The sequence below is a fragment of the Gracilinanus agilis genome, chromosome 3 (assembly GCF_016433145.1).
Source record: "Gracilinanus agilis isolate LMUSP501 chromosome 3, AgileGrace, whole genome shotgun sequence".
Lineage (NCBI taxonomy): Eukaryota > Metazoa > Chordata > Mammalia > Didelphimorphia > Didelphidae > Gracilinanus > Gracilinanus agilis.
Genome location: NC_058132.1, coordinates 13,279,929 through 13,396,487, shown reverse-complemented (window position 1 = coordinate 13,396,487; position 116,559 = coordinate 13,279,929). Strand labels below are relative to the sequence as shown.

General features: G+C 38.8%; 1 protein-coding gene, 1 long non-coding RNA gene and 1 pseudogene across 2 annotated transcripts; 2 read left to right on the top strand and 1 right to left on the bottom strand.

Moving 5' to 3' along the window:
• Positions 1-22,292: 22,292 nt before the first annotated feature.
• LOC123239032 lies at positions 22,293-72,482 on the top strand (annotated as a pseudogene).
• Positions 72,483-78,563: 6,081 nt separating this feature from the next.
• Positions 78,564-90,990, top strand: LOC123239883. The gene is made up of 2 exons (XM_044667208.1): positions 78,564-79,106; positions 89,939-90,990. Exon 2 carries the CDS (start codon positions 90,111-90,113, stop codon positions 90,891-90,893), a length of 783 nt encoding a protein of 260 aa, XP_044523143.1. The 5' UTR covers positions 78,564-79,106; positions 89,939-90,110; the 3' UTR covers positions 90,894-90,990.
• Positions 90,991-101,693: 10,703 nt separating this feature from the next.
• On the bottom strand, positions 101,694-105,520 carry LOC123239885. The gene is made up of 2 exons (XR_006505750.1): positions 105,267-105,520; positions 101,694-102,288 (listed from the first exon to the last, which is right to left on the bottom strand). It is a non-coding gene; the product is annotated as an uncharacterized LOC123239885 (long non-coding RNA).
• Positions 105,521-116,559: the final 11,039 nt, after the last annotated feature.

Sequence of the window (116,559 nt, the reverse complement as noted above, 5' to 3'; positions counted from 1 at the left end):
TCACCCCCTCCCTTTTCTCTACCCTGCCCCCAACCTCATCCCCTATCCTTTCACTCTGATCAACCCCTCCCTCTCTGCACACCCACTCCTCCCCCTTCCCCTACCCACTCCAGAACAACACAAGCAACCCACACAACAATTCAAGCTGCAGTTATCACAGATGATTTGAATAAAGGCCTATTGCCTATCAGAGATGTTCCTTCTTATAATAGATGTGAAGACTTAGTGAATATTACACATCATATACCTTTCTCTCCACAAGATATTGAGAGATTCAAAGAAAAAACTCCTTACTTCGAAAATGAGCCTGTGGTAGTCATAAATAAGATTGAAAGCACTTTCTGCCCATATAACCCCACATGGATTGATGTGAAAGATATGCTCCACACCTTGCTAACAGAAAGGGAAAGAAATAAGATTCTTTCTCTTGTTAATCAGGCCCAGGGAGAGGAATCAACTCATTGGCCAACTGAAGATCCCAAATGGGACCCAAATTCAGAGCAAGATTACTTACAACTATGCCAGGCTAGAAAAGCATTACTAAAAGCAATGAGAATTTGTTCCGATAGGCCTTGGTACATGGACTAAATTTGAACATCTAAAGTAGGAAGATACTGAAAACCCCTCTCAGTTTATGGATAGGCTTATTGAGCTGGGAGGCAGATGTATAGATTTGTATCTTTCTAGAGAAAAAGATATTAGACAAAGCAGGATACAATTTGTGAAAAACAGTTGCAAGGTAGTTAAGAATTATTTTATGACTATCTGTCCAAACTGGCCTAATATGGACCTTGAAGAATTAAAAAGATTGGCAGTTTATGCTTTTGAGTGACATAAGGAAATGGAGAAAGAGAACACTGATTTGATGGAAACATTAAGGAAGGAAATAAAAGAATTAACTGTTAACCAGGGAGAGAAGGATAAAGAGAACACAAATTTAGTAGAGACATTAAGGAAGGAAATAAAGGCATTAACCAAAACAGTTGGAAAGGCAAAGTAGGGAGAAGTCATAGCTCCCATACAAGAATCCACAAAACAACTACCAACATGTTATTTTTGTGGAAAGGTGGGTCATGTAGTTATGAATTATAAGAAGAGAAATCAGGAAAATAGAAATAGAAGCTTCAGGAATAATGATAATAATAGGAGGAATAGTAATTGGAATGAGGCAAATCAAACTCACACCCAAACATCTGTACTCAGTGTGGGAACTCCCCTCAGTATGGGGGACACCAGTGGTATGGATAAAGGAATCTAGATGAATGATGGTACTCAGGAGGGGAAGGGACCTCAAAGAGTCTGGGGGTGAATTTTAAACCTTTTCAGACCCCATTGCCTTATTGATATTAACTGTTTCAGATTGTTCCCCTCCCCAGAATGAAGAAGTCTCTGTAACACAATTTTAAATAAAAGATGTATGTAATTTACTGTTAGCCACTTCATAAGCTATCAAAATTGGAGAAAAGAACTTTTGGATTCATTGCTCACATGGGTACCTTCTATTGACATTGAATCATTGTGTCCTGTCACAATAATTGTATTTGTTGTTTGCTTTAAGATTCAATTTTGTTTTAAGTTCACATATTAATCCAGTCTATCATATTCCATTATACTATGTCACTTTCAGTTAATGTGTTTTGGCTATTAGTTATATATGTTCTGTTACATTGTCTTTATTTGTACCTCCCCTATGACCAGATTGGTGAAGAACATATCATTGTAAAAGCCCATAAACAACTTGCACAAACCCTTTCAGTGGCAAAACCATAGGTTCTTAGGATTACTGAGTTTGTCACCAGATCCATCAAGGTCACATGTTGCCTTTTGTTCTTTTTTGCATTTGTTAATTGTAAGATATTGATGGATGGACTCCATCAAACTGGTTTCAATCTGTATATAAGTTTTGGAGAATTTAATGAGCTAAATATTTAAATTGATTTTAAGGGTTTTGATAAGTGATTTTTAGATATCTAATAGTTTTCCTGCCTCTGAGTTGTTTGTAACAAGAGGCAAGGGTCCATTTGTAGTTGAAGTTAAAGTACAATAGCACTGTTGTATTTCCCCATCTCCACATTTATTGAAAATGTAGTGGATGAGACATCTGAAGTGAAAGGCTCCACGTGAAATAGGTGGAACATACTGGAGACAGTTTTGTTATACTGTTACAATCTCATACTAGAGGGAGGGAGGTGCCCAAGTGGCTTAGTTACCCTGTCATGGGTTATAATCTCATCCGGTAGGTGAGACTGATTTTTCCTGTGAAGATTCTACTCTTCCGCCAGAATGATCTAAATTCTTGGTGACATTTTAGATCCAAAAGGTTTTTATCAGCAGTATAGAGATTTGTGTTTTTGTTTTTCTGGACTCACTTGCCATATTTTGGAGTAATGGTAGTAATAGACTTTGTTAAAATTATTTCAACCAAGGTTGAAAGATTGGCTAGATTTGTAGAACTTGTGACAATTATCCATGAGCTTAAAAGGCTTTTAAATGACGCTCAGCACATAGCTATAGAGACTCAGGTGAATCCTCTATGATAGTGGGTTTGTTTGCTATTGTAATTTAAATGGACTCCTATAATTTCAGGGATTTTGATATTTCTTAGAATCTGTATTAGTTGTTGTACTACTGTTTTTTAAAAGGCTTTTACCTGGTGAAAAAAATCATGCAACTCACACTGTGGATCATGGCCAAGTTAAAAGAGAAATAGATGTCATTTTTGATTGAGAAACCTTTGTGTTCTGCCTCTGTTTGGCTAACACATTGTCACATGGAATGTGGACTATGAAATTCTGATTAAAAATTTTTTTTCTTTATATTTGCAATAGTATATTTAATTTTTTCACTTTTTCCCTATCCTTTGTAGTACTTGAAGTACATGGAATCAGTATTAATGTTTTTGATCTTGAAGGATAAGTTTACAGTATCTCTTAGCCCTAATAACTATGGCTATCCAAAAGCTTTACTCTATGGTAACCTGCCATGAATTGATCAATGCTATGGGACTGTGATTAATGATTGTGTCTTATTCCAGGAGAAGGGAACAAAAAGAGCCACTATATAATGCCAAGAAAGCATTAACCTGCTCAGTGCCTTGGAGCACAAAGATCCAAAGTACCAAACCAATCCATGTAGGATTATTGAATGTCTACACCAATTCTAAAGGACTTGAACCAGTGTGAGACTCGAGGTTGCAGCGCTTGACATATGTTAAGATGCAGCCTTGTACTCCACTGATTCTGAAATACTCTCAGTCAAGAACTGAAGTATGGCTATCATTCTGGCTTCCCTATCCATGACAGTGAAGATAAAATCAGACCAGGGAATGATTTTTCCCATTTGCTGTTAAAATTTAGTTCCTTCTCTCTTATAGTCTGGCAATTTTCTGTAGTCTTGGCTGCCAGTGGGTAAAATGCTATATTGCTGCAATTGTCCTTCAGGCTTGTGGGACATAAATCACTTTATTTTTTTAAACATTTATTAATATTCATTTTTAACATGGTTACATGATTCATGCTCCTACTTTCCCCTTCACCCCCCCGCTATTCCCCTACCCATGGCCGTTGCACATTTCCACTGGTTTTAACATGTGTCATCAATCAAGACCTATTTCCAAATTGTTGATAGTTGCATTGGTGTGGTAGTTTCAAGTCCACATCCCCAATCATGTCCGCCTCAACCCATGCATTCAAGCAGTTGTTTTTCTTCTATGTTTCCTCTCCTGCAGTCCTTCCTCTGAATGTGGGTAGCGTTCTTTACCATAAATCCCTCAGAGCTATCCTGTGTCATTGCATTGCTGCTGGTACAGAAGTCCATTACATTCGATTTTACCACAGTATATCAGTCTCTGTGTACAGTGTTCTTCTGGCTCTGCTCCTTTCACTCTGCATCAATTCCTGGAGGTCTTTCCAGGTCACATGGAATTCCTCCAGTTCGTTATTCCTTTTAGCACAATAGTATTCCATCACCCGCATATACCACAGTTTGTTCAGCCATTCCCCAACTGAAGGGCATACCCTCCTTTTCCAGTTCTTTGCCACCACAAAAAGCACAGCTATAAATATTTTCGTGCAAGTCTGTTTATCTATGATCTCTTTGGGGGTACAAACCCAACAATGGTATGGCTGGATCAAAGGGCAGGCATTCTTTTATAGCCCTTTGAGCGTAGTTCCAAATTGCCATCCAGAATGGTTGGATCAGTTCACAACTCCACCAGCAATGCATTAATGTCCCAATTTTGCCACATCCCCTCCAGCATTCATTACTCTCCCCTTCTTTCATTTTAGCCAATCTGCTAGGTGTGAGGTGATACCTCAGCATTGTTTTGATTTGCATTTCTCTAATTAGTAGAGTTTTAGAACACTTTCTCATGTGCTTATTGATACTTTTGATTTCTTTACCTGAAAATTGTCTATTCATGTCTCTTGCCCATTTATCAATTGGGGAATGGCTTGCTTTTTTATACAATTGGTTTAACTCCTTGTATATTTGAGTAATTAGACCCCTGTCAGAGATTTTTGTTATAAAGATTTTTTTCCCAATTTGTTGTTTCCCTTCTGATTTTGACTGCATTGTTTTTGTTTGTACAAAAGCTTTTTAGTTTAATATAATCAAAACCATTTAATTTACATTTTGTAGTTTTCTCTAACTCTTGCTTGGTTTTAAAATATTTCCTTTCCCAGAGATCTGACAAGTATACTCTTCTGTGTTCACTTAACTTATTTATAGTTTCCCTCTTTATATTCAAGTCATTCACCCATTCTGAATTTATCTTGGTGTAGGGTGTGAGATGTTGATCTAAACCTAATCGACATAAATCACTTTAATTGGACCTTGCCAGTGATTCAAGGACCTGTTTACAAGTTTATTCTTTTTTATACTCAGAATTTTATATATGTAAGATTTTTATTCTCTTTTATTTAAATTTTTTAATTATGTTTTTCTTTATTATTTTTCTTATCTTTTTAATTTTTATCCAGAATTTAATTTTTTTCTGTTGTTTGGGATTTTTTGGGGGGCTATTGGTTTTCTTTTGACATTTCTTCATATACCTCATAACTCAGCCATGTATCCCAGGGTGATTCTGGTGTTGATCAACACCCTCCTCAGGGGGAATTGTGTAATTATCCTAAAATCCAAGATTTAAAATCTTTTGGAGAAATTTCAGGAAAAGAAACTCGCTAACAACCTGAATTAAGAAAGTGGATCTTTTTGGAGAGGGTGCCATAAAGATGCCTGCAGAAGCCACATACTGCATCAAAAGATCCAGAATGAACTATGGGATATAATGAACTGAACTGAAGGGGGTTGAACATACTTATTCTGAATATAAACTCATTCTGTAAGTGAGAATGTACTGCCCTCTAATTGGCATTTTGTCAATGCATCTATCAATCATTTTTTGTTTTCTTCTTTTATTTTCCTTTTGTCTCTAAATATTGTAACTCCCTCTTATAAAGTGCAGTATTGTATGTACTTTTAGCTAGAAGATATTTAGAGGTAAAAGATAGTTATGTTTAAATGATCCATTGGGGAGACTAGTCTCCCAAAGGACCATAGTGGGGATTGTATGGAGAGAATTTTAACCCCTCCCCCTCCTGGATTGCTGACCAGTTTGTCCCATTTTTTACATGACAGCACTGTGTCCAGAAATGTAGATAAAAAGGGCATGGGAGGAGAGCAGGGGGTCTTTCGGGCTCAGGACTGGCTGGAGCAGGCAGGAGGACTGAGGGAGAAGCTTGCAAGGCTGAGCTACACCTGGTCAGACAGACTTAGAGTAAGAAACTTTAAATAAATGCTCATCTACCTTTTCTATTTCAAATGATTATTAATAAACTTTATAGAAAATAAGAATGTGGTAGATATTAATTTTAAACCTAACAACTCCGAAATATTTTATAGTTTCTATAATTATTTGGAGGCATTAGAAGAATCATCTGTAAATATTTATGATAATGAAAAAGAATCAATGAAGGAAGAAGACACAACATTTGATTTGCAATCAATACCAGATCTAAAAACTGATGACGATGAATGAATGAAAGCACAAAGACTTAATCACGAACTTTTATTTTTTGATTACCTATAATAATCATCTTTATTAAAATCATAAAAGAAAAGAAGAAGAGAAAATAATCATATATGATAGACATTTAAAAATTTGTTCCTGACACAAGTCAGAAGATGACAAGCGCTGGTGCATCAAAGCAACACAAGTCAGAAGTTGACAAGCACGGGTGCATCGAGCATCTCACTGGTTGCTGACTACGCAGATCATCACAAGGACAGCAAACCTGAGAACTACAAAGACATCCGTGACCAAATACATCTATCGTAAAGAGGACATCCACACTGTGAAGAGGAACATCGAATCAGCGTGGGACACATGTATTTGGAAAAGAGATAACTTACACCCAACAGAATTCTCACTGCATACAACACTAGATTCCATCCAAGCAGTACATGCAATTTGCAAAAGAATTCCGGTGGAGTAAGTATGTAACACGTCATTACACGGATAAGTCAATAGACAACACATAAAACATTTTCCTGACTTCACATTTACATGTGAAACATAAACTTTCATTTAAGAGAGAAGGGTATATCTGCCTTAGTAAAAGAAAGTCTTTTACTATGGTACAGACACCGTTCTTCTCAAATCACCTGACATGTCATGTACATATGTAATTTTAATTACTAACCATTAGCAATAAGTTTACTAACACACAGGGACAGTTTAGTTAGTTTAGTAAGTTAGTACAGGGACAGATCTTTCTAAAATTTTCTTTGTAAATATTGTACATAGCAAAGGTCTATGGTTTAACCAATAGACTTACAAAAGATATAGGCTTACTTATTATTACTAACATTTCTAACATAGGCATAAGTGTACTAACCTATTCATACACTAACTTTAGCAAGAGAACTACAATTTAGAAATTTATTTGCAAGGAAAAATTTGCAAAATTTGCTTAGTTAATATTATCTGAGTAATTCATAAAATTAGATAATGCATAGATAGGATTCATTACTTTGTTCTAGTTAGCAAAAATTAGCCTTAAAAATGTGTGTATGTTTAAAATGTAATTTGTTTTCCTTTCTGTTCAAAATTTTTTTTTTGAAAAAATGAAATCCCCATTCCTCTCCTATACTTTTACCTTATCCCATCTTAGTTTTAGCTTATTTAGTTGTAGCATAGTTTAGGAGATAGCAACCTTTTATTATTTTGCAAACTTAGTTAGGGATAAGAGCTTAGTAAGAATTTAGTTTAGTATAAGAGTAGTAATCCCTTAGACTTTAGTAACTATTAAAATGGTGCTAGTTGCACATTTTGAAAAGAAAAGGGGCATTTGTAGTATACAGAATTGGGGGATATAGGTTTTTTCTAGCTTTGGCTGAGTTCCAAAAAGCAGTTGGGCTTTTAGAATCTTGAGGAGGGGCAGTTGACTGGATCTTCCGTGGAGGGAGGAAGTCAATGATCGAGCTCTTAGATTATCTAGCTTCAATATTGAAATTTAGCCTAGCATTGATAGATTTACTTAAGAAATTATTATTTTAGAGAGACCCTTTATATCTTCCTTTCCTAATACCACCCTGCCTTCCCTCCCTTACCTTAGTGGCTGTGGAGTTTATAAGGAGAATAATTAGAGAGGAGTTAAATCTGTGAAGAGTTATCTAATTGACAGCATTATTTATAATTTAGTCAAATCATCATTTATTTTCTTTTAGATAGCATTTTGTAAAACTGAGTGAGGCAGGTCCCTACTCAGATTCCATCTTTACTTCCCTTCCCCCACCTGAGGTTCCTGAGATAACTGATAGGGCTTTCCTTTAACCCACCTTCCTAACCAACATCCTTCAAACGATTAAACCCTTTGTGTTTCAATAGTTCTATTTAGTGTAATTTGTCTGGTAGTTATCAAGAGGGGAGAAGAGGGAAAGAGACAACATACTCTGGGCTTAGAGGGTAGCTGGGCATCCATCTTGAGGGAAGATGTTACTTCAAAATAGTCCCTTCCTGTGAAATTAACTAAAGCCTGTTTGTTAATTTCAGTCTAGTCTATTTCCCTTAGTTTGTGTTTGAGTCTAAGTCCCAGTCTGTAAAGCCTGCTGTGTTAGCCTGTTTAGTTTAACTTCTCTTCTCCCAAAAGATCTCTGTTTCCCTTTTGTGTTATACTCCTGACTTCAGTCCTATTATACCTTGAATCTCATTTAATCCCAGCCTACCTGAAGCCTAATTTATCCACTTACCAAGTCTCCAACATCCTCCTTTCAATTCCCTTATCCCAAACACCTTTCCTCAAATTACCATCATAACACTAGGTGTCACAGTGGTTAGAGTTCCAGGCTTGGAGTCAGAAAGACCTGAGTTCAAATATGACCTCATACACTTACTATATGTGTGACACTGGGCAAGCCACTACACCCCATTTACTCAGTTTCCTCATATGTCAAACAAGCTGGAAAAAGAAATGACAAGCCACTTCAGTATCTTTGCCAAGAAAACTCCAAATGGCAAGACCTACATGGTTCAGTGGATCGAGACGCGAGCCTGGAGATGGAAAGTCCCTGTTTGAAATCTGGACTCCCTTTCTAGTTATGTGGCCCTGGGCAAGTCATTTAACCTCAATTGTCTAGTCCTTACTGCTTGTCTGCCTCAGAACCAATAATTGTATAATTTCTAAGACAGAACGTAAAAAAAAAAGAAAGAAAAGAAAACTCCAAATGGAGTCATGAGTTAAACACGGCTAAAATGACCGAGCAATATCAAAGTTATTTTGAATGAAAATTCCCTTTCTTTTTTTTAATTTGAAAATTTTTTATTTAATTAATTAATTTAGATTTTTTTTTTCCATAGTTGCATGATTCATGTTCTTTCTCTCCCCTCTTCCCACCCCCTTCCTGTAGCCAACGAACAGTTCCACTGGGTTTACATGTGCCATTAATCAAGACCTATTTCCATATAATTAATATTTGCATTAGGGTGAATGCTTAGAGTCTACAACCCCAATCATATCCCCATTGACCCATGTGATCAAACAGTTGTTTTTCTTCTATGTTTCTACTCTCACAGTTCTTCCTCTGAATGTGGGTGCTTTCTTTCTCATAAGTCCCTCAGAATTGTCCTGGATCATTGTATTGCTGCTGGTAGAGAAGTTCATTAAGTTTAATTGTACCACAGTGTATCAGTTTCCATGTACAATGTTCTTCTGGCTCTGCTCCTTTCATTCTGCATCAGTTCCTGGAGGTCTTTCCAGTTCACATGGAATTCCTTCAGTTCATTATTCCTTTCAGCACAATAGTATTCCATCACCAACAGATACCACAATTTGTTCAGCCATTCCCCAATTGAAGAGCATCCCCTCATTTTCCAATTTTTTGCCACCACAAAGAGCACGGCTATGAATATTTTTGTGCAAGTCTTTTTCTTTATCATCTCTTCGAAGTATAAGCCCAGCAATAGTATGACTGGATCAAAGGGCAGACAGTATTTTAACGCCCTTTAGGCAAAGTTCCAAATTGCCATCCAGGATTGTTGGATCAATTCGCAATTCCACCAGTAATGCATTAATGTCCCAGTTTTGCCACATTCCCTCCAACATTTTTACTTTCCTTTGCTGTCATTTTAGCTAATCTTCTAGGTATGAGGTGATACCTCAGAGTTGTTTTGATTTGCATTTCTCTGATTATTAGAGATTTAGAGTTTTTCATGTGCTTATTGATAGTTTTGATTTCTTTATCTGAAAATTACCTATTAATGTCTCTTGCCCATTTATCAATTGGGGTATGGCATGCTATTTCGTATAATTGATTTAGTTCCTCATATGCTTGAGAAATTAGACCTTTGTCAGAGAATTTTGTTAGAAAGATATTTTCCCCAATTTTGTTACTTCCCTTCTCATTTTGATTGTATTAGTTTTGTTTGTATAAACCCTTTTTAATTTAATGTAATCAAAATTATTTATTTTATATTTTGTAATATTTTCTAACTTTTGCTTGGTCTTAAAAATCTTCCCTTTCCCATAGATCTGAGAAGTATACTATTCTATGTTCACCTAATTTATGTATAGTTTCCTTTGTGGAAAGGAAAACCGAATCAAGCTTTTGGCTTTTTGACCCACAGAGAAGAGGCAGACAGCAGTTGGAATGTGATGGGAGGGGCTGTGACAGTTGGAATGAGAGAAGAGGATTGGGGGAAAAACTATTAACTGAAAGGGCTTTGCCCTCTGAACTCTGTGGAGTGAGGAGCAAAGTCCTGGAGCTCTAGATTCCCACCTGTGGAAAAGCCTGGCCTCCATTGTCCCTTGCCCAGAAGAGAAAGAAGGTTCCTGTTGTTTGAGAGCCTCCATTAGAGGAAGAACAAACAACTTCAGCTGCCAAAAAAGGGCTGATCCCTTCCTTCAGGGGGTCACCCTGAAAATCCTTCCCATCCCTTGACCTTGCCAAGAAGGACACTTGCCACTGGGAAGATAGGAGAGAGACTTTAATTAGATAAGAAGAGGATAGTTAAGTTGGAGCCTCAGCTGAAGAAAACAAGAAACCCCCAATAGGGTCTCCTCTTCTCTCAAACCTATCCCCCCTTGATTCCTCGATCCTCTCCTTTCTCCAACTACCTTGTTCATCTACCAAATAAACCAATTCGCAGTCGGATCAAGGAGAAGTCATTACATGAGGCAAAGAGGGGAAAAGGGGTTTGAGCAGCTGCTTTGCTCAGACTCCATTTGGAGCAAGACCCCCTGAGAAGGGATCAGCTCCTTCTCAGCAGCTGTAGTTGTTTGTTCTTCCTCTAATGGAGGCTCTCCAACAACAGGAACCTTCTTTCTCTTCTGGTCAAGGGACAATGGAGCCCAGGCTTTCCCACAGGTTGGAATCTAGAGCTCCAGGACTTTGCTCCTCACTCCACAGAGTTCAGAGGGCAAAGCCCTTTCAGTTAACAGTTTTTCCCATAACTCTCTTCTCTCACTCCAACTGTCACAACTCCTCCCTCCCTGCCCCTCACATTCCAACTGCTGTCTGCTTCTTCTCAGTGGTGGAAAAGCCAAAAGCTTGATTCAGTTTTTCTTTTCACACTTTCTTTATATTCAGGTCATTCACCCATTCTGAATTTATCTTGGTGTAAGGTGTGAGATATTGATCTAAATCTAATCTCTCCCATACTGTTTTCCAATTTTCCCAGCAGTTTATGCCAAATACTGTATTTTTGTCCCCAAAGCTGAGGTCTTTGGGTTAATCATACACTGTCTTCCTGAGGTTGTGGAGTTTAAAATCTGGTATAAGGATTTTGAACTATTTATTTACGCTTTTTCCATTTGGTTTTGTAGGGAAGATAAAGTTGTAAAGACTTTAATGTACATATGTTAAATAGTGTCTTATACCTTTTAGATGAATTTTTTTAACAGCTGATAGTAATTCTTCAAATTTGGTTGATATTGATGCTCGTTGTGTTATAAAAGTGACACAAGAAATTTCCCTTTCTATACCTTCATGCTAGGTTTTGTTGGTAATATACAGGAAGGCTAATGATTTATATGGATTTATCTTATATCTTATAATTTTGTTGAAGTTATTAATTTTGATTAGTGTTTAGTTGACTTTCTAGGATTCTCTGTGATATATATATATATTATATTATTGTATCCGTGATATATCTCTGTGGTCTATTATTATATAATTTGCAAAAAAGTGATAATTTTGTTTCCTCTTTGTCTACTCTATATTTCTTTGTCTTGTCTTATCGCTAAAACTAGCATTTCTAGCACTTTGTTAAAAATTAGCGAGAATTGTGATAATCATTATTTTACCTTTGATCTTACTGGCAAGGCCTCCTCTAACTTTTCTCCATTATGTATGAAGTTTGCTCTAATTTTAGATGAATGGTATTTATCAAATTGAGGGAAAGTCCATTGATTCCTATAATTTCTGAAGTTTTAATAGAAACAAATGTTGGATTTTATTGGAAGTCTTTTTAGAATCTGTTGACATAATTATATGGTTTTAATATTTATAACATGGCTTATCACACTCATAATCTTCCTTATGTTGAACCAATTCTCAGAATCTTCTCAGCTTGTATCGGTCTGATCAACCACATTTGGTCACACTGTACATTGATAAATGGGCAAAAAATATGAACAGTTTTTGAATGAAGAAATTAAAGCCTTATATTGCTATACAAAAAAATTCTTTAAATCACAATTGATTAGAAAAATGAAAATCAAAATAATTCTGAGATGTCATTTCATGTCTATCAGATTGGCTACAAGGATAAAAGGCAAAATGATGAATATTGGAGGGGGTGTGGAAAAATGGAGACACATATACTATTGGTGGAACTGTAAATTTATCCAACCATTATGGAGACCAATTTGGAATTATACTCAGAGAATTATAAAGCTGTATACGCGTGAGCACAAACACACACACACATTCTCTATTTTAGGTTTAACTTTGTCAGAGATCATGATTGTTATTCCTACTTTCTTGTATTAGCTGAGGTATAGTATATTCACTTCCAGTCTTTTACATTTACTTTGTGTGTCTCTCACTTTAAAGTGTATTTTTTGGTAAACAATATAAAGTTGGTTTTTGTTTTTTTTTGATCTGCTCTGTTATTTCCATTTTATGGATGAATCCATCCCATTTATATTCAAGTTATAATTACTAAATGTAATGCTAATTGTAATAAATACTCATTGTAGATACCCTTCATTCTCCTTTTCCTTTTCTTCCTCTCCTTTTACCCTATCTCTCCTCAGAAGTCCAAGTTCTTCTGATCACTATCTCTACAATCCACATTCTTTTAAAAGAATCACTCACTTATCCTCTCCCATAGACCTCCCAGTTCTTATTCTATCCACCTTTCCAAAGTACCCCCTTCAGTCCCTCACTCTGCCCTTCTATTTTTTGATAGAAATTCCCTTATGAAAATTTCTCCCTTATCTTATTCTGAGTCCATCTCTTAATCACTTCACCTTGCCCTCTTATTTTTTAATATGCACCTCCTTCCTTGCCTTCTTTTCTCTTAATCTACACTCCCTTCTCTTAGTTTCTTGGTCCCTTGAGGAGACTGTTAGTCCCTCCCTTATCCTATCTTCTCACTATCCTGTTTCTCTATAAGTTAAGAAGACTTTTATCCTTATGACTGGTCTTTCATGTTTACCTTCTTGTGAATCTCATTAGTCAGATTTTCTCCTCAGTGCTGGTCTTTCCCCCAAGAATAGTTGAAATTCTTTTAGTTCATTAAATATCCATTTTTTTCCTTATGTAATTATGTTCAGCTTTGATAGGTGAGTTATTCTTGATTGTAAATTCAGCTTCTTTGCTCTTTGAAATATTGTGTTCCATGCCCTTTATTCTTTTTTTTGTTTGTTTGTCTTTTTTAAATCCTTAACTTCTGTGTATTGGCTCCTTGGTGGAAGAGTGGTAAGGGTAGGCAATGGGGGTCAAGTGACTTGCCCAGGGTCACACAGCTGAGAAGTGTCTGAGGCCAGATTTGAACCTAGGACCTCCCGTCTCTAGGCCTGGCTCTCAATTCACTGAGTTACCCAGCTGCTCCCCCCCTTTATTCTTTTAATGTTAAAGCTGCTAAGTCTTGTATTATTCTGACTGTAGCTCCACAGTATTCAAATTGTTTTTTCTTTGAAATATTTTCTCCTTATATGGGAACTATGGGACTTAGCAATAATGTTCCTTTGCATTTTCTTCTTGGAGTCTCTTTCTAGTGGTCATCTGTGAATTCTTTCGATTTTGATTTTACACCCAGTTATAAAACTTTCAGGCAGTTTTCTTTGATGATTTCTTGGAATATAATGTCTAAACACTTTTTTTAACCATAACTTTCTGGCCATCTGACAGTTTTTATAGTCTTCTCTCAATCTATTTTCCATGTTAGTTGGTTTTGTAACAAGATGTTTCCTATTCTCTTCTCTATTTTTCATCCTTTTGATTTTGCTTTGTTATTTCTTGTTGCCTTAGGACATCATTAGCTTTCCATTGTCTAATTCTGATTTTTGATGAGTTGTTTTCTTCCATGAGTTTTTGGATAATCTTAGCTAATAGAGAAATTTCAAGAGATAGAACCAACAGGGTCCTTGAGACTGTGCAATAAAGAAACAGAGAAGGAGGTAAGGAGAAAACATTAATCAAGCCACCAAAAAACTCTGATTTCTGACAAAATATAGGAATTCCTAAAGAAGGTAGGCTTACTTAGCCACCATATCCAGGACCAAGAAGAACCTGCCCATGGCAATACTAGTAGATCAGAGTAGTAGTACTAGAGATATCAGAGCCATGCACAAAGTCCTAATCCAGAAACTGAAGTTAGAGTGATTAGTGAACAGAAAATGCTGATCACAATGAAGAAATATTATTAACAAAGAGAGGACCAACCAAAAGATAATACAGAAAAAAAATGTAATTTTATCACATATTCAGATAGATCCTTGGAGAAGAGTGGCATAACCCCAAAGACTGTAAGAGTGCCCAGAATAAGTGAAACAAGTAATATAAAATCCAATGTTTAATAAAATGAGAATTATGGAGAGAAAAAAAATGGAAAGGAGAAGTGATAGCTTTGAATAGGAGGCATTAACCTCTATCCAAGAATTGAATTCTATGAAAATCAGAATGGGCCAAACAGAAAGAAATGAATCTGTGTGACAACAAAAAAAATATTCAAACAAAACAAAAAGTTGAAAAAGCAGAAGAAAATTTAAGTTATGAGTTTTGAGATAGTACTTTATTATGAGGAAGTCCTTCCTGGGAGGACATAGTGTTCCCTTATCGGCCCTTCCTTTCTACAGCTGGGTTCATAGTGTCATACTCACCTAGTGTAGATTCATTGTCAATAGGTTAAATCCTTGCCCTGGTATCTAGATTATATCTAAGGAAAGGCCAGTGGGCCAACCAGAGATACTGGGGGAAACAACCCTTTTATGAGTTTGGATGCTGAGAATAATATGTAAAATAATGAGTCAGTCTTTGCCTTTTGTCTTAGAATCAATATCCATTCCAAGGCAGAAGGCAAGGGCTAGGTAATTGGGGTTAAATGACTTGCCTAGGCTCATTCACTGAGCCATCTAGCTGTCCTGTGTCCTATAATCTCCAAAACCTACTAAGATGGCTTTAACAGTTTTACACACCAGAAAAAAAAATTTGCTTTAATTATCTGACTTTATCTTTGCAATTCCAACATGGTGTTATGTTCAAACCCTGGGAAATGTTGGTCTCACCTTGATTGACAGGGGAGACAGTTGGAGACATCAGAATGTTCCTATTGCTGTGAGCCAGGGGCAAAAGTTGGTTGGCCTGAGAGTATAAATACCCCAGCAGCCATCTGGGAGGGGTCTTTTGACCATTGATCTTTGGGTCTTTGACCATTGATCATTTAGGTCTCTCTCTGAATCTCCCTAGATCCTTTAGGTCTCTGAATCTACCTAGCTCTTTAGGTCTCTGGGTCCCTGGGTGGTGAAAGGGAGGAAGGGTGGTCTGAGAAGATGAAGGTAGTTAAGATTTGAATACTTCCTGAAGGCTGTGAAGGCAAGTACATTACCAAACTGATAAGAAAGTTGAGAGGAAATCATCATCACAGCTGCAGCAAGAGCAGACTACTCTCTCTGGTTTGGCAGTGGCCAAGCTGAACTAGAGGGGTTGTGAAGAACAATAGCTCCAGCCTTACAAAATTATTAGCTTACAGTCCTGAGTGATTATAGATTATAGATATTAGATTGACCGGGTCTCCAAACCCCAATCCGTATCCTGATTATTCTTTCCCTAATTAAGATCATAGGTAAAGTATTTAATAAGTACCTTCCTGAGTGGTCATTATATCATGACCCTTGGGGAGGGAGCAAACACAGTCAGATGAACAATGTGGTCCAAGGCTAATCAGAGTCCAATAGTAATAATTGATCTAACCCCAGGTGGGACCTGAAAGGGTTACCCATCTACCTGACCATTTGGGGTCCTTCCTGGGCAACTGTTACTTAGAAGGGCAATTATAACATCCAGCAAGGGTGACTGGAGTTGGTGTACCCCATCACCAGCACCTAGGGAGAATACAAAGATACAGCTCCATCCTCATCAATATCCATAATTCCCCTAGTACCTACCCTTTCTTTATAACAATGGCAAGGTTGGAAATGTCAGAGAAAAAAGTAGCTTGCAGAATTTTTTCCCCTTATAACCTAATCTCCACTGAAACCCTAAAATTGGAGCTTTTACTTTGTTACTTACTGGGACAGAGTTTAGCATTTCAAGTATGAAACTAGGAAAGTTTATACTAAACTTTTTAGCTATAGCTTTTTAGCAGTTTTTTGGGAAGATGGTATTATGAACTTAGAAATCTTTCAAGATAGCAGAATCTATAAACAATAGTAAACATGACACAGGACAAAGATATTCCTATCTTTTACAAATGAACAAAAGCACAAATAAAATAATAAGATAATCACATACTTGCTAACTTTTTTTTTTAAACTCTTACCTTCCATCTTAGAGTCAATACTGTGTATTGGCTCCAAGGCAGAAGAGTGTTAAGGGTAGGCAATGGGGGTCAAGTGACTTGCCCAGGGTCACATAGCTGGGAAGTGTCTGAGTCCAGATTTGAACCCAGGACCTCCCATCTCTAGGCCTGGCTCTCAATCCACTGAGCTACCCAGCTGTACCCCACTTGCTAACTTTAATATTATTGGGGGGGGTTATCTGAAAGATAAATAATCCAGAGCACCATCATAATGGTTTCAAAACCATCTGGCCTAGTCTAATAACAATGGTTTCCATTCATAGATTCTAGAATCTACAAACTTCCTTAAGTGTACACCTGCAGAGTTATCTCAAGACCACCAAATCCAAACATTATAGCAAATTAAAAAAAAAACAACAAACTTCACTTGGAAAAAAAGCCAAGAAAAAAAACTCAGAATCATCATACTACCAAAGTCATAACCAAATCATAACCAAAACAATCATAACCCCAAATTGTTTAAGTCCTGGATACCTTATTTTAAGAAGTGACCATTAATCCATTCAGATACATTAAAAGCAGAGGGTGGAATACAAATAGAAATAGTCCATTGGCCATCTGATGGGTAAAAAACGAAAACTTCTAGGAAGCCCATAGTCAAATTCCTAAACCTCCAGGTCAAAGAGAATATTGCAAATAGCCAGAAAGTGATCACTGAAGTATAAAGGAATCATAGTCAATGTACCGTAAGACATGGCAGCTGTCAGAGAGGAGATAGTGGAATATAAAATCCCAAAGTCAAGGGATAAAAGCTTACAACCAATAAATTATTCTCTAAAACAACATCATTTTCTCATGGAGGAGAAATGAGCCTTTAATAAAATAGTAGACTTTTAAGCATTACTGATGAATAAAAAAAAGGGCCATGTAAAATGATTAAAATGCAAACAAGGAGGAAAGAGAAAATAAATAAATCTGAACATTGGAAGGGTTTATATGATCATGAAGAGCTTACATCCTAGCAGAGAGAGAACAAATGTTCTTTCAGGATACCAGTATGTTTAAAGTTTATAGAAGAAGTGAAATGAGAAGAAGGTCTGGGTGATTTTGTTTAGTTTTGATGATCTTAGAAGATAAAAAAGGGGGGAGAATGTATTAGGGAAGAAAGAAGAGGTAACTTACTATCTCACCTAATAGGCTGCATGAAATGAAAAAAATATATACAAAGGGGAGAGCAGGTGAGGGATAAAATCTTCCCATGAACCTCACTCTCATCTGAATCAGAAAGGAGGATTAAACACACACACACACACACACACACACCCCTTGCTTGCTTGAATTTGTAGCTCCATTGTTTAGCATAGTGTCTGGCATTTAGTAAACACTTAGTGCCCTTAATAAATGATTTCATTTCTTATCTCTGTGTAAGAAAGAGGCAAGTTTTTAGAAGCACTTTTCCTAAGTCTAATAATCTTCTCTTTTTAGTTAACAATCAACTCATATTTTGAGGCGGGGGAAAGGCAGTTAAAAATTAAGCTACAAAGTAAAATAAACTTTAATCCAAAGTATCTATGGTGAAACTGAAGTTGCCACATGATAAGAGGTGTTTGTCTTCTCACTCCTGTATGACAGTGAGAACATCTTGGTGAAGAAAGAAGGATCATTTGGTTCTTCTTCAGGTTTGTCTTTAATATTTTCTGATTAAAATGTCTCTTTTGGACTTAATGGGATTTCCCTTTCCTCTTTCTCTAAGCAGTATCTCATTTACTGAGACAATCTGGAATAGGTCTTTATCCTAAAGTGAGAGGGGACTATTTTGCAGCTCTGACACTGATTCCATATATTTGCACACTTGAAAAATAGGTAAAGGGATAAAATAGGAGAGTGAGTGAATGGTTTTTGAAACCACAAAGACTTCTGGTTTAGAGGCATCTCCAGAACACATTGTAAAGCTTCATCATTACTTTTGGTTAATAAGCCCTACTTTCTAAAAGCCATTGTCTCCTGGGATGAATTACTTTAAGCATTTAGACATACATCTATTGAGCACCTGATGAAATTCTTTTTATGATCACCAGGTTAGATTTGGGAGGAACAACTTGGTGGAAATGTGAGATTTTAGATAGTCACAGCAGCATGAGGACAATGAATATACTTCCAGTTGAATAGTTCAAAAAATTAATAATAATAATAATAATAACTAGCATTTATGTGGCATTTTAGGATTTCAGAGAGCTTTTAATTATAGTCTTATTTGAACTCAAGGATCTAGTTTCAAATCGTGCCTTAGATAATTATTAATTGTGTAACTATAGGAAATATAGGGAAGAAATGAAGGAGGGAGGGAAGGGGGGAGAGGAGTAAGCATTTATATTTGCTGGGCACTGTGCTAAATGCTTTTTACAAATATTATCTCATTTGATCCTTATAATATCCCCTTAAAGGTAGGTGCTATTATTATCCTCATTTTGTTGTTTAGTAATTTTCAATCATGTCTGCCTCTTCTTGATTCTATTTGGGATTTTCTCATCAAAGATACAGGAGTGGTTTGCCATTTCCTTCTTTGGCTCATTCATGGGTGAGGAAACTGAGACGGACAGACTGAAATAACTTTCCCAGGTCACACAGCTATTGTGTCTGAATTTGAACTCTGATCTTCCTGACTCCAGGCCTGATGCTCTATTCAAGGTGCCACCTAGCTGCCCCTATCTCCATTTTCTATTTGAGGAAATGGAGGAAAAGAGAAGTTAAGTGACTTGTCCAGTTACACAGGTAGTAAGTGTCTGAGGATAAATTTGAACTCAGGTCTTCCTAACTCCAGGCTCAGCATTCTATCCACTGTGCCTTAAGCTGCCTCTAATTAATCTAAAATTTAGGTTCCTAGATCCCTCAAAAGCTGGAAGAACCAATCCCCCAAAGAGATTCTATTCTAAATGACTTCCAGTGGCCACATAAGGAACTCAAAATGAACTGAGGCTGGTGAGGGGAGCTGGACGTCAACGTTGGGGTTAGTACCTCTGTAAGGAAGAAAAGGAGACCTAAAGATTCTGTCTGCATGATGGTATAAGAAATGACAAGCGAGAAGGCAGAGCTGCTCAAAGCCCATCTTATGTCTATTTTCTTTGTTGAAAGGTGAATGACTTTTGCCATTCTGTAAATGATGGCACAGAAACTAGTAATACCTAACTAAGGAATTTCTCCCATAGCAACCTTAGAAGGTTTTAGTGCCTATCATTGCCTAGAAAACTTATTGTCCTCTGTTTTTTTTAATTCAAATTTATTTACTTATTTAATTTAGAATACTTCCCCATGGTTACATGATTCATGTTCTTTTCCTCCCCTTCCCTCCCCATCCTGTAGCCAATGAGCAAATCCATTGGATTTTACAAGTATCATTGCTCAAGATCTATTTCCATATTATTACTATTTGCAATAGAATGATCATTTAGAGTTTACATCTCCAATCATATCCCCATTGAACCATGTGATCAAGCAATTGTTTTTCTTCTGTGTTCCTACTCCCACAGTTCTTTCTCTGGATGTGGATAGCATTCTTTCTCCTAAGTCTCTCAGAGTTGTCCTGGATTATTGCATTGCTGCTAGTAGAGAAGCCCATTATATTCGATTGTGCCACAGAGTATCAGTCTCTGGGTATAAACTTCCTGGTTTTGATCTTTCACTCTGCATCAATTCCTGGAGGTCATTCCAGTTCACATGGAATTCCTCCAGTTATTTATTCCTTTGAGCACAATAGTATTCCATCACCTACAGATACCACAATTTGTTCAGCCATTCCCCAATTGAAGAACATCCCCTCATTTTCCAATTTTTTGACACCACAAAGAGCATGGCTATGAATATTTTTGTACACATATTTTTCCTTATTACCAGCCCTCTGTTTTAAAAGTCATTATGCTCTTGTTTTTTAAACCCTTAACTTCCATCTTAGAATCAATACTGACTACTGGTTCCAAGGTAGAAGAGTAGTAAGAACTATGCAAATGGGGGTAAAGTGATCTGCCCTGGGTCACACAGCTAGGAAATCTCTATGTCCTGTTTTGATCTCCCATCTCCAGTCCTAGTTCTTTATCCACTGAGTCACCTGTATGTCTGAGGTAGACTTTTTTTTTAAACTTTTAACCTTTACCTTCTAATCAGTACCAATTCTAAGACAGAAGAGCTGCAAGGACTAAAAGCAATTGGGATTAAGTGACTTGCCCAGGAGCCAGCAAGTGTCTGAGGCCAGATTTGAACCCATCTCCTACCAATTCCAGGCCTGGCCCTCTATCCACTGTGCTATCTACCTGCCTCTATTATACTGTTTAAAAATAAATATTAGCATCTTTGTCTATTCATCGAAAGCTGCTCCATTCATCAGTATAACCTAAGTGGTGATCTGGGGACCTTGTAGAGCTACCACAAGAGACATCAATGAAGTGTTTAATATGGGAATCTTATTTTTGGTCTGTGATTTTAAAATTCCACTACACTAGCTGAAAAGAGAACATGGAAGCAGAAAACAGAGAACAGAGGAGGAACAATAGTCTTGGATAGACTCCAGAACCAACACTTCAGGACACAAAATAACAAACACACTCATGATTCCAGGAAAGGAATACAGCAGAGATATACTATGTGACCAGGCATAAACCCAAATCCCAAAACAAGACTCTCTAGTTCATTACCTGGTGCTGCTCAAGGTTCCAAGACTGAAGTCAGGAAGGCTTATCTTCCTGAGTTAAAATCTGGCCTCAGATACTTTCCAGCTATGTGGCCCCAGGCAAGTTACTTAATGCTGTTTGCCTTAGTTAGTCACTTGTAGAATGAGCTGGAGAAAGAAATGGCAAGTCATTCTAGTTTTTTTTTTTGCCAAGAAGACCATCAGTGGGTTCATGAAGAATCAGATATGACTGAAATGACTGAATAACAAAAACCTCATTCCCTAATAGCCTAATCAAGGCAGACCATGAGGAAGAGAAAGCCAAAGTTGAAAGGATCCTACCAATAAGTACTCTGGATCTAAAACTGTCCAAACTTCTTTGAGCTGCAGGCAGTCTCCCAGGTTCAACATTATTGAATTCTGCTTGTCCATTCTTTGTCTTGTGTCAGAGCTTTTAGTTCCTGAAATGTCAGATGATAATCTAGTTCAACTCCACTTTTTATAAACCCTTACCTTCCATCTTAGAATCAATACTGTATATTGGTTCCAAGGCTGAAGAGTGGTAAAGGGTTAGGCAATGAGAGCTAAGTGACTTGCCCAGGGTCACACATCTGGGAAGTGTCTGAAGCCACATTTGAACCCAGGACCTCCCATCTCTAGGCTTGGGTCTCAATCCATTGAGACATCTAGATCTCCCTCAACCCCTTTATTTTACCAGGAAGGAAGATGAAAAAAACAAAAGTGAGATGACTTCTCTAAGGTCCCACAAGCCAAGGTCCTTTCAGTCTAGCTCCAATGTACTATTCCATTCTACTGCCCTGCTCTTCTATATACATTTAGATTTTCATAAATGCATTGAGATTTGAACTGGTCACAGCTGAATGGCCCTGAGGAAGGCACCTACTTTTACTTTGTGTTTCTTTCATTCACCCTCCAGATCTGGCATGGTATGTAGAATTTGTGCTGATAATAATTAATGTTTATGCACAGCTATTAATAGCTGGTTTATATATGTCAAGAGCATAATTGTTAGCCTCTTTATTAGTTAATTATCTTAGAAGTTAGCTAGTTAATTATCTTAGACCAGTGATGGGAAAACTATGGTCTGGATCTGGCCCGCAGGGAACAGTTTGCCCATCACTGTCCTAGACCACAGGGTAATCATCAAAATGTCAGCAGTGTTATGGACCTCCTTGCTATTGCTGGAATACAGCCCTCTGTCTTCCAACTCCAGGTATTTACTCTGTCTGTCTCCCAAGACTGCAGAGCTCTCTCTCCTTATCTCAGCCTATCGGATTCTCTGACTTCCTTCAAGTGCTTTTCCTCTGTTGACATCTCCAATTGCTCCTGTTAATATCCGGTATATACACGGTTTTCTCAGCCCTTAAATTGTCAATTCCTTGAGAGTAGGGACTATTTTGGGTTTGTGTGTTCATTTTGGGGATGGGTGACCTTTATGTACTTAGTATATAGTCTGGCATTTGGTAGGTACTTAATTAATGATTACTGATTTATTAACCATTTGTACATATCGAATTAACAACTTATGATACTTGAAAGAAGTGTGTCCAACAAAGAAAAAATAGCCCCTGGAATAACATTCATAGATATTTAAATGGTTCTAGGAGGCCAGAAATCTCAAGGTTGATTTTAATTTATATGAGAATCAAAATGCATCTTAAATGTAGGAAATATGAACTTTAAAAGTCCAGAGTGCTTTGTGATCGTGGACACTGATGTTGATTTAGAGTAAAGCACCTGGATACCTGGCAGAGTTATGAAAAAGTTGCATTTCAAAATTTCAGACTGCTTTCTGTGGGGCTGCTAGGTGGCTCAGTGGATAGAGAGCCAGGTGTGGAGCCTGGAGGACCTGAGTTCAAATCTGGCCTCAGACACTTCCTAGCGGTATAACCTTGGATAAGTCACTTTACCTTGTTTGCCTGGCCCTTGCCCTTTCTGCCTTAGAGTTGTCACTAGGACAGAAAGTAAAGTTTTAAAAGAATATATTGTTATGTGTAATGAACAAAAGATGAAATGAGTGAGGAAACAAAGGTTCAAGTTTCTCAGTGTATGGATTTATTAATCAATGCATGTCAATGCCTAAGAAACTAGGACCAGGTCCCTTCCTTGGTTTAGGGCTGGACTCCATACACAGGAGGAGACAGACTGTTATACATTAAAAACAATCAAAGAAGGCCATTTAATTAAAAGGAAGCAATACAACATTGGGAATATGATTTCTAATTGGAGGAAAGATTAGAGACTTTCCAAGATGGGAGGAGGAGAGTGAAGAGGGACAATTCTGTGAATGCAGGAAAGGAGGAGTCCCACTCCCCCCAAATATCTGAAAACAATTAAAGGCAAATGGAAACAATAATTGATTGATTGGTGTGGGTCTGGTTTACAGATGAGACAAATGGTTTCCTTGAGGTGTACAGTTATGAGAAATCTCCTTGCATCAATCTTTGCATTTGTATATGTTTCTGGTCACCATAATCTAGGTCCTTGGTTAAGGGTCTCTAAACAGCAGATGGTTCAGTTTCCCCAGCCACAGAGGGTTAATTCAAACAATGCAATATGGTTTCCTCCCAGTTCCCATAGTTGAATAAAATTTTCTCATAGGACAGAATTGGGACTAGGTCCATTATTGAATAAAAAGAGAACTGAGCTAGCTCCAGACTTGTGACACAAGATGGGAGTTAGTGGGTTCACTCAATTTCTACAATTAACCACTTTCTGGTTTAATCCCCTCAATTCCCTCATATGGATATTCTTTCAGGAGGTGAAGTCACTCCATGGGAAAGACCAGCCTTATGGATTCTTCAAACACTGCCAACATCTCAGAGAAGGAGGAGACATATCAACAGGAAGAGGAAGGAAATAAGCAGCAGTTCCGGAAAGAGAGAAGTAAGGTCAAACAGTACCATGAAGTTCCATCCTCCCTCCGCAAGCATGATTGCCTGAAGATCTCTTGGTTCAGTTCAATTCAACAAATGTATTAATTATTTACTGAATGCAAGGAACTGTGCCAGGTATTAGGGAGGATGCAGAGATGAGGAAGGATTCCTTGCCCTCAAGGAATTTACAACTGAATGAATGCATGGATAACCGAATGAAGGAAAGCATCTTTATGTGCTTGTGCTTGCTATGTAAGAGGCACTGAGATGATAAAGTGTTAGGGATACAAACACCATATCAGTCAGTCTTTGCCCTTGGGAACCTTGCAGATTATTAGACAAAGAGAACACACCAAAAGGAATGCTGGTCAGGAAGGGGCATTTTGGTTTGGAAATGATCATCTTAATAGCAAGTATTTGTATAATGTTATATAGGTCCTCTCATTAGTTCTTTATAACAACCTTGCAAGTTTATTATTTCAAAGATCAGCAGCTGAAAGGGGTTAAAAGACTTACTCAGTGGTCATGCAATTAATATCATAGGCAGAATTTGAACTCAGGTCTTCAAAGTCCAACATTCTATCTACTATGCCATTTAGCTGTCAGATTTAAAGGGGGTAGTGAGAAAAATCATAGATAATATAGATTGATACACACTTCACAGTAATAGTGAAAGTACTGATTTGATTATAATTTACTGAACTAGAAAGTCAGTGGGTTAGAAGAATAGCAGAGAGAACACTGGAGGGTAAGTTCTCTAGGTCATGGTCATCTCAGTTTTTGTTGACAAAGTAACTGAAAGGCAGACATCAGGAGTAAAGTAGAAAGAGGAGCTAAAATACATAACAAATAACAGTTATAGATAAAACAAAGTACAGGACACCACACCACTTTCCAGCCATCTCTACCCTTTCCAAGATCTACTTCAGTCCAGAAGTGAAGGTCCCACCCCTGTGATTCTGGATCCTGGTTAGCAAGCTGCTGATCGTACTCCATCTCAGGTTCATGACCATCTCCATGCCTCCTGATAGGAAACATAGTCTTCTCACCCTAACCTCCTTCTCACCAGCTTTCTCAGTCTAGCTCTCAAAACAGCAATCATATCACTGCTGCTATCATTTCTGGGAAGGGTATTCCAGTCAAATGGCCCCTGACTGCAATCACCATTATCTTTGGACTCCACTCTCGAAAACACTCCTTTCTGGCTACTTCAATGGCTTTTCTTCCCCTCTTAGAATTTAAGTTCCTTCAAAGCAGGGGCTATCTTGTTTCCTTGTATTTGTATCCCTAGCACTTAGCATAGATTTTAGCACATAGTTGCTTGATAACTTTTTTCATTCATTCACTTATAAATACATGATTTATGGCTTACACATGTCTGAAGAGAGATATAAAGAAAGTACTTTAACTATTCCTTGGGTCAGCCATGAATATTCTATTTCTGTTTTCAGGAATTTAAAAAATCTATTATTTGATTACAATTGTTAGACATTCTATCTCTCCTGATGCCTTATGGCCTATAACCCCATATTTCCTCACCATGACCCTCCCACCCCTGCTCCTGGTCTCCTACATTAGCTAAACTCTTGTCCCTTCTCTATGTCATCTTCTTAGTGGGTCAATTTACCTCTACATTACTATTTACACTCAAATCCCTTGCTCCATTTTCTTATCAAGAATCACACTGGCCAAATACTAGTCTTGGTTGTCAAGGTCTTATAATAATAACAATAAAAATAAATGAAATTATAGCTAACAATTACAAAGTGCCTGATATGAGCCAAGCACTGTGCTAAACATTTACAAATATTGTCTTATTTGATCCTCACAATAACCCTCACATCAAGCCAAGGTACTACAATTAATTCCATCTTACACATGAGGAAGTGAAAGAAAAGAGAAGTCAAGTGATTTTTCCAGGTTCACACAGCTATTAAGAGTCTGGAGTTGAATTTGAATTCAGTTCTTATTGAATCCAGATCCAACTCTCTATCCACTGGGGTACCATCTGCCTCCTTCATTCATAGTTACAATTGAACAATGGTCAGGAAAATCTTGCCACTGTGCTGCCTAGGTTAATTATAAATTTTTGTTACAAAATCTCAATTGAGCCTTCAGTGCAACAAAGGTGACCCCTAACTTATTCATTCTACCACTTGCTATGGCAATTTTTCCAAATCTTTTCATTACTCTCCAACCTTAGATGGCACCCTTCCTCCACTCTTTAGGGTTAAAACTTTGACTCATATTTAAATGAAAAAAAAACTGAGACCATTTGTGAGGCCATCTTCACCCCTTCTCCTCATCTCCCATCATTCATATGCCTTCTTTGAGAGAGAATTGGAATCTGAACTTTCTAGCCACCTTTCCATTTTCCATTAGTAGTCCTACTTGATTCCAACTCCAAAGAACATCAAGCTCCCATGCTAAGTAGCCTCTAGTGTCCTCTCCCACCAATATTTCACTTTCCTTTTTTATGTTATTTTCCACCATTAGGCTGTAAGCACCTTGAGAGTGTTAAACTCTTGGAAATAAAATGAGGGAGAGTTCACAAAAGACTATAAGCAAAAGGCTTTTTTATTCCCTTGGAGAAGGGAAAGCTAGACACAGCAAGTTGGGCTTGGTCTAGAACCAAGCTGAAGGCAATGAGGTGGAGTTTTGATACATATGGTTGTGATCAGACAAACAATAAGAAGGTGAGGTGTAGATGTAACAATGGCAAAGTCTGCTCAGTGAAAGGATAGAGTTTTCCCAATATCATAGAGTCTTATCCTCATCAGGGCTTCATGACCTGAATGTGGTTCCTGCAGGTGCAAGGTTGAGTTTCATCAGTCTTAAGACCATTCTGGTTGGTTGGGTTGAGCTGGTTCAGTGGTTTTGTCACTGATTGCCTTAGAGGTTACCCTGAATGTACCAGTGCAAAGGACTGTTGTTATACCAAGCTCACAGCACTCCTGACTGCCCCACATGAACAATCTTGCTGAGACATCATTTCAACCTTTACATTGTTTCCTCCTATGTTTCCTACCTGTTTCTTTCTCTCCATCCACAAATCTGTCACAGTGGTGCATCTGGACAATTGCAGTCACCTTCTGGTTATTCTCTCTGTCTCTCCCCACTCCAACCTATCATTTTCATATTAGTTCAAGGAAAAATAGTGGTGGGGAGAAATTTTTGAGACAAAGAATGTTCAATGAAATGGTCTTTTTGCATCTGACACTTCATGGCAGTAAGTAGAGCAATAGAATGAGACAGAGACATGAAGACTCCAGTAGAGGTAGCTTGATGGAAGAGTGGATAGAACACAGGCAGGAGGATATGCTTAATTTCAGTCTTAGACAATTACTACTGTTGACTGGGAAAAAACACAGAACTATTAAATGCTGTTAGGTTTAAAATTAATATCTACCATATTATTATTTTCTTTAAAGTTTATTAATAATCACTTTAAATAGAAAAGAAAGATAAGCATAGATTTAAATTCCCTTACTCTAAGTCTGTATGACCACGTGTAACTCAGACTGGCTGGATTCTCTGTCCATCAGTTCTCCTGCCTGTTCTGGGAAGTTCTGAATCAAAAAGATGCAGTTTTGCTCTACCCAAACCCTTTTATCATGTAAATAATGGGATGGAATGGGTCAGCATTGCAGGATGGGGGAGGGGATGAAATTCCCTCTGCAAATCCCCCCATGTGATCCTTTAGGAGACTAGGCTCCCCAGTGGATCATTTAAACATAACTATCTTATACCTCTAAAGATCTTCTAGCTAAAAGTACATACAATATTGCACTTTCTAAGAGGGAGGTACAATATTTAGAGAGAAGAGGAAAATAATAGAAGAAGAAAACAAAAATAACTAATAGATGTGTTGAAAAAATGCCAATTAGGGGGTAGTCCCCTTTGGCATAAGAGTTTACATTCAGAATATGTTCAACCGCCTTCATTAAGTTAATTATATCCCATAGTTCATTCTGGATCTTTTGATGAAGTGTGTGGTTTCTGCAGATATCTTTATGGCACCTTCTTCAAAAAGATCCACTTTCTTGATCTGGGTTACTGGAGAGTTTCTTTTCCTGAAATTTCGCCAAAAGATTTTATTTTATTTTATTTTATTTCTTTTTTTAAAATAATTTTTATTTTTTAGAAAAGTTGTCATGGTTACATGATTCATGTTCTTACTTTCCCCTTCATCCCCTGACCCCTATCCCCCATAGCCGATGCACATTTCCAGTGGTTTTAACATGTGTCATCAATCAAGACCTATTTCCAAATTGTTGATAGTTGCATTGGTGTGGTAGTTTCGAGTCTACATCCCCAATCATGTCTGCCTCAATTCATGTGTTCAAGCAGCTGCTTTTCTTCTATGTTTCCACTCCTGTAGTTCTTCCTCTGAATGTGGGTAGCATTCTTTTCCATAAATCCCTCAGAATTGTCCTGGATCATTGCATTGGTGCTAGTACAGAAGTCCATTACATTCTATTTTACCACAGTGTATTGGTCTCTGTGTACAATGTTCTTCTGGCTCTGCTCCTTTCACTCTGCATCAATTCCTGGAGGTCTTTCCAGTTCACATGGAATTCCTCCAGTTTATTATTCCTTTGAACACAATAATATTCCATCACCAGGATATACCACAATTTGTTCAGCCATTCCCCAGTTGAAGGGCATACCCTCCTTTTCCAGTTTTTTGCCACCACAAAAAGCGCAGCTATAAATATTTTCATACAAGTCTGTTTATCTATGATCTCTTTGGAGTACAAATCCAATGATGGTATGGTTGGATCAAAGGGCAGGCATTCTTTTATAGCCCTTTGAGCATAGTTCCAAATTGCCATTCAGAATGGTTGGATCAGTTCACAATTCCACCAGCAATACATTAATGTCCCAATTTTGCCACATCCCCTCCAGCATTCATTACTCTCTCCTGCTATTGTTTTAGTTAATCTGCTAGGTGTGAGGTGATACCTCAGAGTTGTTTTGATTTGCATTTCTTTAATTATTAGAGATTTAGAACACTTTCTCATGTTCTTATTGATACTTTTGATTTCTTTACCTGAAAATTGCCTATTCATGTCCCTTGCCCATTTATCAATTGGGGAATGGCTTGATTTTTTATACAATTGATTTAGCTCCTTGTAAATTTGAGTAATTAGACCCCTGTCAGAGCTTTTTGTTATAAAGATTTTTTTCCCAATTTGTTGTTTCCCTTCTGATTTTGGTTGCATTGTTTTTGTTTGTACAAAAGCTTTTTAATTTAATATAATCAAAATTATTTCTTTTACATTTTGTAATTTTCTCTAACTCTTACTTGGTTTTAAAATCTTTCCTTTCCCAGAGATCTGACAGGTATACTATTCTGTGTTCACTTTATTTATAGTTTCCCTCTTTATATTCAAGTCATTCACCCATTCTGAATTTATCCTGATGTAGGGTGTGAGATGTTGATCTAAACCTAATCTCTCCCATATTGTTTTCCAATTTTCCCAGCAGTTTTTGTCAAATAGTGGATTCATGTCCCAAAAGTTAGGCTCTTTGGGTTTATCATACACTGTCTTGTTGACATCACTTACCCCAAGTCTATTCCACTGATCCTCCTGTCTCTTAACCAGTACCATATTGTTTTGATGACTGCTGCTTTATAGTATAGTTTAATATCTGGTACCTCTAGGCCACCTTCCTTCATGTTTTTTTTTTCCATTCTTTCCCTTGATATTCTTGATCTTTTGTTCTTCCAAATGAACTTTGTTATAGTTTTTTCTAAATCAGCAAAGAAGTTTTTTGGTAGTTTGATAGGTATGGCACTAAATAAGTATATTAATTTGGGTAGAATGGTCATTTTTATTATGTTAGCTCATCCTATCCATGAGCAATCAATGTTTTTCCAATTGTTTAGATCTAGTTTTAATTGTTTGGAAAGTGTTTTGTAGTTGTGTTCGTATAATCCCTGTGTTTGTTTTGGTAGATAGATTCCTAAGTATTTTATATTGTCTAGGGTGATTTTAAATGGTATTTCTCTTTCTACCTCTTGCTGCTGTGATGTGTTGGAAATATATAGAAATGCTGATGATTTATGTGCATTTATTTTATGTACTGCAACTTTGCTAAAGTTGTTGATTATTTCTACTAACTTTTCAGTTGATTCTCAGGGATTTTTTAAGTAGCCCATCATAACATCTGCAAAGAGTTATAGCTTAGTCTCCTCGTTGCCTATTTTGATACCTTCAATTTATTTTTCTTCTCTAATTGCTACTGCTCATGTTTCTAGGACAATGTTAAATAATAGAGGTGATAATGGGCATCCTTGTTTCATGCCTAGTCTTATTGGGAAGGCTTCTAATTTATCCCCATTGCTTATGATGCTTGCTGATGCTTTTAGATATATACTGTTTATTATTTTTAGGAAAGGTCCTTCTATTCCTATACTTTTCAGTGTTTTTAATAGGAATGGATGCTGTATGTTGTCAAAGGCTTTTTCAGCATCTATTGAGATAATCATGTGATTTTTGTTTGTTAGGTTGTTGATATGGTCAATTATGTGGATGGTTTTCCTAATGTTGAACCATCCTTGCATTCCTGGTATAAATCTCACCTCATCATGGTGGAGAATCCTCTTGATCACTTACTGGAGTCTTTTTGCTAGTATTCTATTTAAGATTTTTGCATCTATGTTCATTAGGGAGATTGGTCTATAGTTTTCTTTCTCTGTTTTTGATCTACCTGGCTTTGGAATCAGTACCATATTTGTGTCATAAAAAGAATTTGGTAGGACTTCTTCTTTGCTTATTATATCAAGTAATTTGTATAGTATTGGGATTAGTTGTTCTTTGAATGCTTGATAGAATTCACTTGTGAATCCATTAGGCCCTGGCGATTTTTCCCAGGGTAATTGTGAGGATCCAAGTAGATCATATTTTTAAAGAGCTTAGCAGAGTTCTGGACATATAGTAGGTGTTTAATAATGCATATTTCTTTCCTAATACTTTCTCCAGAGCTTTGCTTCTCTCTTTGTCAAGGGAAGCAAAGTATCTTACAAGTTTTCCTATCTTTTTCAACCTGTCCTTAGCACTCTGTATAAGCAGGGGATCTGACAGATTAGTGAACAAAGAACTTTTTATTATATCCATCCTGATGCTCCATCTGAGATTAAGCACATTTTCTAGCCTCAGACAACAGAAATTGATCTGATAATGAGGTGAAGCAGTTCTTAATTTCAGAGATGTGCTTTGTTGCTGTGGTTGCTGGTTTTCATTCATCTCCGCTTTATTAGGACAGTGAAATCATCACACAGGACTTGTGTCTACTTGGGACTAGTCCTACAATTTCCAAAAAGAACAGGAGAAGAAAGGACACTGAAATTCAACTCTTGGCTGAAATAATATTTGTGAGAAAGAAGATATCCAATTCAATGGGACCAAAAAAAAATCATAGGTCCAGGCAAAAAGTTGATTTGAGAAGTGCACCCTCCCCAAGATTTAGTATAGACCCTGGAAATTTAGGACTTTGTGGAGAGAAACAATAGCAAGTCAGGAACAAAGTATGAAATTTGTTGTTGATGGGTGTGCTTACCTATTCTAGCAGCAGATTCTTCCAATGAAAGTATAAAGGCTTTATCTTTTAACATTGAAAACCTTGACCAGCTATCTCCTTACTATAACTGCCATATTAGTAGGAAAAATGTGACTCATTTCTCCGAATTCTTCAGATTTATTAATTTATAGTTGTAATATATGTATTTATATTATTTAATCATATTCCCAATCTTCTAATAGTAAGTGCTCAGGCACAGTTTGATATAGGAATAATCACATTATTATCCCACTAACCACAATGAATTTTTGAAACTTTTTCATCCTTCCTCAATCCTTTATGACTTTCCTTTACCATACCCTCTCACTTGAGAAGCTTGCCTCATATTTGAATGAAAAGACCAAGGACATTTGCTAAGAACTCCCTCTTCTCTTGTCTTCCTCTCACATCATTTAGATGCCTTCCCATACTCTTTCCTCTTTCATTCCTAGCTGTCTTGAAAAGATTGACCTTCTCCTTGTCAAATCAAGCACAGTTAAATGCACACAGGATCTCATTCTATCCTATCTTCTCCAGCATATTGGGCCCACCCAATTTTCTCCCTTATCTATAATACTTCCAAATAACTAGGTGTTTTCTACTGCCCGTAAATCACTTCTCTCCTGTTAGTCTACCTCCAATTCTGAAAAAATAAATCTCATTTGATTCATCTATTTTCACTAAATTATCATCTTATCTTTCTTTCCTTTTATAACTAAACTCCTTTCTTCTCACTCTCGCCTATCTACAGTATGTTTTCAAACCTCACTATTGTGCTAGGTTGATTCTTTCCAAAGTTGCCAATGATGTCTTATAAAAAGAATAAGAATTCTGGGCTAAAATTATGACCTGAACATCCAACTTTATTTAATTGTGAGGGAAAAGAAGCTGGAGGTCTCATCACACCCATTCTGTGATAAAGAACTCATGTAGATAGATATACAACTTAGCCACACTCTTCCTCAAGTCTCTCCCTATTCTAGTCCATCCTCCATTTAGCAATCAAATCGATCTTTCTAAAACACAGGTCCACCCCCTACATTCAATCAATTCTAACATCTTCCTATTGCCTCCAGATCAAGCATAATATCTTTTGTTGGTCTTTTAAAGCCTTTTATAACCTGATCCTTTGTACCTTTCCATTCTTCTGCTTTTGGGGGAGAAACTCTTACCTTCTGTCATAGAATTAATACTAAGTGTGGGATCTAAGACAGAAAAAGCAGTAAAGACTAGGCAAGTGGGGCTATGTGATTTGCTGAGTCACACAGCTTGTTGTCTCTTTCCATTAGGCTGCCAGTATCCCGAGATTAGAACAGTGCCTGGCACATGGTAGGTGCTTGGTAAATATTTTGTGACTTGACCTAATTTCACTGGTTTCTTGTATATCCACTAAAATGCTAACTACATTAATTAAGCCAGGAGAAGTGGATAGAAGAACTGTGAATACAAACCACAGCCTATTCATTAATCTACTTAGTCCTGGGACACTGTTATATTGGAGTTGAGCACAGCTGCTTCATCTTGATTCACCTGAGGGGTCCTGAGTGTTCACCTTCACAACTCAAGGGTGACACTTAAGGATTTCCTTAGCTCCTCAGCTTCAACTCCCAATATCATCAGGGAGTGAGGGATACATATTCCTGCTGTATCCCCAGCAGCAGCATCCACACATTTATCAGTCACTACAGTGTTATAACACAAGTTAGTCCTAAAACTTGGGGTTCATCAGATCTTACTAGGCTATAAGTTTGGGGTTTCTAGATTACATGTTGACAAGTGTAAGGTATTAAATCTTACCCCTGTCTCTCCCCTAAATTTCAGCCCCACATCTCACCTGCCTACTGGCCATTTCAAAGTGGAGATCTCAGGGATATCTTAACCAATAATGTGCCCCAAACCAAATTCATTCACTATTTTTCCTCAAAAAGTCTCTCTTTCTGCAAACTTCCCTCTTTCTATTGAAGAAGCCACTCTCCTTCAAGACTGTCAGGTTTGTAACCCCAGCATTTCTCTTGAACTCCTCACTCCACATATCCAACCAGATGCCAAGTTTTCTCTTTTCCACCATCATATTTCTCACATCTGGCTCCTTTCCCCCCCTCACATGGCTAATAACAGTTCAGGTCCTCATCACTATCACCTAGTTTAGACAACAGGCTCCTAATTGTTCTCCTGGCTTCAACTTTCTCATTACTTGAGTCCTTCTGACACAGTGCTGCCAGAATATATGTTTCTTAAATACTTCTGATCAGGAGGCTTCCATATTACAAGACTTTTATTGTAACTAGGATAAAATATAAACTTCCATGTTTAGATTCAAAAGCCCTTCATGACCTGGTTCCAACCTATCTCTTGAGCCCAATTGGATGGTACTCGCATGTTCTGTGGTCCAAGATTCAACTAACTTGGATTTCTCTGAGTTCTTCACACATGGCACTCCTTCTCTCATCCTTGCATATTTGCAGTGGCTGCCTCACAGTCCTAGAATTCAATCCATTCTTACTACCACCTTATAGAGCCCCTCTCTTCCTTTAACATACAGCCCAAGCACCATCTTCTTTATGAAGCTTTTTCTGTTCCCTACAAGACTAACATCCTGGTATTCTTGTTTAAATAAACCTTAGATATATTTAGTTTATATACTTTATTTTTTGCAGTGTATATTTTATATATACTTTTTGTTTCCCTGATTAAAATATGAATTCTTTCCAAGTAGAGATCATTTCATTCTTTGGAATTGTGTCCCCAGCATAGTGCCTACTGAAGAAATGATGTTGATAAATTGGAGTTGTAAGGAGGAGGATGTGATAAGATACTTTGTTATCCACAAAAGTAGCTTTAAATTCTCCTCCCTGAAGGAAAGCCAGGGATGGCTTCCCTTCCCTGAGTCCATATGGAAGGTTCTTGGAGACACTATATCTATCTATCTATCTATCTATGCTATTTATGTTTGATAACATGGAAATAAGGATTAATAACAAGGAAAGCGTTAAACTAACAGGGAACTAACTTTCAAACCACTTTCTCACAACAGAGCCTTTGTTTCTTCCTGCTACACTAAAACTGCCTAGCACTTACTAAAAAACCCCCCAAACACTATCTGACTATGAATCTACCTAAATCCTTATTTAATTAACTTAATTTGATAAAGAGAGTCCCCAAGGCCATATAAATTAGGTCAGCCAAAATGGCAGCTGCTAACTGACAATCCATTCCTCCTGGTATTGTCCAGAGACCAGACAAACAACTTCAATCTTTCTCCTTCTCCAAAACTGTTATCCAGCAAAGCAGATCTATCAGCTTCTTCTTAAAGATGACTTTTCTCAATCAGGAAAGTAGAAACCCTCTTCAGTTGGGATTCAGAGATCTCTCTTCCCCTTCCACCAGATTAGGGTAAAGTCATAGATATCTGTCTCCAACAGCAGCCAGAGAAAGCAAGCTCACCCACCAAAGTCCAGTGAGTGAGTGAGAGAGAGGACCTCACCAACTGACCAGACTCTGTTCCTTTGTTCTTCCTTCCAAATTCTGGTCTCATGCCCTGCTCTCTACCTTGCTTGTACCCTAAAGATCTCTTTGTCAAATATCTTATTTTAATCATTATCTTAATCATTATCCTAATTTCCTCACTACCCTACCACATAGTGGACACTTAATAAATATTTGTTTGAATGATTGATTTTTAAAATATAACATAAAAATTGTTATAGCCTTTGTGAGGGCCATGTCTAATTTATTTAAATTAAAGTACAATTAATTAATTAATTAAGAATATTTTCCCATGGTTACATGATTCATGTTCTTTCCCTCCCTTTCCTCCCATCCTCCTCCTGTAGCCAACAAGCAATTCCACTGGGTTTTTACATGTGTCATTGATCAAGACGTATTTTCATATTATTAATATTTGCAATACAGTGAACATTTAGAGTGTGCATCTCCAGTCATCTCCCCATTGAACCGTGTGATCAAGCAGTTGTTTTTCTTCTGTGTTTCTACTCCCACAGTTCTTCCTCTGAATGTGGATGGTGTTCTTTCTCATATGTCCCTTAGAATTGTCCTGGGTCATTGCATTGCTGCTGATAGAGAAGTCCATTAAGTTTAATTGTGCCACAGTGTATACATCTCTGTGTACAATATTCTCCTGGTTCTGCTCCTTTTGCTCTGCATAAATTCCTGGAGGTCATTCCAGTTCAGATGGGATTTCTCCAATTAATTATTCCTTTTAGAACAATAGTATTCCATCACTAACATATAACACAACTTGTTTAGCCATTCCCCAATTGAAGGACATCCCCTCGTTTTCAAATTTTTTGCTTCCACAAAGAGCACGGCTATAAATATTTTTGTACACATATTTTCCCCTATTATCTTTTTGGGGTACACACCTAGCATTGGTATGGCTGGATCAAAGCACAGGCAGTCTTTTAGAGCCTTTTGGGCATAATTCCAAATTGCCTTCCAGAATGGTTGGATCAATTCACAACCCCACCAGCAATGCATTAGTGTCCGAGTTTTGCCACATCCCCTTCAACATTTACTTTCCTTTGCTGTCCTATTAACTAATCTGGTAGGTGTGAGGTGGTACCTCAGAGTTGTTTTGATTTGCATTTCTCTAATTATAAGTGATTTAGAAAACTTTTTCATGTGCTTATTGATAGTTTTGATTTCTTTATCTGAAAATTGCCTATTCATGTCCCTTGCCCATTTATCAATTAATTGGGGAATGGCTTGATTTTTTTGTACAATTGATTTAGCTCCTTGTAAATTTGAGTAATTAGACCTATGTCAGAGGTTTTTGTTATAAATATTTTTCCTCAATTTGTTGCTTCCCTTCTAATTTTGGTTGCATTGGTTTTGTTTGTACAAAATCTTTTAAATTACATTTCCAATTTTTAAATAAGAGGTTAGTGAAGAAATGGTTTTTATTTTTCTCCAAGCACATGTGTTCACTAAAGTGTTCCTATAGAGAATAAAGTTGTTATGTCTTGGTCAGAATGTTGCTGGATTTTATCCATTCCTATATGTATATCAGAGAAAGCAGAGGATATGTTACCCATTATTGGTCACAGGTGTGTGCAATCATTTTGGTCTATTTCTTCTGGTCTAAAGATTTCCCTCCCTGGTATCTCTGCCCTTTTTTCTGCTATGAGTTATCATCCACCTATCAAGGCTGAGCTGTAATCATACTCCTTAAAAATCTTTTTTCTTTTCTCCTATTTATCTGTATAAGTCTGTGGTGGTGAACTCTGGCATGTGTGCTAGAGAGTGTACTCAGAGCCTTCTCTATGGGCACATACATCGCCCCAGCACAGAGCTCGCCAGAGTTCATTACTAGAAAGCCAGAGGGATGAAGGGCTGGGTTGCTCCTCTCCACGTTTCCACACTTGTCTGAGGACATTTCTCACATCCCTCACCTCTCTAAAAGGCTTTCTATCACTGGCCCAAGTTATTAAAAATTAAAGGGTTAAAGTCAGAGTTAGCTGATGAGTTTTCTTTGCAGCCATGTCTGTATCTAGATCAGAAGTTCTTAATTTTGGGTTCATGAAATTTTTTTTAAATATTTGATAAGTATATTTCAATATGATTAGTTTCCTTTATAATCCTATCAATTTTATTTTATTCATTTAAAAGCATTCTGAGAAGGAATCCATTCATGCCACCAGAGTGCCAAAGGTGTCCACGATATGAAAAAATGTGATGAATCCCCAATCTGGACAATTCTCCTTTGTCTCCACATTCAAAAACACTTTGGATTTTCAGAATTTTATTCTTGATAATTTTGCATCCCCACTAGGTTAACTTCCCTTTAAAATCTTTGTTGAGGGCAGCTGGGTAGTTCAGGTTTGAGAGTTAGGCCTAGAGATGGGAGGTCCTGGGTTCAAATTTTATCTCAGACACTTTCTAGCTGCATGACCTTAGGAAAATCACTTAAGCCCATTGCCTAGCCCTTCTGCTTTGTAACCAATGCAGAGTATAGATTCTAATACAGAAGGAAAGGGTTTAAAAATAAAATAAAATAAAATCTTTGTCCATGGGCTCATACATATGCTTTCTTATCAATTTTTAAAAAAATTTATCTCCTCAAATCTCAGATGCTTACTAGACTTTGAATAACTTTCATCTCTTTCTCTCTCACAAATCCAAAACTTCCCACCACTCCTATTCCAAGATTCCCATCATTACCACTACAGCAACCAGTTCTTCCTTCTTAGGGAAAATAAAGTTCAGGATGGAATTTCTCCTTCTTTGTTCCTCCACATTTTGAAAGATGAAATTATGATTAATATTAGTAGAAAAAACAAACTACTCTACTCAAGCAAAAAATTCCAACAGGTGTCCAGAGAAGCAAAGTCTCCAATAGCTACTTATATCCTGCCTCTTTACCAAGCTTATGATCTATCCCCCAAATTCCCTCTTTCTACTGAGATAGTTTGTAATGTATACTCAGATGGCAATATCAGTTCTGGTTCACCCAAATGCCACGGATGCTGCTTCCTGACCCTGGCTACTAGATTTCTCCCCATACTTCTTTTTTTGTAGCATCCTCCTCTTCTTCCTAACCCCTTAAGTTGAAATTTCTCCAGTCTTTTCCTTTACCCTCTTCTATTGCTTTTTTACACTTTCTCCTTTTGCCAAACTTATTTACTTCTTCTCAATGACCCTTAAGCAAATGCTCCCCAATTCTGTATTTTCACCATTAACCTTTATCCTTGGCAACAGACATGCATCTCTGACTCTATAGGACAGCTCCAGCTATACAAATCTTCTGCCTGTTGGAATGCCTTGGTAACAGCTCAATTCAACATGTCCAAAGCCAAGCTAAAACTTGTTTTATTTTAACTTCCATGTTTCAAAACTTCTACCACCCAAAACTCATTTCTCTTTTTGGTAATACTCTTCTACTTAAATGGCAAGCAGAAATGACATGAATCTAAACAGAAAGGGAATAGTCCTTTTTACAGAAGAGACACTTTATGATCTATTTTTTGGTAAAAAGAAAACTAGTCTGTTTGCAATAACTATTACATGATTGTTGTCTTGGTCTCTCCTTTGAAGGGTTCTGTTCAGTAAGATATGGCTTGGCTGTTATGATACATGGCGGCAATCTAATATGTGCCTCACAAAATTTCAGTCTAAGCATTGCCATCATTGCCATGGTGAACAACACGGGCTGGTCAAACCAGTCCAATCTTTATGCCACTACAAATGCACAGGTAAGTTAATGGCAAATTCAACTTTTTGAATTCATTCAAACAATAGACATTTATCATATCTACTCTATGTGATACACATATTGAATATATTATGATTCATGTAACATAGATGATGCATTCATTGGTTTAGACACTAGACTAATAATACATAAGATCCTTGCTGTTAAAGAGCTCCCAATCTAATTGATTGATTGTGTGTGTGTGTGTCTTTCTGTATGTGTGTTAGACTAGATTGACACTGAGATAGCTTTCAAATCTAAAGTTCTCTGAATGTGGGAGATTCCACATACTTAACAAATAAAATACAAATCAGAATGTCAATATGTAAGAATTCAAAATTTTGTAACTTCTGAGAAAGGACAAGATCATCACTGGTTAAAGGGGGTAAGAGAAAGCTTCATGGATAATGTGTTTTTGAGTTGAACCATCAGTGTCAATGGACTGCTATTGGGATGAGTAGGTTCTGATAAAGAGAACATTGTCAATAAAGCATGAAACACAAGATATTTTCAGGAGATGGCAGGTAATCCAATTTAACTAGAGTTTACATAGAGAAATAGTGGAGGGCAGCTAGATGGCGCTGTGGGTAGAGAGTCAGATATAGAATAAGAAAGACCTGAGTTAATATCTAGCTTCAGACAATAGCTGTGTGACCTTGGGCAAGTCACTTAACCGCTTTCTGCCTCAGTTTCCTCTTCTATAAAATGGGGATAATCATAGTATCCATTTCTCATTGCTGTTCTGAGGATCAAATGAGATATTTGTAAAATGCTTTGCAAACTTTAAGCTAATGATATAAATATCACATTCCACCATTATATAAAGGAGAAACAAGAATTCTGGAAGGTTTGAAAGCTAGGCTAAGGAAAATTAACTATATTCAAAAGGGAATGGAAAAGGAGCAGCTAGGTAGCATAGTAGGTAGAGTGCCAGTCCTGAAGTCAGAATGACCTGGGTTTGAATCTAGCCTCAGGGACTTCCTAGGTATGTGGCCCTGGGCAAATTCACTTAACCCTAGCTGCCTAGCCCTTATCACTCTTCTACCTTAGAAATGATTCTAAGTATTGATTTTAGACAGAAGGTAAAGATTTTTTAAAAAAGAAGAGAATGGGGAGCCATTAAATTTTATTGAGTAGTGGAATTATATGATCAAGACTATATATTAGAAGAATGACCTGGGTAGGGTTCCCTGGATGAAATGTAAGGAGGGAGGAGAAGAACTAGAGTCAGAGAGAAGATTTAAGAAATTATTATAAGTCCCTAAGCAAAAAGTGATACTCCAATGTAGAACACTGTCAGTACAAATAGAAAAGAGAAGGTGGCTGTAAGCTATAATGAGAGGAGAAAATTAGAAGAATATGGATCCCAGTGGGAACTATATCAGATGGAAGATTGAAAAGTCACAAATGACCACAAAGCTGAGAATTACTTTTTATAAATGGAAACATGATGGTGTTATTGTTAAAGACAGAGGAGAAAGACAGAGACAGGGGAGTTTAAATAGTGAGTTCCATCTTAGAAATTTCTATCTTGAACTGAAGTCTAGATAGAAATGTTGAGATGGAGCTGATCTAGGAGGTCATGGAAAGAGAAACAAACCACTGTATCCAGGACTCATTGATGATAGGTTTAAAAATGCAAGAGACCTGAAAGTCACCAAGTCCAGCCTTTGTAACATGACATATATGAAATTTCATTTTTTAAAAGTATTTTGATAATTTTATTTCACTATAATTTATTTCCTTTGCAACCACATGCATTCTATTATATAAATTTAAAAACACAATTTTGAGAAGGGGCTCCAAGGTATCACCAAATTGCCAAAGGGGACCAGGAGGCAAAAAAAAAAAAAAAAAAAAAAAAAAAAAAAAAAGAAGAAGAAGAAGAAGAAGAAAGGAAAAAAAAGAAAAAAGAAAAAAAAGATCAGGAACTCCTTATCTAGTCTAATCCCTTCATTTTGTAGGCAAAGTAACTGAAGCTCAGACCAGGTAAATGGTCTAACATCATATAGCTAGTGAGGGGGTAAGCCAGGATTCAAACCCAGGTCTCTTAACTCTAAAACTGGTATTCTTTTTTTTACCACAGTGTGATGTTACTCATTTGGAAGCCAGCTGCATAAAAGTAAAAATTGAAGTAATAAGAATGGATGCACTCACCAGGGACAAAAGGCAAGGGAGAGAACAGAAGAAAGCAAAATAAAGGCTTTTTAGGAATGCCCACATGAGGAGATCAGAAGGAAAAGAGAGGATACATAGAAAGAGAAGATGGTGAGGTCAAAGAAAAAGGAGAATAATACTTTACACTAGGAGAATGTATACATTGGGAAGGGAAGCCTTCAAAATCAGCAGTAAGGTTCAAATATAAAAGATCCAAGAGAATGTTATTACATCCAGCACCATAGTTAAAAGTGTTCTCCTTACTCCACCATTGGTACCACATCTGGAGTATTGTGGTTGCATCAAGAGGTTTCAATTTAGAAAAGATACAAGATTGAGAATGTCCACATGAGGACCACCAGAATACTCAAGTGGTTCATGCTATTTAGGATGGATTGAAGAAACTGGGGATTTCTAGCAAGGAGAAAAGAAGACAAGTGAATCATGATAGCTGTCTTAAGGTATATGAATGAAATACTTTCATTTTTTAAAGAGAGATCAGACTTAAAACAATGGGTAGAAGTTACCCAAAAAATGAAAATTAGGGGTCAAACTAAGGAAAAGTTATGTATTTTCCTAGGAATATTTCCTGAAAAAAATTCCCCCTGAAAACTCCAAAGAATAATGAGGTGCCAGAAGAGTGCATTGAATTTGAATGAGCATGATTATAAATAGTATTATGCATTACTACTAATATCACTGCAGAAGGTTTTTGTATTACTTGTCCCAAGGATTTCAACCAGTGTCTAAATGTAGTTCAGTCATGTTTCTTATGCACAATAACAAAAAAAAATCACCTTAGATCTATTTTGTGTATGGCTATGTAGAATATGTATGTATTTGTTACCCCTGGTCCTCCCAATCAGCTTAACTTAGAACTTTATTGTCAACCTTGATTTCTCACTCAGATTTATTCCACAGATCCAATCTGCTCCCAAATCTTGTCATTTATACTTTCACACCATCTATCCTATGTATTCTAATCTCTCCACTTTTATTCATCCTCTTATTCTCTTACCATTCTGGATTTCCCTGCTTGAAGTCTCCTTCCTACCTTTCCAGTCTTATAATTTATTCCCCTTGCACTAATTAGAGTACAAGATAGAATTAGAGTGTAGATAGAATTAGATATCTACATTTGTATTCTTGATGGACCTTGAACTAGTTCTTCTTGGTACCATAAATGTTTTCTCCTCCTAATCTCTGCCTCCCGGATTTCCTGGCTTCCTTGAAGACTCATCTCAAACCCCAACTTTTTAAGAAAGCCTTTCTTGGCCTCTCCTCACTTCCTTCCATCTGTAGGTCAGTCAATAGTCCAAAACAATAAATACTTATTAATTGCTTACTATGTGCCAAATACTCTGCTAAAAACTGGTGATGCAAAGAAAAGTAAAAGACAACCTCTGAGTTTAAGGAGCTCAGAGTATAATGGGTGAGTGTAAGAATTTAAAATTTAAGTTTTTATGCTAAATATGAAAGTTCCCAATTTTAAAATATTATAGCTTAAATCAAAATTACTTTTAGTAAGTTTATTTACAAAGAGGTGGAAAGAGTGAAAATGGAAAATGTAGCTAAAGCGACAGATTTTAACAAGCTTACCAGCCCTTCTCTGGTGAAGTGAGGCTCAGCACAGCAAGGGCTTCCCCATGTCCCTTGTCCCCACATGGATTTCCTGATAATCCTCAGCCAGAAGTCTGGTGGTGTCTTCAGCTAGAGTTCCACCAACACAGCCTCCTCCAAAGCCAAGGCAGGAATCTCTGGAAACAATTTCTCCAGAAGCCAGGAAAGGAAGGCCAGCTACTCACCCAGCAAACTGACACAGGAACCAGGGAAAGAGTCTCTCCCTTCAGTCCAGCTCACCAACACAGTGTCTCCAAAGATGAACTCCAAAGGAGAAGTTCAAAGGAGAAGTCCCTTGGACAGGAAGTTCAAGACTTTTTATAATCCTTTTTCCACATCACTTCCTGTCCATCCCCCATTTTACAGAAACCAGTGGAAGTCTTTCAATTTGCCTAGCACTGCCCAGGGGTGGGGCAGTGGCCTGTGGAATTTTCACCCACTTTAGCAAATGACTTGGAATTCAGTGCCAAGTAGGGGTACTTTAAGTTCTTGATTTGATTAGCTAAAAATAGGCAAGTGGAGAGTTAATCCTATCTTTACATTTGCAAACAAGTATAATAAAAATATGATAAAGTGTAATAAAAAAGTGTAAAAAAAAACCAATATATATGTGATTAGTTGGAGATAATTAACAGTGGGAAAGGACTAAAATTAAGAGGAACTAAGATAGGTGAGATTTTTCCTGGAAATTCAAGGAAATAGAAAAGCCAGGAGGTAAAAGTGAGAAAGGGGCGGAAAAATCAGGCATGGTGAAAAGCCAGTGAAAATTCCCAGAATCAAGAGATAGAGTGTATTGTTCAAGGTACATCAAGGAAATCAATTATTGGATCACAAAGTACATGGGAAAGTGTAAGGTATAAGAAGTCTAGATAATTGGGGAGTGGGACAAGTTATTAAATGGACCAAAAAGTCAGTTCCAGGCCCGTACTACAGGGAAATAACCAGGAATTCCCAGACCCAAGAGGAGGCTACAGTTCTATATTTCTGAGTCAGCAGAGCTTTGCAATCAGTTGATAGTGAGTGAGTATAGTAGCAATCTCTTGGAACTCCAACAATAAAACCCAGAGGTGATGATGAAAGACTAATTATAAGCAACCTAAAAGGTCAAAATGTGTGACTCTTGCATGGGAAAATGTTATTTAGGGACCCTGGGAATGGCAAGATTGCCTGGGTATTTTGAAGGGGTATGTATAGATGGAAAACTTGAGGTCAAAGTGATTGCAAAGAAATGAGCCAAAATGGTAGTGGAGTAGATCAGGAGAAGGTAGGTTAGAATGGCTACCTCATATGGCAGAACAATGAGTGGAAAGGGGTATGAGAAGGTAGAGGGCAGGTAAGTACTAGAACCCTACTCTCATCAGATCTGGGATAAAGAGTGAACAATGTAAATAATAAGGAGGTTAACATATAACATAAAACATATAAGGTTTTAACGTATAGAGAAATAGGAGGGAAAGAGGAGGGTATAAGAGAGGGCCTTGGATAAGATGTGGGAGGGACCAGGCAAAGGGAAGTCTATTAAGGGACTAAGAGAAGAAAGAGTAAGTTAAGAGAAAAAGAGAGCAAGGGGATAAAATGAGGTGAAACAGGAGGGAATTAGGACAAGATAATTCTAAAGAGGGATACCACAAAAAGAAAGAAATAGAAGGATAATCAGTGAGGAAAAACAGAATGAGGGGAAATAACTAATAATTATGACAGTAAACATGAATGGAATGAATGCACACATTAACAAAAATTGATAGCAGAATGAATCAAAAATCAAAACCGAACAATATGTTGTTTATGAGAAATACACTTAAAAATGAGAGACACATATAGAATAAAAATAAAGGGCTGAAGTAGAATATACTATGCCTCGACTGATATCTCAAAGAAAGGAGAGGTAGCAATCTCTGACAAATTTAAAGCTAAAATAGATATACTCAAAAGAGATAAATGAGTAAACTACATGATGTTGTAAGGAAGCATTATCAGTTTCAAATCTATATACACTAAATGTCATGGCATCCAGAAAAAATTCTAAAACCTTTACCTTAGGTCTTAGAATCAACACTGTGTATTAGTTCCAAGGCAGAAGAGTGGTAGGTACCAGGCAATGGGGGTTAAGTGACTTGCCCAGGGTCACATAGCTAGGAAGTGCCTGAGGCCAGATTTGAACCTAGGACCTCCCATCTCTAGGCCTGATTCTCAGTCCACTGAGCCACCCAGCTACCCCCAGTATCCAAACATTTTAAGGAAAAAATAAATGAGTTAAAAATGGAAATATATAACAATACAACAATGGGGGGGGTATTCTAATCTCCCCATCTCAGAACTAGACAAATCTAACAAAAAGTTAAGAAAGAAGTCAAGGAGATGAATACAATTTGAAATAAATTAAATGTGATAGATATCTGAAGAGAATTAAGTGGGGAAAAGAGTACATCTTTTTCTCAGTGATAGAGGGCGCTTTCACAAAAATTGATCATACATTAGGTAGGGCACAAAAACATTACGATTAAATGTAGAAAAGCAGAAATATTCAATGCAACCTTCTGAGACTATAACACAATAAAAATTGTATATATTAAGGGACCATGGAAAGAAAAAGTAAAAACTAATTGGAGACCAAATAGCCTCATTTTTTTAAAGAGTTGTTTTTTTTTTATTTTAAACCCTTAACTTCTGTGTATTGTCTTATAGGTGGAAGAGTGGTAAGGGTAGGCAATGGGGGTCAAGTGACTTGCCCAGGGTCACACAGCTGGGAAGTGTCCGAGGCCGGATTTGAACCTAGGACCTTCCGTCTCTAGGCCTGGCTCTCAATCCACTGAGCTACCCAACTGCCCCCTAGCCTCATTTTTAAAGAACGAGAGGGTTAAAGAACAAATTATTGAAACAATAAATAATTTCATTAACAAGAAAGGTAATAATGAGACAATATACCAAAACCTGTGGGATTTAGCAAAAGCAATAATTAAAGGAAAATTTGTATCTCTAAATAATTATACTAAAAAAGTAGAGATAAAAGATCAATGAATTGGGAATAAATTTTTAAAAACTAGAAAAAGAACAAATTAAAAGTCACCAACTAAACACTAAGTTAGAGATCCTAAAAATTAAAAGTAAGATAAATAAAATTGAATGTAAGAAAATCATTGAATTAATAAATAAATCCAGGAGTTGGTTTCATGAAAAAATCAACAAAATTGATAAACCATTGCTAAATCTAATTAAAAAAACAAGAAAGAAGAAAAGAAATCACTAGGATTAAGGATGAAAAGGGTGAATATACTACCCATGAAGATGAAAGTAAGGCAATTTTTAGCAATTATTTTGCTCAATTATATAAAAATAAAGTTTACAATGAAAGAAAAGTAGAAGAATATTTACCAAAAAACAAACTGCCAGGACTATCAGAGCAAGAAAACAGACTATCTAAATAAAACTATTTTAGAAAAATAAATCTAATTAATGATAAATGAACTTCTTAAGAAAAAAACATTAGGAGGAAATAGATATACAAGTGAATTCTAGAAAATATTTAATGGTCAACTAATTCCAATATTAAATTATTTGAAATAACAAGTAAAGAAGGAGTTTTACCAAACTCCTTTAATGAAAGAAATATGGTAATGATATCTAAATCAGGAAGAGCAAAAATGGAGAAGGAAAAGTATACAGCAATCTCATTAATGAATATGGATGCAAAATTATAAACAAAATACTAATTAGGTGACTACAACAATATAATAATAAAATAAGATAATACTTTGTGACCAAATCAAATTTATACCAGGGATGCAGGGATGATTTAATATGAGGAAAAGTTTCAACATAATTGATATCAATAATAAAAGAAATGCAAACTATATGATTATGTCAATGGATGCAAAAAAATCTTTGATAAAATACAACACTCATTCCCATTAAAATCACTGGAAAGCATAGGTATGAATGCAATTTTTCTTAAAATGATGTGAAGCATTTACCTAAAACTATCAACAAGCATTATCTACAATGGTGAAGCTAGACCCCTTCTCAGTATGATCAGGAGAGAAACAAGGATGTTCACTATCATCAATATTATTTAACATAATATTAGAAATGCTAGAAATAGCAATAAGGGAAGAAAAAGAAACTAAAGGAATCAGAAATGTCAAAGAGGTAATAAAGTGATCACTATTTGCTGCTGCCATGATGGTATATGTAGAAAATCCCAGAATTCAATTAAAAAGTTAGTTGAAACCATAGATAATTTTAGCAAAGGAGTAGGATATAAAATAAATCCAAATAAATAACTAGTATTTTTATATATTACTGACAAATTCCTGAAAGAAGAGATAAAAAGAGATACTCCATTAAAAATAGCCACAGATAAAATAAAATAACTAGGGGTATACCTGCCAAAACCAAACCAGAAACTATGTGAACATAATTTTAAAATGCTTTTATACAAATAAAGTAAGATAGAAATAAATGGAGAAATATTGATTGTTCATAAATGAGCAGAGCCAATATACAATCCTACCTAAACTAAACTACTCATTCAATACCATCCCCATTAAATAATCAAAAAAATTTACTTTATTGAGTTATGAAAAATAATAGCAAAACTCATTTGGAAGAATAAAAGATGAAAAATTTTAAAGGAATTAATGGAAAAAAATATAATGGAAGGAAATATAGCAATATCTGATTTTAAACTTTATTATAAACTAGTAATTATCAAAAACTATCTGATACTATCTAAGAAATTGAAAGGTAGACCAGTGGAACATAACAGACATACAATAAACAACAGCAAAAGATTTTAGTAATCTGGTATTTGACAAAACAATAGATGCAAGATTTTGAGATAAATTACTGTTTGGCAAAAGTTGCATAGGTAACTGGAAACCAGTATGGCAGAAACTAGGTATAGACCAATATCTTACACCATTCACTAGGTTAAAATCAAAATAGATACATGATCTAGACATGAAAGAGATACCATAAGTAAATTAGAAGCACAGGGAAGATACTGCTTATCAGATTCATGGAGAGGAGAGAAATTTATGAGTTAACAAGAGATCAAGAGCATTGTGAAATATAAAATAAATAATTTTGAATACATTAAATTGAAAAGGTTTTGTACACATATAATAAATGCTGTCAAAATTAGAAGTAAAGCAGAAAATTAGGAGAAAAGTTTTAGATAGCTCCCCTGATAGAGGTCTCATATTTAAAATATATAGAGAAATTTATCAAATTGATAAGAATGAGAGCCATCCCCCAATTAATAAATGGACAAAAGATGTGAACAGACCCTTTTCAGATAAAGAAATCAAAGCCATATATGTGCATGTGAAAAAAATGCTCCAAATCACCATTGATTAGAGAAATGCAAAACAAAACAACTCTGAGATATCAAATCATACCTGCCATGCTGACTAAACTGACAAAAGGGCTAGGTGACAAATGTTGGAGGGGATGTGGTAAAATTGTAACAATGCATTGGAAGTGAAGGTGGAGCTGGGAAGTGACCCCAACCATTTTGGACATCAATTTGGAATTATATGCAAAGAGTTATAAAGCACCGCATACCCTTAGATCTAGCAATACCATTGCTGGATCTTTTTCCCAAGAAGATCAGGGAAAGATGAAAAAAAAAACCCATATGTTCCAACGTATTTATATCAGTTGTCTTTGTGGTGGCAAAAAAATTGGAAACTGAGGGGATGCCCATCATTTGGGGAATGGCAGAACGAATTGTGGTATATGATTGTGAAGGAATACTGTTGTGCTATGGGAAACGATGAACAGATTTTTTAACAACCCAGAAAGAACTATATAATGAACAGTGAAATGAATAGAACTAGAACTTTAGACATAGCCACAGAACTAATACTGGAAGAATAACCTGAAAATTCTACTGCCAGAAAGTGGACAGAAAAATAAAACATGAAAGACTTAATGTATATGGACACATTGGCCTCCCTGATGATATTCTACATGAGGCAGGGAGGGTACAGAGGGGTCATTACACTAGTATTATATAGAAGTGAAGAAAAGTAAGCAAAACATATGGGAGATTTGTGATTTCATTTGTGTAACACCTTTGTTTTCTTTACATATGAAAATGTTTTGTTTTTTAAACATATGGAATAATAATAATTATTTAAAAAACAAAAATAAATAAAATGAGCTGGAGAAAGAAATGGCAAATCACTCTAGGATTTCTGCCAAGAAAACCCCAACTGGGGTCATGAAGAGTTGGACACGATGGAAAAAACAACAGATAATTACTGAGGTTGCTAATATCTCTGAAAATCTGTAATACAGATTTTAAAAATTAAGACTCAGATAGATGAGATAACAATTCAAATCATAAGGGTAGTAAGCAGAAGGATGGAGATTCAAACACCATTTTGCTGATGCCAAATACTGATGTCTCATACACGCCACAACTACAGAACTAGATGGCAGGTGGTGAAGGGGAAAGGGGGTTACAGGGAACTGAGCATTTATTTCTCACTTTATGGTACTAAGTGCTGTGCAAAATACTAGGGATGCAAAGATAGGCAAAATAGTCAGTTTCTATGCTCAAAGAGTTGGTATTCTACTGCGAGGTTAGCAAGACAACACATTAAGGGAAGCTGAAAAACAAGAAAAGGAGTATTAGAGGGCATGGTGAAATGACTGCAAAAAGTAGTGTGGAGGCCTGGTTTCTGGTTAAATGAGGCAAAAGGTTCCCCTATCAGTGCCATGAGTATGTCAGGTGGGTCAGGCGTTGTGCTTGGTGTAGGATCCAAGCTATGTGACCGTGGGCAAATCATTTAACCCTTCTCAGCTTCAGTTTCTTCATCTTAAAATGTAGGGCAGATTGATGACCTTTGAGGTTCCTTTGAAATCTAAACCTGTGATCCTGGGATCTCCCTCCCTTCCTCCTTCTCTCTCCCTTTCCATCCCTGTTCCTGCTCCTGTCTGTCTCTTATGCTCTTATGTTCATCTGTATTCTCTCTCTCTCTCTCTCTCTCTCTCTCTCTCTCTCTCTCTCTCTCTCTCTCTCTCTCTCCTCCACAATTGCAGAACTAAACTTTCAGACTCTAACTGAACTCTTATCTCTTCCTCTCCAAGATGACCATTTAAGAAGTCAGTTTCCTATCTTGCAGGTTCCCATATATGAGTGGAGCCCAGAGGCCCAAGGCTTCGTGCTGAGCTCTCTCTTCTATGGCATAATGATCTCTATAATCCCAGGTGGGTATGTGGCTGGAGTTCTTGGAGGAAAGAAAATAGCTGGGTTTTCATTGCTTATCTCTTCAGTTCTCAGCCTCTTGACACCACTAGCAGCAGACCATGGACTACCTTACCTGATACTCACAAGGATAGTACAAGGCATAGCTCAGGTACCAGCACACCTTCCAAGTTGGTGAATAGGATAGACCAGTGATGGTGAACCTTTTAGAGATGGAGTGTCAGACTCTACCCCTACCTTACCCCCACAGACCAAGTGCCTTACCCTCCCCTGCCACCTCCACCCCTCACATACCTCTCTCCTAATCCCAGATGGGGAGGGAGGAAGAGCTCCCACTGGGCTGCTGGGAAGGGGGGGCAGGTGATGAGAAGAGCATGTGGAGAGAGGGAGGAGATTGGCTTGAGCCCTCTGCTCCTCTCTATCTCAGCTCCCCTCCAGTTATGTGCCAGGTTGTGAGGTATGCCCACCTCAAACCTATCTTCTCTCCAAACACATCGTGGGGATCACCATTTTCACTGACTGTGCTGTAGCCTCACATAGCATATTAGCCCCACCATTCCCTTGCACCTTACTCCCAGACAGAAGAGGGAGGAAGAGCTCCCATTGGGTTGCTAGGCAGAGAAGTGGGGGAAGTGAGGAATGTCCTCAGGTGTATGGAGAGGGGGACGGGAACAGCTCTGCCCCCAGTCTCACTGGCTTTCTAGTAAAAAAAAAATGACTGTAAACATGCCCACAGAGAGGGACCTGCATGTCCCCTTTGGCATGTGTGCCATAGGTTCACCATCATGGGGATAGACTATTCTTCCTCAATTTGATCAACACTTCAAAATTTCTTTCTACCTTGATTTCCAGGCGATAAATGTATGTGCTCTACAGGCATTCTGGCTAAAATGGGCTCCTCCCCTGGAACGGACTCAGATGAGTAACATTGGTTTTTCTGGTAAGGACTCTGTTATTATAGTTGTATTACATTCCTATCCCTCTTTACCTCTACAACTTCCATGTTAGTGTCCTCACAATAAGGATTCTTCAAGATAGGAACAGAAATGAAATACAATCACACAACTAAAAAGTTAGAGAAGACCTCAATGGCCAACCAGTGCACACAGTGAGAATGCTATAGACACAGTGGCATCCCCTTTTGTTTAACCTTAAATGTTGTGCAGACTAAAAACATGAAGTTTACACACTTTCCCTAGTGCCAATAGTCTACAAAAAACCACAAAGATTTCTTTTTTTTTTTTTAACCCTTTACCTTTTGTTTTAGGATCAATACTACGTATTGATTCTAAGGCAGAAGAGTGGTAAGAGTGGCAAATGAAATTAAGTAACTTGCCCAGGATCACATAGCCAGGAAATGTCAGAGACCAGATTTGAACCCAAGTTCTCCCAAATCTAGGGTTGGTCCTGTATTTACCATGTTGTCCACACACAGACTTTTAATGCTCTAACTCAGATCTTACTTTGTCTCTTCAATTCAGGTATGATATCAGGAAATTTTATTATCTTATTAGTGGGTGGATTCCTCTGTCAGTCCCTGGGTTGGCCAAGTATCTTTTATATATGTGGTAAGTGACTTCATCTCAAATCCATTCATTTCCACTTTTCAGGGTATAAACTCCTGAACATCTGTGCTCCTTATGATACCCAGGTAGATCCCCCATAAACACAAATAATTAGGTTTAGAAAACACAAGAAAGAATGTTCTTCAAACCTCTAATCCAATTAGGAAAACTATACACAGAAAGTTGAAATAGTCATTTATAGGTCACATAGCAAGTTAGTGGCAAAATCAAAATAACCCAGATACCTTTATTCTTTGTCCCATGTTCTGGCTTCTACTATCTAATTGGTTCTCAAAATATTATTACAAAGAGTTCAAAATAATTCTTAAATGAATCCACTTTGCAAATATACATCTGTTCAGGCAGGCAAAAAAAATTTATTAAGTGCCCACTATATGCCAGGCACTGTGCTAATGTTTGAGATACAAAGAAAGAAAAAGATAGCTCTTTTTTTTTTTAAACCCTTAACTTCTGTGTATTGGCTCTTAGGTGGAAGAGTGGTAAGGGTGAGCAATGGGGGTCAAGTGACTTGCCCAGGATCACACAGGTGGGAAGTATCTGAGGCCAGATTTGAACCCAGGACCTCCCATCTCTAGGTCTGACTCTCGATCCACTGAGCTACCCAGCTGCCCCCGTTAGCTCTTGATCTCAAGGCAGTCATAGTCCGATGGGAAAGATGACATGTAAGCAACCATGTAAAAGCTGGAGACCAGATAAAGTAGAGATAATCTCAGGAGGAAGGTACTAGAACGAAGAGAGGTTCAAAACTCTCCTATAGAAAATGGGATTTTAGCTAGAGCTCACAGGCAGAGATGAGTGAGAGGGAACATTCAAAGCATGTGGGACAGTCATACACACACACACACACACACACACACACACACACACACACACACATATATATATATATATATATAAATTCTCATGTCAGGAGATGGAGTGCCTTTTATGAGGAGTAGCATGGATCACAGAGGATGGGGGAGATGGAGATAGAGTGAGTGATACAAGATGTAAGAAAACTAGAAAAGTAGTTGGGGACCAGGTTATAAAGGGTCTTAAAAACTAGAAGAATTTATACTGAAGCATGGAAATGATATGGATCTACTGGTGTGTGGTGAGAAGGTAGATGGTGTGGTCAGATTTATATTTCAGGGAGATCAGTTTGATAGCTGACTGGTAGCTGGACTAAAGTGGGGAAAGATTTGTGGTAGGATGACCAACCAGTAGGCTGTTGCAAGTCTAGGTGCGAAGGGTTAAGGGCTTGCACCAAACTTGTCATTGTGTTAGAAGAGAAGGGGGTATAGGGAAATATTTTATTCTATTATTCAGAGAACTTTAGTCATTATATTCTTTAAACCTAGTTTTATGTGGCCAAAAATTGCCTAACCCAAAAGCTTACTGTTGAGGTCAGGCTGAATTCAGACACTCTAGGGAAGCTAGATGGTATTAGGGAATGCTTAGAGCCCATTCAGGTCTTGTTTTGGTTCCACCCAATGCTTGTGTTTTGGGTTCTTCAAATCTGAATGTTTATAGTTATTGATATATATCTCCATGGATCTTGCCATGTTACTGCTCTCTGTAAAATTGGTTAACTGAGTACTTGAGGTTCCTACACTCTTGTCTACATGCTACAGAATGTACATCTTGCAGAGAATCCTAAGGAATCCACATCTTCTGGCGGTACCAGCAAATGACCTATGAAAATTCTTTCCAAAACTATTCCAAGATTGGGAATTTTTTCTTATTGCTACCAGGAACATACAGGAGAGAGGTTTTCTAAAAAGGTAAAATTGACAGGACAGATGGAATGAAGAGTTGAAGGTGGTGACACCGAGGTTTTGAACCTGGTTGACTTGGATGATGGTGTTACCCTCCACAGTAATAGGGGATTTTAGAAAGAAAGAAGGGTTTGGAAGGAAATAAATTCAGTTTTGGATCTGTTGAATTCAAGACGTCTATAGGGCATCTAGTTACAGAAATCCAATAGGCAGTTAGAGACACAAGAGAAGAAGACAGCAGAAAGGTTAAGACTGGATAAAGAGATTTAAGAATTGATCAGTATAGAGATGGAAGCCAATGAGATCACCAAGTTACATGGTACAGAGGAGAAGGAAAGAGTGTCAAGGGTTAAAAGGAATAAGCTGGGTGAAGATTCAGCAAACCAGACTAGACACATAGAAAAACAGTGTCATGGAAGGCTACAAAGAAAAGAGTATCAAAAGAAGAGGGTGGGGGGCAGCTGGGTAGCTCAGTGGATTGAGAGCCAGGCCTAGAGACGGGAGGTCCTAGGTTCAAATCTGGTCTCAGACACTTCCCAGCTGTGTGACCTTGGGCAAGTCACTTGACCCCCATTGCTTACCCTTACCACTCTTCTGCCTCGGAGCCAATATATAGTATTGACTCCAAGACGGAAGGTAAGGGTTTATTTAAAAAAAAAAAAAGAAGAAGAGGGTGATCACATTGTGAAAGGTCTCATAAAATCAAAGAAGGATGATGATTGTGAACAGGTCATTAGATTTATCCATTAAAAGATTATTAGCAAGTTTAGAGAGAGCAGTTTCATTTGAATGATGAAGTCAGAAGCCAGACTATAGAGAGTTAAGAAGTGAGAAGATAAGAAGTTGAGGGACCTAACTTAGAGAGCATTCTTGAGTGTGGATGGAGATGACATGGGCACCTTTGCGATGTGTAAGGAAGCAGCCTGTAGACTTGGAAGGACTGAAAAGAATGAGAGAGTTGGGATTAGAGGGAGATGCTATGCTGGAGAAGACAGGATGGAATGGAATTACTCATGCAGTGCCAATTTGCAAAGGCCCCTCATAAAGTAGAGGGGGAAAGAGACATCATTCCAGGTAAAAGAATTTGGGACACTGCACAGCATGAGGTGCTGGAGTGCCCAGAAAGGGGAGTTAAAACAAGTGTTATAATCCCTCAGGAGGGGCTATTGGGGGTATAAGTGGAAGAGTGGGTCATGAGCTTTTTCCTACTTTAGCCAAACTGTGACTGAAGCAGATTCAAGGCTTGTGGCATGTAGTCATCAGAGGGAAAAAGCAGTGTGGTGCAGGACTGGGTGATGTCACTGCTACCCCACACAGGCAGGCCACTGAGTAGAGCCCAAGCCAGGGGCACCAGGAGGGTAATAAAAAGAGAACAGTGACAGAATGATGGAAGAGTGGTTTGCTTCAGCTTCAGCATATAGAGAAAATAATGGCAATAAGCTCTTCGGTGATATGAGATAAGGTAAGTAGAAGAGAGAAGACTCAATGAATGGCCTCAATCTTAAAAAATAATATTAATTAATTAATTTAGAATATTTTTCCATGATTACATGATTCATGGTTTTTCTCACCCATATTCCCTACCCCCTTCCCAGAGATGACAAGCAATTCCACTGGGTTTTATTTGTATCATTGTTCAAAACCTATTTCCATGTTATTAATATTTGCAGCAGAGTGATCTTTTAACTCCAAAACCTCAATCATATCCCCATAGAACCATGCGTCCAAGCATTTGTTTTTCTTCTGCATTTCTGCTTCCACAGTTCTTTCTCTGGATGTGGAGAGTGTTCTTTCTCATAAGTCCCTTGGGATTGTCCTGTGTAATTGCATTGCTACTAGTAGAGAAGTCTATTATATTCAATTGTGCCATAATGTATCAGTCTCTGTGTACAATGTTCTCCTTTCTCTTTGTATTACTTCCTGGAGGTCTTTCCAGTTCACATGGAATTCCTCCAGCTCATTATTCCTTTCAGCATAATAGTATTCCATCACCAACAGATTCCACAATTTATTCAGTCATTCCCCAATTGATGGATACCCATTTCCTAATTTTTTTTGCGCGACAAAGAGCGTGGCTATAAATATTTTTGTATAAGTATTTTTCCTTATTATCTCTTTGGGCTACAAACCCAGCAGTGGCACAGCTGAATCCAAGAGGAGGCAGTCTTTTAAAGACCTTTGGGATAATTTCAATTTGCTCTCCATCCTTTACTTACTGCTTTTTAGCTTGGCTAAGCATCAACTGCATGGGAGCTAATGGGAGCTACCTTAAGGGTCCAACATGTGGGTGAAAAGGAACCTCAGTCCTCTACAGCTGAAAGCCCAAGGTGTATCCCATTCAGTTAACTCCAATAAACAAGAGCGACTGTGAGCAGTTTAAGAAGCAACAACTTAGAATGATTGTTTCCTAAAAGTCATTTTGTACATGTTTCTAAACCTGGAAATAGACCTCATTATTATTTGTGCTGAGCTTCCCAGGCAATTGTGTGAAGAATACACAAAGGAAAGAAGATATCATTCCAATATCTAGGGCCACCTGGGATATGTAACAAGTTACTTGACAATAAAAAGAAGCCAATTTATGGGGATCCTAATCACAAAATCAGAGAATTAGAGAAACCAAAAATAATGATGTGAGCTGAAAAGTCAAGTGATTTAGGACAGAAGAGAGAAAAGAACAATATCGGCTCATTAAAAAACAATAGAATTCTATGCTTGGTGGATTTTTACAAGAGGGAGGAAATCATGCCAACTTGGTGCAGAGTCCTATCAAATAAGATATCAATATAAAAGCATTAACTGGGTCCTCTTTTCTCTAGGAGGGATTGGCTGTGTCTACACTATTATCTGGTTTTTTCTGGTTTATGATGATCCCATGAATCACCCATTTATAAGTGACAGTGAAAAGGAATACATCATTTCTTCATTGGCTGGACAGGTGAGTTAAGAATGATAGCTGGTGGGAAAGGTGGGTAGCTCAGTGGATAAAGAGCCAGGCCTGGAGTGGCAGAGCTGTGAATCAGTACAGCCATTTTGTCAAGCAATTTAGAATCATACAAATAAAATGACTAAAACTTTAACACCATTTGATTCAGAGTCCACGATTCCAAGGAGGTCAGTGGCTAAAAATAAAAGATCCGTGTACACAAAAGCATTTATAGAATCTCTTTTTGTTTCAAAGGCCTAGAAACAAAGGAAATGTCCATGGATTGAGGAAAAGTGAATCAAAATGTGGCACATGAATATAATGAAGAATACAGAGAAACATAGATAGATTTACATGAATTGATAGAGAAGGCAGGTCACCAAAGTCAAGAAAACAATATACACAATGAATATGACAATGAAAATGGAAAGAAGCACCCCCACAAAATAACTGAAAGGAAATGAGCAGCTACATACAAAGAATTAGAAAGATAATCAACAGCTTAGAAAGAGAAAAAACACTTAGAAGATCAACAACTCTCTCACAAATTAAAATGGACCAAATGGAAGATAATGACTACATGAGACAATGAAAAATATTAAAATGAACCCAAAGGGGAAGCTAGGTGCCTCCTGAGATTGAGAGCCAGACCTGGATTCAAGTTTGGTCTTAGAAAATTCCCAGTTTTGTGATCCCAGGCAAGTCACTTAACTCCCACTGCCTAGCCCTTATACTACTTCTTCTGCCTTGGAACCAATACATAGTAATAGTTTTAAAACAGAAGATAAAGTTAAAAACAAAACAGAACCCAAAGGACTAAAAAAAACTAGAAGAAACGTGAGATGACCTAGAAAACAAATCAAAAAGTCATAATTTAAGAACAACTGGACTACCTGAACACCATTACCAAAAAACAAACTGAGGCATCCTCTTTAAAGAAGTCATCAGAGAAAACTGCCCAGACTCTTAGAACCAAAGGGAAAAGCAGAAACATAAAGGCTTAACTGGTCACATCCTTAAGTAAAATCCAAAATGAACATCTGAATAAAATCCAGAGCTTCAAAAAAAAAAAGATATTGCAAAAAGTGAGGAAGAAAGAATTCAAGTTCTAAGGAGCTACAGCCCAAATCACATAATATTCAACACTATAAAGAATCAGAGAGTTTTGCAAACTACATGAGAGAAGATTAAAAATATAGGCTCAAACCCAAGAAAATGTACCCAGCAAAACTGAGTATAATCCCATAAGGACAAATAAATTGTTTTTTAATTAATTAGAAGACTGCTGATTCTTGATGAAAAGAGTAGAATCGCACAGAAACTTTTAAATATCTGCATTAAGGGAAACATAAAAGAGTAAACACGAGTTAAAGTCTATGCCACAGACTTTAAATTGTAACATATCACTGTCTAGCTATCATTGCTAACCCCCAAGACTAATCGGGGTAAAACATGAGGCTCTGACAATAAACTAGAAATGAAAACCTAGAAATCTGAAAAAGCTCTGAACTTCTACCGATTGACCTCCAAAATCCTGAGAAATCTGGCTTGTCAAATATGGAATTGATTTTAAGGGATAGGACATTGGATTTCAAAATTTCAGCATATAAAAAGTTTCTGTGTAAATGTTTTCTTTTTGATTCTTTTTACTCCCTATCATTTCCCTACCACTTTCAATGAATGAACATGAACAGTGGAGGTACAGCTAGTATAACCCCATATAAGAAAAGAAATATACCAACCCATACTGCAAACAACAGTGGGAAAGAGAAACGTATGTACCTAGAGAAGATTGCTGGCAAAAACAAGAAATTAAGAATACATTTATGGGCCTTTCTTCTCCTCTGACATATGACTTAATCTCAAGGGAGCTCAAAATTAATATTAAAGCCATGGATTATATGACTTTCTACTGAAAATATCTCTTTGATTTTTTCTAACCTTATTTTCTTTTTCTTTCTCATTAATAATGATTAGAGCATTTTTTCATGTGCTTATCTATTGCTTTGATTTCTCTAACTAAAAACTGTCTGTTCCTATCTTTTGACCAATTATCAGTTGGAGAATGGCTCATATTCTTATATATTTGACAAAGTTCTTTATATATTTTAGATATGAGACTGTTATCTGAGAAACTGTCTATAATTTTTTTCCTAATTTACTGCTTTCCTTCTAATCCACATTAATTTTATGTGTAAAAAATCTTTTTAACTTAATGTATTCAAAGTTATCCATTTTACATCTCACAGTGCTTTCTATCTCTTGTTTATTATCCCCATTTTATAGATGAAAGATTACTGCAGTCAAATAAGGTGAAATGACTTCCTTTAAGTCACACAGCTATAAAGGACTCACCTGCCTTGAACCCATCTCCTGTAGTCACATTCAAGGCTCTCCAGGACATCTTGCAATAAGAATTAAATGACTTTGCTCATTCTTCCTTGAGTTTCCACTAAGAGATCAGAAAAAGCTATAAGAAAAATGTTCCAAATCACCAATAACAAGAAAAATATAAATAACACAATTTTAAGATGTTACCTCACACCTGTAAAATTCACTAAGAAGGGATAAAAATAATACATGTTGAAAAGACTGCTGAAAGACAGACACACAAACATATCATGTATTGGTTGAGCTCTGAATTGGCCCAAATGGTCTTGAAAATTATTTGGAATTGTATAAGAAAAGTGTTGACTGTTTTACTAACATTACTGCAGCAGAGCATCTTATCCAAAAATGTCAAATATAGATGGAAACCTTCAGATAGCAAAATATTTGTGGCACCACTTTTTATGGTGAAAAAGACTAGAAAAAAGGTTGCCTATTGACTGACGAATGGCTACGCAATTATAAAAATGAATGGAATGGACTATTATGTTCTCATAAGTATTTGAAACTATACAGAATTCAAAAAATCTTGGAAAGATTTATTGCTTAAAATAGAGCAAACAAAACAGAGCAGTCCAATGGGCACACTAACCATGATAATGTAAGCAGAATTGTAATTAATGCAAAGACAGATATTGATTCCAGATCTTTAAAGCTAAAGCTGGATAAAGAAGCAGTGAACAATAGATACTGAAGGTGTCAGGGTGCTTTGTTTTTCTTTTCCCTACTACAAGGGAGGATTCTACGAAGCCAGGAAGGCTGTGTTAGGAAGGGACAATGATGTTTGGGGACAGGTAGCAGGAGAAGAAAGGTATCAAAATGTTTTTTAAAAATAGAGATGTATGTTTGTGATAACCTGATCATTCAGAGTACTGACAGTTTGATTTTCCTTATAGGATAGTCCTCCTCGTTGGTCTTTGCCATTCAAAGCTATGATCACGTCACTGCCACTTTGGGCTATTATATTTGCCTCCATTTGTCGATTCTGGTTAGCTACCAACTTAACAACATCACTACCAACTCTCTTAGACAATATCTTTGATTATGGCATTGAAAAGGTGAGTACAAAATTCTTACCTATTGTTCATTCCTCTAATGGCAATGAAATGAGTATTTAATATGCTTTAGGCACTGTGTTAGGAACTGGGGATTCAAAGACTGTAATGTGTAGAAATAGTCAGCCATTTTATGTAAGTGCAAAAAGCAGTTTGCTGCTTTAGAACTCAGAACCTGGAAAAGCAAACCTGGGCATGTGCCAATCTGACAGTTAGGAAAGGAATATAAATTGGGGTGCACAGACCCCTCAACCCCACTTCTTCTTATTCTTCTTGGATTGGGAGGCAGGAGGGTGTCTACTGTCTGGATCCCTAGAGGAGGGAGATTAGTGTACGCAGGCAGGCAGGTAGTGTTTGAACCTATATTGCTAGCTATATCAATCACCTTTGTATTGATAAAGCCACTGAGTTTTTATTATCATACTAGATCATCTTATCAAACCATCAAGAATCAACAACAGCCTCTGACCCAGAGAGGCTTCATAGTCCCTGGGCTCAGCATCAACAGAATCCATACCAGTTTCAGAGTCAAGGGAGACTCTCAAAGTCCCTTGATCTCTGCACTGAGGATAACCTTATTTTAAGTATTAGCATAACATATTATATTAATTATTAGGCAAGATTAATTAGGTTTCACCTACTTCCCTCTCTCCATTTCCCAGTTTTACCTTTCGGTCAAGTTACCCAAATAAACCCAGCTAATTTTCAAGCCTCAAATAGTCTTATTCAACAATTGATAACTTACTTATTGAAACAACATCCTTTAGATAATCACAGTCAGATTGTGGTAACTAATCTAGCCGATCAAATTACATCTAAATCAAGCTGTTGCTAGATCAATAAATATTGTTAAGGTTCCAGGAAGTCAAGACCTACTTCCTAGTTACCTCTAAGCCAATGGACATCCAGGAGCTGTTACTAAGGCTTGAGGTCTGTCTTGAGAATTCTAATACTTTCAGGGAAGCTTTGCCAGGCTCCTGTGGGAAGCAAACCTCTGCTCCCATATCTTAGCTAACAACAGTGCTTCTCTGAATTTCTAAATAATAGGACCTCAGCTCCTCTTGTGTCCTTTGTGTCCCCATAACAGTTTGACCAGATCAAGTGGATAAGAACCTACATATTGATCTGGTTGAATTAATAATACAGCAATGGCTCTAGCTAGGATGACCTTTGTTGTTAACAGCTTTTGCTTATTAATTTACATGATTTCTCAAGGAGCCTATCAGCTCTGGTTTACCATGTTGCCAGCATATTTATTAAGAATTGTATTGCTCTATGATTCATACAAATGGTTTGCTGTGACCCTAACTGAGTTCACTTCATATATCCCTACTATGGCTGCATTATTGGTCTCTGCCTTCCAAGGTCTGTGGGCATTTAAAAAAGTCTGTGAACACCTATGGGGTACTGTTAAGTCTCCTGATAATGATTCCTTGGTCCAAGTGTTAGAAGAACAAATAAAACTCCTAATTTATGTCAACAGACAGATCTGTGAGGGAAACAGTTAGACGACCACACCATACTCCAATTGGAGATTATTAAAAATGGGCAAATGGGTACATGTATAAAGTCAGCTTCTGGGAAAACTGAGGATAAGGCTACCAAGACTGAAACAACAGTTTTGCTGTTAACCATCCTGGATTGGACTAATGTTCAACCAGAAGTGGGGATTTTGCATGTTAAATCTTACAAGGCATTTACGCCAAATGATTTGGAAGTACTTAGATGTTGTTTTCCCAAGTTCTACATTAGTCCTCACAAAAGTAGAAAGGAATTAAAAAGAGCCTTTACCTTGTTCAACCCAAGCTTTCAGGACATAGAATTTCTTCTTGGTGAATTCTTTTCCCCTTCTGAGAAAGATAAATTTTTGTAGGAGACTAGGACAAACCCCAATCTAACAGCTTGGCCCACAATGCACCAAGACTTGGATCTAATGTTCCATGCTAACATGCGCTACTTATTGCAATGTCGGACAGATTTGCTTGAAGCAATGTGCCTCCAAGCTAAGAGGCCAAATTCATGGTCAAAATTTGAAAAGTTGAGGCAAGCGGAGGACGAACACCCTAGCATCTTTCTGGATAAACTTATAGAATCTGCTGAGACTATATTCAGGTATAGGGACATTCAATCTTCCGAAACCGTAGATCATATTAGGAGACAGTTTGTAAAGGGTGCTGCACTGCCGATCCAGCAATATTTCCAGCAGAGCTGTCTGCAATGGGAATCCTTGACTCTTGAGGATATATCACAACATGCCACTTATATCCATGATTCTAAGGCTAAGGAACAACAAGCAGTCAGGCAATCTGAATCTGACAAAGATGCACTCATTTCTGAGTTGAAAAGACAACTTAAATGAGCAAAAAAAAAAAAAAAAAAAAAAGACAAGGAAAAGGAAGAGATAAAAAAATCTTGCACTCCAGGCCATTAGGGGGCAGAGTTAGTCAAGGCAATCAGGCAATTTTAGGAACAGAAATACTTCTAAGTGCTGTTATCTGTGTGAAGGTTTTGGCCACCTTGTAAAATCATGCCACTACAAGAAAGAGATAAACTTTAATAAGAGCATTAACACCAGCTAGGGAATCTAAAAAATGAAACAATCCTTGCCCTCAAGAAACTTGCATTGTACTGGAGGAGAGAACTTATAAATGAATAAGAATATATTTAAGAAATTCAAAATAACTGTCATTGGGAGGAAGGGCTTTAGTAGATGGAGGATCAGTGAAGGCTTCCTATAGAAAATCTCACATAAGCAGAGGTTTGAAGGAAACAAAAAGGCAGAGATGAGGTGAGGAAGAGTATGTTTGAAAAAAGAGGGAGACCAGCTAGTAAAAAGGTAGAGAGATGATAGATTGAATGATTTTTAGGAACATCAAAAGAACCATTAAGGATCTAAGATTCCAGAGGCAGAAATGTCCATTTCTCTAGTTCTTGGTTTCCATTGTAGTAGTCTAGGAGAGAAATGATTAGAACTTGAACTAGAATAGTGGCTGTGTGAGTATGGATGCAGGATACACAGTAGGTGTAGAAATAACAAGATTGGACAATTGATTATATATGTAAGGTTGCTAATCTGGGTCATTAGGATGATGGTGGTACCCTAGAGAGAAACAGGGAAGTTCAGGAGCCTGATAGGTTTAGGGGAAAAGAAGTTGAACACTTTTTTGGAAGATCTGAATTTTAGATGACTAAGTTAAATAAGTCCAACAAGCAGTTTAAGACGTATGGCCAGAGCTTCAAAAAGGGATCTGAAGAGAGAAGAGAGCGTAAGATGAAGCCTTGGGTTACATCTACAGTCATAAGATGTGATATAGAAGCTACAACAGCAAATGAGACCAAGAAGGAGCAGTTCTACAAGTAGAGGTAAGAGAGTAGTAGTGCGAAAGAAAGCCAAGGAGGAGAGAGTATCCAGGAGCAGGTAATTAACTGTCAAATATTGAAGAGGTAAAAGATAATTTCAATTCTCACTAAACTGCCACACAGGTGACACACATACCTGTTCTCTCAGGAACTACAGATCATAGAATGGTAGTGCTAGAAGGTATCTTAGAGACCATCCAAATAAATTGGCTAATAAACTTTTCTGTGTCATGGACCCTATGGTGAATCCAATGGGCCCTTTCTTAAAATAATGTTTTAAAACACAAAAAATACAAATCCAACACCTGGCACAGGCCTGGCAAATACTAGGCTCTCAATAAATGTTGAATGATTGATTGACATAAGATTACAAAGAAAGTCAATTTTAATAACATAATTATCAAAATATTTTAAAAAAATAAGTACACAGATATTAAGTCTATCACATCTGACCTTGTTCAATGTCCTTATTTAAAAATAAAAAGCTTATGAGCCCTGGAGAGGTAAAGTTATTTAACCATGTGTCCATAAGGATATAATGGCAGATCCAGGAACTAAATGAACCCAGTGTTTTTGGTTCCCAGTTCAATGTTATCTTTACTCATTCAAGTCATCTGTATGATATTTCCATCTTTCTTCCTGTTAGAAGGAATTTTTTTTATCTCATTAGGAGCAGAAGTTTTAAGTCAGAAGAAGGTTTATAATTTGTATGCTGTCTCTGTAAGAGACAACAACAGACAGCTCTGACTCCATCACTTTAAAAAGATGGAACAGACAGATCTTGTCTCTGTGTCTTTAAGAGAAAACCATAAAACTAGTGAAGGGAGTCAGTTAGAAACTCCATTTTGGTCTGACTTTGGTTGGAGAGGAATTCTAAGGTGCTGGCTCTCTATCAGGAGAAACTGGTAGTAAAGATTTTAGACTTTGATCTTTAATACAGAGTTGAAAAGAAGACAGTCCAAGCTGCTGGACTGTCGGTTCTCTGTGAGCAGCAGTTTCTCTGACTTCCTTGGGAGCGGGGTTGCAGGATTTATTCTCTCAGACAAAGAAGATCTGTTAGTTAATTTGAGACATTTACTTTTGAGAGTTTGTGATACACCTATGAATTTGAGTTAAAGTCTGATTCTAGAGAGCTTTTCTCCTGGAGGGAGAAGGAGCAGGCAGAGAGGCTCTGTCCACTCTCTTTGACTTTGGAGCAGGACCTCTGTCAGTGTCTCTCTGCCAAGAGATTCTGACAGTTATATCTGGCAGCTTGTGGTTTTCATATATTACTATAAGGAGGTTAAAGAAGATTTTATTAATTAGAACAGTTTAGTTAGATAGACAATATTATTCTAAGAACGTGAGAGTAAGGTTAAGGAGGCCTGTCTGACAGGAAAGAAGAAACTGAAAAGAAAGAAGTTAGATCTCAGGGAGGTTTACATAGATATTTTAAGTATAGCTTTAGAATTTTAGACAAGATTAATAGGTATAATTCCTATTTCCTACCTCCTGTTTACTATCCCACCTCTCCCAATAATAAATAAGGGTCATACCAAACTGTTTCAGGGTGTTTAGCCTACACAATAGTTTAACTCCTAACAACCATCTACAAAATAGGTTTAATATAACAGTTTTAGCTGATCAACAACAGGTTTAGTTTCAATATAACATCCCATAATTCTCTTGTAATACAGTGATTGAACTACAACCAAGGAGAATGTATATAGATTTCATAAAGTTTGAATTGAGGATCTCAGAGTATAGTCACCATCATAGCTAAAGGTATGAAACTATCTTCTCCATGTACTGTTGGAGTGCCTCAAATTCCATGATTTGGGGATCACTGTTTCAGATTAAGTTTTTAAAATATAAGCATCTGGAATTTCTTGAAGTGCTGATTTCCTGAGAAGGGTGAAATATTAACTTGGTATCAGTTATTAGAACTTTAGTGTGACTGTACTACAAATTATCAATGATTTATCCATATAGTTTGCCATTTTCCATCATTCAGGTATGTCCGTCAACTTTCCAGTGTGTCCCCATTTTACAGATGAGGGACTAGTAGGGGTTAATTTGGGCAATTAGGCAAGTTAGGTTAATGAGGTTAATAGAGGTTAAGTACCTTGCCCAAGGTCACATAGTTAGTAACTGTCTGAGACTGGATTTAGTTAAAGTTTTACAAACTGCTTTCCTCAAAACAAGCACATGAGGTAGGAATTACAGTCACACTTTATAGATGAGTACACTGAAAATTAGCAAGGTTAAGCAGTTTGCTCCAGGTTAGCAGTCAATCAGTTTAAACAGCAAGGCATAATGGTCTAACTCCAAAGTAAATGCTCTATCCACCACCCTATGCTGCTTTCAATAACTACCTGAGAAGTGAAAGTAGAGGAAATTGGAATTCTGACGGGAGAATCTAAAATGAATAATTGTGGGGAGTGTAGTCCTGATGACATTCTCCTTATGTGACCTTGGCCTAATCCCTTAACCTTTATGGGTCTCAGTTTCCACATCTATAAAAAGGGAATTGAATCAGATGAATGCTAATATCCCTTGCAGACCTAAAATTATGAACCTATGGCAAAGGTTCTTTGCCTGGACTCTCAGTGCCTGAGGGAAATGGTACCAATAGGCAAAGATGGATACATAAGAGGGAGAGTGAATCAGTCAAAGACAAATCTTTTTTTTAAACCCTTAACTTCTGACCTAAAGTCAATATTGAGAAGCAGTTCCAAGGCAGAAGAGTGGTAAGGGCAAAGCAATTAGAGTTAAGTGACTTACCAAGGGTCACATAGCTAGGAAGTATCTGAAGCCAGATTTGAAACAGGTCCTCCTGACTCTAGGCCTGGCACTCTAGCCATTTTGCTATCTAGCTGTCCCAAAGACAAATCTCATCTACTCATCCTTTTGGCCAGTCTCCATGACCAATTTAGAAAAGTTCAGGTTGCTGCAATGAATACACAAATGAATGAAACACATGTCCATCTTCCTCAATTCTGCACAATTTCCTCTCCATAGAATGGGTTTCTGAGTGCACTGCCTCTTCTTACTTCATGGATCACTATGATTATAGGAAGTCAAATAGCTGGTCTCCTTCTGTCCAAGAAGATTCTCAGACTCATCACAGTTCGAAAGCTCTTCACATTCCTGGGTAAGAACAGCATCGTATATTCCATAATTTCCAGAAATCTCTTGCCATTTATTGAAAGAAGGTGTCAAGCAAACAATAATTTATTAAATACTCACTTAGGCACAAGGCACCAAAATAAGCAAAAAGACTTTCTGTCTATGATTTTTTTCTGTGCCTTTGCTCTCCAGGAATGTTCATCCCATCTTTAATAATGTTGGCTATCCCATATGTTGAATCCTTGACTGCTATAATCTTTTTGGTATTGACTTCATCAATAAGCAATCTGTGTTTCTCTGGATTCATCATTAATTCCCTAGATATCGCTCCCAGGTAAGATGTTGAGCCTTCTCTCTTCTTCAGCAGGTAGGGTTGCATAGTGGAAACTGGATACAAATCCCAACTCCAGCATCTATTGTGTGATTCTACCATTTATAACAAAACCCACAATTATCCAAATTATGTTAGTTTTCATGATTGCCTGACGCTAACAGCACATATATATATAGCTTATACTTTGTGAAACCTTTTACAAATATTCTATCATTTTATCCTAATGCCAACCCTAGGAAGGGCACATCTACATTTATAGATGAGGATATTAAGGCAGACAAAGGTTTAGTGATTTTCTCAAGATCAAACAGCTTGTAAATGTATGGGGTGAGTTCAATTTAGATCTTTCTCACTCTAAATCTAACACCCTATCCACTGTCCTACGAGGCTGAATCTTCAACCTTCTCTCTCCTCTGCTGGTATACTGGATTAGACCCATTGAGCTATGTTCTGGGGCCAAATCTTCCCCATAGGTAGCACTGAGACTAAGGTGCCCAGACAGATGGCACCCATTCCTCCCTGCTGAGCACTGTCAGAGCTTGAGACTTCAAGTGGTGTGTCTGAGGCACAACTTCATGATTGTAGCACAGTCCCAGGATCCCAAAGTCATCCTACATCTAATCACAGGACTCAGCATGGTAGGTGTGGTGAGGGGAGGTGGGAGGTGTGTGGTTCAGCCAGTCCAGCCTTATTTCTACTCTCCCCTTTATGCTGTGGAAATTTACTCTCTCTGCCTACCTTTCAAGTTTTGTTCAGCAAAATGACCCCGTGACTCCAGCTTGTTATTGGGTTTGGATTCCTGTTTTTTGAAATGCTTTTTAAAGATTTGTATGGAAGGATTTTCAAAGAGGTTTCAGCTTTTGCTGCTTCTAACCACCATGTTCTCTTACTTTCCTGCTCATCATTTCTTATAGCACAATAATATTCCATTATAATCATATACCACAACTTATTCAGCCATTCTCCAATTGAGGTACATCCTATCACTTTCCAACCTTTGCCACCATAAAAAGAGCTGCTATCAATATTTTTGTACATATACATCTTTTTCCTTTTTTTTTTTTTTACCTCTTTGGGAAATAGACCTAGTAATGGCAATGCTGGGTCAAATGTGGATGGTTTGTATGGTTTTAAAGTCCTTTGGACCCAGTTCCAAATTGCTGTCCAGATGAGTTGAATCAGTTCACAGCTCCCCTAACAGTGCTTTAGTGTCTCAAATTTTCCATATCGCCTCCAACTTTGGTCATTTTCCTTTTATGTCATGTTGTGAGGAAGATTAGATTAGTTAGTAATTAAGAATTAAGGTGTACCTAGCAGGAAGGAGCTGGACTGGGAATTCCAAGATGGAATGAAGGAGCAGGAAGAAGTGACTTGTGCTCTGAGAGGGACTCCATTAGGGGTTAGCACAAACTGTGGTTAGCCCTGGGAGATCTCAGAGTAAAGGACACCCTGCATCCTGATTTCCCTGAGATCCTGTATGGTGGTGGCATCTAGCAAAGAAGACAAGATCTACAGTGCAGTACCAAGGGAAGAGGAGAAGTTTGGGATCTGGTGGACAGTGTCTCAAGCACATCCTCTCAACTTGGTACCTGAGACCACCTTGGCTCTTGGAATCCAGAGATCATCAGTGGATTACAGTGAGAACCCCAAAGCCACATCAGCCCTTATCTGTGCTGCTCAAGCCTGGCAGGTCCACGTCTGAGGCTGTCACCCAGAGACTCCATTACTGCCCTGCCTGCATGGATCTTTAGATTAGAGTAGGAAAATCCTCCCCTTTCCCTGTGGGTTTTGTCATTAGGTTTTAAGGTTTTAGAGTAGAAATCCCTATCCCACCTTTTAGTCCTACATAATTAAACCCAGTTAATCCCTTTTACCTTGCCTGCTTGTTTCTAGACTCTGGCCTAGGGGAAGCTAGGTGACAGTTAAGACCAACTGCCATTCCTGTTAATCCAGTAAACTCTGGTCTTTCCATCCTGGTCTAGTCTCTCCTAAACCCCAGTGTGTGTACCCACAATCACTTAGTTTTATTATAACATCCCTGGTGTCTTATTTATTTATCTATTTTTTACAGTCATAATAGCCAAAGTGATAGGTGTGAGACAGTATCTTAAAGATGTTTTAATTTGCACTCATCTAGTTATACTTATTTAGTGCAAACTTTTCACAGAACTATAGATAGCTTTGATTAATTCCTTTGAAAACTTCCTGTTCATATCCATTGATGATTTATCACTTGGAGAATAACTTGCATTACTATATATTTGACTAATTTCTCTTTGTATTTTTTGTAATTTTTTCACTATTATGAATACTGCAGTACCTATATTTTCAGCTTAATCCCATAGGACAGTGATGGTGAACCTTTTAGAGACAGAGTGCAGGGCTCTGCCCCAATCCCACTCCCCAGAATGAGTGCTGTGCCTTCCCCCTAACCAGAGACCAAGTTCCATGCCCCTCCCCCACAATGATTGCTGGATGTGCCCTGTCCCCCTTTACCTGACATAGGGGAGGGAGAAAATACTCCCACTGGACTGTTGTTGGTCAGAGGAGGGGGGTGAAGTGAGGAATGTCTTCAGAGTATAAAGAGGAAGAGGGGAGTGGTCCAAGCCCTTTGCTCCCCTCCAGCTCTGCCACCTATGAACTTCCCACTTTACCCTCTATACTTTCCTAATGGGCTGCTGGACAGAGGGGTGGGGGATGTGAAAAAATGTTGTCAGGCATGGTGGAGACGGGGAAGGGAGCAGCTCCATTAGAGTCCCTCTGCCTTTCTAGTAATGAACTCTGGTGATGGGGCCTGGAGAGGGAGGGTGGCCAAGTGTCCAAAGAGAGTGCTCTGTGGCCCATGTTTGGCTACCATGCCATAGGTTTGCTATCACTGTCATAGGACATGTTTCCCTTATGCTCAAGTAAAACTAGATTATGGTTTGCCCTAAACCTTCCAGCCTTCCTACCTTTGTTCACATTTGTCCATGTGCCTAAACTATTCTTTCTATCTCTTTTTACTTGTTGAAGTCTCACCCATCCTTTAACACCCAACTCAAATGTCACTTCCTCAATGAAGCCTTCTGGGAACTCCAATTTGTAATATCATTTTTTTCCTTCTTCCCAATTCTTTGTTCTTACATGTTTCATGTATATATTCTCTATTGTTGTGCATTCATTCTGCTAGGGAGACATTGAGTATATCCTCAGTATCTCTCTGGTGATGATCACAAAGCAAGACATTCACAATCATAAGGACTAGTACAGTTTGGCCACAGAATGCAATAGAGGTGAGAAATGGGGAGAAGAGATGAAGATAAGTTGTCAAGAAGCTGATTTGGCTCAATCAACTAAAAAACTTCTAAGATATTAGAGCTATTCCAAAGTGGAAAGGGCTGACTCAGGAGCTCATTCTACTTCATAGGTGGGCTTCCAAAGAAGCCTGGATAAGGACTTGTCAGAGTTATCAATAGAGCGATAAGAGACTTTCAGAGTCCATTTCATCCAACTTCTAATCTTACAAATAATGAAATTCAGTCCCAGGTAAGTAAAGTGACTTACCCAAAGTCACACAAGTAAGACTAGGGGATTCTTGTTCAAGCATCACTTTTGAAACACTTTCCAGGCATGATATGCTGTTCCCTAGTATTAAGAAGCACAGGAATGAGATAAGGAAGGAGACAGGAAAGAAAGAAGAAAAATACATGTTCTTCTTTTTGATCTAGAAAATCTTTCTTCCCACAGATATGTGAGTTTTATCATGGGACTGACAACTCTTGCATCATCAATTTCAGGGATTTTTTCTACCACTGTTACTGGATACTTCATCAACCAGGTAAAGCATCTGTACTCAAAAGGGATTTGAACATTGTATAGAATAAGCCCTCTCTGGAGATAAACATGAACAGGAAGACAAAATGCCCTCAAAGGACCACAGAATGCAGAACAGGAAGGGACCTTAGAGATTATTTATTCTAACTCTCATTAATATAAGAATAAACTGAGGTTCTGTGTGATTTGTGACCTGTACAAGTAGTAGGCAATAGAATCCAAACTCAAGGCTCTTTCTATCCACTGTGTTATGATCTGGAATTGAGGACAGAAGGCACAGTTTAGGGAAAAATCATCAGGGAAGTCATAGAAACAGAAAAGGGATCATTCATTAGACAAAGGATGTAGGTTAGATTTCAATGATAAAGAAGAAGAGGGGCCATACTTTACTGGATCCTCAAGAAGTGACCTCTGCTGTCAGAGCTTATGTCTACTTCCTACAACCTACACAGACAGTTCTCATTAGGTGGCAACAGGCACAGTTCTATGGCTTCTTTCTCCTTTGGCTCTAACCTCACATCAAAGACATAAGGATCAGAAACCCCAGAGCCTGGCACTGCCCTAATGGGCAATTGGAAAGAAGGAAATCCAAATAATAAAAGACCAAATGAAGTAGCGGCTTCAGGGAAGTAGAAGAAAAGTAGAATAAAAACAGGGATGAAATCTGGAGAACCACAAGTCATCACACTCTCCAACCACCCCTATACCACACACACACGCACACACATATACAAACTCACACAGATATAATTATATGAAGAACTGCAATCAACTTCCAGTAATCCCAAAATTTCATATTAAAATTCTTTAATAAGAAAAAAATCACCTTTGTAAGGTGATATGTATGTGTGTGTCTTAGACCCTCTAATGTCACTGATTTAGAGAACTCTCTTTGAGTACAATCAATGCATATTGGGAAGTGTTCTGCAACTTAGAGTTGCAGAGTCACCTAAGTCACTGAGAACTTATGTGATTTCATCAGGGTCATAGACTAGTATGAGAAAGAGGAGTAACTTGAACCCAAGATTTCTTGACTCTGAGGTCAGTGTTCTATTCATGGTTCTTCCTATAGAGAATTAAAATTTATGTTTTCCTCACAACCAGCCCATGAAATTTGTTGTGCAAGGTTATTACAGATAAGGAAATGGATACTCTGGCTGATAGGTCATCCATGGCCACAAGCTAAGAGTCAGGGGTGGCATTTAATGCTATATATCTCCTAACCCCAAGTCTAAAACTCTGCCCACTGCACCTCAGTGTTTCTCAAACTCTTTGCCCCATTATGTTTTGAAGATTCATTTAACTGCCACCTACCCAATGGATGGCTCTTTAATCAAGACCAAAAATGACAGTCCCATAGAATACTTTCCATGGACAGAAGAATTTTATGTTTTCTAAATTAAGGGAAGATTGAGGAGGATAGAACACTTTTTGATCAATACTAAATCACAGACTGACAATTTTGCACCCACAGGACCCTGAAACTGCCTGGAAGAATGTTTTCTTTGTATCATCTGGTATTAATCTTTTAGGAATGATTTTCTTCCTCATCTTTGGCAAGGCAGAAATCCAGGATTGGACCAAAGAGAATACAATCACCCGCTTCTGAGTGTCCATTGATAATGAGAAGAAAATTAGTTTTTTAAAGGACATCCTTAAGGATTTTCAGTGTTATCCTCTACTTCTTAAATTTCATCTGCCAACATATGCTAAGGCTAGCCTTGTCTTTCTAATATGCACAACATCTCACCTAGCATCACTCTAGTTCAGGCCTTCATCACCTTTTTGGTCTCTTCCTCTCATTTCTTTCCCATTTGGATCTATCCATCAAATGATTGACAAGATGATTTTCCTAAAGCTTAGGGCTGATCATATCACTCCCTTCCAAAAAAATTTTGACTGCCTCCTTACTGCATCTAGGAACAAATATCAACTTCTCTATTTGAAATTGGTAGCTCTTCACCTCCTGGATCCTTCCTGCCTTCATAGTCATCTTCTATATAATTCTGCCCCTCATACTATGCATTCTAGACCAGCTAGCCTGCTTGCACATTATTTTGTATCTAAGCCATTCTCCATCTCCCCTCCATATGAGATTACACTCACTGCTCTTCATGCCTAGAATGCTTTTTCCTTTACCTCTGTACCTCAGGATCTCAGATTTCTTCAAGATTCCATTCAAGTCCCATCTTCTTTATCAATATTTTCCTGGTCTCTTCCCCAGTTGCTAGTGGATGCCCTCCCAAAACATATCAATGATGTGTTCATTTTGTACTGAAAAAATTAAAATTATTCTGTATCCATGATTGATTCCATTCTGTACTGGATCTTGTCCTGTATTAAAAGGGAATTTTGTTATTACTCATACCATTAGACCCCGAGACATCTGTTTGTTGTCTGTGAGTCCCAAACAGCCTAATCTGGTTCAATCGCCCAAAAGAAATGTCTCCATCCTTCTTTGTCCATGTGCAGGTAGAAAATATTTGATCTTCTCTAAGGGGACAATGAGGGTGGCGGAAATGATCCCCTAGCAAAGATTGCAAGAGGCATATATGGATCTCATAAAACAATTCACAATGCTTAATTGACAGAGAAGGGTATGATTAGCCCCATCTGAGTGCTAATCATCTTTTCTTAGTATAGCCAATTGTAATGATCCCCAGCTACCTGGACCCATGTCAACAAAGAAGGTTCTCCCCACTTCTCATTGAGGTAGCTGGTCTGACAAACTTCATTAATAATTATATACATCACTGTTAATTAACTAAATTTCCTTGGAGTATGTACTTCAGTTTACCTTCACTGAATTTACTCACAACAGTTTGGAGGGCCCACCAGGATCAGAGGAAGGAACCATTTTCCCAAACGCTCTGGGCACAACTCATCTCTTCTCTTCTGGGTGCCCTGGTGAAATTTTTCACTTGAAGGGAAGGTTTTTTTTCCTAGAAAGCTGTGGGTGAGACCAGACTCTACTCTCAAGCCCCCAAAATCTCTTTCTAGTTCCAAAATAGGCACCCCATTAGAGAAAAGTGACATTTTTGTCCTCATCTGTCTTGTGTTCAGTGAGATAATCTGGAAATAACTGGCAATATAAACCCCAGGTAAATCCCCTGGGGATGATCACTTGAAGGAATTATTTCCCTTCAAGGAAGACCCCTAATTGAGGTTCCTCAGTGCTTAGCACAATGTTTGTCATCAAGAGCATAATGAATGCTTTTTTACTCATTTATTCATTTTATTCATTCATTTGAGGAAAATAATAGTTTAAAAAATATTGGTGAGAAACACAAGTAGGCAAAGTCATCATCAGGGCATTTAAGTATGAAATTGGAAAGAATACAACAATCAGAAAGTCAAAATTACCTAGAAGTAGTGCTATACCCCCTCTTTTAATAATCAAGTAGAATCACCATATTTGGATTTTAACATCACAGTCCCAAATGTGCTTAGAGAGGAAGTGGAAATTGATCATAAAAGATGAAATTGTACTGAAGAAAAAACAAGATGACTAGACAAAGGATACACAAACTGGTGTCTTCTGGGAATTACAGAATGTTGAAGGTGTTGAAGTACAGGCTTTGAAGAGATATGAAGTAGGAAAAGACACTAAAAGTATTGTAAATTTTTTTAAATTTTATTTTTGTTGTGTAATATTTAAAATTAGGTTTGACTCAATATAAGAGTTATAAAAATGAGATTGTTGTGGTTGCTGTTTATAAAAATAAAATAACTTCTTAGGTCAAAAAAATCTGTTAGTAGCTCTTAATAATTTAATATAATATAAATACAGCAAAAGAGAGAAATGTAAGAGGAAAGTAGAAAACATTTCCTAGCTAAATACCCTATAATTGCTGATCCAAAGAAATTCAGCTCAGCTCTGACAAAAGCTCCCCCAGTTCCCAATCTCCACATGGAAGTCCAATACTTCTTCACTATGAGTCTCTCCAGTGTAAGCCTCTTCCATTAGTTCCAGTCATCTACCCAGAAAGCCTCCAGCACAGAATCATGCAGAATCCTCCTTACCCAGCAGAGTCTCCTTGTGGAAGAGCTAAGGAATGAATGAATGTTCTTTTTGGTCTTTCCTTTTGTAATTTTTTTCCACATCACTTCCTGTCTCTCTCCCTCATCAAGGGAATCAATCACAGCTTCCCAATTTGCCTAGCACTCCCCAGGGGCAGTGTCTGTGGGATCCACCTCTTGTCCTCTGAAGGTGTAAACTCTTACCAAAAGGATTCACAAGTTCCTAACTGATTGAGTTAAAAGGGTGGGGCATGCCAAAGTACTTGATTAATTTAAGATAAAGAAATTCCCTTTCATAGTTGTTATGTAAAACACACTTTCATATTGGTCATCATGTTGTAAGAGCACACTCATACATAACCAAAACCCCAAAATAAAATCATAAATATACTGTTGTGAAAGATGACTCCAATAGTTATTACTCTGGAGTTGAATAGTTTTCTCTATTATAAGCCTTCCTAGATTGTCCCAGATCATTGCATTGCTAAGAGTAGCCAAGTTTCATAAATAATCCTCATCCAGTACTGCTGTTATTGCACAAAATGTTCTCCCATTTCTACTTATTTTGCTCTCCATCAGCTCCTGCAGATCTTTCCAGCTTACCTGTAGGTCTTTCCAGCAGATCTTTCCAGATTTTTAAAATTTTTAAAAGGTTTTGACAAAACTCCAACAACTACAATGGGGAAACAGCATGGTATGGCACAAATGGCATTAGATTTGGAGTCAAAGGATTTGAGTTTGAATTACACCTCTGATACTTTTTATCTAGGCCTCCTGGGCAGGTCACTTCATTTCTATGGGTCCCAGATTCCCCATTTTTAAAATGATGGGGTTTGCAAGGACTCCAAAATTCCTTTCAATTGCAAAATCTTTGACTTTTTGAATTACCAATCTATATGCTTCCTTTCCAGAGAGTACTTTAGGCAAAGGATAGATGCCTACTGGTTTAATGTATTTTAGAGGGAATTGTTGTCTGGGCAGTAGTTAGCCCTGATAGTCACTAAGGTCCTGACAACTCTCAACTTGGGATTCTTTGACCTCTCAATGGCTAATTCAATCTGGTTTCTATGCTCCTGCCCCTGGATCTCTCCTGGTTTTGATGTTATTGGTCCCTTTCTCCTCCCTTTTCTTCTTTTCTCCAGCTCTCTTTTGGATCTCCTCTTTGTCTCTAGAATTATCTTTCTGTCTTCTTTGCTAGATTAGCTTTCAGCTCACTTTTTTGAGATTCTATTCTGTGATATTGAGATTCTCATCTCTAATTTCAATACAACAAGAAAACTAAAATCTACATTTGCTTCTTGGTGGACACAAAAGACAGTCCCCTTCTAATCTCCTTAATAATCCTTCCTATATTTTAAAATCACTGCCAATATGAACACCTCTCTTCTAGTCTTTGTCATCTTTTCTCTAAGGTATAATTTTCCGATTTCTCATTGTTTTGTAGCTTTTCTTTGAATCCTCCCTACATTTTATATTGTTCCTCTTAATTTGTTGAAACTCAGAACAGACAACATGATCTAGGATGAATACAACAAATTGATCTTACATTATTCAAAGATCTAAAATATTTAATTTGGCTACATTGGGTCCCTTTGAACTCACAGGACTTCCTAAAAGTGCAAGTGACCTATCACTGACAAGCAGACTGATAGTAATAAAGATTCCATTATCCATAAGTACAAGATGCATCCTAAAAAAATCTCCCTGAAGACAGAAGGAAGAATATTAAAATGCTGGGTCAGTAAGATCAGTAAGAGCATAGCTGGGAGAGAAATAAAGAGTGAAGGAATGAAATAGGTAGGTGTTCAGAATATAAAATTAACAAAAACAAATGGGAGTAAGGCTAGAAAATATCTATGCTTTAGGGTGAAAGATCTGAGTGTAGTAAAATTATGTAGAGGTAAACAAATAAGACAAACTTTAGACCACCTAGGTTCTGAAAGAGATGGTATCTTTTTAAAAGTTTCAGAGGAAGGGATGTCCTGGTGTCTCTGCCTCAATTTAGAAAGGCCATAACTGTGAGATTCTCCATATAGTGTGCTTGAGACTGCTGCCACCACCATTCCTGCTCCTTTCTGGCTTAAAGTTTTAAACTTGACATTTCAAAGTTCAACATGAATATAGCTTCCCTCTTTGAAAATGGCTTCAGTATGTACAAAGTTGAAAGCTGGTTTTGGTGGAGATATTGCCCCTAAGGCTTTCTACTCCACTGTCCTTGGGTGCCCCAGGCAGCAGGGTGTGAGGATGGGTATGAGCCAAAATAAGATCCAGAGCAAAATAAGTATTCCAACCCTGAGGTATTCTACTGAAGATGATCTTTTCACCAACTAGGACAACTTGGAGATGATTCAGCACTATACTTTTCTACAATGAGCATCATATGATCCTTCAAAAGGGCCCTATGCTATTCACAGAAATCTCTTTGAGCTGCCCAAAAAGAGAAATTATGACAAATTTTTAAGACCTTCTATATCCCAGTCATTTATGTTGTCATCCAGGTGTGATAATAAGATTAAATTTACCCTGCCCATCTTTAGATTTAATCACCAAAGGTGAAAACATCTCCACTTAACTCACAGGTTGGGAGGTCTGTAACTCATGTGCACTAGAGTGAGTGACAAATCAGAATTTACTGACTGCCTCCTGGGCAGTCCTAAGAAAAGTGTCTGTTGTGATTGGACATGTAAACTAAAAGGAAGACACAGGAAGTGACACAAAAGAAGCTCCTTTAAATGAGAGCTGAGTGAGCTCAGCTTCTCTTCTGGTTCGTGTCCAGGACTTGAAGGAGCTCTGGAGCTGGTGAGACTGTTCTAAAATCTTTCATTTGGAATTTCACATGGTGAGTGTAAAGACTGAATCTTCCCGAACTTCTCTTAAGGAACTTCCCTTTTAATAGAGACTCTGTGGCTGAAGCTTTTGCTTCATTCGCCTCGAGGTCCTTCAGGCCTCTGACTTTCCAGCCTTGGGATCAAGGCCAGATTTCCTTTGGCTGAGGGTTAATTAGATCTACCTGGAATGAACTAGGAGATCAGAGCAAATTACCTAGTATGTTAGATTACTTATCCTTTTTTATCCTCTCTATCATTTCCTTATTTCTTCTTCCTCTCCTCATTTGTAAATAAACTTCCACATTAGTCATTTTGACTTGAGGTTATTCTTTAATTGGGGATTGATAATTATTCAATTTCCTGGTGACCAACCTTTTAATATTAACCCAATCAAATCCCCTTTTTACCCCTTACACAGGCCATGGTGTCCCTATATATCTCTAGTCATAATACTGGCATTTTGATGCCCATTCTCCTTTTGCAGCTCTGCCTGGTTTTAACGCCACTGAATAAGATGCCCCCATGCCAGTGGTACCCCGTGAGATCCTCCCTCACTAGTTTCTAGATTCATTTTCTTCATAGTCTTATCCTATTAGATTGTAAGCTCCTTGGGGTTAGGGACTATCTTTTTCTAATTTCTATTCCTGATGATTAGTAAATTACCTGTTGTATAGAGTGGGCACTTATTAATTATTTATTGAATCACATACTTCAATGATAGTGTGACCGTCAGTGAGACTATTTATGAAAGTTATGCCCTTCCCCACATCATTCTTCATCTGGATCTTGCTGGCCATGACCCAATGGATTACTTCATGATGACCTTGAGCAATACAATAGTTTCATTACCAATATCTGAGAAGGAAATGGTGCATGATCTCAAGAACAGTTGTTCATATGGCCATAGACTTTTAGGATGGCCACTGCTGCAGCTAACTCTTCCTAGGTAATGTGATAATTAGATTAAATCTACATTGCCCATCTTTAGATTTAATCACCAAAGATGAAAACATCTCCATTTTTGGGTGGTCTGTAACCCATGTACGCTAGAGTAACAAATCAGAATTTACTGACTGCCTCATGGGCAGTCCTAAGAAAAGTGTCTGTTGTGATTGGACACGTAAACTAAGAGGAGGCCACAGAAAGTGACACAAAAGAGGCCCCTTTAAAAAGAGACCTCAGTCAGCTGAGTGGACTCTTCTGGTTTGTGAATGGGACCTGAAGGAGCTCTGTTGGTTCGTGACTGGGGTATTCCATGTGGTGAGTATAAGACTGAATCTTCCTGAACTTCTTTTAAAGGATTTCCCTTTTAACAGAAAATTTGTGAGGGAAGCTTTTGCTTCATTTGCCTCTGCCCCCCACCCCCCAGCCCTCTAGGCCTCTGGCCCTCTGAGTTTCCAGCCTTGGGTTAATTAGATCTACTTGGATTAACTAGGGGATTGGAGCAAATTACCTACTGTGTTAGATTCTTATTTCCTTATTTCTTCTTCCTCTTCTCATTTGTAAATAAATTTCCATAAAAGTCATTTTAACTTGAGGTTACTCTTTAATTGGGGATTGATAATTGTTTAATCAACTGGTGACCTAACCTTTTAAAATATTCAACCCCCAAACCCTTTCCCCCCCATTACAGTAATCACCTCGCAATGAAAGCTTCCAAAGCCCAATCAACACAGTACCTGGCACATAATGGTTGATGTCCTTCATATTAAAAGGGGACTAAAATGACATTGTTACATCAGGGTTAATGTACAGTGTATCTATGTGTGGTGGTTCAGACAAATACAAGCTTGGAAGACTAGAGCACAAATCAGGTACAAATAGCCCATATGAATGTTGGAATGAGGGTGTCTCTAAGTTTTCACATCTTGTGTTTCTTTTGCATTACAGAAATTCTGCTTTTCTCATAGCACTCAGCATTTTCTTTGATGTAGGAATGTCATTCAGAATGGTCTTGACTTGGATTCCTTGAAGAAGAGTGGGTGGTTCTTGGAGATTGGGGATGAGGGCACTGAACAGTTGATGGTACATTGCAACAGAAGTGGCACAGAGGGAGGAGACCAGGGAAACTCATAAAGCTGCCTCAGCTCAGGGGAGCCAGAGTCAGGGCTGATACTACTGGAAAACAGAAGACACATGACAGGTAAGTGGGGATTCAAAGATGGTTTTGGAATCAGAAACACCTGAGTTTTAGTCCTAATTCACACATTTAGAAATGGTGAGAACAAGGAAGCTTACTTAAGTCACTGAAGTTCCTTCAAATCCTTTCCCCTCTCCCTTCAACATGGGTTTAATAGTACCTCACTAGCAAAGTTGGTGTTAGATCTAAGTGAAATCAAATGTATGAAAGGGAATCTTGGTTCTCTTTGAGTTCACACTTGTGAAAGGAGAATCCTTTGTTCTTTTTGCCTAGTTGGACTTAACACTTTGGTTGGCAATAACTGTGAATCAACACAAGCTTGAACTAGGTGGGAGAAGCTTGAAAACCACTTAGTGAGTTCGCATCTTACTTGATGCTAGGTGAGAAGCCAGCAAGATACTTAGAGAGCTCCACCTTTTCCCCCTAAACTCAAACAGCCAGAAACTTAAGAATCCACACCCGCAGGTGGCTGGGACTTCCGGGTTAATATGGTGGCAGAGTAAAAAGCAGCTGCTTAACCTCTCCTAACTGAAACATATAGGACTCCTCAAGGGGACATAAAAACAAATCCAGATGAAGGAAGAGACCCCACAACAGGGCGCAGCGTTGAAGGTACATGAGATTGGGCATTTCCATGCTATAAAGTGGTGAAACAGCTCTCACTAAAAGGTGAGCTGAGCAACCCACTCCCCCCCCCCCACCTACAGTGCCAAAGCCAACGCAAAAGAGTTAGAGCAAGTTTGGGGCACCTATTAAGTCATTGGCAGCTCTAGGGCCTGCTCCTGAGAGCAGCAAGACTTAAGACCCCAAGAGGTTAAAGAATGCACAGACTTTGAAGACAGGCCTTGAATGCAGGCGCAGGTGAAGGCATGGACACAGGCACGGACAAGGATCTTGAGTGCAGGCTTGGACCTTGAGTGGGGACCCAGTGCAGATGGGGTGCACAACTGTGGAAGCAGCACCCTGAGACTGTTGAAGGAGCCTCGGGCGGAGGAGCAAGCAAGGGGACCACCAGGAGGCTTGACCTTGAGAACAACTAGATCTGAGACCTCAGGAGCCTAAAGAGCGCAGACAGACTCTGAGTGTGAGGATAAAGCTGAGAAGGTGCTGGACTGCCAATGGCAAGCCAGAATCAGGAACTCCAGAAGAGAAAGATCAACAAAAGAAATCTTTAACACTTGACAACTTTTACACAGAGAAAATTCGGACAACAGAGCAAACAGTAGAGGAGAACAAACAAGCAATCACATCCAAACCTTCCCAAAATAATGAAAACTGGTCACAAGCTCTTGAAGAATTCAAATCTGAGATGATGAGAAAGATGGAAGAGATTTGGTGAGAGAAGTGGGAAATAACTGAAAAGGAAATTAACAGGTTAGAAGACAGAAACTCCCAATTGGAGAAACATGCCCCCAAATCAAACGAAATGGTAAGCAAAATGGAAACCAAAATTAGGCAAGAAAATAACAGTTTAAAAGGCAGAATTTTGCAATTGGAAAGTGAGGTAAGTAAATTGAAGACCAGAAACAACCACATTGAAAAGGAAAACCAGTCTCTAAAGGCTAGAATTGAGCAATTAGAAGCTAATGATCTCTCAAGACAACAAGAACAAATAAAACAAAGCCAAAAGGCTGATAAAATAGAAGGAAACATGAAATATCTCAATGAGAAATTGACAGATCAAGAAAACAGATCGAAAAGAGACAATTTGAGAATCATTGGTCTCGCTGAAAAAGCAGAAATTAATAGAAATTTGGACTCCATACTAAAATAAATTATTCAGCAAAATTGCCCTGAAGTTCTACAACAAGAGGGCAATGTAGACATTGAAAGGATCCATAGATCACCCTCTACACTAGACCCAGAAAGGACAACCCCCAGGAATATAATAGCCAAATTCAAAAGCTTCCAAGTAAAAGAAAAAATCTTACAAGAAGTCAGAAAGAGACAATTCAAATATCAAGGAGCACCAATCAGGACCACACAGGTTCCAGCAGCCTCCACACTTAAAGTCTGCAAGGCTTGGAATATGATATTCAGAAAGGCAAGAGAACTGGGTCTACAACCAAGGATCACCTACCCATCAAAACTGACTATATACTTCCAGGGGAAAGTATGGGCACTCAACAAGATAAAAGATTTCCAAGTATTTGCACAGAAAAAACCAGGACTAAATGGAAAGTTTGATATCCAACCACAAAAATCAAGAGAAACATGAAAAGGTAAATAAGAAACAGAGGGGAAAGAAAGAAAACTCTTATTTTTTAAATTTGCCTCTTTAAGGGCTTCAATAAGATCTAATTATTTGTATTCCTATGTGGAGAAATGTTATGTGTAATTCTCTGTAGTGAACTCTAATCACTATTATAGTTTTCACTATTATAGTGATTAGAAGAATTATTCATAGGGAGAGGTTGGAGTACTATATGGTCTAAGATGATATGAGGAGTGGGAAAGAGGGGGGTGAATAGTAGAGGACACCAAGAGAAACTTGAATGAATAAGAAAAATAGGATATTCTATTACATACAAAGAGAGCATGGGAAAGGGAGGGGATGAATACTATTATGAGAAGGAGAGGAAGAGAGCATTAAGAGGTAATATTTAAACCTTACCCTTGGTGGAATTAACCCTGAGAGGGAAGAGTAGCTATGTCCATTGGGATATAAAACTCTATCTAACCCTACTGAGAAAGTCAGAAGGGATAAACCAAGGGGAGCAAGGGAGTGGGGAGGTCAAAAAAGGGAGGGGAGAAGATGGGGGAGGGAATTCATTAGACCTTAAAAATAAAAAAGAGGGGAATAACAAGGGAGGGGGTAGAAAGGGAAGTAAATCAAGGAAGGGGACAAGGGTTACTGGCTTAAAGCAAACCACTGGTTTAAAATGAAATAGTGTAAGAAGAAGGGGTAGAACTAGGAGAGGATACCAAAATGTTGGGGAATACACAACTGATAATTATAACTCCGAATGTGAATGGGATGAACTCACCCATAAAATGGAAGCAAATAGCAGAGTGGATTAGAAACCAAAAGCCTACCATATGTTGTCTACAAGAAAAACATATGAGGTGGGTGGACATACACAAGTTTAAGGTAAAGGGCTTGAGCAAAATCTTTTGGTCTTCAAATGAGAAAAAGAAGGCAGGAGTGGTGATCATGATTTCTGACAAAGCCAAAGTAAAAATAAATATGATTAAAAAAGACAAGAAAGGTAATTACATCCTGATAAAAGGCAGTATAGACAATGAGAAATAACACTGCTCAATATGTATACACCAAATGACATAGCATCCAAATTCCTAAAGGAGAAACTGGCAGAGCTCAAGAAGGAAATAGATAGTAAAACCACAATAGTGGGATATCTAAATATTCCTCTTTCTGATCTAGATAAATCAAACCAAAAAATAAATAAGAAAGATGTAAGAGACAGGCAGCTGGGTAGCTCAGTGGAGTGAGAGTCAGGCCTAGAGACAGGAGGTCCTAGGTTCAAACCCGGCCTCATCCACTTCCCAGTTGTGTGACCCTGGGCAAGTCACGACCCCCATTACCCACCCTTACCAATCTTCCACCTATGAGACAATACACCAAAGTACAAGGGTAAAAAAAAGAAAGAAAGATGTAAGAGAGGTGAATGAAATCCTAGAAAAATTAGATTTAATAGATATGTGGAGGAAAATAAATAGGGACAAAAAGGAATACACCTTCTTTTCAGCTGCACATGGTACATTCACAAAAATTGACCATGTAATAGGGCATAGAAACATTGCAAACAAATGCAAAAGAGCAGAAATAATAAATGTAACCTTCTCAGATCATAATGCAATAAAAATAATAATTAGTAAGGGTACCTGGAAAGGTAAATAAAAAACTAATTGGAAATTAAATAATATGATTCTCCAAAACCAGTTAGTTAAAGAAGAAATCATAGAAACAATCAACAATTTCATTGAAGAGAATGACAATGATGAGTCATCCTACCAAATTCTGTGAGATGCAGATAAGGCAGTACTCAGGGGGAAATTTATATCCTTGAGTGCATATATTAACAAATTAGGGAGGGCAGAGAATAATGAATTGGGAATGCAACTTAAAAAACTTGAAAGCGAGCAAATTAAAAATCCCCAGATGAAAACTAAATTAGAAATACTAAAAATCAAGGGAGAAATTAATAAAATCAAAAGTAAAAGAACTATTGAATTAATAAATAAGACTAGAAGCTGGTATTTTGAGAATACAGATAAAATTGACAAAGTACTTGTCAATCTAATAAAAAAAAGGAAAGAAGAAAACCAAGTTGACAGTATCAAAGATGAAAAGGGAGACCTCACCTCTAATGAAGAGGAATTAAGGCAATCATTAAAAACTATTTCGCCCAATTATATGGCAATAAATATAGCAATCTAGGTGATATGGATGAATATTTGCAAAAATATATATCACCTAGATTAACAGCAGAAGAAATAGAATACCTAAATAATCCCATATCAGAAAAAGAAATTGAACAAGCCATCAAAGAACTCCCTAAGAAAAAATCACCAGGGCCAGATGGATTCACAAGTGAATTCTATCAGACATTCAAAGAACAACTAATCCCAATAGTATTTGATATAATAAGCAAAGAAGGAGTCCTACCAAATTCCTTTTATGACACAAATATGGTACTGATTCCAAAGCCAGGTAGATCAAAAACAGAGAAAGAAAACTACAGACCAATTTCCCTAATGAACATAGATGCAAAAATCTTAAATAGAATACTAGCAAAGAGACTCCAGCAAGTGATTAAGAGGATTATCCACCATAATCATGTTGGATTTATACCAGGAATGCAAGGATGGTTCAACATTAGGAAAACCATTCACATAATTGACAGATCAACAATCTAAGAAACAAAAATCACATGATTATCTCAATAGATGCTGAAAAAGCCTTTGACAAAATACAGCATCCATTCCTATTGAAAACACCTGAAAGTATAGGAATAGAAGGTCCTTTCCTAAAAATAATAAACAGTATATATCTAAAATCATCAACAAGCATCATATGCATTGGGAATAAATTAGAAGCCTTCTCAATAAGATCAGGAGTGAAACAAGGATGCCCATTATCACCTCTATTGTTTAACATTGTCCTAGAAACACGAGCAGTAGCAATTAGAGAAGAAAACAAAATTGAGGGTATCAGATGATAAATATGAAAAATGATAAAGGCGTGTACAAATGTATATATTAGTATTTTAATTAAAGCCATGTTTATAGATAAAGTTATCAGACCACACGCATGTAAGCATTCAAAACTGCCGCCTCCATTACTGTCTCCAGTCTGCTAGCCAAGAGCCTACCGGCAAAAGAGACCACTCCCTCCTAACCCAGGAGATTTTAAACCCTCTCTGCGTCGACAAAGACCTCCCCATGCCCCAAAGACCCGGAAACAGAAACAGCTGGACCATGTTGGATCACGGGAAATGTAGTTTTGATACATTTCCCCTGTCCATAGAAATATATACACTTTTAGATGGCATTTTCCCAATTTTCACTTTTACACAAAATAGGCAATGAGGAGACTAAGCTATCACTCTTTGCAGATGATATCATGGTCTACTTAAAAAATCCTAGAGAATCAACTGAAAAGTTAGTAGAAATAATCAACAATGTTAGCAAAGTTGCAGTACACAAAATAAATGCACATAAATCATCAGCATTTCTATATATCTCCAACATATCACAGCAGCAAGATGTAGAAAGAGAAACAGCATTTAAAATCACCCTAGACAATATAAAATACTTAGGACTCTATCTACCAAAACAAACACAGGAATTATACGAAAACAACTACAAAACACTTTCCAAACAATTAAAACTAGATCTAAACAATTGGAAAAACATTGATTGCTCATGGGTAGAATGTGCTAAAATAATAAAAATGACCATTCTACCCAAATTAATTTACCTATTTAGTGCCATACCTATCAAACTACCAAAAAAATTCTTTGCTGAATTAGAAAAAACTATAACAAAGTTCATTTGGAATAACAAAAGATCAAGAATATCAAGGGGAAATAATGAAAAAAAATGTGAAGGAAGGTGGCCTAGCAGTACCAGATGTTAAACTATATTATAAAGCAGCGGTCATCAAAATGGTATGGTACTGGCTAAGAGACAGAAGGGAGGATCAGTGGAATAGACTTGGGGTAAGTGACATCAGCAAGACAGTGTATGATAAACCCAAAGAGCCCAACTTTTGGGACAAAAATTCACTATTTGACAAAAACTGCTGGGAAATTTGGAAAACAATATGGGAGAGATTAGGTTTAGATCAACATCTCACACCCTACACCAAGATAAATTCAGAATGGGTAAATGACTTGAATATAAAGAGGGAAACTATAAAAAAATTAAGTGAACACAGAATAGTATACCTGTCAGATCTGTGGGAACGGAAAGATTTTAAAACCAAGCAAGAGTTAGAGAAAATTACAAAATGTAAAAAATGATTTTGATTATATTAAATTAAAAAGCTTTTGTATAAACAAAAACAATGCAAACAAAATCAGAAGGTAAACAACAAATTGGGAAAAATTTTTATAACAAAAAATTCTGACAGGGGTCTAATTACTCAAATATACAAGGAGTTAAATCATTGTATAAAAAATCAAGCCATTCCCCAATTGATAAATGGGCAAGGGACATAAATAGGCAATTTTCACATAAGGAAATCAAAACCATCAATAAGCACTTGAGAAAATACTCTAAATCTCTAATAATCAGAGAAATGCAAATCAAAACAACTCTGAGGTATCACCTCATACCTAGAAGATTGGCTAAAATGAGAGAAGCAGAGCTATAAAAGAATGCCTGCTCTTTGATCCAGCCATACCACTGTTGGGGTTGTAGCCCAAAGAGATCATAAATAAAAAGACTTGTATGAAAATATTTATAGCTGTGCTTTTTGTGGTGGCAAAAAAAACTGGAAAATGAGGGTATGCCCTTCAATTGGGGAATGGCTGAACAAATTGTGGTATATCCTGGTGGTGGAATACTATTGTGCTCAAAGGGATAATAAACTGGAGGAATTCCATGTGAACTGGAAAGACCTCCAGGAATTGATGCAGAGTGAAAGGAGCAGAACCAGGAGAACATTGTACACAGAGACCATTACACTGTGGAAAAATAGAATGTAATGCACATTTGTACTAGCAGCAATGCAATGACCCAGGACAGTTCTGAGGGATTTATGGTAAAGAACACTACCCACATTCAGAGGAAGAACTGCAGGAGTGGAAACACAGAAGAAAAGCAACTGCTTGAACACATGGGTTGAGGCGGCCATGATTAGGGATGTAGATTTGAAACTACCACACCAATGCAACTATCAACAATTTGGAAATAGTTCTTGATCAATAATACATGTTAAAACCAGGGGAAATGGGCATTGGCTATGGGGGAGGGAAGTGGGGGAGGGTGAAGGGAAAAGTAAGAGCATGAATCATGTAACCATGTTAACTTTTCTAAAATATAAAAATTATTAAATAAAAAAAATTCATACACTTAGAAAGGTGCAAATTCAAAGGTGAACACTCAGACAATTTGGAAAGTGTGATTGTCCCCCATGAAAAGGGATAGGGGCAGGAAACCACCATAAAAGCCATGAAAATCCCTGAGTAGGCAGTCTGGTGAAGGAGGCTAGTAGAGAGTGAACTCCAAGAAAGAGTCACTCTAAGAAGGAAGTCAGCTTCAAGAAGAAGGCCAGCTAAAAGAAGAAAGTAGGCTTCAGGAGTCACTTTCAGCTCCAGTCATTGTCTTGGGTGAGCGGATAGTTAGTTTTCTTTACCTGTCTTCTGGAGATAGTTTAATTCTGATTGAAGGTTAACAAGTCCTGGCTAAGCCAAGCACTGGAACAATATTTAGTTAGATAGGTTAATGTCTTTTCTACCCTTTTTTACTTTCACTCTTTCTACCTCATTTAGAAATAAAAGATTTATAATTTTCATATATTTAGACAAACCATTAATTTTAACACTAACAAGTGTAAAGTGATTGTAGCAAAGCTTAGAATGTCATATAAATACTGACTACTAGTATAGACATGACTATGTCTGGTAGAAGCATAAGTGAAATATTCTGACAAGATCAAGACCTTTTAGAGTCATAGTTTGTGTATTTTTCTTTGAGATGGGCAAGGCCCTTCTATGAAGACATGTCTTCAGACTCAGTCACATTCTTTCTGGTTGTTGTCCCCAACATCTACCACTGAAGTTGATTCACTTCTCTAGCCAAAATCTTGGGACCTAACCTCAGCTCCTTCCATCTGTACCCCTGTACTGAACTATAGCTGAGCCTGTGGAAGATACTGTTTCTGTTTTTCCTTCTAGTATCTTTTTTTGATCCCATGGTTATACTTCATGGACCATGGCACTTGCCTGCTCCAGGGAATGGGATGAATGGAATCCCTCTATCTAGGAGGCAGTAAATCAGTGGTTGCCAAACTTTTTTGTCCTACTGTCCCCTTTCCAGAAAAAATATTACTTAGCCCCCTGGAAATTAATTTTTTTTAAAATTTTAATAGCAACTAATAGGAAAGATGAATGCACCTGTGGCCATCACCACCTCCTTGGATCTCTGTAGCACCCATCAGGGGGCAGTAATGAAGTAAAGTAAATGATTAAAACTAAAACTGGTCAACAGACCCCCACCCTGTATACCTGCTTGTTGTGTAACCATTAACTACAGAATGTTCCTGGCAAAGTTCCAGGAATTACAAGGTCCCCAAGTATGTCTGCACCCCACCATCTTCTGGGCAAAAGTCTTATTTCCTCATCTTCAAAGCAAAGCCCTGTAAGCACCAGACCAAAGCCCTGAATCTCTTCATCTTCAGGGAAAAGTTCTGTTTTCTCATAAGGACCAAATCAAAGCCTCAAAAATGTATATAAACTCTACTCTGATTATGCTACCTTGAAGCTCTCTTGCAGAGCTTCCCTAGCACATTAGAATTAAAGACTTCCCCTTGCTTGGATTGCATTGTCTCTGTGTGTTCCTTAGGCGGTCATTCACTCAGACCCTAACAATAGCGCCCACTTTGGGAATCACTGCAGTAAATGTCTAGTCTAAAAATCAGAAAACTTGACTCTTGGCTAGATTTCTCAGATACTGGGATTCTGCTGTGAAGTGTGCAGTAGTGGGTGTGGACACTCTTCACTGCAAAAAGACAGGAGCCCTCCATTCTCTCATCTGGACACTTGATAAATCCTTAGTATACTAGTGGGATTAATATGTCCAAAGAGAAAATTCCCCTTCCTTGTTTCTGAGGGGTGAATACCTGGATGCCTTCAGGGCTAAAGATAAGTAGCTAGATAAAGTGCTAAGGACACAGTTTATGGGGGTAGGGCTAGGGTGAAACAATGAGGGGGATGGAAAAAGTATTGAGGTGTGAACTTTGGGGAGGGAGTTAGAGATGGGTTCACACCTTCTCAATGTGAAAGGCACAGGACAAGAGATCTCTGAGGATAAATATAAAAGGCCAGGACCAGCTCATTTTGAGCACTTGCTCAGAGCTGGGATTCCAACTGGAGCTGTGTTCCTGACTGAGAAGCCTCCTGAAGGACAGCAAAGGTAGGTTTCCCTCCCAGGAAACACCTTTCAGTTTTACTTCTATGAAATTGGAAGGATAGCCTGTTTGAGGGACTGAGGAGAGACAAGCTCTTGGGGGATTTGGAGTTACTATAGTTATTGGGTTTGATTCAGTGTTGGGCATATGATCATAGCTCCCTGAACAGAATCATATTCCTTGCCCTGCCTAAACCTCAGTTTCCTTCTCTGGCCAAAGGAACACTGACTGGCTGCAGTGCCCTAACTCCAACAGCATTTTAGTATCCAGTAGCCAGAGACTGGCAGTTAGGAAGTCATGAGATGAACAATATGATAGCATGACATCAGGCCCTCTCATAGGGAGCAGTGTCTAGTCTTGGATCCTCTGCTAGTTAGATCTGGGAGCATCCAGAATAGATCTTCATGCTCAATTCATTAAAGAGCTCCTGAGCCAGCCTCCAAAGCAGATTGGACTAATATTGAACCAATTGGGTTTTCTGAGATGCTCTATGCATTCAGTAGGCAGTCAGCCAGGTCAACAACCTTAGAGAAAGCACTTTGTGTCAATCTATGTATTAAGTGAAGGGGACTAGAAGGAAGAACCAGCCAAGAAGACTGTGAAGGAACAGTTGGATCACTGGGAAGAAACAGGAGAAAACACAATGTCAAAAAACCCAAAGAGGATATAAGAGGTGGGGTTAAGAATGGGGCAAGTAATGGGCCTGTTCCTAAACAGAGAGGTAGGAGCCAGTAGGTTGGAAGAGGATGAAGATTAGAGAAATCTGGGATTACAGAATACACTATCAGCTGGGGAAGGAGCCAGGAGCTGAGATGAAGGATGACTGAAGAGGGGCTTCTTTTGCCCAAGAGAAGGGTTACTTCTACTTGAGAGAGAGAGAGATGGGGGAAGAAGATAGGCAGAGGGACCTCAATCCAATGGTCTCAATTTCATCCAGTTTAGAATGGGGCAATGGTCTCATCTGTGGAAACTGGGAAAGGACATGTTGAGGGAGGCTTGTTGGAATGAAGGAAAATGTTTAGAATAGTTGCTATGTAGCCTGGGATACAGAATCAAATATAGAATTGTAAAAGAACTCATAAATATTTACAAATATAAGGGTCATAAGCATTAATTCTTTTTTCCCCTTTTCACCATAACATTTTCCATTTAATTTTGTTCATATATTAAAATGACTTGATCATAACCATTTAATAACATCCAATCTAAGATAATTCATTTTCTTCTTCCTTTTCAGAGTTTGACTCCACTTTCGGCACAGCTCAACTATATTGGAGCTCACACACAGACAAAGACTAGGAAGAAAAGAAATTGTGGAAGTGAGAGACAAGGAAGAACTAGAGGAAGAGAGGCAGCTTGAAGATAAGGAAGCAGCTCCCTCAGGCTCCATTTTGGCCATCAGTGGCACCATGTCATTTTCAAGGGACCCAGAGAGCAGTGGAAGGGAAGTGATTTCTGATGAAAGGTTCATGAAGCTTACTTTGCCACCCCAGTTTGTTCCAGGACATTTGGAAGACTTGGAAGATGCCCTCATCCAGAGATCACCTGACTATACACTCTCTGAACATGGGAAAGAGAAGGAGACAAAAGTGCAGAAAGATTGTAAACTGAGAAGTCAACTGAAAGATAATGAAGCATTTCTTTCATGCTCCATTTTGGTTCATGGTGCCACCATGTCAGCTTCAAGTGACCCACAGAACAATGGAAGTGAAGTGAATTCTGATGAAGGGTTCATGAGGATTCCTTTGTCACCTCAGTTTGTTCCAGGATGTTTGGAAGCCTTGGAAGATGCCCTTGAAGTAAATTCTGATGCAGGACTCATGAGGATTCCTTTGCCACCTCAGTTTGTTCCAGGATGTTTGGAAGTCTTGGAAGATGCCCTTGAAGTGAATTCTGATGCAGGATTCATGAGGATTCCTTTGCCACCTCATTTTGTTCCAGAATGTTTGGAAGACTTGGAAGATGCCCTTATGTGCCTCAACTTTCCTCCTGCTTACAAAATTGATGAAAGTAAAGACAACTGCAGTGATAACAGTGGTGGTGAAAATCCCACTGATTTCAATGATAGGCATAGGAGTGGCAGGGATCACAGTGACAATCACAGCCATGAAAAGCATGCCAATGATGTCTACAGCAATGGCTATGGTGAATATGGACAGGGGATTGCTGAAAAAGCCTTGAGAAGGGATTAAAATGTTTGGAATGGCTTCTTCTGGTGAAGGGGAGAGGGAATCCTTTAGGGAGGGTTCGAAGGACTGGCTCTTAAAAAATCTGAATTAAAATTATTGAAATTTTTATTCCTTTAATTTTTAAATGGGATTTCCCCCACATAACTGTGTTCTGTTGTTCAGACCATTTGATTATCCTCCCTCCTCACATCATCCATCTGCCCTTTTCTCTTACACAAACAACTACAAAACAAGGAATGTACCATGCTTGCTTCCACCTTCACAGCATGCAATCTGAGTTGGAGCTCAGCTACAGAGAGCTATAGAGAGTGTCCGGGTCCAGCCGGACACAACCGAGGGGTCCGGGGAAACGGCAACCTAAGAACCCATAGGGAGAGAAGAGGGGAGACCTCGCGCGCAAGACACAGAGTCGTTTGGATGGAAGCAAGGCTCGTTTATTGCAGATCTATGACAAGAATATATAGGTTGAGGGCAGAAGGGGGTCGGCAGATACTAAGGGGAAAGGAACGCGGAAAGGGAGCATAGAAAATCTCCTGTGGTGTCTTACTGTCTCCAAGCATGGCTGGGCCTATGATCAATATCTTATCTTAGAAGAGTGAATGATATCTATTCTTAGAAGAGTGACTATTTTATCTTAAAGTCTTGGTCCCTAACAATTCCCCCTTTCTTTTTTTAAATAGAAGGGCGTAAGGAATAAGTTTATTATCCTTTGGTTGTTGTTCCATCCAAGTCTGAGTTAACACCAGAAGTTTTTCCTAAGACACCTTGTGTTCCCTGGTCAATCCATAAGTGAGATTGGCAGCGACGGCCCCTGTCTTAGGCTACACAGGGGGAGTTACTCAACCATCAAGGGTTGAGGACCTGTGCTACTCCCGTCATTGGGTTACTGCCCTGCTGGAAAACTGCAAATGAGTGCCACCAGGTTGTTCTGTGTCCATCATCTCAATACGATGGTATTGAACCATAGGGAACTTATCAAGGGCTGAGTTAACGTTAGTTTTGATGAGTTTCATTAGACGTTGGAAGGCCCAAGGGCCAAAGGTTAAGATCAATAAAAATATAAAGAGAGGTGTAATAATAGTGGGAATTAAAGTAGAGAGCCAAGGAGAACCTCTGAGAAGGGTATTAAACCATCCTTCCTGTGCCTCGGCTTCCCTTTTCCTCTGGGCTAGCCATTCACGTAACTTTGCCATAGATTCCCTTACTACGCCAGTATGATCAGCATAAAAACAACATTCCTCTTTGAGGGCTGCACATAATCCCCCCTCTTTTAAAAAAAGGAGATCAAGACCGCGCCTATTCTGTAAGACTACCTCTGACAGAGAAGTGAGTGATTGTTCCAGGGCTGTGACAGACTTTTCAAGGGCTTCTAAATTGGTTGTCATGGCCATCTGAAGAGCGGCCAAGTGTTGGGTCTGGAGAAGGGCAGTAGTGCCAGTGCCAATGCCTGCAGCAAGACCGCCGAGTCCTAACAGGATAGCTAAAGTAGTAAAGGGTTCCCTACGTGTTCTAGGAGAGGGGGAGAGGAGGGAGGCCACACTATCGTCCGTGTGGAAAGAGATACATGGCCATAGCTGGACAAGAACACAGAATTCAAAGGAGGTATTGAAAACTAGAAGAGATATACAAGGGGTGAGGCCAGTATTGCAAGCCCAAAAGCCATTATTCAGGGCTTCCAAAAAGGAAGGGGAAGGGGGGAGGTCAAGGGTGGAGTTACATAAGTGGGCATGGGATCGGGGAATGGTGCCTAAACAAAGGCCATGGCCAGAGACTTCAGCAAGAGTGAGACGGCGAGAAAAGGTGGCGCAGCGCGGGGACCCTTGCTGTGACTGGGACTGTAGCTGGGAGGAGGTATTCGGAGATGAAGGGGAAAAAAGGGGGACCGATGGGATGGGGAGAGACGTGGGAGTCGGTAATGGCTGGGGGTTAGGGGAAAAAGGGCATCGTTGATCCGAGAGGATGATGTTAGGACCAACAGAAACAATGAGGGGCTGCACACGGAGGCGGAGGGTGAAAAGAAGAACATCATCAAAACCGCCCTTCTTATAGAGTCGTAAACCCCAAGTCAAGCCATCTGCCCATTTAACACTTCGTTTCCCCGCGTTGGTAAATGTGATAATGAGGGGATTACAATTAGGAGGACTGGGGATGCACACAGATGGACGGGATAGATTGTGGGTTATTGATATCAAATCCTGGTTCGCCTGGATCCAATATCCAGTACCAATTGTTTCACATCCCCAGGCTGCACAAAATCCGTCTGTCTGGTCCCCACAGTGTGGTGGCTGATCAAAGCCAGGGCAGCCATATAGAGGAAATTGAGTGTATTGAGTCCAGTAATCCGGGAGGCTAGGCACGCCAGGGAAGGTAGGGGCACAGTAGTGGATTGAGGACATCTGGGGGGCGCCTAGGGCACAAAGATCAACCGGAATGGAAAGAAACCACGTCCATTGGGGCCATTGGGAAGAAGAAACGGAGGTAATAATGGCTTGATTAACTGGATTGATGATCTCCCACCGTTGTTGGACCAGGAGATGAGGACTGGAAGTGGTGACCGGAAGGAAGGTGGAGTAGATGATGTAAACTGTCAGAGAAGATGAGTTCAGGATCTGAGGTCCCATCTGTGATGTCGTCAGGGTTGTGGTTCTGAAAAAGGAAGAAGAAAAAGACTTCTCCCTGGCTTAGGAGGGTTAGTATCAGGGGCGAAAGGTTTAATCAGTCTAGATGGAATCCAACGGGCATTATTAGCCGCTTTATCAAAAATACAGGCGGAGCCCTTTCCCCAGATAATGACAGGGTCGGGGCCACACCAGAGGCCCATGACGGGGTCACGCCAAAGGACTGTGGCCAAATTAGATGAAGTATGCGGATTCCAGTGGCGATCAGCAGCGGAACGCCCTTTGGCATCCAGCGTGAGGAAATTAAGAACAAAGAGGGCGTGAGCAAGAAGCAAAGTCTGATTGCCACTTAACAGATAAAGAGTTTCTTGGGCTTTGAGTTTGAATTTTATCTGGGGCAATGCTAAAGCCTCGAGCTTGGAGCGCGCTGACGATAGCCTGGGCTGTAGTCTGTCAATGAGGGGGATGGGGAATTGACTATGGGAATGGAAAATGATAGCAGTCGGGGATGGAAGGCCTGGCTGTAAAGCCCCCATGGGTAGCATGGTCTTATTGACCTCACGTAGGTCCTGTAGAAGTCTCCATTTCCCCGATTTCTTTTTAATAACAAAAATAGGTGTATTCCATGGGGAAGTGGAAGGTTCAAGGTGTCCAAGAGAGAGTTGCTCCTGCACTAGCATTAGGGCAGCTTGAACCTTCTAAGATGTTAGAGGCCACTGGTCAATCCAGACAGGAGAATCGGACTTCCAGGTGATCTCATCAGCCTGGATTGCAGGGGGATCAGTGGCCTTTATAAAAAATTTTTTGACCGAAGTCCTCCTTTATCGTTTTGGGCTGGGGGGGATATTGGGTGTAAGATGCCTTGTTCGTTCTTGCCAAGGCCTTTGCCTGGGAGGTACCCAGATTTCAGCATCATGGTGGTGACAGCATCACTGGGGCTAACCATAAGGAGCCGCATCTGGGCTAGAATATCCCTGCCCCAGAGATTAACGGGGAGTCCCGCGACTACATAGGGACGGGTAGTGCCACTATTGCCCTCAGTATCTTGCCAATGGAGGAGCTTAGTACTTTGGAGGGTATCTTGGATCTGACCTATTCCTGACAGGTGGGTAGATGAGGGTTGAAGGGGCCAGGCACGGGGCCAATGAGCCTGGGAGATGACAGTAGAGTCTGCCCCTGTGTCTAGCAGCCCTGTGAAGGTTTTTCCTTCGATCTTTAATTGCAGAGTGGGTCGGGACTCAGTAAGTTGTTGTACCCAATAAATGTTGGAAGAGCCGGGTGAGGAAGGACCTCGTTTTTGGGCTGCGGCGGGAAAATCGCCTATCATGGGGAGGGGGAGGGCCTGAGCTAAGCGTTTACCGGCAGGGATGGTAACGGGACCATGTGGAGATTCTATGATAAGTTTTATCTCCCCTGTGTAGTCGTTATCGACAAGGGTGGGATGCACAACTACACCTTGTAAGGTGGTGAGCGCCCTGCCGATGACCAAGAAAAACATGCCAGGAGGCGGTGGTCCGAATTTGCCGGTGGGGAGGACTACCGGGCCTTCTTCAGGGGTCAATATTCGGGTGGAGGCGGCACAGAGGTCCAGACCTGCGCTGCTGGCTGTGGCTCGAGTAAGGGAACTGGGCACGGGCTCCCGTAGGAGCCCCGCATCCTGTTTCCCGACATTGGGGAAAAGTTCTGAGGTTTGGCTCGGCAATCTCGAGCCCAGTGCCGACCCTTTCGACATTTAGGGCAAACCCTGGGAGGTGGTCTTTGGGCTTGAGCCTGAAGGGGGGTGGGAGTCTGGTTAGAGGGACATTCACGGGCGAAATGGCCAGGTTGCCCGCATTTAAAGCAATTTCGGGGGGTGGTGGGGCGAGAGGCCTGAATGGCTGCCCCGATGGCTAAGGAGATGGACTTGTTTAGTTTGTGGTCATATGCATCAATGTCACTGCATAGGCGGATCATCCCGTTTAGATCAAGGTCTCTAGCTTGCCCCCTTAAGGCTGCCTTACAGGCAGAGTTAGTGTTTTCAATCGCTAAATGTCTAACCACTGGGTTGTCTGACCCATCCTGACCTAAGACTCTCTCAGCAGTTTCAAGAAGTTTTGCAACAAACTGCGCGTAGGGCTCATTGGGTCCCTGAAGGATTTTCGAGAGAGGTGCTGTAACAGAGCCAGTGGCAGGAACTGCCCGCCATGCGGCCATAGCGGCGTGCGCCGTTTGCATGAGTAAGCTGGGAGGCAGCCTCATCTGTTGGTTTTCTAATGCAAAGTGGTCACAGCCAACAATCTTGTCGGTCATCCAATTAGCTGTCTGGGCATTTTTTAAGTTAAGCTTAGCTTGATTTTCTGCCCTTTCTAAGAACTCTGCCTTCCAGATTAGAAATTGCCCTCGGGATAGGACAGATTGCACAACTTTGGTCCATTCGGAGGGGAGCATGTGCCCCTCTCCTCCAAGCCCTTCTAGGATGGAGAGTGTAAAAGGGGCATTCAGGCCATAATTTTTAACTGCCGAATGCAGGTCTTTAATGTGCTTAATTTTTAATTTTTTATTAATTGGCCGATGATGGTGGGGGAGGCCTGAAGTATCTGCGGCCCTGGAATTTCCACGGGATCCGCTTTCCTCCTCCCCCTCTTCCTCCTGTTCGGAGTCAGAGGAATCATGTGGGAGGGGGGTTTCTAAAGGAAGGTTTTCGGGGGGGGGGCAATCTCTGTGGCCTGTTGTCTAGTAACGACAGGGAAAACAAGGGCAGGGTTCTTAGACTTTGTCATAGTTTTTGGCTGCACCGGCTTGATATTACAGTTCAGTGGCCAGAGAATGTTTGACTGCAAGTCCTGCAACTGATTGGTTAATTTATAAATCTCCCTCTGCAAGTCTAAGAACTGCCTAAGGTCGATGACTTGCTTACTAAGCTGGCTTGTGGCTTCTTTAAGGTCAGCTGAACCTGGGAGAGCTGGAGAGGCAAGTTGAGGGATGGGGGATGGGAGGTTGTAGGGAGGAGGTCTATTCCTCAGAGGGCCATTGTTATGGTAGCGGGCTGTCTCCTCCTCTAGCTCTGCTTGATAAGCCAGATTAAGTGTGCTATCTTGAGGAGGGTCCATGTATAGGACTGGATAAAGGCGTGGTCTGGGCTTAGAGGGAACAAGGGGCTCCTCAAGGGAGGGATTTTTGATAGGTTCGTCTGAAAGAGACGAGGGACGCTCATTCCCCTTGAGGGGCGAGCTCTGTTCTTTAGTTGAGTTTGGTTCTTCATTTTTTATCTTAGATTCTAAGATAGCGTCCTCAGCCAAGCCGAGGAGGTGCGAGACTTGTTGACTCGTGTCGGCTTCTTTAAGGATGTCACGAATCAAGCCATAGAAAGAAAAGTAATCATCTGGAATTTCTTTGCCGGCTCTTAAAAGGCCATTAAGTTCCTTACCTACTTTGTTCCAAGTGAGCGGATGAATGCCCGTGCTATGCAAAATGAGCCAAGGGCAGTGCTGCTCTATAAAGCAGAAAAACCTGAACAGGTCCTTCTTTTTTACTCTGATACCACTCTCCCTGAGACTATTTTTTAGTTCAGTCACGAACACTGTTTCCTTCGAGAGTGTTTTTCCCATCATGCACACGTATTCCTTCCACTTTCCTTGCACACACACACACACACACACACACACACACACACCTTTTTTAGAAACACTCTTGATTTTTAAATGCCTATGGGGGATGGGACAACTTACCCTACCTCGAGGCGTCTTGCTCAGCCTCTACCTGTTGCTGTATTTTCGCGGCCGCGACAGCTGCTCCTCAGTTGTCCGGTAAGGCGTCTTCGCCTTGCCCCGTGTTGGGCGCCACTGTCCGGGTCCAGCCGGACACAACCGAGGGGTCCGGGGAAACGGCAACCTAAGAACCCATAGGGAGAGAAGAGGGGAGACCTCGCGCGCAAGACACAGAGTCGTTTGGATGGAAGCAAGGCTCGTTTATTGCAGATCTATGACAAGAATATATAGGTTGAGGGCAGAAGGGGGTCGGCAGATACTAAGGGGAAAGGAACGCGGAAAGGGAGCATAGAAAATCTCCTGTGGTGTCTTACTGTCTCCAAGCATGGCTGGGCCTATGATCAATATCTTATCTTAGAAGAGTGAATGATATCTATTCTTAGAAGAGTGACTATTTTATCTTAAAGTCTTGGTCCCTAACAAGAGAGAAGTGGAAACATTGTAGAAGGAAAAGAGAAGATAGAAGTACATCAAGCTTTTGGATCCAGAAGTCAGCCAAAGGACGAGGAAGCATTTCCATCAGTCTCCACTTGACTTGATGGTGCCACCACGTCAGAATTGAATGGTCCAGAGATCGGTGGGAGTAAAATGAGATCTGATTAACCATTCCTGGGACCTCCTTTTGCCATCCCAGTTGGACCCAGGAAAACTGAAAGGGTTTGAAGGGAGCCTTATGCAAGCCAAAGTGCCACATGACTGCCAGAAGAATTCCGAGCAGTGCCACTTTCCAAAACAAGGAGGAAACTTCAGACAGCCAATGTGAACTCAGACTCTAGCGCCAGTATAGATAATGTGAGGAGGTCAATGGGGAGCTCCTTCCCACACTGACCTTTGGGGATTTCCTCACATTCACTTCAGCTTTCCCTCTCCAGCTTTTCTTCTCTAGGAGTTAGCTAGAGACCAGGAAAATCTGTTACACTAGATAGACCAGCCTCGGTGCACCTCCACACTCTCTCCCTTCTGGTGGCAGCTCCTACAAACTCAAATAAATGGCAAGAACCCTCTCAAACCAGTAGGAGTGAATGTGGCAAAATTACATGGAAAAAGTCATCTCTGAAGAAGAATTAAGACAGCACTTGGCAGACACTGGAGGATCTTGGTGGGGGTATTGGGCAGATTCTGTTGGATTTGTTGGTCAGTTGTGCTCACTCTTGTCTCCCCCTTTCACCCTTGTAATAGAAATCCTGTTTTTCCTTAGATGGCTGTGGGAGAGGCTGGGGAAGGAGGATTCTGGGAGAAATTGTGCTGATGGATAAATAAATAAATGGATAAATAAAAATGAATCTGTAAAACCACAACTCCATTGGTTAGTCTGTCTGTTGTTGAAGTGTTTTCTTTGTATGTTGCTGACAGCATTCCAAATCCCTGTGAGCACTGCAGGCTTCTGTGTCTGCTCTGCTTCCTAGAATGTGAGAGTGAGACTGGGAATCCAGGGAAGACTATCTTGAGGCAGAGGCTAAAGCTGTCATTAAGCCAACTGGGATAAACTATTGCTACTGTCTGGGGAATTGTAGCCACACACTCATTGGGATTGTAGTGCCTCAGAGAATTAAGAAATAGTATTCAGGGTTTCAAAACAAAACAAAAACTGGTGGATTGGTGGGGTGCAGCTAGGTGGTTTAATGGATTAATAGCCAGGCACAGAAGAGGGCAGTCTTGGGTTCAAATCTGTTGTCAAATTCTTCCTAGATCTGTGACCCTGGATGGGTCACTTAATCCACATTACCTAGCCTTTACCTCTCTTCTGCCTTAGAACCAATACGCTTTATATATTTTAAGACAGAAGGTAGTTGGGAGAATTGGAGAATGGGTTTGGGAGAAATTAGACTTTGATCAACATTTTACACCCTATACTAAGATGACTTAAATATGAGGAAAATCTTAAACAAATTAGATGAGCATAGAATAGTATATTTGTCAGAACTATGGTAAAGGAAGGAATTTAAGACCAAGCATGAGATAGAGAACACTACAAAATGTGAACTGAATGATTTTGATTATATTAACTTAAAAAGTTTCTATACAAACAAAACCAATGTTACCAAAATTAGAAGGGAAGCAACAAATTGGGAAAAAATTTTATGACAAAAACCTGACAAAGGTCTTATTTTTGACATTTATAAGGAACTAATTTAATTGTACAAAACAATCAAGCCATTCCCCAATTGATAAATAACAGGGGATATGAGTAGTATGGCAAAATTTTCTTAAGAATAATCATTTTAGATAAATAGCGTCAAATTCTCCAAGCCAGGTAATTATTTAGATTTATCAGAAGAGGGTCAAATCCTCCAACAAAGCCAGACACCTGATTAATATCAGAAGACCCAGCATACTTGAAGAGACCTTCTTTTATAACCTTAAAATAACATTCAAGTTTTTCCATACAGGTACAAAGAAAAGCATAAGAATAGTCACACCCTTCAAAGGATGAAGAAACACAGCAACCCTCTTCATTGACTAGTTCAATTAGGAAGCAACCCTTATTTTTCATCAGTTAGGGCAACTAGGAAGTACCCCTTATTTGGTGAGAGATCTTCTAACCATGACCTAAGAGTCATTTGATTTTTATTGGGGGGAGAAGGATGTTCTCTGGCCTACTTTGGATAAGGATGGGTGGTGATGGATAATACCATATCTGGTTATGAAACTAAGGTCAAAGCATGATGTGTACCCGATCACAAGTTAGATGCATGGTACATCAACTTAGAAGGATGGGGGTTGACTTGAAGGCCTTCGTTAAGCAGTTTTAAAACCTTACTAAAATATAAGTGAAAAAACCTTCTAAAATCATGACTTAATACTAATTATCTTAAAATGATAATTATGATTCTTTGAAAATTATTACTAACATTAAAATCTAATCATGTATAAGGGATAGGGGTATTTTTCTCACTCACAATAGGCAGTTTTCAAATAAAGAAATCAAAACTATCAATAAGCAAATGAAAAAGTGTTCTAAATCTCTTCTAACCAGAGAAATGCAAATCAAAACAACCCTGAGGTACCACCTCACACCTAGCAGATTGGCCTATATAACAGCAAAGGAAAGTAATAAATGTGGGAGGGTATGTAGCAAAATGAGGACACTAATGCATTGTTGATGGAGTTGTGAATGGACCCAACCATTCTGGAAGGCAATTTGGAACTATGCCCAAAGGCTTTAAAAGACTGCCTTCCCTTTGATCCAGTAATACCACTGCTGGGTTTATACCCCAAAGAGATAATAAGGAAAAAGACTTGTACAAAAATATTCATAGCTACGCTCTTTGTGGTGGCAAAAATTTGGAAAATGAGGGGGTGTCCTTCAATGGCTGACCAATAGTGGTATATTATGGTAATGGAATACTATTGTGCTGTAAGGATTGGTTATCTGTAGACTTTCCATATGAACTGGGAGAACCTCAATGAACTGATGCAGAGTGAAATGAGCAAAACCAGGACAACATTGTACACAGAAAGTAAAACATTATGGAACAATCCAATGTAATGGAATTTGCTACTTGAGACAAGGCAACAAGCCAAGATACTCCAGAAGGATTTATGTAAAAGAATGCTATCCATATTGAGCAAAAGAACTATGGGAATAGAAATGCAAAAGCAAAACATATAACATTACTTATCACATGTATATATGGGTGTGTGATCTGGGGACTAGGCTTTAAAAAATTGCTCTATAGCAAAAATGAACAATATGGAATAGATATCAAGTGACAACATTTGTACAACCCAGTGGAATTGCTTGTCAGCTCTGGAGAGGGGAGGGAAAAAAAAGAATCATGTAAACATGGAAAAATATTCTAAAAAAAATATATATATATATATATATACATATATATATAATTTAAAAAAAGACAGAAGGTAAGGGGATAAAAAATAATCCTTGCCTTCTGTCTTAGGTTCATTCTAAGCATCAATTTCAAGAGGCTAAGGATAGATTTTAATTCAGGTCCTCCTGACTCTAGGGATGACTTTCTATACACTGAGCCACCTAGTTGCCCCAGACTCATATATTTAACAGCTGATGGCCCAGAGTTATTCTCTTAAATGCGGACTGTGCCATACATTAGCACCTATTAATGGAGTAATTCCTACCTCATTTTCTTCCTTCCTTCCTCTCTACCTACATCCCCCCCCCCCCTCAGTCCTAATTTCTTTCCTTTCTTCTCTCTGCTCTAGAGGGGTCCTACTCCTCTTTAAGCATCTCTAAAACTCTTAAAGGGACATAGAAACAATAACTGATTGATCAAAGGGGCCAGTTTTCAGAAAAAGAAATAAGGAATGCTTGAGATGTACTATTATGAGAAGCTCCTTCCATTACTCTTAGGACCCGACTGCATTTCTGTTCAACATGGCCTAGGTCCCTGGTAAGGGTCTCCAAATGGCAGGTACATGTGGTCCAGTTTCCCCGTCACACAGAACTAGGCTCAAAACAATGTAGTTAGGATTTCTTTTTATTCCCACAACAGAATAAACCTTTATCACAGGACAGAACCACAGGTGAATAGAAAAGAAACTGAGCTAGCTCCAGATTTCAGTCATGAGATGGAGCAATAGTGAATCAGACAATTCCCACAATTAACCACTTCCTATCTAAGTTCCCTCAATTTTCTCACACTTATCCAGAAAAAGCAAGTGAAACATTGTTGAATGCTTCATAAAAATCAAAGTAAATTATTTCTATTCTGTTCCCTTGATCTCACAGTCTAGTTTACCCTCCCTAGACAGCATCTGAAATCACTACTGTGGTTTATTCTTGAGGAAGCCTCATAGGCTCATTGAAGGATTATTAGTGAATGTTTAGCAAAGGAAATGGTGATAACAATCATCCTTTAGAATCTGGCCAAGAATCAAAGTCCAAGTCACTCATCAATTCTTTCTTTCCATCACACATTGAAGAAAACCAGGATTTTTTTCCTCCTCCAACAGTCAGAGAGCACCTCTCCTTTTCTCTGTCTTCCCTCCCTTGGGGAAAAAATTGTTTCTTTTATATTGTATTACTTCACCTTCTTTTTCAAAATCAATTTCTTCTCTCTATAAGATAAGATATATATTGGTTGAAATCACAGATACATTAATAGATCATGGGGAAAAAAGCACTGTCAGATCTATTGATGGGAGAAGTATTTATGACTATATGAGAAAGAAAACTGCACTGCAGGTAATATATATCAGTTCAATTACATAGAATCAAAATTTTTTGCATGAATAAACAAATGCAACAAACATTCAATGAAAATGAGGAAAATAGAGGGGAAACTCTCTGCAACAACTTTGCCTGATGAAAGTCTCCTTTTCAGGAATCTAAAGAACTCAGTCAAATGTGTAAGGGAAAAAGTCATTCCCCAACTGAAGAGTGTCTAAAAGATAGGAATAAGCACTTTTCAGAGGAGGAAAGCAAAGCTATCAATCAAGGGACATATTAAAAAATGATCTAAATCACTCATCTCTAGCAAAAATCCAATTTTAAAACTCACCCATCTCATTAGGGAAGATGGTCCAAAAGGAACATGACAAATACTGAAGGGGTTCAGGAACAGGAGCTCTAATACCCTGTCAGTAGAGCTAAGAACTAGTCTAACCTTGCTGGAAAGCAATTAAGAACTATGGCCCCAAAGCTACTAACCTGCACATTCTTTGATCCAGAGATTAATACTGCTAGTAAATCTTGTGTAAAGAGAAAATTTAATTAATCAGCCCCTCATTTGTATTAGTTTAAGAATCCCTTTACTTTGATACCTTGTAACAGTATGATTTGTAGTAAGAATATAGTCCCAGGCAAGAGTCTGTCTATGTAACCAGACTAAGAATGGAGTCCCAGGGTAACCCTCGAGTTACAATTTCAAGTGTGTATATTGTTAGAGTAATTTTAAGTGTTTGTCTTACCATATTAGTCATAAGTAAATTACAATGTTAACCCCAAATGTGGGAATCCATTTTAGAGTGTACTTTGTAGCAAACCAAATCAGGTAAGAAATTACAAGGACCAGAAGGTCATTCTTAAGGTGTGGAGACTGGGAGGTCCAGCAATGGTCTCAAGTATCAGGAGGTCTGGAAATGGTCTCGGAGACCTCTGGGAGACCTCTGGAGGGCTTGTAGGAGAGAGACAGGAAACTAAAACTGTGTGTGTATTTTACAATTCAGAGTCTCAGTTTTAGCTGGGCAGTCTCTGCAGACCTCTGGTCCTGTGTTTTCTCTGCTCACTATAAAGCCAGGTCTTTGCCCACAAGTGTCTCCCAGACTCTTATTTTTCTACATGGAAGACAATTTTTATTACACAATATCCTAGAAATATACTGGTAAAGTCTTAACATATAAGAAAATCTGTTAGTCATCAAATATTTCCATTGCCTGTGTGAACTCTTACAAGTTACTAAGCGATTGAATTTCTGAGGGTATGAACTCTCTTGTGAATTCTTAAAAGGACAAGTTTCTCACTGGTTGGGTTTTAAAAAGGGGTGGACCTCTTCCAAGTATCTTGCTGGCTTCTCATCTAGCACTAAGTAGGGTGTGAATTCACTAAGTGGTTTGGGAGCTCCTCCACCTACTTCAAGTTTGGGTTGATTCAATCAAAAGGTAGACAAAGGAGAGTTAATCCTCTCTTCTCAACCTAGTGAGCTACTTAAATTATTGTTAACCAAAATGTTAACTTCAACTAGGCAAAGAAAATAAAGGGTTTCTTTTCACAAGTGTAAACTCAAAGAGAACCAAGAATTCCCTTTTACACCTGTAAGTTATCACATTTTCCCACCCACTCACAGTGAGAGAATGAATTTGCTTTTTTTGGGGTCAGATATGGGCAATGGTATCCCTTTTCCCTGTGATCATAGATTTAAGTTCCATTTTGAATCCCCCAAATATCTGCTACTTTCAAAAACTCTTGAGGCTCATTTACTTCTTTCAGTATTCTGAGTATTTGCAATTTAAATATGGTGTTTAGTTTAGGGCATTCCACGCATTCCTCCAAATAGCTCTCTCTTGGATAGCTGGATGACCTGTTCCAGCAAGACCATTACCACCAAATGGGCTTTCACTTAATTCTCCATCACAATGGTCGGTAACCTTTTTGGTTGTGAGAGCCATAAATGCCTGCTGAAGGAGGAGGATGGAGGCAGAAGATGCTGGAATATGGGGCAGAGGCTGAAGGGCCCCCTGGGGGCACATCCTGGGGCTCTGCCCCGACTGGCTGGTTGGGAGGTGGAGCCAGGCTCGAGAGCCATACGTTGCTGACCCCTTATCTAGGATGTACCTCATCATTCCTTAACTCAGGAACACCTAGACTGACTGTAAGGAAACATGGACAGAGTTACCTGGGTAGCACCTCCTTCTGACTACATGAGATGCTAGGAGCTCTTTTTCCTCTGGGGTCTCTCAGGCAATTCCTTATAAATGGTAGCTTGATTCTTCTCCACTCTGCCTCCCAGATGGTCCATATAATGAAAGAAACTGAATTCATTGTGTTTTATGAGCCCTGGGCATCTTGTCTTGGCTGCAGCTAAACACCAGTTCTTCCCTGTCTGCTTGTCTTTCTTAAGCTTTGCTCAAGTTCATCAACTCTTTCCCTCTTTTCCTTCTTCTGAGAAGGGAGATTCTAAATGGATCTGCCCAAGGACTGGGGTGCTAGTGACTGGTCTGAGAGCCCATCTAGTCCAAGACTCTTAGGGATGGAGTTAGAGACCTTAAAGTTTCCTTCAGTCTCCTCTGCTGAGCAGAAATCACTTGGACTTGGCCCCCACTGGGAGTTTCCCCTAAAAACTAGTAGCTGTCTAGGAAGCTCCTGAGCAAGTACCATACCATAGCTAGAGGCTTGTAAAGTGGATGCATGTAACAATGGTACAGCCCATTGCTGCAGGCAGAGGGACAAGCTTCCCACCCAGAGGAGCTGCCTGATCACCCCATACATGATGGTCCAGAGCTGCTTATGACTTTTCCTCAAGCCCAAGATTTTTCACTGTTAATTCCCATGTATGATTGGAATGTTCCAATTTCTTCCCAACCTGGCCCAAACTTACCACAAGCCTGGGAGTCTTCTTGGAAAGGATTCCAATATTCTTCCACCCCATCAGAAAAACGAATTCTAACCAGCCAGCCCATCCCTTGGATAGCCAATTGTGCAGAAGTCTCTGCAGATCTGGTTGCTACAGCCAATCCTATTCAGCTCCATTTCCAGTTGTTTGGGGGAAGCCCTGTCATAGCAGCTACCTCTCCAGAATCAGGCAGGACAACACTACCACTGTCACCATCTCCACAGCTTCCTCTCTGTCACTTCAAGAGTCATATGTCTTCCAAGATAACAGAGGGATGATGCCAAAAAGGCCAGATTCAATTAGTGGTGCTGAGTGGCTGAACAGACCTGCTTTAAGATCTTCCATTGAAACCCTGCAGAAACTGTAGGACTTGGCTGCCCATAGAGGTATGGCAGGAATGAATCATGATTGTCCTGTGATAAGCAGTTACATCTCCATATATCCCAGCCTTGGCCCTAATTTGATCCAGAGGCTGCAAGAGAACCAGTCAAGGGGAAAGAGTCTTTGATCCCCTCACTATTTTCACTTACTGGCTAGTGAAGAGAGCCAAGTGTTGCATTTTAAATATATGTAGATTCAGGCAATTGTCCCAGCAATTTATTACCTGCCAATAAATGAGTCAATGGTTTACCTGCAAAGTCAGTTAATGCCTTGAGGTAGGAGAGCTGGATTTTAAAAACTTAACCCATTACAGACCAGCTGAATTGTGACCAGAGTTCAAAAACTGAGAACTATGACTTAGACAGTTACAGGACAAAAGCAGTTAGAGAACATGAGCAAGTATGGGACAAAATCAAATTACTCTAAGGAACATCAATAAGAAAACTAATCAGAAGAAAGAGAAAAGTATCCATGTGTACAGAAATATTTGTAACAAGTCTTTTGTGTAATGACAATGATTTGGAAACTGAGATGTCCATCAAGTGGGAAATGGCAGAGATAATATGATTTCTGAGTGTGATGGAATAGCATCGTGCTATATAAAAGGAAGGAGAATCTGATTTCAGAAAACCTTGAATGCTATTTATAAACTGACACAAAGTTTAGTGAGCAGGACCAGGAATACAAGGTACACAAAAATATCCAAAGTATAAAGATAATTAACTTTGGAAGACTTGTCAACTCTAATGACCCCAAAGACAAACCTCAACTCCAAATGATTCATGCTGAGACACAGTATCTGAATCCTCTGTCCTTTTCTTTCTTTATTTGTCTCCCATCTTTCTTTCCTTTGGACATGGCTAATATCAGAATTTCTTTTATATGACTATAAATATTGTTAATTTATTGAGCTTTGCTTACCTTGTGTATGCTTGGGGAATGGGGGAGCAGATAAGAGAGAGTTTGGAGGGAAAATAAAATAAAGATGAAATTTATGCAAAAGAAAGTGAATGAGGAGCAGCTAAGTCTTTAATGGACAGAGAACCAGACCTGGAGATGGGAAGTTCTTGGTTCAAATCTGGATTCAGACACCTCCTGTGACACAGGGCTAGTCACTTGACCCCAGTTGCCTGTATCCTGCTTGCTTCCATCTTCACAACATGAAAGCTGAGTTTGAAGCTTAGCCACAGAGAATCCGTAGAGAAGTGGAAATGTCGTAGAAGGGAAAGAGAAGATAGAAGTGCATCAAGTCTGTGGATCCAGAAGTTAGCCAAAAGATATGGAAGCATTTCCTTCAGGATCCACTTGGCTTGATGATGCAGCCATGTCTATATCAAATGATCCAGAGATCAGTAGGAGTAAAATGAGATATGATTAACCATTCCAGGTGCCTCATTTTGCCACCCTAGTTTGACCCAGGACAACTGAAAGAGTTTGAAGGGAACCTTATGGAAGCCAAAGTGACACATGAGTACCAGAGATAGAGCCAGAAGAATTCCGAGCAGTGCCACTTTCCAATGCTAGGAGGAAATCCAGACAGCCAATGTGCACTCAGACTCTAGCACCAGTATAGGTAATATGAGGAGGTCAATAGGGAGGCTCTTTCCCACACTGACCTTTGGGGATTTCCTCACATTCACTTCAGCTTTCCCTCTCCTGCTTTTCTTCTCTAGGAGTTAGCTAGAGACCAGGAAAATCTGTTACACTAGACAGACCAGACTCAGTGCACCTCCATACTCTCTCCCTTCTGGTGGCAGCTCCTACAAACTCAAATAAATGGCAAGAACCCTCTCAAAACAGTAGGAGTGAATGTGGCAAAATTACATGGAAAAAGTCATCTCTGAAGAAGAATTAAGACAGCACTTGGCAGACACTGGAGGATCTTGGTGGGGGTATTGGGCAGATTCTGTTGGATTTGTTGGTCAGTTGTGCTCACTCTTCTCTCCCTCTTTCACCCTTGTAACAGAAATCCTGTTTTTACCTCAGATGGCTGTGGGAGAGGCTGGGGAAGGAGGATTCTGGGGGAAATTCTGCTGATGGAGAAAAGCAGCCTTTCAATAAAATGAATCTTTAAAACCACAACTCCATTGGTCAGTCTGTCTATTGTTGAAGTGTTTTCTCTGTATGTTACTGACAGCATTCCAAATCCCTGTGAGCACTGCAGGCTGAGTCTGCTCTGCTTCCTAGAATGTGAAAGTGAGACTGGGAATCCTGGGAAGACTGCCCTGAGGTATAGGCTAAAGCTCTGATTAAACCAATAGGAATAAACTATTGCTAATGGCTGTGGGATTGTAGCCACTTACTTCATTGGGATTACAGTGTCTCAGAGTAATACAAATGCTATTTAGAATTTCAGATTAAACAAACAAAGAAAAACACAAACAAACAAACCTTTTCTTTGGGGGATGGTGGTTTACAGGTGGTTCAATGGATTGATAGGTAGGCACAGAGAAGGAAGGTCTTGAGTTCAAATCTAGCCTTACATTCTTTCTAACTGTGTGACCATAGGCAAGTCATTTAATCTCCAGTACTGAGCCTTTCCCTCTCTTCTGCCTTAGAATCAATTCACTGTATTCATTTGAAGACTGTAGGGAAGGGGTTAAAAAAATCCCCAAACACTTTACCTTCTCTCTTTGATTCATTCTAAGTATCATTTCTAAGGCAGAAGAGCAGTAAGGATTAGATAATTAGATAAGTGACTTGCCTAGGATCACATCAGGAAGAGCCTGAGGCCAAATTTGAATCCAGGTCCTCCTTACTCCAGGCCTGGCTTTCTATGCAATGAGCCACCTAGCTGCCCCAGACTCAGATCATTAACAGCTGGTGACCCAGAGTTACTCTCCTAACTGCTGACTGTACCACACATTAGCACCTATTAAAAAGCTATAGAGTAATTCCTACATCTTTTTCCTTCTTTCTTCTTTCCTTTCCTCCTTCCTCCCTTCCTCACTCCTCATTTCTTTCCTTTCTTCCCTCTGCTCTGGAGACACTAGTTTGTAAGAATCCAACCTAGTTTCATTTCCAAACTGTCCTCAGTAGCCATTTGGGGACTAGAGTGGTTCAAAGAAAGCCCATCCCAAGAGAGGTGAAGGGGCTTAATGAAGACCAAGGATCCACTCAGGTAGAGGGGAAGGATTTCCGTCATTGATACTCTGACACCATTGAAGAACCCCCCTTAGCTTCCTTCTGGGAATCAATAGTTTCTATTGCTTCTGTTATATTAAAGGGAGGTACTCCCTCTGATACTACTATCTAATAGATGTATATGAAGATGGAGTACAGAGAGAGGACAGGATGACACCCCTCCTCCTATATAACAGTTGCCCAGGCAGTATCCTTTAGGTAAATGTATGTTATTCCCTTCAGGACCCACCTGGGTTAATTGATATTAATTATTGGGCTCTTCAGCTGAGGTAACGTTGATAATTTGACTGCGTGACTCCCTTCCCAAATAAGCTTTGAATAATCAATTCAGGAAGGTACTTTAAACTTCGAATATATTTGGCACAGAAGGATAATGGTATGGGATAGAGGTATTGGAGACCCTACTCTAAATTGATAATAATGAATCTTTAACTGCAGGCAAATGAAAGAATGAAGATGATAGCTTCTCTCTGGTACAGCCTGGCCAGGGCTAAACCAGAGCAGGCAAACTGCTGTGAAATCTTTCAGCTTCTTCAGTAGATGTTAAGCCTAATCAGTTGAGATTTCCACCCTTTATCCACCCTCTTCTTCTTCTCTTGCCCACTTCCCAGATCCCTCCCGGGCCCTGGGAAACCTAGATGACTAAGATGATGGACTTCCCAACATCTAGGGGCAGTAGAAACAGAGATGGTGGTCTGATACAGGTTGATGACGATACAGGAAACACAGGAGGAGCTTGCAGGGTTGATTTTGCAAGTCTCAATTTTCCCCAAAGACCAGGATCCACTGATCTCCAGCCTCAGGGACAGGTAAAGACCCAAGAACCTCTGCCAGGGTTCTCAACTGCCCTCCCCTGAGTCCGCATGCCTCTCTGGGAACATTCCATCCAACTGATTCACCTGTCAATTAACAAGTGAACTCAAGCTCCCAGACACTTCCAAGGCAGAAGACTGCTAAGGACTGGGCATTGGAGATTTAGACAAGACCCTGGAAGTGACTGAGACCACATGTGAACACAGCACTTTCCATTTCTAGGTCTGGCCCTCAATCCAATGAGCCACCTAGCTGCCCCCTCTGACCTCTTTCAATTTAAGCACCGTTAATTGCTTCTGGCTCATTGCCTTTGCTTCTTCCCTGGAATTTTCTAGAAATAATTCATGCTACTACTAACCCCAATAGCCAGCACAAATCCCTGGGGCACTCCTCTAAAGACAGTCTTGCAAGTTGGCATCCACCATTCTTTACTCCTTCTGGGTCTTGAGTCTTTAACCACTTCCCCCTGTGAAAACAGAGATTTACTGAGCCCTTTCTCTTTGGCCTGTGTGACAAGTAAGAGATAAAATGACCAAGGAAACAGAGGTCTCATTTCCTGAGAGGTCACCTTATCTAGCAATGCATGCCAACTGCCTAACTAAACTGGGGTCCAGCCCTTTCTGTGCTTTAGTGCCAGACCCTAAAGACAGGAGGAGACAGACTCATACACTAAACACCCATTAGTCAAGGAAGACCAATCAATTAAAAGATGACTGTATAACCCAAGGTGATCTGATTTCTGACTGGATGAAGAGTTTGGGACACTCCAAGGTGGGAGCGGGAGAGTGAAATTCTCTTTAGTCAGGAAAAAAGATATCCAGCTCCTCTGAAATCATCTCAAAACTGTTAAAAGAACACGGAAACAATAACTGATTGACCAAAGGGGCCAGTTATCAGAGAAAACACATAGGGTGCTTGAGATGTACAATTATGAGGAAGATCCTTCCATCACTCTTAGGATCTGACTTCATTTCTGTTCAACATGGCCTAGGTCCCTGGTAATGGTCTCCAAATGGCAGGTACAGGTGGTCCAGTTTCTCAGGCTCACAGAGCTAGGTTCAAAGCTATGCAGGAAGGCTTTCTTTTTATTCCCACAATAGAATAAACTTTTATCTCAGGACAGAATTTAGACTAGGTACTTGGTTGAATAAAAAAGGAACTGAGCTAGCTCCAGATTTCAGTCATAAGATGGAGTCATGGTGGTTCAGACAATTCCCACAATTAACCACTTTCTGTCTAAATCCCCTCAATTTTCTCACACTTATCCAGAAAAAAAAAACAACCAAATGAAACATTGTTAAATGCTTTATAAAAATCAAAGTAAATTATTTCTACTCTGTTCCCTTGATCTCACCGTCTAGTCATCCTCTCAGGACAGAATATGAAATCACTATTGAGGTTTTTTCTTGAAGAAATCATGTAGGCTAATTAAAAGATGATCAGTTAAGGGCAACTGGGTAGGTCAGTGGTTTGAGAGCCAGGCTAGACACAGGAGATCCTAGGTTCAAATCTGGTCTCTGTGACCCTGGACAAGTCATTTAACTCCCTTTGCCTATCCCTTACCACTCTTCTGCCTTGGAACTAATACATTATATTGATTCTAATTTGGAAGGTATGGGTTAAAAAAAAAAGGATTACAAGTGAAAGTCTACCAAAGGAAATGATGATAACAATAACTCTTTAGAATCTGGCTGAGAATCAAAGTCCAGGTCATCATCAATTCTTTGTTTACTGTAAACATTGAACAAAACCAGGATTTTTTTTCTCCTCCAACTCTCAGTAAACACCTGATCTTTTCTCTGTCTTCCTTCCTTTGAAAAAATCCCTTCTTTTGTATTGATTTATATCACCTTTTTTCCCAAATCAATTTCTTCTCTCTTTAGGACTAGCTATATAATGGGTCATATCACTGATACATTAATGCAGCATGGAAGATATTAACTGTTAGATCTATTGACAAAGGAGTGTTTATGACTGTATTAGATAGAGAACTTCATTGGAAGTAAACTGCATGAGTTTAGTTGCACAGATTTAAAAACTTTTTGCACGAATAAATCAATGTAACAAAAATTAGACAAAAATGAGGAAAATGGGGCGGGAATCTTTGCAGCAAGTTTGTCTGATGAAAGTCTCCTTTTCAGGAATATAAAGAACTGAGTCAAACTCTAAGGAGAAAAGCCATTTCCTAACTGAAATATTGCTAAAGGTAGGAAGTGAATAAAATCTCAGGTATTGTTATAAAATGTCACCTTCAGGTAGTATGTTTTGGTTATTAGTTCTGTTACACTGTCTTAATTTGTATCCCATGACTGAAGTAGGGATAATGCTATTATAAAAGTCCATAGTCAACTAGGACTCTTTTGTAAGGCAAGGCCATTGGCTGTTATGGATGCTGGGTCTGTCACCTAGGAACTCCCATCTCTGGGCCTGGCTCTCAGTCCACTGTACTATCCAGTTGCCCCCAAGAAGGAAATTTAATTAAGAAAGTGTTATAAGTAAAAATTGATCTGGAGACTTATTTCTATAAGCATTTATTAATAAAGAGAGAGTGGTTGATAAAGCTAGAGAGAGGCCAGAGCCTTTGTAACTTAAAATAAGATCAAGTCCCAATTTCTAGTCCATCAAGGTCCCCACACTACTGGGCCTTTCCAGAGATCAAGAGATGACATTATAGAACAAATCACGACCAATGGAGCCAGTTCCTTCAAGAGGGAAAGTAAAAAGACCATTTTATTTCCTGTACTGGCTTTTAAAATCAAACATGCTCCTCCTTCTATGGTCATGTTACACTGGTTCTGCCATGCTGATGCTCTGTGCTGGCCAATGCTGGCCCTGCCACTGGCTAAGCAGGGATACAGGGCCAAGCATCAGACAAATGACTCTGTAACTCCTGTGTCCTGTCACTAGGGTGTGGGCAATCAAAACGGGAATTGAGGTCCCCTAGATATTTTACTTCATATCATCTCCCCCCCCCCCCACACTGATTCTTTGGGAGACAAGCTTGTTGAGTCTCCACACTCTTGATTCTCTAGGAGATTAATATTTTGGTCTCCCTATTAAATCATTCCACATACTAGTCATTTAGGATTATCTCACTATTAGGTATAAAAGAGTAATAGATATTGAACATTTCATGAAGAGAGTTACAAGTTTGCAAATAAATGAAAGAGACAGAAAAATGATTGATAGGCTCATTAAAATCATAAAAGATCCTTGATTCACCATCAAGGCCCATTTGAGATAGCTGATATCCTATAAGCATGCAGGACAGGTGCAGTAATATTGTAGTCATCCATCATCAGCCAAGACTACAGAAAATTTTCATTCTAAATAAGAAAGAAGAAAAAGGGAACTATGATTCTCTGGCCTTCAATCAAAGGGATAGCCAGCCAAAGTTAAAGTCAAACAGATATACATTTTAGTCTCATATAAAGGCAGAAAACAGGGGAATCCAACCTCAGGACTTTCCAAATAGCCATTTCCCTGGATTCCTTGAGACAGGTTGTCTGCCTTGGCATTGATCCTCACCAACCCCACAATGATTGTTGGCCTCTTTGGTCCTGTGCTACTTTGCACTGATCAGTAGTTTATTAGCAGTTTCTTCTTTTGAAATCAGACCCAAATATCAGTTAAAGTCCCATAATATTTAACAACCAATGACAGGTTTCAGTAAACTAAAGCTTTTGGGTATTCAGTGTTATCAGGGATAATAGGTATCATAAACTGATCTTTCAATATCAAAATTGCCAGGAGCTATCAAATCCACCTAGTGTGACATGGTCACAAGTGGAACCTGGAAACTCCACAGCGTCTCAGGAAGAATGGAAACACACACTCAGACTCCCTTGTGTGACTCTTCTCTTACTAATGCTCCATATTATTGGAATTGTTATGATTATTATCTTTACTCAGCCCTAGGGAAATACAGAAATTCCACTAAATAAACAAATTAGCAGATAGTGATTTAATGTTAAAAATGCTCTGGTTATGCAAATAGCATAAATGAGAATCAGATGCCAGTAGGGTTGAAACCAATGTCCCAATCCACTAAGGACTCCTATGCACCTAATTGGAAAAGAGGAAAAGACCTTCCTATGTATAAACTGCCCCAAAAACTGTACTTAGATACTCTACTCCCATATACAGTAGCTTACATAATAGAAGGTCAGGGACAACAAGTTTCCCTGATTCAGTATGTTAACATAGGAGGACAATTGATGAAATATAGAGAATTGCCTTCTATGGAAAGGCTGGTACATTCCTCTCTACAAGACTGTTTTGTTAACCCTGCAGGCTAGGCAATATGTCAAACATACCTTTGAAAAATATTGAGGAATGAAAAGTTGTTAGTAACAAAGTTATGGTGATTGTATCTTTTGAAGTGTAATTGATTAGTGTAATGAATAACTATTGATTAATTGTGTAATTGGTTAGTATAATGAATAATTATTCTTAGCTTAACTGCATGTCTTGTACCTCATGGGTGAATGAAGAAACAACCTTTAGATGAACTAGTCTATGAAAAGAACATAAACATTTTCTGTAAAGCTTTGAATCTTTTGTTAGAATCAAAGAATATAGGATAATTATTGAATGTTGATCAAATGACTTTGTAATTTTGTAAAAGTTAATGTATGACTTATTCCATTATCTGCAAGGGAAGATGTATGTTGAATATGAAACTGCATGTGTAACCATCAAGTGTATAAAAATAAAATCAGTGCAAGCCAAAGCAGAGCAGTTCACTACAATGCCTGGCTGCAGGTAAAGCTTGAACTGTCTCTCATCTCCTTTCTGATGCCACCAATGCCATTCTCCTACAAGGGCCCTCTAGATCCTCCTGCAAGGGCTGGAACCCCCCCACAAAATATCAGTTCTGATTCCATAAACTCAAGTTTAAAAAAACACACATTTAAATTAGGAAGAAATAAAGAGAAAAATAAAAAAGAAAGTCATAGTTTCCATCCCATTAAACAATGGGCCAGCCAATCATAGGCATAAACAAAAGATTTATCACTTAAATGTGAAAGCTATACTCTCTCTGACTTGACCATGATCCACAATACTAGGGCACATAATTTTTTCTCCTGGTAAAAGTTTGGTATAAGTTTTGTTACAACAGCTAAAACAGATTCTACAAAGGACCACAATTCCTAGGATTAAAAACAACAACAATATTTGGCTCCAGTAGCTAACAAACCAGTTCCCTGTAGCCATGACAGGTTCCACCATGCACCATCAGGTGTCAAATGGGTCTCTAAAACAATTTACTGAGTGTCATTTGAAATCCTGTAAAAATCACAGTCATCTGTACCAATTTCACTTAATCTCTTTATATAGGAACAACAATATTGATTAATCAGGACACATGTGACTCCCAATGCAGCTTTAAGCATATCAAGAGCTACCCAGTTTTTTATAACTGTCTTTACTAAGGAGTCAATCTCATCTTATCATAAGAAAGAGATAGCCTAGGGGGCAGCTGGGTGGCTCAGAAGATTGAGAGCTGGGCCTAGAAACAGGAGATCCTAGGTTCAAATCTGGCCTCAGACACTCCTAACTGTGTGGTCCTGGGCAAGTCACTTAACCCCCATTACCTAGCCCTTATTGATCTGCCTTGGAACCAACACACAATATTGATTCTAAGATGGAAGGTAAGTGTTTTTTTAAAAAAAGAAAGGATAACCTTAGAAGTTTGGGAGATAACCATTGGACTACCTGAAAATCATGACTAAAATAAAAGCTTAAACATTATACTACAGAAAATGATCCAAGAAACTGCCCTGAAATCCTTCAACATGAGAGTAAAATGGAGAGTGAAAGAATCCGCAGATCACCTCTTGCATTACATCCCCAATTGATGACTCCCAGGAATATCATAGCCAAACTCGAGAACTCCCAGGCCACGGAAAAGATACTGCAAACTGCTATAAAGAAACAATTCAGATATCATGGAGCACTAATTAGGACTATACAGGATCTGGTACACCCACATTGAAGGACCAGAAGGCATGGAATACAATATTCTGGAAGGCAAGGGAATTGAGTCTACAACCAAGAATCAACTACCCAGAAAAACTAAATATATTCTTTCTGGAGAGAGTTTTAATAAGACAGAAGATTTCCAAGCATTCCTGAAAAAAAAAAGAGCAGACATAAACAGAAAATTTTATGCCCAAATATAGAATTCAAGAGAAACACAAAAAGGTAAATAAGAAAGAGAAAAAATTTAAGGGCTTTAATAAAGTCAAATGACATCCATTCCTATATAGAAAGATGATATCTATAACTCTTAAGTATGTTAATATTATCTTAAAAAATTAAATATTAAAAATATTTAAAAATTATAACAAATGTGTATATAATATAATAATATATAATTATAAAAATATTAAATATTTAAAATGTTAATAGTCGCTAAAGGAAGTATACATAGAGGGTGCAGTGGTAAGCCGCTTAGGATGATATGTCAAAAAGAGCAAAAAGGAAGGGGTGGAAAAAGAGGATAATACTAAAAAATGGGAAAAGAGGTAAAATGGAGTAAAATATATTACCTAAAGAAACATGGGGTGGTGGTGGAGGAGGAAACCAATACAATGGAAAGGAGGAAGAGGTTGGGGACAGGTAGTGCTTAAACCTTAATCTTAATGGAATTGGCTCAGAGAGGGTTGAACAGTCAGATCCATTGGAGTATAGAATTGTCTCTTGCCCTATAGAGAAGTAGAAGGGTAATAAGAAGTGGAGTGGTGGGAGGGGAGTAATACAAGGGAGGGAGAGTTTGGGGGTTGTTAAAAAGACCTTATAGTAAAAGCAGAATAAGAACGGAGGTGGTAGGAAGGGGAGTAATATAAGGGAGTGAAAAAGGGGAAGTCTGACTAAAAGTAAAAGATTGGAGGGGAGGGTAAGAGGGAAAGGGGAAAGGTTAGGATTAAAGTAGAAA

What these genes read in the sequence shown, in the direction of transcription:
- LOC123239883 (XM_044667208.1), top strand. Translation starts at nt 90,111, where the DNA reads ATGTCATTTTCAAGGGACCCAGAGAGCAGTGGAAGGGAAGTGATTTCT.